This window comes from Callospermophilus lateralis, chromosome 7 (genome assembly GCF_048772815.1).
Source record: "Callospermophilus lateralis isolate mCalLat2 chromosome 7, mCalLat2.hap1, whole genome shotgun sequence".
Taxonomy (NCBI): Eukaryota; Metazoa; Chordata; class Mammalia; order Rodentia; family Sciuridae; genus Callospermophilus; species Callospermophilus lateralis.
This window is the reverse complement of record NC_135311.1, coordinates 37,585,240-37,729,418: the sequence shown is the minus strand read 5'-3', so window position 1 is coordinate 37,729,418 and position 144,179 is coordinate 37,585,240. Positions and strand designations below refer to the sequence as shown.

At 37.0% G+C, this 144,179-nt stretch overlaps 2 protein-coding genes and 2 pseudogenes across 2 annotated transcripts; 1 reads left to right on the top strand and 3 right to left on the bottom strand.

Annotated features, from left to right (window-relative positions):
- Positions 1 to 14,374: 14,374 nt before the first annotated feature.
- Positions 14,375 to 19,129, bottom strand: LOC143403275 (tripartite motif-containing protein 43-like). Its single transcript, XM_076861214.1, has 6 exons — positions 18,719 to 19,129; positions 17,963 to 18,058; positions 17,157 to 17,387; positions 16,530 to 16,552; positions 15,710 to 15,807; positions 14,375 to 14,868 (listed from the first exon to the last, which is right to left on the bottom strand). Exons 1-6 carry the CDS (start codon positions 19,127 to 19,129, stop codon positions 14,375 to 14,377), a joined length of 1,353 nt encoding a protein of 450 aa, XP_076717329.1.
- Positions 19,130 to 49,853: 30,724 nt separating this feature from the next.
- LOC143404183 (plakophilin-4 pseudogene) lies at positions 49,854 to 57,219 on the bottom strand (annotated as a pseudogene).
- A 395-nt stretch (positions 57,220 to 57,614) lies between these two features.
- On the bottom strand, positions 57,615 to 127,230 carry LOC143404181 (myomegalin-like). Its single transcript, XM_076862472.1, is given in 43 exon segments — positions 57,615 to 57,656; positions 59,424 to 59,470; positions 59,765 to 59,903; positions 60,946 to 61,089; positions 62,074 to 62,243; positions 62,246 to 62,299; positions 62,850 to 62,933; positions 62,936 to 62,965; positions 65,263 to 65,502; positions 67,715 to 67,839; positions 68,429 to 68,618; positions 69,985 to 70,104; positions 70,589 to 70,720; positions 71,895 to 72,146; positions 74,078 to 74,263; positions 76,142 to 76,294; positions 76,932 to 77,155; positions 78,159 to 78,210; positions 79,242 to 79,477; positions 80,998 to 81,496; positions 81,499 to 81,525; positions 82,594 to 82,710; positions 83,643 to 83,835; positions 84,666 to 85,098; positions 90,171 to 90,403; positions 96,379 to 96,467; positions 107,591 to 107,718; positions 109,150 to 109,262; positions 110,249 to 110,386; positions 110,617 to 110,733; positions 114,852 to 114,943; positions 117,602 to 117,683; positions 117,856 to 118,023; positions 120,033 to 120,227; positions 121,124 to 121,303; positions 122,404 to 122,541; positions 122,732 to 122,806; positions 122,808 to 122,846; positions 124,006 to 124,164; positions 125,393 to 125,605; positions 125,735 to 125,829; positions 126,061 to 126,178; positions 127,156 to 127,230. Coding segments are annotated over 43 exon segments (6,336 nt in total).
- Positions 127,231 to 133,768: 6,538 nt separating this feature from the next.
- LOC143404180 (tripartite motif-containing protein 43-like) lies at positions 133,769 to 138,504 on the top strand (annotated as a pseudogene).
- Positions 138,505 to 144,179: the final 5,675 nt, after the last annotated feature.

Below are 144,179 nucleotides of genomic sequence, written 5' to 3'. Positions count from 1 at the left end.
AACTTTAAGGCATTTAATCATTTTTGTTTCATACATTTGTACATACTTTAATTTTGTTTTTATTTGATCCTTCCTAAAAAAATATTAAAACATCTTTTTGTAGCAAACTTCTAAATCTAGTATACTTGAGAATATATTAACTGTGCCCTCACATTTAAATGTTATTTGGTTAACTTTATAATTCCAGGCATTTTGTTTTGTCTTAGTAATTTAGACACTACTCAGCTTTCCATTGGCAGCCACGGATATTATGTCAAAGTTTGATGCAATATAATTCTCATTCTTTCAAAATAATCTCTCTTTTTTACTCTTGAAAGGTTTTGTACATTTTTGCTGCCTTTAATATTCTTATATTAGACCACAATATTTTTACCTTTTTTGTTTTGACACTGGGGATTGAAACTGAGGAGGCTTATCCACTGCTCCACAACACCAACCCTTTTTACCTTATGGGACAGGGTCTTGCCAAATAAATAAGTAAATAAATGCTCAAATAATAAATGGTAGAAGACAATCACAGATCACACAATTGTAATGTAGACCACAAAAATAAGTCAAAGAAAGGCTAAAATATTTATTGGTGAAGAAAAGTACTTCTTTTCACTGAGAAGTTTTAGAATTCAGAAATAGTAAGGATTAACAAAAAAATTTTTAAATTTATTTGTTTTAAATATTTCATTATGATTTTACTATATATTTTTCTAAATTTCTCAAGTAATAATGAAGCATTTGGCCCTTTTGAAAAAAATCTCTAAGACTATGTATTATAAAATACAATTAGCATCTAACAACATTGAAATCTCAAGATTTGTAGAGTTTTTCTAGATGATGAAATATTGAAGAACTATTACTGTTGAAAAGCTCATAATGCATGTTTTCAAGGGTTCTCCCAAATCTAAGAATTTGGACATTCTATTTTTATAAATGCGGGTGGGGGGAGAATTTGTGATGGTAATTCTATCTAGATTTCATGGGATTCCTTTCTTTAACAAACAACATTTAACAATTCAGAATAATCAGATATTTAAAATGAAACAATAGTCTTTAAAATATTTTTAAAAGGTTTCTTTTCTTTCTTTCTTTCTTTCTTTCTTTCTTTCTTTCTTTCTTTCTTTCTTTCTTTTGTAGGGATTTAACCCAGGGCCTTATTGGTGCCAGGCAACAACTCTACAAACTAGTCACTCATTTAAAGTTTATCACTTTACCTCCTGCCCTTTACAGAAATATTTAGTTTTATCAAACAATGTAAACCTGCACTAAGTTGTTTTACTTATTGCAGTTTTCCATTTGCAATTAACATATTGCCTGGCACAGTGGCACATGCCTGTAATCCTAACAGCTTGAGAGGCTGAGGCAAGAGAATTGTGAGTTCAAAGCCAGCTTTAGCAGTTAACATATTGACATACTGGTAATCGCTACATGTGCATCCCAAGTACTTTGCTAAACCACACACCTAGCCCAGCTCACACACAGGTAACTAATGTATTCTTTGACAGATCTGGAGGAGGGAATTTCTGAATTAAAAGTATGGGCTGGAGCTGGGCATGGTGATGCACACCTATAATCTTAGTTACTGCAAGCCTGTACCATGAAGATCACATGTTTGAGGTGAGGCTCAGCAGCTGAGCAAGTATTATTTTTAAAAATAATAACAAAGAGGGCCGGGGAAATAGTTTAGGTGTGAATTGCCCCTGGGTTTAATCTCCAGTAATGAATATATATATATATATTCTTAATGGTAAGTTTTTATACGATTCTCAACAAGTTATTACCGTTGAAGTATCTAAAGTGTTTAGTCTTCTAAATATTTTATTTTACACATTTTTGTCTATTTCTATCCATAATTTTAAAATGCTTCCAAAATTAAATCATATTTAAATATTTCTTGTTTCTTTCATTTTGTTGTGCTACTGGGGATTGAACTCAGGAGCATTCTCCCTTTGAGATACATTTCCTGCCCTGTTGATTTTCAATTTAAAATCTTTATGCCTCTACCTCACAGAATAACTTGGATTACAGACATGCACCCCTCTAACGTGATTTTAGTTACTATTTTGTAAAGCTAACCATTTATTCAAACATTTTATTTAATTAGTCTTTCCCAAACAATAATTCATTATTAGTTATAATCAGTTAATTACTATTTGGTAAATTATTTATATAAAAATTTTAAGTGGATGAAATGAAGCTGCCAGGTGTGGTTGACACATGTCTGTACTCCTAGGGACTTGGGAGAATGATGCAGGAGAATCTCAGGTTTGAGGGCAACCTCAGAAACATAGCGAGACATAGTCTCAAAAAAAAAAAAAAAAAGAAAGAAAGAAGAAAAGAAAAACAAAAGTCCTTGAATAAAGCTCAGTGATTAAGTAGGCTAAGTGGCCCTGGGTCCAATCTCTGGTGTTTAAAAAAAAAATCATATGAACAAATAGTCATTTTCCACATGTCATTATTTGAATTCTAACATTTTTTGACCAATTTAAGTTTACAAAGATTGTTTTTTTAGCAAGATTTTTTTTTCTTTTAAGTGCCTATTTCATATTCCTAGATTCCTAAATTCAAAATCAAATCAATCAGGATACCAGACATGTAGTCTCTTCTTTTACTTTTGTCAAACTATCTACAACAGTCATTGGTATTTCAATTTTCAGTTCTAAAGGCTGGTAGAAATTGGCCAGGAGTGAAAGAACTTAAATGGCCAGGATGAAAGTGAAGATGATAAAAGATTCTAGGTAATAATGAAGAAAGGGCATAAATTTTTGAGGAAGAAAAATATTTAGGTTAAAATATTATATTAAAATACTATCAAATAGGGAAACAGAATGGGAAGAATGTGGTACCATACAAAAATAGAAACAAATTTTCCTGGGAGTATATTTTTAGAAATCAGAGGGAGTGGAAATGTGATTCACTGGTAGACTGCTTGGCCTAGGCCCATCCCCAGTGCCAAAGAGAGACAAAGAGAGAAACCAGCACTAAGACAAGATTAAAATGTATTGAGGAGATTAGTAAAGGAGATAATTGGTTCAAGAAATGGTCTTGACCTTTTGTCCTTTATACTAATCCACTGTCCTGCTGAAATCTAATCAGGGTGGTGGACTTTAAGGATCCAAAATAATATTAGAGTTTACTGAAGAAAAAATGTGTTCTCTTCAGAGGCACTTGAGGTTAACTAGACTTTGGAAACCTAAAGAGGTTACACCTGTTATTCTGAGAGCTCAGAAGACACAGAACCCCTGAGCCACTTGGATGAATTTTCCTGCAAACACTGAAAAGACCAATTAAAGAGTTTTCAGGTGAGTACCAAGTTCTGGGTAAATAAACATATACTTTTTCCTTTTATTTTTATTCAGTTTTCAGAGGGCTTTCCAAATACATGCTGAAGTCTATTAAATAAAAGCCATATAATTATTTCCAGTTCATGATTGAGCTACAGAATTTTAAACTACCATTGTTTTGAGATCTAGAAATTAATATATTTTATTTTATGATCCATGTGTTCCTAAATTGTGAATTTATGAAGAAAAAAATTCTTGATGTCTCATACCTTTATTTTGGGAGTGGGATCTAAGCTTAATTGGAAAACATTGAAGAATATGGAAAATGCTGTTTTCAGGAACTTCAGGTTATGGCTTTGGTCTATGAAGTACCAAATGGCAATCCAGGATATGGTGATGGCTGTGGAAGGATGACTTTCATCAGTGAAACAAGGAGGTGCACAACGTGAGAGGGTTTTCAGTATTCATTCTAGTTTAGAAGTGGAAATTTTGATGACCTCCAGTCATTCATTCTAAAAGCACAGTGTGTTGGATAACACCAGTTGCCATTTAAACATGGGGTTTTTATATTTCCAAATGTGGATGATTTTTTATATTATAAGTCTATTATGATTGTTGGTGCCTTGCTCTTACACACTTATTTCCAAATGGTAATTTTACACATCTATTTTTGAATACAAACACTCAGAATATATTCTATACTATTTTTATTTTTAATAACCATCACTTTAAAATAGCTGGAGCCTTAAACAATTTTGTTTTCCAATGATTTCATAGTAAGTTGTGACCATAAATACAATATACAGGGTTATTTTTTTATTTGTTTTTTTGACTTTATTGGGTTAATGTTACTTTTAACTCAGCTATGCTCTCTCTTCTATGATTAAGGTTTTTTTCTAAAGATATTGATTGGTAAGAGAACAGTAGCTACCAGATATGCCATGTGTCTAAGTTCTCTTAGATAATAGATGTTCTGGAGTGACTATAGAAGGGGCAAAACTTTCACTGAGATTTCAATTTAAGAAAGAGAAAGCCAAATAAAATTGTGAGTGTTATAATTCTCATGAAAAAGGGCTGTCTTGATAGGAGTTTTTCTAGGACATATTTGTTTTCATCTGCAAGGTCCTGAAGCATCTGTCAGTCAATGACTTCAGGTTCACCTTCCACCCATAGACCACAGTTGGAATCATGTCTGGAGAGTTCATTGGAGTTGATTGGATTATCTTGTTTCATTTTCAGTTTCTTATCTTTAGCGTTAGTGATATATCTTTGGGCTGCACATAGAAAGTGGCTTCTCACTCAGCACTACAGAATGAAAATTCTTTCCATTTTAGTCAATTCTCTACCTTTAGTCCTTTTACTCTGTCTTCAGGGCCTTTATGTTATCTAAATATATTTGAATGAATAGACCAACATTTGTATTATTGAGTTCTATTAAAGGGGTCTCTGCTAAGAATTGGCAGAAGCAGCCAAGGTTGGAGAGGCAGAGATTTTAAATATTGCAAGTGCAGTATATAAAAAGCAAGCACATATTCCATTTTAGAAGTAGATAATTTTCCATTTACATGGTTAAATCTAAACTACTCAAGTAACATAATATAAGTGAGGTTTGATTTTTTCATTAACCCATAATGAAAAAAAAATGTAACTTTCTCTTTCTCTTTAGAAATACAGTATTATACATGCTACAGGGCTTCTAGAAATCCTTTATCTGCCCAATTGTGAAACTGAATGAATTTGAGCACTTGTTGAGGTTTTTGCACAACTGAGACATTTTCAGTGGCCCAGGGAGAAATATCAAAATGGCATCCTGTCATAGCTAAGGCCATAGGTCAGACAAAAACATCCTAAGGTTACTGAAATTGGAGAATAGCATCTAATACAATGATAGAGAAACCTTCAAGACTACCCTGTCACATATGGAAAGGGAAAAAAAGCTTTTAAGCTTTATTCACAGAAATGTGCAAAAGCATAAGGGTTAGAGTTTTCTTGAGGAAGTTGCATATATTGAAAGAATTAGTTCTGGAAACCAAAGAATGTGTTAAAATTCCCATGAAATGCAAAAAATATGAGAAACATCCAGATTTCCCCCCCAAACCTCTGACTACCTATATCTACTTTTAGAAGGAGAATTGTAACAAGTATTGTGCCCCCAGATCACAACAACCATGAGTGGACCAAGGTCCTGTCTGAGAAAGAAAAGGAGGTTCCCAAACAAATAAATATAAAATACATTGCAGATTTCCAGAAAGAGAAATGGGAGTTTGAAGAAAAAAGGGTTCAATTAAAAGAAAATTACCCTGATATAGCCCAGGAATCTAAGACATCTGATGTCTACAAGAGGTGCCAAATCAATGGCTCAAAGAGAAAAGCTATGGTAAGCCTATGAACATGACCAGGACAGGAGGTCCATAATGCAAGTAGGTAAGAATAGACCAGAGGTTCTCATACGCTTGGAGTCTGCAACAAGGCCTTGGAGAGAAGCAGGGGTTGAAGTCTCAATGGAGGGATTCTCTAAAGATTTCTCAGATGTCATCATCTATCAACCATCATCCCTCACCAAGATCAAAAGAGAACAATGAGGAAAATTTTGAAGAGGAACAAAGAAATGACTATTTAAATTCAAGCAGTGGAGATGAAGATGCAAATAGTGGATTTTGAATGTTTAAATTGTTCTTAACTTTAATAATTATTTTCAGAAAATAATAGTGATATTTCCAATTGCTACACCGCTGCTGTCTTTTTACTACTAAATTTTTGCATGAATATCCAGAACAATGTTCAGCAAAAATATTGATATGACTTTATTCTGATTTTCAAGATAACTATTACTGAATTTTTAATTATGAAAATCATGCTGATATACACTTTAAAATAAATTATGACATATGAAGGACATGTCTAAAGTTTCATTATTAATCAGTTTGAATATATAGTGTTTACTAACTTGTAAAATACCCTTTCTCAGAGAGTGACTTTTCTTTATGTAATAGGCAAGGTTTTCCAAAAACAAAACAAAATAAAAGAAACTACAGACAGAGAGATTGCTTAATTATGAGGACCTGGTTCACACAGTCATGGAGGTTGAGAAGTCACCTGATCTCCTCTAGGCAAGCTAGAAGCTCTGGAAAGTTGTTACTATAATTCAGTCCAATCTAAAGACCTGAAAACCAGTAGAGCCAGTAGTACAAACCACAGTCCAAGGTGGAGAGAAATAGATGTCTTAGCTCAGGCAGTTTGGCAGGAAATGATAAAACCTTCCATCATTTGCTCTTTGGTCTATGTAATACCTCAGTGATGTGGATGATGTTCACTCATTTGGGGTAGGGAAACTCCATTGATTCAAGTTGAAACATAAAACTGTTCCTCTTAGTATTATTAGTAAAGAAATTGAGTTTTGACATGCCTACTGGTAGCTCATTGTCACATTCCAGAAATGAACCCCCTTAATTTTAAAATTATGAATACAGTTTATGCAATTCTTTCACCTTTCTCATGTTGGTAATATTATATTTTGACACTTCTTATGACTATTAAACTTGACAGATCTTATTTTTTTACATTTTATAATCTAGATTGGTATTGATCCCCACCCTCAGTAATAAGGTTCAATGGGTATGAAAAATCTGACACATACTAAATATTTACCTAAATCCCAAAGATCCCAAATCTCACTCTTTACCATAGAAAATTAAAACAAAATGTAAAAGGAGAAAGGGAGAAAATTCTCTCACCAGCTGTTCCATACTCAGAGTCTGAATACCTCTTTTACTTTGAAGGAAGTGAAATAAAGAACTGAATGACAAATATACATGGGTTCCCCTTATTGTTCACAAAACTTAAAATACCAGAGGAGGGGCAAGTTCTCCTTCTTCCTGTGATGATTGAGCTAAGTCTTAAGGAAGTAGTAAAATCAAGAGGATAAGGAGAATACAGAGTTATTTTGGCTCATAAAAATTCTTTGGCAATGATAACACACACACACACACACACACACACACACACACACACACACACCAGTCCACATCCTTTCAATTCTACATTCAGTATTATCTCCTCTCCTCTTCTCTATCATCACAGTGAATGGGACCTGCTCTCTCAATACACAATCATAAAATGGACCCCAGGAAGGGAATCATAATACTGACAAACTGTAGTAAAATTTCTTCTCCTTTTTCTAAATGTTCTTTAATATCCACTTAAACAGCTGAGGGCACAAGCAGAAACAAAACTTTATTTATTTTTCACATTGAAAGAAATGAGGATTCTGAATGTTATCTGCATTACAAACCAATTTTCCCATTATCTCTTTTTTTGAATGAACACTGAGGTTCCTACATCATTTTAAAATGGTCATAAAGACAGGTACAAGATAGATCTAAGCCCTGGTGCTATTTGCAACCACATATACTTAAAATGTAAGGAGATAAACACCCTTAACACATTAAACCCACTAAGTTAAACAAAACATCTCAAGATATGTACACAGGGTAGAGGTAAAGGCTTTAATACAGCATAGCAGTCCATTCCATGTGTTTAAGAGATTAAATAAAAATCATTGCTCTCTCAAATATTGTACTGCTTAGTTTTTACAAAAATCAAGTTTTTACTGAGTTTTCTGATTTACAATAAAATGTACTAACTTAAAAAATCTATGCTTAACCTATCATCTGTAATTTTTTTTTTTTTGTCTATGTGCAAACTGAAAACTGTGTGTTTTTAATCCATAGAAATGTTATGTAGTATGTATATTTTAACTGTATGTATTAGGAATAAATAAAACCATATTTTGGTGACTCATAGTGCATGCATTAAATGAAAAATATGTCTACCAAAATGCATTTTTTACTGGGAAAAATAAACATTGGGTCTATGGAAAGTAAATATTAACTTTTGTAGATTTCAGTGTAGGACAGTCTATCACAAACATATTTGCCACATTTCCCTCAGAAATGCTTAACTTTCAAATTAATAATTTTAAAAATCTTTTTAAATGTGATTTTATTATTTCAACAATTGTTTTTCATTCCACATGATTTTCAAGCAAGCCCAGAGCACTTAAATCTGTGACTAGTCATTGTGAGTTAAGATAGCAAAATCTGCAACACCTGTGGTGGAAGAGTTTGCTGTTAACACATTCAGCAAATGAGGTGGCTGTTCACACACAACAAGTACATTTGTCAGATGATCCACAGCTTTCTCAAGTTCGCCTTGAGCTAGTGACTCTTAACCAAGCTGTATTTCTTCAAGAAAGACTTTCTGAACAGCTTCAGCATCTTTAAGATCCTGTAACTTGGAAAACACACTCTCTTCTGGGCAAACTTTTGCTTTACTCTTTGTTCCCCAAGCGTGATTTTGAAGTTGGTGTTGCTCCACCTCTTTCAATTGAAGTAAATGGTGTAGCAGATGATGAGCCCCATGTATCCTTCACCCTTTGGGTCACTGCACTGCTTAGGCTGACCTCTTCCTCAGGTGCAGGGAGTGCCACTGCCCTCCCTGCTGAGCGGATTGTGACTGTGTGAAAGGAGAGTGAAATTTTAATAAATTTTCTTTATGGTAAAGTTTATGTACTGATTGCTTTTCACTCATCAGGCTTTGCTCTGCTTTAAATACAATAACCTGTAGTTTCCTGACATGCATTCATAGTCTCCTTTGCTACTTTCTCTTTCATTCAGTTGTGTGTACTTCTTTAGTTCTTAACTATACAGGGTGCTTTGATGTGTCATTATTATATTAAGTCCAAAATATTATCAAGACGTGTCAAAAACTCAGAATTCATCTTACTTCTAAATCCTGCTCATTCTTTTAGCCTGTTGTGTTTTTCCTTGTAAATTATCCACCAAACAGTCCACAGTTTTTCCCTTCTTATTTAGTGTATTTCTCTTGCTTTTTCTCCATCATCAAATGTGATGCCCAGGAAGAATGCTATCAGGCTGCCAGGCTCTGATAATTTTAGTAAATTTTCTTTATGGTTAAACTTTCTTTAGGCTTTGTTTGTTGTTACACACAAAAGATGTAGAGATGATAAGCTAGTGGAGGAGAAAACAGAAGTTCCCAACTGATGGCCTCCATTTTGTCAAAAGAAATGAGGTTATTTTTTTAGACAAAGGTCTTTCAAAGATACTTCTTGTATATAATAGCATATTTATATGATGCACTTTACATAGTGGAAACTCTTTATATCATTCTTTAGTGAAACAAAAATTTATCAAATATTGTATTAAATTTTTATGAATAAAGAATGATGGAAATAATGCACAAAGCTTTGGGAACTCAAAAATACTTGTATTTTCTATAAAGTCTTGTAGGCAGTTTCAGCAGTATGTTGTATATAAATATATGCTTTTGCTTTCTTAACATGCTTTGGGAATTTAGACTATTCTATATAAATTCTAGATGGGTAAAATGTTGAATTTATTTGAAAAAAAGCTGTTGGTCTGGGAATGTGGCTCCATTTGCATGGACAATGTTGAATTAAAGTGGTAAAAGAGTCCATTTGTGTATAATGGGTTAAACATTGTCTCCTAGAAAATATTTTTAATTTTATCCATTAGAATGATGTTGAACTTGGGTTTAGCATATATAGCTTTTATAATCTTGTGTTATATTTTACTATCACTAGTTTTTCTAGAGTTTTGAACATGAAGGGTTACTGTGTTTTGTCAAATGCTTTTTCTGTATCTATTAATATGGTCACATGATTCTTGTATTTAAATCTATTGATATAATGAATTATGTTTATTGATTTCTGTAGGTTGAACCAAACATACATCTCTGAGACAAGCCCCCACTGAGACCCCTCCACAATCTGATGGATCTGATCTTCAGATTCCCCAAGCTCTTCCACACAGCAGTCTCAAGGTCTCAATGCTATTCCAGCTTGCAAACAGAGAGACTACCAGGGATGCACTCACACAAAGGAGTGACCATGCAAAAATGCAGCAAGATGGCAGCCACTAGCACACCCAGCACAAAACCTCACATACAAACAAACCTGCAGGCACACCAACACTGAACCTCCAGGTCCTGGCCAGTGTCACCAGAGGCAGTATCATGCAACCAAACATTTAGGAACACTGACACTGGACCTTCAGGCTCTAGCTGATGACTGGCAAGCAGCAGTATCAGAGAAAACCTTTTTTTTTTTTACCTCTAAAATATTGAGTCATGGAACTACAAGGAATGCAGCCTCCCTCTAATCTGCCAACTTTATTGATGCAATATACTGAGTCTTTTCTCCTCCTCCTCCTCCTCCTCCTCCTCCTCCTCCTCCTCCTCCTCCTCCTCCTCCTCTTCCTTCTTCTTCTTTTACTGGAACTTGAACACAGGGGCACTTAACCACTGAGGAATGTCTAAAGCAAATTTTATTTTTTAGCTTGAGACAGGTTCTCATGAGTACCTCACTATGTTGCTGAGGCTGTCCTTGAACTTGCAATTCTTCTGTTTCAGGCTCTGGAGTCACTGGGATTGCAGGTGTGTGCTATCATGTTTAACATTTGCTGAATCTTGATAGAGAAGGTCTATCTTAACAAAGCACCTGCTAAGTGCACACATGCCTCAAGCCTTATAAAAGGCCCAGAGACCTTAATAGCATCACCAAATTGCCAAGACTCCTGGTTGGAAGAGGACATTTTTCAGGTTGTTTGAATGCATGTAGAAAAACTTCACACCAATGACAGCAATCACTTCACAGTAACAGAATCCACCTGGGCAATTGCAGCTCTTTAAGTTTTTCTGGGGAAATATACAAACTTACATTGTTAGAGATTCTCAAGAGTTGAAAAAACACTACTCTGAAATAATTGGTCTTAGAATTCAAGAAACATGTTAATGCTAAAAAAAAGTCAGAAACTTGAACTTCTCAAAGCAACTCAGGAATAATTATTTTCCAAAACTCTGAACTAAACAACTTGAACATGACCAAAATCCCAGGGAGGAGGTTTCAGAGCAAATGAAACTAAAGTAAATTCAAAACTTCCAGGAGAAACAGTACTTTGAGAGAAAACTTACCAACGAAGTGAAGACTATCCAATGTAGTTAGCCAGCAAGATGGAAAGGACAAGAAAGGATTTCCCCACACAGTCTTTGGAGGGTGTTTGACCTTTTTAATCACTTGAATTCAGACTTCTGGCCTCCAGAGGTATGAAAATAAAATTGTTTAAAGGCACCTGCTCTGTGAATTTTTTATGGCAGGCCTAGATCACATCCCTAATATACATGGAGGGTCACACTGAGAGAGTCCAAATCCTAATTGTCTTCATTTTATTTTATGTGCCTCCAATTACTACATTCAGCTCCCAAAGTGGAGATATCAAGGCAAAGAGACTTCTGAGACTCAAAGTAATAAGAAAAATAGTAAATGACACTGATTATTGAAGTGCATGATCATATATCATGTGCATTATACAGGCTAGTAGGAAAAATGAAAAAAAAAGAGAAAAATAACTAAAAGAATACAATTTTTGGGCCCAGTATAACTGACACTAGATTACTCCTTGAACAAATAAGATAAAACAGCAGTACAAAAATCCAATATTTTGCCTTGATTGTCACTCTGTGGAACGCTTCCCCTGTGAAACTAACACTCAAAGCATAGTTGATGATTATGGGGTCCTACATTTGCACCTATTTTGACCCCCATAATTTTATTTGGATTCTTTAAGAAAATAGTTTTTGATCTCTGAAATACAGAATAATATATAAGCTTGTTCTTAAATTCATTTTTCTAAACTTTAATCAAAAGATTGTAGCCATACTTTTCATAAATGGTTTATTTAGAATCATAGAATCTGGTCTTTTATATTTAAATATTCATTGTGTAGGTAAAATGTAAATATTATTCATCTGTTGAGAAACCACAAAATGACACTACTTAAAAAAAATCACCATGAACAACAGTTGGGCCTCTTCATATTTTTAATAACACATTTATTTTTAGAGCAATTTTTCATCCACAGGAAATTGAGTAGAAAGTTGAGTTCCCATATGTTCTCTTCTGTCCTACACACACATCCCTGGCCACTATCCAAGTTCTGCCCTGGAGAAGTATGTTTGTTACCATGAATGAAAAAACTCTTATCATTCAAGCCATTGCCATTTTGTCATTTACATATGGCTACAGTTGGATTCATCCATTTCTGAGCAGTGATAGCACTCATTTCTTCATATCAACTATTCAGACCTATAACACTGTATGGCCTATTAGTCCCTGAAGATAATTCAATATGAAATTTTAGATACATTAAGTTGTTTCTCTTTCCTTAAAGAGCATTGACCAAGTTTTATATTTGTCAGGCCACCATGGGCACAATCATTCCTCTGAGGATTTCACTGTGAGGAGCAAGGTCTGAAAGTGTGTTTTCATCAAGATCTGTCATCAAATTGTCACAAAGTACCATCAAGGTCAAGCATAAAATGCTTCACTTCAACTGGCAACCACAACTGCTATTGCAACTGAGAAATAGGACAAACAGCAGAACTCAGAAGGAAAGTGGTCCAAGCTCTGCATATTCAGAGGATCACTACTGCACAAGGCTTCACACTTCAGCCACTGACCAAATTTCATGAATGAAGCATCAGTGTAAGTGAACATTTTTTCAAAAACTTAATTACACTATATGTTCATCTAAAGCTTGCCTTGTTCACAACATAAGCATGTCATGGAGCATGGACATATAGATATTTGTCCTAAAACTTTTCAAATTTAACTTGAAAACATTTTATATTTAAAGAGATGTTAAAAATGTGATGGAATGACTTACTTTGTATTTCCATGCCCAGTTTGTTTCTCCCCTAAAATGATCATACATTTCCATGGCACAATTTGCAAAAGTAGGAAGCCTACTTTGGGAGGTTATCACAAACTGAAGTCAGACATTTTTCAGATTTCACCAGCTTCTGTATGAACATCCTATGTTCTATTCCACAATCCAACTAGAATGGAGCATTGAATTCACTCTCACATCTCCTTTGGTTTGAGTTGAAAGATCTTCTTTTTTACTTTTCATGACCTTCACAATTTTGAGGAATACTACATAGGTCTTTTGTAAAATGATCTTCAGTTTTGGTTTGCAGCTATTTTTCTCATAGAGATATAGTTTTAGATAGAAAGAACACACAAAACAACTTCTTTCCTCATTATATGATATGAAAAGTATGTGATTTCCACATAGTCTGTGTATTAAAATAAGTTCATTGGTTTTAACAAATGTATCATTCTGACTAGAGATGTTGGAAATGAGTGAAGCTACACACTATTATTTAGAAAGAGGGGGCAGTTAATACATGTAATTTTTTTTATTTCCTCTCAATTTTGCTGTTAACATAAAACTCCTTTAAAATAGTTTAGGAAATATAAGGAAAAGAGCAAGGTCCAACTTTACTGGCTTCAATGAAAAATGAGTCCTAGTCCTGAGTGTGAGAAAGAACTTCATTTGTTTTTATTTCCCAAGGAAAAATAAATTTTATTTTCTTAGACCAATAGAAAGATGAAAACATCAAAATAGTGTTTATTGGAGACAATGATATAAAAATTCATCCTACAAAATGTCATTCAGGTTAAATCATAAAATTATGCAATCTTAAATCTGACAAATTCACAAAACATGTAAGTAGTCACAGCATGTAGTGCATCTGGGACACATGGTTTGCCAATCATTTTATGTTCCACAAAAGATGACCATCAATAAAAGAAAAAAAAAATGAATCAACACAATAAGGTAATTTACCCTGTCTTTATATTTAAAAAGAAAGTTATATTCAACAAAATTCCATTTTTATTTTTTCATTGGGTATTAAACCCAGGAGTATTCTACCAAAGAACTACATTCCCAGCCCTTTTTTTCTTATTATTATTATTATTTTTAATTATTTTGAGACAGGGTCTTGCTAAGTTTCCCAGGCTGGCCTCACACTTGAAGTCCTTCTATATCAGACTCCCAAATTAACCAAATTGTGTGAATTAATAGGCATGTGCCACCATGTCTGGATCAAGTACAAATTACTTAAAAAGCACTAAAGTACAGTATTGTAAACTTCAACTAGGAAGGACTGCCCAAAATGTAAATTCTCCAGGCTTAGAGTTCCTGACTTATCCCTGCTCACTTGTGGCCAGTGTGAACAAAAGGCCTGACTGGGAAATTCAAAGAGCCAGAAGGGTACCGCCATATAAGAGAACTCTTGGCAACGTTCACAAAACTCACACTTTCACTCTCAAAATCAAGAAACACACCAACCCGGCCCTGAGGCTTCTCTATATAGTGAGAAAGGATTGGGGAGGTTGTCAAGAGACTATGGTCATCATCTTCCTTCACAAAAAGGAGAAGAAACACATCTTCAGATTCAGTCACTGTGCCATTCCTTCTTATCCAGGAATCCTTACAGACTCCTACAGCCCAATCCAAAGGGTCCTTCATATCTAATTCCCAGTACAATTTCCCAGAGTTGAAACTCTCTGTTCCCCATGCAGCAAAATAGTTAATTCCATCAGAATTCAAAGACGAGTCTGGAAGGACGTGCCCAAATTGCAAACTTCTCACATCATCAAACAGCTTGAGGTTGTTACTGGACACTGTATTTTCAAAGGATATCTCCACTGTAGAATGAAGAGAATATTCAAATCAAACCCAACTTTTAAATTGCTGTTAGATGAGAAGGTCTACCTGAGTCTTATTGTGGTGGGGGTGATGGGGTGGCATAAGAAGAGGGGTAATTGTGGCTGAAGTGCATTGCACTCACAGATTTCTAGAATACTGCAGAAGAAACAATAGTCCAACCACAATGAAAACACTACTAAATATATGGATACTGTAATAAAAGGGTGGGCATGTCTACTTCCAGCTTGTTACTTTTCATTTCATCTAAGAAATTGGAGGTCTGCATTCCCATTCAATCCAAAGCAATAATTCCTTGCTATGGTTCCTATTTAGTTCTACCATGGAAATCTAAAAACTGCTTCATCATATACCAACTTGTCTTTTTTTGATGCTTGTGAAATATTGCTCTGTGAATTCAGTTATTTTATGTTTGTTCATACATGCTATTATATTAAATTTAATGCATTTAGTATATTATGTTTAATAAAATACATATCACACATTCAATTCCTAAGAGATTTTAAGGGTAATGTTTAAATAACCTTCATCACTCAGTGCACTTAATTTAAAATGGGAACATATTGAACTAATTTATAATTGTCTTATTGATTGAAATGGTTTTGAATGTATAGCCCAAATCACATTTATTATTATACCAGTGATCACTTCTTTCTTTCCTTATTTAATCATGGTGATCAGATTACTAAATATAATTATAAATACCAATTGGCAGACCATTCCCTTTGGGTAAATTAAAGGTTAATAAATGGAAAGGTTTCCCATAGAAAATCATTATTGAAAGTCATGACACTATGCTCCCATCACTGGGCTGACACTCACCTTGGAAACACTTGAGCCTGTCTATCAGTCCAGTGATGGTCTGGGCAGGAAGGGCTGGCTTTATAGGCTGAGGCAAGTGCAGCTGCACTGATTCACTCCTGAAAGTAAGAAGAGGACATGAATCTTCTGGTGACAAAAATGACATCACAGTTTTTAAGGAACTAAACAACAATTTTGCTGAAAATGTTTCTTGAAACCCTTTTCTCATGAATGTACCTCTGTGAACATGAGAAGGGACTGTCTCTAGGAATCTTTCTTACTAATTTTGCAAGTTAACAACCCATTTCTCAGAGGTACCCATGTCTCTCATTAGCTAACTAGGAAAAACTGCCCCATGCACCTCAATGTTTCTGATTTACAATGTCAAAACATGCATGGTTGCATTTATCTTTTTTATTTATTTTTTTAAGAAAGAGTGAGAGAGAGAGAGAGAGAGAGAGAGAGAGAGAGAGAGAGAGAGAATTTTTTAATATTTATTTTTTTAGTTTTTGGCATCTTTGTTTTGTATGTGGTGCCGAGGATGGAACCTGGGCCGCACGCATGCCAGGCAAGCGCACTACCGCTTGAGCCACATCCCCAGCCCCACATGGTTGCATTATGAAGGTCAACATTCAGCCCAGGATGACATATATTCCTCAACCAACAGTGGAAATAGAGGCTGACTTCTCATTAAGGGGATCAGGAAATCATATTCAAACAAACACATGAATACACAGTTGATTACTCTCTACATAAACTATGCCTTCACTTTGTAAGAAACAACTTAAACACTTTCATAGCTCTCAATGGTATCCCAGTTTACACTAAAGTCAAAATTTACCTGGTCAATAGGTCTCCCAAGTCCTGCAAAGAAAACAAAAAAAAGGCTTATTTTTTTTTAACGAAATCGAATAGTATTTTGTTTTTGGAAAGATCATGTAGTATCAAATATCATCACATCAATGCTTCTTATGAATTCATTTTCATCTCTCAGAACAGTACCAGCAAAGCATATTTAAAGATTCTAAATTTGTGATTAAATCAGAATCCAGAGGGTCTAAAAAGTGTGAGAATGAAGGATATCAGTAATACACAGTGTTTACTGTCCCCAATTCCATAACTTTTAAACAGAAGAAAGAGAACGTAAGCTTTTCCAAGATATCTGCATATTGTCAAATGGTAAGCAAAAAAATGAAATGTTCATGAATAAATTGTTATTTTTCTGGATCTTAGAGAAGCAAGATACAACAGAAAAATAAAAAAAAAAAACTCTAGAAGAGCTACTCACAATGTTTCATAAATCTTGCTTATTTATCATCAGGATAGAAGGTAAACTTTAAGTAGATTATATCCAAAGAGGAAAGAACCCCATAATTGATGCAGGAAATATAAAAACTACCAAATAATGTGGTCAAAATTGAGAACCCTAAATCATATAAAATACTTTCATGCACAGCTCAGTTCTTACCTGGAGAAGCTCAACATATGGTTTATGGGACATCTTCACCAGCTCCTCATATATTTCTCTTAGGTCTTTCTTCTTTTGAACCATATTGGCTTCACTTTTTTTGAGTTCCTCTAAAATTCTTTTGCTTTCCCTCCTAAGAATGTCTAGATGTCGATTTTCCTCCTCATGAAGAACTGGATGTAGTTTTCTGTACTCAGCCCTGATCAGCTCTTCCTTGAGATACACATAGTACTGTAGGGATAGATTGAGTAGATCTCAATTCTAGTATGATTTTATCCTTCTCCACCTAAACCTCTCTCTTTGACCATTGTCTTTTTACCAGTATGATACATAGGCCATAATTTTATATTCATCCACATTTCAGAAATTCGAAATTCACTCTTCTTTTATCTACATTCTTTCCCTAGTTTTTATAACAGTGGCAAGGAATCAAACCCATCCTTCCCTCCAACCACTTTTATCTGCTTCATGAATGCCTGAAATATCTTAAGAAAAGGTTTTGATTGACAATTTATCCTTCAAATATAAATTTCTACATGCAAGGAATTAGAAATTATAGCTGTCACATAAATCACTATATGCAATATTCTGATCTCTGGTTAGAAAATTAATTTTCATCTCAAACCTCCCTATGACACTGCCTGGTCATTTGTTTGATCAACAAGGACAAATTTTACTTTTAGGATTCAAAGCCACCAGAAATGATGTACCCAATATCCTTACACCATGATGCTATAGTGAATAATGGATGGATTTCTAGTATGTCTGTTTCAAGCTGAATCTCAAGGAAATAGACTCATACTTACGATCCATGGACTGATTATTTTGTTCTCTTCATTTATATTTCTTTGATTTACTTGGATCTTTTCCCATAATGATCTTATTTGCTTTAGGAGCTTCTCCTGTAAAAGAAATATAAACTCAAACAATAGAGAAGCAAGCGCATTTGGTTTCAATCTCACAATGATAGAGAATAAAAAATAAGAGATAAGTACTTCAGTGAGAAAAAAATCATATTGCTTTCCTTTTGCTATTGATGATTGCGAATTTTAGGAGATTTCAGACTGCAAAAGTGCATAATGTAGCCATATGCCTAGGGATAGTGATAAAGATGAATAGTTTTTAGATAACGTGGCAATTGGCTTCAGAATTTTGTTTTCTGATGCTCTACCCTGCAAATTCCCCAAAGCCTTTTATCTTATTTATTCCCTAGTGTTAGTAAATATTCATGCTGTATAGAAATGTATTGCATTTGTCATTTTGGTAGCCAGTAACTCTTTTCAAAATGAGCAGTTTCTAAAGCTTAACCATGAAAGTTAAAATTAAAGTGACCAACTACTTTATCACTACCTCTGAGGAATCAAGCTCCACAAAGGCAGGCATGCTTGCATATTTTATTTATTGCTTACATCTTTGGTTCTTAGCTTCTTCCTTGATGCTTATGAAATTACCTAGCATACAGAAAAGAGTAGGGCAATCATCATCATCCAGATTCTCAGCTCTTTTGAAATCTCTTAGCTCCACTGCTCAGCCTTCACAGTGCTCTCACTGGTGTCACTTACCTGGTATTCCTCCACAGCCCTTTCCGCTGAAGGGTGGTTGTGAGCCCTGTGCTCCTGAGGGTTGCAGCAGAGCCAACAGAGCAGGTTCTTGTTCTCCTCACAGAAGATCTTCTTTGTCTGCTGGTGGGTCACACATATATTTTTCTCAGAGTTCAGGAATTGCCTGAGATGAGCCTGCCTTGCCATAGATGTAAGATTCTTCAGAAGAATATTGTTTTTGACATCTCCCTGCTGTGATGGCTCCCTGCACACAGGGCAACAGGCAAGAATTTGGGCTTGTCCCCAGGGAACGAAGAAACAGGGCCAACAAAAGCTGTGCCCACAGCCTATGGTGACTGGGTATATAAGGTACTTCAGGCAGACAGAGCAAGTGAGTTCTTTCTGGAACACTAGTGGTATTTCTGAATCCATTATTCTGAGGGAAGAAAACCATAAGGAGTTAATCATCTACCCTTAAAGAGATAAAGACCTGAACCAATTTTTACTCATATTCTCATTGAATAGCACACTACTGTCTAGGGAATAATAAACTTGCTTTTGTACATGACAAAATAGAACAAAATGAGTAAGTAAAGAATGCAAATAAATCAAATATTTAAGTGAGTAGCTCTCTATACAAGTCTGAACTATTATCAAGCACCTTTCATACTGTGAAAATATGTGATTATTTTAATCTGCTCCAGAAAACAAAGACTTCTTTACAGTTTTTATTTAGCTAAAAATCTGGGTTCTCATTTCTACTATACTTGAACTTCTAAGAATGGAAGAGATAAAATATTCCTAAAAATATTTTTGGATCTACAGGTAAAAAATTATACATTATCTGAGAACTAGTTTCAGAGTGCTTATGAAGTATGTAGGAGCACTGGGCATGGTAGCACACACCTGAGACAGAAGCAGTGCAAGTTCCTCACCAGCCTCAGCAAAAGCAAGACTCTAAGCAACTCAGTGAGACCCTGTCTCTAAATAGAACCCAAAATAGAAATGGGGATGTGCCTCAGTGGTCCAGTGCCTCTGAATTCAGTCTCAAGTAAAATAAATAAATAAATAAATAAATAAATAGAAATAAAAAGAAAAGAAAAAACGTTTAAACTATGAAATTACATTTGATTTTGTTTGGGAAAGTAGTAGCTACAGCTCATGTGGCAATTGTATACATACCTTAAGAATTACTCTATGGTTTCAGCAGTTCTTTCTGCAGGATTAAAAATTGAATTAATCTTCAGGATCAGGCACTCAAGGTGTGGAGGAGGTGGATTTTGATGTCATTCAGCCAGGTGAGCTTCAAACTCTATGCTGGAGAAGAATGAGCTGGTGTCCTCGAGTGCACTTTTATTGAGTCCCTGAAGACCACACCCACTTCTTCCTTGATTGCATTCAGGGTGTTTCCAACCAGTGTTACATAATTAGTGTAGGTAATTAGATTAGCATGGGCGATTAGATTAGTGTGAGTGGTTTGGATGTGTGGGTAATTAGTTTTCAGGTAGAAAATTTTGATGTAATCCCTTCTGTAATCTTCATAAACAAACATTTAGAGTCTTGCCCACAGCTACTGACTTAAAAAAATTGAATCCCCAAATTCAGATTACATCTAAAGATTTTCAGTTGTGTTCTTTTATTTTTTAACCTTTAAGAACAGAAAGAGGGTGACACCATATGTGATTATTTTAATATGTGTTTTTGAACATTTATAAACATTTTACTTTCTGACTTATGCTTTAGTTTTATTCTTCCATGTGGAGAGGGATTTAGTTTAGAAATTTTGTTTTCCTCACCAGCCGAGGTGGCCCACACCTATAATCCCAGTTCCTGAGGCTGAGGCAAGAGTATCAGAAGTTCAAACCCAGCCTCCGCAATTTAGTGAGGCCCTAAGCAATACAGAAAGACTCTATCTCTGATTAAAATATTTAAAAGGGCTGAAGATATGGTTCAGTGGTAAAGTGTCCCTGCGTTCCATTTCTGTTTAAAAAAAAAAAGAGAGAAAGAAAGAAAAAGAAAGAAAGAAAGAAAGAAAGAAAGAAAGAAAGAAAGAAAGAAAGAAAGAAAGAAAGAAAAATAGTTTTGTTTTTATTTTTGTCACACCAATCTAATGCTTTCCCAAAAGAGACCCAGGACTCTTCCTTGGGGCTGCTTCTTCACTAATGCCACATACACAGCATGAACTGCAAGAGCAAAGATGGCCACATTCCCCACACCCCATCCTGTGTGGTAGTGAAAATTAGTCACCCTGAAGCCTCTATTGATTCTTTCTACCTTTGGTAGCGTTTCCTGGAACCTCCCTTTTACACAGATTAGGATCAAAGATGATTTTGTCCAATAGATAACTAATTATGCTTTTAGGATGTAAAAACCATGAGACTTCAAAAAATAACATATTGCATGGTATGGTATGAAAGCATGAGTTTTGGTTTATAATACAAGAATCCTGGGCTATAAAGAAAAATATATAGAAGTTATTGCCCTGAGATTTCCTCTGCTACAAAGGCATTAGGCTGTCAAGGAGGCCCTATTTCTTCCTCAGATTATCAGAGTGATAGATGAGGGAAGCACCTCATTTCCAGGGACCTCAAATGTTCACATTTGCTAAATTTCTTCCCCAATGAAGAAATCAAGTAGATACAACCTCTCAGACTCTGAATTATAGACAGAGTGGCTATATAGTACTATGGTTTAAATGTGGATTTTCCCCCAACAAAATGCAAGTTGAAATATTATTCCATAGAGCAGTAGTATTTTGAGATGAGGTCATTTAAAAAGAATTAGTGCCTTTCTCCTTGGACTGAGCCTGAATGAAGGAGTAAATTCTGGGCCCTTGGAAAATGAATCATTTTTGAGAAGGTGGGTTGTTATGAAGGGTGTCACACATGTGTTCAGACATTTGTCACTGGACAATTTCTCCTACTGCTTCTCTGCTATGAGCAGATTCAGCATGAAACCCTCACCAAAAATTCAGGCATCATAACCTAGAACTTACCTGCCTTCAGAACTGTGAGATAAATGAATCTTTTCTTTATAATTTACCCAGATTCAGGCATTATATTAAAAGAACAGAAAATGGACCAACACAGAAAAGAAAGAGACACATTCTCTCTTACATTGTATTTTACCTTTATTAAATCAAAAATTATCTATTCCTTCATCTTGTTACATTTCACAAATAAAACCAGAATATGTGTCCTACTTCATGTATCATAGGTGATTATATTCTCAAAATAAATTAATTAAAAAATGCATAAATTTTAAAACTTTATGTGATTTTAATATTATCACCACAATTAATAACAGATTAAGTAGACTTTTACAAAATTTGAGGTAACCTAAACTTAAAAAGATATATTCTGTTTGACATGTTTCATAAGACCCAAGGGAGAGGGCTTCTTTAGATATTGGATTTTCCATAGTATTAGCGGCACAGTCCTCATGTATGTCTGGTCAGAAGTGACTACAGCAGAAAAAAGCTTTGATATGGGGAGAGAAAGAATAGGAAGAAATACTGTATATCAGAAACTTTGAGAAACATTAGTAGAGATCACAGTTCTACCTTCACAATCTAGGAATACTCTTATTCAGCCAATGGCCTTAGTACTAATTGAAACACAAGTGGGGAGTTGGTAAACAGAGTGTAATGGGACCCCTCCTTAACACATCCAAAGAAGAAGAGCCCTGCACCTCTTTGTCATCTTTGTTCCCTTTCCAATAATCATTACACACTCCAAAAGCCCAGTTCCAAGAGTCTCCCACTTCCATCTCCCAGTAATATCTGCCCATGGTAAAAGTCTGAGTACCCTCGGCAGAAACCATTCTGATGTTGGAGTGATCCAGGAGGCCCCTTGAAGATCACATCCAACATTCACACTTCTCAACTCTCAATACAGAAAGATGTGGCAGTTGAATCTTTCAGATACAGAGTAAGAAAAAAATTGTAGACATGTATGTAAACAAAATAAGAAGATAAAGTTGTAAGAAATGTCATTCTGTGAAGAACTGACATTACTGGAAACTGTGAAGTTATAGCAGCAATGATGATTTTTGGCTGTAACATCTAATACAATTGTGGGCATAAAGAGTTAATTTGCAGAACAAGTAATTTTTTATTTATTTGTTATTTATTTATTCCATTATTTATTTGCCACCGATATGGACAATTGTTGAACATGTGAAAATTTAAATACTGAGTCAAATATAAGATCAATATCTTTGAATTTAATTTTATTTCAAAATAGCTGCAGAAATTATGCCCTTAACTCTCTTCAGGCATCAAAAATATTAGTATTAAAATAAAATTCCCATTTCTAAAAAATGATGTCCTTAATTTGAATGATGTGGTGATTTCCTCTCTTTTCAGCTTCTCTATACAACTGGATAAAACAATTTATACATTTTAGAAAGAGTAATTTAAAATTTATTTATGCAAAACTCCTCACTATCCCTGATTCTTGTGCATTCTCTGCACTGCCCTGCATTTTTGAGATTTCACATATAACTTTTTATATTGAGCAAACCAAAATAGATGTTTTTTTATTATTTCTTCTTGGTGATAAAGCTGGTCTCTTCTCTTAGTTTTTATACATCAATTCAAAAATTTATGTTATATAAATTAAATATATCCTTGGTAAAAAACAACATAAAGTCCTAGTAAACTACTTGGCTCTGAAAGCTTCTCTCAACAATTAATATTTATACAGGAGTAAGGTGGCCCATGCCTGTTATCTCAGGTATTTGAAAGACTGAGACAAGCAGTTCAAGGCCAGCTTGCACAAATTATTGAGAACTTGTTTTGAAAAAACTGGGCTTTGCACATTTGGCTCAGTGGTGGGGTGCTTGCCCAATATGTTGGCTGCCCCTGGTTAAAATGACAGTATTAGTTTTTTTTTTTTTTCAATATTGAACATATTAAGCAACTGCATCATTTTGTTTATAAAATTGAATAATGAAGATTAAATCTGAATTTAGATCCATTTATTAAACATTTCAATTTTTACATCACTTGATTTTTATATACCTACATAAATATGAACCTGGGTTATTTTTAAGTTTTTTATCTTTCACTTTTTTATGCTGTAAGTCTGACTATAGAGGTGTATCAAAGATTTGCATTCTTATTCTGAAAATTATTTATTAAAAATATTTTTAAAAAGAAAACAGTACCCACATGGTCCTAACAACAAATAATAGATTATAAGAATACTGCCAATGGACTTACCCTTATCTCAGAAGCATTTGAGCCTGTCAATTAGTCTTGGGATTGGCCCTGAACTGAGTTCTGGATTCACACATTGGGCTACACACAGGTGCATTAATTCATTTTGCAAGAAGAAAGATGCAGTTAACTTATGTACAGTCACAAAATTATGACTTTTCTTGATAAGACACAAGATAAGGATTCTTGCAACATACAAAAAAATAAATAAGAAAAATAAACTGCAACTTGTATTTGGGGTAAAAATGGGAGTTCATAACCCACTTGAATCAAATGTATGGAAGATGATATGTCATGAGCTTTGTAATGTTTTGAACAACCAATAAAAAAGAAAAAAAAATTAAAAAGTGGGAAATCCACCCACCTTAATAAAAACTTCACTTCAACTTCAAAAAATAAAGAAATAAAGAAATAAATATGTTCTAAGTGTTTAAGAGCAAAATTCAATTCCACATGTGCAGTGGAATGAAAAGAATTACCATTCATGATAATATACACCATTATGTAAAGGTTTTTAAAAATATTGTTTACTCATACTCTTTTGGAGAACAACATATTTAATAACAAAATATTTATTGTTCAGAAAAATAAGTTTTTATTTCTTGTATTAAGACTTAAAATAAGGTCTCACAAATGGTAGGCATGCTTTCTCACACTGAGCAAATACCTAGCCTTTTTTTAAGTTTTTATTTATTTATTTTAAAATTTTGAGAACAGATCTCACTAAGTTGCCAAGGCTGAACTTGAACTTATAATCCCTTTATATTAGACTTCCAAGTCACTGGAATTACAGGTGTGTACCACCATACCTGGTGTAAAGAAGATTAAAAAATCTGGTTGCTGTTGCAAATGCCTGTAATAAACAGCAACTCGCGAGGATGAGGCAGAAGGTTTACAAGTTCAAGACCAGCCTTAGGATTTATTAAGTTCTTAAGTAACTTAGTGAGCCCCTGTCTCTAAATAAAAAATTTAAAAAGGATGTGATGTGGTCATTGGCTATGTGGTCCAGTAACAATCCCCCCAAATTAAGTTTAAAAAGAATTCATAATAATAAAAAATAAAAAATGATGAATGAAAATTAAAATTATTAAAATATGAAGATTTTTCTGAGAAGAGAGAAAAAACTTCAAAGCCACTGAAAATTTAATTTAAAATTTTTGTTTAAAAAGCATTTTTTTCTGCCCTCAGAAAAGGAAAAGTAAGCTTAATAATGCAATAGAGATTGTTGACTCTTTTTCTACGCTTCTTCTCCTAGAACACAAGCCCCAGATTTCTGTGCCACACAGGTGATGAAAAATATCAGGGGAAAACCTACAGAACCCCCAAAACAAAGAAATGAAATTGTTATCATTCAGGGATGTAGCCATTGATTTGACCAAAGAGGAGTTGGAATGCCTTCAGCTTGATCAGAAAAAAATTATATAGAAATGTGATGTTAGAGAACTATAGAAACTTGGCCTTCCTGGGCATGACTCCTAGTCATGCCCAAGAATATTTAACAGAAAATGGCATAGAACATATATTTCACAAAGTGATAAGTGAAAAATATAGAAATTGTTGTCTTGACTATTTACAACAAAAGAAAATATGGAAAGCTACAGGTGAGAGTAAACACCAGAAATCATATAAAATAATCAGGCCTTGTTTAGCACCAAAGAAATTATACTGGAGAGAAGCCCTACAAATATAAATAATGTGGCAAAGCATTTAGTAAAAAAAAAAATCTTATTTACCACAGAAGAACCCACACTGGAGAGATTCCCTACCAATGGACAGAATGTGATAAAGTTTTTAAAGAAAAATCTATCTTTATTAAGCAAAGCAGAATTCACACTGAAAAAGCCCTACAAATATGAAGAATATGGCAAAGTTTTTAGTCAAAAATTAAACCTTATTTACCAAAGAAGAATTCACGCTGGATAGAAGCCCTACAAATGTAAATAATGTGGCAAAAACTCTGCTGTATATCAGTCCAGTCCTGGGCTGTTCTTGGTTGGTTATCTTTTGATGGCTTCTTCTGTTTCTTCACTTGATATTGGTCTGTTTAAGTTGTGTATAGCCTCCTGACTCAATATGGGCAGATCCTATGACTTAAGAAATTTATTAATGTCTTCACTATCTTCTATTTTATTGGAGTATAAAGTTGCAAAATAATTTCTAATTATCTTCTGTATTTCTGTACTGTCTTCTGTGATATTGCCTTTTTCACCCCATATGCTAGTAATTTGAATTCTCTCTCTTCTTCTCTTCATTAGCATGGCTAAGGGTCTGTTGATCTTATTTATTTTTTCAAAGAAACAACTTTTAGTTTTGTCAATTTTTGGAATTGTTTCTTTTATTTTGATTTCAGCTCTGATTTTAATTATTTCTTGCCTTCTGCTGCTTTTGCTATTGATTTGCTCTTCTTTTTTCTAGAGTTCTGAGATGTAGTATGAGATCATTTATTTTTTGGCTTTTTCTTTTTTTTTGAGGAATGAACTCTATGCGATGGATTTTCCTCTTAGTACTTCTTTCATAGTGTCCCATAGATTTCAATATGTTGTGTCTGTGTTTTCATTTATCTCTAAGAACTTAAAGAAGAACTAATACAAATACTCTTCAATCTATTTCAGGAAACAGAAAAAGAGGGAGTACTTCCAAATTCATTCTACAAGGCCAACATCATCCTGATTCCTAAACCAGACAAAGACACTTCAAAGAAAGAAGACTACAGACTAATATCTCCAATGAATGTAGATTCAAAAATCCTCAATAAAATTCTGGTAAATTGGATACAAATCATATCAAAAAGATAGTGCAGCATGATCAAGTGGGATTCGCCTCCAGGATGCAAGTCTGGTTCAATATACAGAAATCAATAAATGTAATTCACCCCATCAATAGACTTAAAGATAAGAACGATATGATCATCTTGATAGAGAAAAAGCATTCAAGAAAATACAGCATCCCTTTATGTTCAAAACACTAGAAAAATTAGGGATAACAGGAACTCACCTCAGCATTGTAAAAGCTATCTATGCTAATCCTCAGGCCGGCATCATTCTAAATGGAGAAAAATCGAAGGTATTCCCTCTAAAATCTGGAACAAGACAGGGATGCCCTCTCTCACCATTTCTATTCAAGATAGTTCTGGAAGCACTAGCCAGAGCAATTAGACAGACAAAAGAAATTACTATAGGAAAAGAAGAATTTAAATTAGCACTATTTCCTGATGACATAATTCTATACCTAGCAGACTCAAAAGGTTCTACCAAGAAACTTCTAGAACTAGTAAATGAATTCAGCAAAGTGGCAGGGTATAAAATCAACACCTATAAATCAAAAGCATTCCTGTATATCAGTGACAAATCCTGAAATTGAAATGAGGAAAACTACCCCATTCACAATATCCTCAAAAAAAAAACATACTTTAGAATCAACCTAACAAAAAAGTAAAAGATCTATACAATGAAAACTACAGAACCCTAAAGAGAGAAATATAAGAAGACCTTAGAAGATGAAAAGATATACCTTGATCATGGAATGGCAAAATTAATATTATTAAAATGGCCATATTACCAAAAGCACTTTACAGATTCAATGCAGTTCTGATCAAAATCCCAATTGCATTCCTTGCAGAAATAGAAAGAGCAATCATGAAATTCATCTGGAAAAATAAGAGACCCACAATAGCTAAAGAAATTCTAAGCAGGAAGAATGAAACAGGTGGTATCACTATACCAGATCTTAAACTATATTACAGAGCAATAATAACAAAAATAACATGGTACTGTTACCAAAACAGGAGGGTAGACCAATGATATAGAATAGAGGACACAGAGACCAAGTCACAAAATTACAACTACCTTATATTAGACAAAGATGCTAAAAGAATGCAATGGAGAAAGGAGAGCATCTTCAACAAATGGTGCTGGGAGATCTGGAAATTCATATGCAACAAAATGAAATTAAATCCTTTTCTCTCACCATGCACAAAAGTTAACTCAAAATGGATCAAGGAGGTAGGAATCAAACCAGAGACTCTGCATCTAATAAAAGAAAAAGTTGGCCCTAATCTCCATCATGTGGGGTCAGGCCCCAAATTCCTTAATAAGACACCTAGAGCACAAGAGTTAAAACCAAGAATCAACAAATGGGAAGAATTCAAACTAAAAAGTTTTTTTTTTTTTTAACAGCAAGAAAAATAATATGTGAGGTAAACAGGGAGACTACATCCTGGGAACAAATTTTTACATCTCACACATCAGATAGAGCTCTAATCTCTAGAGTTTACAAAGAACTCAAAAGGTTAAACAACAAAATAAATAAATATTTAACCCAATCAGCAAATGATAAATAACCCAATCAGCAAATGGCCAAGGACCTGAACAGACACTTCTCAGAAGAGAATATACAATCAATCAACAAATACACAAAAAAATGCTGAACATCTCTAGCAATCAGAGAAATGCAAATTAAAACTACTCTAAAATGTCATCTCATTTCAGTAAGAATCGCAGCCATTATGAAGTCAAACAACAACAGTGCTGGCGAGGATTCAGGGAAAAAGGTACACTCATACATTGCTGGTTGCACTGCAAATTGGTGCAGCCAATTTGGAAAGCACTATGGAGATTCCTTGGAAAGCTGAGAATGGAAGCACCATTTGACCCAGCTATTCCTCTTCTTGGACAATACAAAAAAAGACCTAAAAAGAGCATACTACGGGGACACAGACACATCAATGTTTATAGCAGCACAATTCACAATAGCTAGACTGTGCAAGCAACCTAGATGCCCTTCAATGGATGAATGGGAAAAAAAATGTGGCATTTATAAACAATGGAATATTATGCAGCACTAAAAAATAACAAGATCATGGCATTTGGAGGGAAATGGATGGCATTAGAGCAGAACATACTAAGTGAAGTTAGACATTTCCTAAAAAAACAAAGGCTGAATGTCTTCTCTGATATAAGGGGAGTGACTCAAAATGGGATAGGTAGGAAGAGCATAAGGAGTAGATTACCACTAAGTGGGAAAGAGAGGTGGGAGGAAAAGGGAGGGAGAAGGGGAACTGCATGGAAGAAGGAAGGTGACCCTCATTGTTATACAAATTACCTGTATGATGATGTGAGGGGTGGGGAAAGAAGGGTGTCACCTTAGATTGGGTAGAGAGTAGTGATGGGAAGAAAGGGGAAGATAAGGGGAATAGGAAGGGCAGCATTATAAAATAGACACTAGTATTGCTGTATGTATATACGTGACTGTATGACCAATGTGATTCTGCAACCTGTACACTCAGAATAATGAGTAATTATACTCCATTTGATTCAACTGTATGATATGTCAAGATCATTGTACTGTCATGTGTAACTAACTAAAACAAATAAAAAAAGAACGTGGCAAAGCTTTCCATTGAAAAACAGGCCTTTTTTGTTACAGCAGAATTCATATTGGAGAGAAGCCCTACAAATGTAAAGTATGTGGCAAAGCGTTTAGTCAAAACACAGACCTTATTAGCCACAGAAGAACTCACACTGGAGAGAAACCTGACAATTGTAAAGAATGTGGAAAAGCTTTAAATTGAAAAACACACCTTATTCAGCACAATAGAACTCACAGTGGAGAGAAGCCCTACAAGTGTAAAGAATGTGGCAAAGCTTTTAGTCGAAAACACACCTAATTTGCCACAGCAGAACCCACACTGAAGAGAAGCCCTACAGATGAAAAGAATGTGGCAAATCTTTCAGTCAAAAAGCAGGCCTTATTTGTCACAGCAGTACTCACACTGGAGAGAAGCCTTGCAAATGTAAAGATTGTGACAAATCTTTTAGTAAAAAAAAAAAAAAAAAAAAATAGACCTTATTTGCCACAGAAGAACTCACACTAGAGAGAAGCCCTACAAATGTAAAGAATGTGGCAAAGCTTTCAATCAAAAGCAGGCCTCATTTGCCACAGCAGAATGCACACTAGAGAGAAGTCCTACAAATATAAAGATGTGGCAAAGCTTTTAGTCGAAAAACCACACCTTATTTGCCACAGCAGAACTCACACTGGAGAGAAGCCCCACAAATGCAAAATATGTGACAAAGTTTTCACTCAAATATTAACCCTTATTTGCCACATCAGAATTTACACTGGAGAATAGCCCTACAAATGTGAATAATGTGGCAAAGCTTTTAATCAAAAATAAAACTTTATTCACCACAGCAGAAGTCACCCTGGTAAGAAAGCCTCAAAATGTGAATAAAATGAAAATACTTTTAAAGAAAATTTAAATCTTATTAATAACAGAATTGATACAGAAAAGAACCCCTACAAATGGAGACAGTGTAGCAAATCTTTTAATAAGAGATCAAAACTTTTTCACCACTAAGCAATTTATTCTGGAAAGAATGCCTTCCAATGTAGAGAATGACATCAGAGAAAACACACTGGAGAGAATCACTACAAATGAGACCACTGTATCATTCCCTTAAGAAAGGGTCAACATTTGATCCTCACCACAATAATCATAGCAGAGAGAAATTTTTGAAATGTGAAAACTGACTATGTGACATGTCTCCAAAATTTATTCACCAATACTCAGCACCTGAGTATACATACTGATTAGAGAGAATACTAAAAGGTAAAAAATAAAATAAAAAACTTTCATATCCACATGTTTCTTAAACACTACTTAATTTTGGAGAATTCATTGTGCCCATAAACCCTATAAATTTAAATAATATTTCCAAAACTTATTCAAATTTTAAATTCATTGAACATCTGAAAACTCATACCAGTAGTGAACATTGAACAGATTTTGTCCAAAATGTATGCCTTTAATAAAAATGAAACATTTACAATAAACACTTTGACAAATGTGAAAAAAAATGCTATAGAGTCAATAATTGAGACAGAAGTTTTTCTCATATGAAAAAAAAAAAATGGGACAAGATTAATAAATAAAACTATATGTTTACTATGGAGGATGACCTTAACTCAAAAGAGTTAAGAGAAAAGTTCTCAGTCTCAGTCTTAAACCTCCAAACTTTTTCAATTTTTTATGACTAAAAATAAATAACAGACATAATCTAAGATAAATTATAAATTTTATATAATTTACTTTCAAAATGTGATGTGGAAGATTTGCAATATGCCTCAAATGAGGAAGAACTGTTCTTCTTCCAGTTTTCTACAGTGTTTGGATGTGTCTGGAGCCACAGAAGTGTGGTGTTGTTCCCTTGTGGCACTTTCATGACCCAAGCATCCTCCCCAGGGCTTTACACTGATTTTCCCATGATAATCTTTACAGCTCTGCCTGGTGTGTTTGCTAGTATTTCCTCACTTCACAGATGAGAAAATCAAGGAAACTGAAAGAGCATATGTCAGGTGCCAAACGGATGGAAATGCTAGAATTTATATGTATAAAAAATTGCTAGAAATTCTTAAAAGAAACATTCATAGAATAAAAGGGATCATAAGTTTTTAAAAGGAACAGAAATGAAAACTTCAGTAGTAGATTGAAAATGGTAAAGTATACCAAATTTAAAAAATACAAAACAGCTTGTATCACTCTAGAAAATAGAAAATAAAATCTAACACATAATTCAAGACAGGTAATAAAGGGGACACTAGCAATATTATTAGCAAGGTCAAGTTAATCAGCTCCTGATTTGTGGATCAAAGATAATTCAGGAATCCTCACTTTGACATGTATTGTGTTACTCATCATCTACTTTCTGTAGTCATTTTCATGTTTTAGATGATTATGGTGTCTAGTAAAGATCAATACTACAAACTGAAGTCTCTGAAGTCATTTTTTACCTTTTAGAACATGTTTTTTGGGGAGCATTCCCTCCAGAAATTCAGGCTATTATTATACATGACACCATAAACTTCAAAAACCCAATTAAACATATAAAATTCAAAGCAATAAATGAAATTATGTTGTATATTCCAGGAAAAAAAACCCTGAAAGTAATTAATTAATGTCTCTGTTACTTAGATATATTGCCATTAACATTGGAAAAGTCCACTGATATTTAAAATAACATTGTCTCACCTGGCGTGGTGCCAAATGCCTGTAATCTCAGTAGCTTTGGAGGCAGGAGGATAGTGAATCTATCTATCCTGCAGCAAAATCAAGGCATTAAGAAACTTAGTGAGACTATGTCTCTAAGTAAAACACAAAACAGGGATGGGGATGTGTCTCAGTGATCCAGTGCCCCTAAATTCAATTCCCAGTATCCAAACAACAACAACAACAAAATAATTATCTTTTTGTTTTCTTTTGAACTTTTAAGCTAAAGAACTATGAGTTCATATCTTAGGAATTCTGTACTGACTTGAAGATTCTATAATAAATCTCAAAAAATTGTCAGGACAAACAGCAAATCCAGTAAATGATTCTGTGTCCTCTGGGCTCTGTGAAGTACAGCTGAAAATCAGGTCTACACAGTCTGGCAGATTCTAAATGCCTCTGAACAGAAACACTTTTATTTTAAGGATGCCTTTATATCAAGATGCTAACAGCCTTGTCCCAATGGCATTAGGGAATACCCAGGAGGGGCGTGCCTTCTGATATTGATTAGATTCTTCCCTGATTTCCATAAATGGCTCCCTACAAATAGCCTCTAATGGTGAATTAATCTTGTAATTGACTTTCACATAGGCTACACTTTCCACTCCCATACGATGTCTCACCTATGACCACAATTCCACATTCCTTTTGAATATGCATCCTTACTTTCCTTCATAAATTCTGCCTTCTCTTCACTATGGTCCAGGATTTGATATTATCTTTATCCTTGGGGTGGCTGTTTAAAGTTTTTCAACACTGATCAGTTTTAAAAACTCTACAGATTAAGATGGCATTTGAGATCAAAATGTGAATGGTTGTAGGGACTTTAGGAGGATGAGCATTATCGGGGCAAATGCCTTTTATTCTCTATCAATTAACTCTGAGCTTGGGAAAACAGAAATGAGTAATAGAATTTTTAAATTCCAGATGATTTGGTTAAAAACAATATTTGATCAAATTTACATGACTCAAAAAGACCTTTTGATGGAAACAAGTAATAATTTTGAGAATAATGTTGAATTATATCTGAATTTAAAGAGGTAATTCATTGAACAGTCCAACACAAGGATATAAATGATAAAAGACTAAATTAATATACTGCTTAAATATATTGTTATCATTACAAATCAATATATAAATCTGATTTAAATTGTGGATTTGATAGAATCATGGGAAGAAATGGACATAGCAACAGAAGAACATAGTACAGAAGAACCTCTGGAAGACTGAAAAAGTCCTAGAGTTGACCACAGTAATAACTTACTGTGATTTTGTAAAATTATCTGTTTTCTTTTTATGTGTTATAATTTTTAGTAGTAAAAATAAAAGCTATAAAAACACTTTTTAGAAAAGAAAATCTATATTAATAAGAAGCAAATCTGCCATAAAACTCACATAAGTAGTTATTTAAGTGTGTGCAGTTATAATTAATTTTAAATGAGGCAATATATTATCTATGCTATTTGATTAATTATGTATTTATTAAAATAATCAAACAATAAATATTATATATTCATGTATTTAATAAGTATTGGAGTAATTTTATCACGTTAATTTACTAAAAGTTATGGGCTTTAAGTACATTTTTGAAACGCTTTCAATTACTATGCAAGGCAAATTACCATTATTGTACTATGAAATAAATGAATTATGATTATTAAGGAATTACAGCATCCAATATTGTAACAATATTACATAAGTACCTCCATATACTTTTAGATATGTTTGTATGACATTATTTTGGGATTTAAAAAAAATTGTGCCTTAAAATTCTTAATATCTGCTTGGCCCCAGCCCAGCAATTCTAGTTCTAAGAAATAAAAATAATTCATTACAGAGCATTAATCAAGTATAAAATCTTTCTTTAATAATTTCTCTCCTTGTCTCATGGAAAACATGACATACTCAGAAGAATGTATGTATGTATATAGACATATATATGTAAATACATATGTATGTATACATATTATGTTCATCATAATATTAACTTTTAAGGTGTAAATGCATTGTTTTTCTCATTCTTTTGGGAGGGGATCATTGCAGCCAACCAACTGTACCCCATATTACTTCCCCAGTCTTGGACTGCTGCACTCAGTGCACTGAACATGCAACCAGGCTATGTGACCCCTGCTTCTAATGATATTAATCAGGAAAATAGCATTATTGATATTTATGAATTTATTACAAGGCAAAGTACTTTCTCTTTATCTGTCATTATTTTCAGTTTGATGTCTATAGGCTAATGCAAATGTAAAAAAATATATGTATAAATATGTTTCATTACATAATGACTCCAGTATAAGGCCTATAGCTTACTCCTTCAGTAGAAAATAGAAAAATATCACTGAAATTGGGCCCATTTTCTTTCCATGATTATGGAAAACTTCTCCTGTGGGAAAAAAAAATCACTCAAAATAACCTGAGCATTAGAGGAAATGCATGTATACTTACTTTCCTACCTGTGAGTTTCTATTTGGGTGTTGTTACATAAACCCCATCTATCCCTATCCATGGTATAAAAAGATATATTTACAGAATAAATGCATGTATAGATTCATGTTTAGAACACACCATTTATTTTGTTTTCATGTTATGGCTAAGCCAGCCATTATCCCAGTTTCAAAGAAAAATGCTTTGCAAATGAAATTGGGTAGGATACACCAATAGCCTCAGGTGTGGTGCTGCTTCTGGAACTCTCCAGTGTGCCTTGATGGAAAAACTGAAGAAGTAGACAGGACCACAGGCTGGTTTCAGAATGCTGGAGTTTTTTAGTCATCAGCAGCCTCTTCATAGTGTAGTAGGCCAGTGACTGGCAGTGAAGTAGCTTTGAGGTTGTAGTGAAGACTTTGAAATACATACACATAGCATCATCCCCAGCCAGTTATGCTATTCCTTCAGTACTCAGTATTTTTCCTTAACAACTAAAAGAAATAAAATTATTATTTATTTTTTAGTTGTACGTTTAAAGTCTTGTTGCCTGATTGAACTTTTGCTTTCATTAGAATAAGAATTTTTGTATTATTCTTGGCTGCCTCTTGATACTTATCAAATGTGTTGGCCAGTATATTTGTAATATTACCAGAAATTACTGCTTCCTCTGAGAAGAAACACTACTCTTTAATGGTAATTCAAATTTAGCTGACAGTATCCTCTTAATCTGTACAAAAATTCACAAAGGACTGAGTTTTGCCAACGTCCTCATTTAGATAATCTTGAGTCATTTTCCGTAAAAGATCCATTTTCTTTAGAATCTTTCCTGTAAAATAACCATAGGCTTTGGTGATAGATAAGACAATCTTGTTGGTTTCATCTTGTAGCATATTGGAAAAAAATCAGTGTTTGGGAAAAGAGTAATCTTGAATTTAAAGAGATCAGATTCTTATTAATAAGTCCAATTTGATTCTACCATTTGGGATATCAGAAGCAAAAATAATAATATAAAAAAATAAGTGTTTGAAGGAAGTCCTACAGTCAATTTCCTAAGAAAAGAGTTTTTACATTACCTAACTATGAAAGGGTCCAGCCTGAGTAGGAGAACCTCATGGTTCTAGTGCTACCATCTGCTCTATTGTTGCCCCAGTTCCATATTTGTACAATATGTGCTTTTAATTCTCATTTTTTTCTTTCTATATTTATTGGTAAGAAACAACATTTAGAAACCAATGACTATATCATAAATGACTTCTGTGGACTGAAGTTCCAAAGACTTTGCCTGAACTTTCTGCTTTCTGTAAGAAACCCAGGATCTTTGCATTACTGAAGGATGAGTGAGGAATAGAGGGAGGGAATGACTCTCAACAACTTTTTAATTTAGATAATGTTTGAGAAGAATAAGGAAACTGGATTTTAGTATATTCAATGTGGATAAAATAAAATGTATACCTATTTCACCAAAATGGGAGAATTCTGATGAATATCTTGGATTAAAAAGAAGTACATATGTAATGATTTTGTGATTAACATTTGGTTTGCAAGTATAACTGAAGTCCTCATTTACAGGATCAAGTTTTTGCAGAGGCAGCTGCCCCAGTCAGAGAACCTAGAGATGTCTTCTTTGCACATCACTGGAATCCTGACATGCTGAACAAGTTCACAGGTAAAAGTGAGCAATCTGGAAGTCAGGTTCAAATTTTAGGGGATTCCTGAAAACCAGCTGCTTCTCATTTCTAATTTTCTGATATGAAAACGTTTGTATCTTCTTTCCCTGTCTACTCATAATATAATGATCAAGACTGCACTTCTTAACTTATAGCTCAGAGACATATGTTAGTACAAGAGAAGAAAGAGTATTGGTGTCTGGTGGTTATTAAGCAATACAATGCACTTTACACAGCAGAAATCAATAGTTTGGTGATTTCTAATTTCTAATTCCTAATTTCTAGTTTATTCTAATTTTGAAGATTAAAATATTATTGATTCTTAATCTATTCTATATTCCAAGTGTACTTATAATATGCAATGGGCAAAAAAAACCTAATATGTATGTAATATGAATTTTAATGTACCAAAAATGACTAAATTTGCCTTAAATAGAATGATTTTAATGCCCATAGATAGATTTCAAAACAAATGAAAGGTGAGTGATCTGTGAACATGACTCAGCCAAGTTAGTTCCCCACTAGAGAAGAGGTTTAGATAGCAGGAGGATGAAACCCAAGTTAGATTGAATACATGGTCTCAGAAGATAATGTAAGTCAGATATTCTTTTCAGTAAAGTTGCAGACATTACATTCTATCAAATTATTTGATATTTCATAATGAAACAGGCACAATCATAGTAATGTGCTGCCTATTTATTAGTGGTGTGAAAAACAACCAACTCAAGAAGAGTTTTCTACTAAAGACATTTGACTGTGTCCTAAAGAAACTAGACAAAGTAGATATTTAAACACACAGTACATGATACCTTCAGATTTCTTATTTTGCACTATACTTCGAAAAGGTCTTGGTGTTACAGAGGACATAATCACCATTCTCCATACATCAGTTTGTGTGAACTTTCTCTGCTCCCTATCATTCCTTAGAGGATGGAGAAATGAACAGATCCATTGGGGAAACAGCCTTTGCCCAAGGCATGCAAATGTAATTTTTGACCTTATGGGTTTTTTGTTGTTGTTTTGTGCAGTGAATGATGAAATGATACAAGGATGGGCTAATCACTATATGAACATTTATGACAAACTTAGAAACAGGATATTTGGAGATGATGGCACAACTGAGGAGCCCCAGAGTGTGGAAGGTTATGCTGCCTGGGGTGTTCAGGTCTTCACCTCTGGTAGGCATTACTGGGATAGGGATGTGGCAAATGCCTCCAACTAAGAGCTGGGGGTCTGTAAACATTCCACCACAAGTCACAGTTTTGACAGTGAGCAAAATTTTCTACTATTTCTCTTAAATATGAACAATGACTGTAGTCTTTACACAACTCCCCACCCTTAATTCATTATGTGCAAAGACCTCAGGATCAGAGTGGGGTACTTCTGGATATGAGCTTATATGTTTACCAAGGTTCCCTCACATATATTCTTTTCTTCCTCCTTCAGTTCCCCTCTGAGGACTATTCTCTTCCTAAGATCCCAAATGAAAATGAGGTTTTCCTGGAGGACTACAAATTTTCAGGCTAGCATGGGCACTTTAACAAGATTTTAAAAGGGAATGGTAGGGGTGTAGCCCAGTAGTAGAAAACTTGCCTAGCATGTGTGAGGCCCTGGGTTCATTCCACAGTATTGAAAAATAGAGGTGAAAAAAAGAAAAAAAAATATGTTAAAAATTAAAAAGAGAGGAATAAAATGATTGAAAAAAGAGAAGTAATTTGTTGTTTTTTTTTTTAATGAGAATTAATTGGTGAATACCCATGTCTGAATAAACTGTGTTTCTGAGACCTTTTCATGTCAAAATAAAACTCTACACATAATGTCTCTGGTATCAGACCCAGGTATCTGAAGAATTATCTTTTCTCCAACTAGTCATTCATTACATCTCAGCTCAAAAGATTTTCAGGAAAGCCATTCCTGCCTCTATAGACCAAGGTAGTTCCTCTTTTTACATACTCCAAGCATATTATGTCATCTCCTTATATTCAACAAACTCTCACCAAATTCATGGTTAATTATACTCAACTCTAAATTTAACAACAGAAGGGCAGTATTTGTCACATTTACTACTATATTCCGATTATGTGGAATGCAACACTTAAAAGATAATACACAATACAAGTGGAATGAAAGAGAAAATGAATTTTAAAAAAGTTAGTATTTGTTTTTCAGAGAAAAATGTTAGTATTAACAACTACTATTATTGGGGGATTTTATTTTCTCCTCCTGATGAGTCTATTATCCCAATTTATTTCATGTTTAACAAAATGAAAAGCCTAAAGAAAAAGTTTAACTGTACAGAAAATTTATTAAAAGTCTAGTAGAGCTTTGCAGCACTCTCACACTCTTCCTGGGCCCCTAATATAAGATTTTGTATTGATGGAAAAGATGCAAGGGAAACATAGTGATTAAAAAGGGGAAGGACTTGGGCTGTTTGGTACCGAGTTAACAAGGAAGAATACAACATGCACAAAAAATGACCAGGTTTTAGAAGTATGATGAATTTTCAGTTTTTGTCACATGTAGATACAATTTTTTGACTCGATATACTAATGATGGATCAAAGCACCAGAAATAAACTTTATTGTAAAGAAAATTTATTAAAATTTCACTCTCTCTAGGCACTGCCAACCTCTGCTCCATGGACAGGCGGCCCCTAGGGAAAAAAAGGTGAGCCCAAGCTGCACCTGTGCAGAGTTATGTAGGGCTCATCAACCACTACTGCATTTACTTCAATCTCAAGAGGTGGAGTAACCCCAACTTATAGATCACACTTTGGGAAGGAAGAAAGGAGCACAAGTTTTTCAAGGAGACAGTGGGTTTTCTAAGTAACAGAATCTTAAAGATGCTGAAGTTGTTCAGAAATTTTTCCATTAAGAAATACCTTTTGGTAAAGAGTTACTAGCTTAAGGTGAGCATGAGAAAGGTGCAGACCATGTGACAAATGCAATTGCTGTATGTGGACAGCTGTAACAGTTGCTGCTGATGTTAGCAGCAAATTCATCCCCCCCAGGTGTTCTAGATGGTGCAGACTAAGCTCCCGATGGCTAGTCAGAGAACGTTATGTGCTAGTCAGAGAACGTTGATGACCATGTGGAATGGGAAAAAAAATGTTGACATAATAAAAATCTCATAATTTTTTAACGTCTTAATTTTTAAATTTCTTAAATTGAAATTTAAGCAGCTCTGGGGGAATAAGGGCAAATATGCTTTTTATAGGCTATCCTACACTGACATCTACCAAAGTTAATGTTCACTTTGCATGGATCCATTTGTTTATTTTTCCCAGTGAAAATGTATTTTAATAAATAAAGTTTATGAAAAATAACAGTCCCCAAAGAAAAAAGAGGACAATGGATCCTGAGGGATGAGGTAAATACTGACCTGGGCTCTAGACTTTAAACAGTTTTCCAGTGAGGATGGGTCCTTGAGGGAGAAAGCAAATAGTGAGCTCTTAGTAACAATGAGTCCCAGAGGGAAAAAGTGAATAGTAAGTTCCAGGCTCTGGATTTTCATCCCATCCTGGTAATAATGGGTTTCAGACTTTTATTACTAGTTTCTTGACTGTCCAAATCAACAAGTTCTGTAACAACAATCACTAATAGGGCATTATATAAAAATGTGGATGTGTAACCTATGTGATTCTGCAATCTGTATTTGGGGTAAAATTGGGAGTTCATAATCATCTTGAATCTAATGTATGAAATATGATATGTCAAGAGCTTTATGTTTTGAACAACCAATAAAAAAAATAAAAATAAAAATAAAAACAAACAAACAAAAAACAAATCAACAAGTTCTGTTTGTCTCCAATGATTAAGTCACCCTCATTATAACCTATAAAACACACACCCCTCTTATACCCAGCGACCATTTTCCACCCTGAAAATGTGCTCTTCCAATGCAATAAATTAACTAAGAAATGCAATTAACTGTACATACAATATAACCTTTCTTAGGTTAAAAACACCCAGTTTTCAGTTTAAGTAAAGGCAAAAAATATTGTAGAAGATAACAGAAAAAATGTGCATTTTTAAGTTAGTACATTTTACTGTAAATCTGAAAATTTGATAAAAACATTCATTCTTAAAAACCAAGCAGTAAAATCTTTGAGTGATCATTTAGTTTTAATTAGTCTCTTAAGTATATGAGGTGTGCTGTAGGGCCCATAAGTTGGGAAGCAGCATATGTTGCCTATATGAGGAAGTCTCTCAGTTTTCAGCACACTGAACCAGGATATAGCAGTTGGCACACTAACCCGCTGGGTCCATCTCCTTGATAACCTGTTCTTTCTTGTGTGCTCAGCATGATCCTTTTCTGCCATTGACCTTTTAGCCCATTGGCCACCACTGGTAAGCATGTTGGTAGCTCATAGAGTTATACGACCCTCAGATGAATCTGTCCAGTAGCACGATATACCTAAAAAATTTGCCTATGCAATAATAAATTAGATTGAGTTCTCCAAAACTGGTGTCCAGACGTCTTCTTTCACCTCTGTTGGCATACCCTTCTCAGCTGTTTGGTGGGCTTTGGCAGGACCAAGACAGCCCACAGAGTGCTGCTGTACACTGTTAATACCTTTACCTTCTCCATGTATGTCATTCAACTCCAAATGTCTTGTTTAAATCAGTGGGTTTAATGTACTCTCCATAGTTATCTCCTCGTATTCTTAGTACATGTGGTTGCAAATAGCAGTAGATAGATCAATGGGCACACTGTTCTCTCCCTGTGTGTTTCATTAGTTTCTGTCTGCTCACTTTCCTCATTTAGAAAAGCAGGGTGTGCTCATCTCTGAAGTATCCTTTCAGGTTTTAATACATTTGTATTTTTTAGCATCTTCCAAATGACTTTCACTTGAATGTATTCGGGCAATCGAGCCTTGCATTTTTAAATATTCTGAATTCTGCGTGCTTACTTCAGCATTTTTAATGATGGTACAATATTGAAACAAAATAGTTCTGTCACTATTCTGTGAGTTAATCTGAAACTTCATACTTGGTTAACTCAAATAATTATCTTGTAAAAACCTTTGTTCCACTTTTGCTTTCCACCTCATGTATTTCCCTAATTCTTCTTCAGCTTTGTTACTTTATCTCATGAAAACCTGTCTGGGAACAAAAAAGTATAAAGTTCTGGGATGTGGCTAAGAGGACTCTAGCATTTAAGCACCTCTGGATTCAATCCCTTGTAGCAAAAATTAATAAGCAATAAGTAAATAAATAAATAAATAAATGTGACGGAAACAGGAGATCTCAACTACAAAGAAAAATGAAGATCTCTTTTTTTATTGGTTGTTTAAAACATTAAAAGCTCTTGACATATCATATTTCATACATTAGATTCAAGTGGGTTATGAACTCCCATTTTTACCCCTTATACAGATTGCAGAACCACATTGGTTACACATCCACATTTTTACATAATGCCATAATAGTAACTGTTGTACTCTGCTACTTTTCCTATCCTCTACTATCCCCCCTCCCCTCCCTTCCCATCTTCTCTCTCTACCCCATCTACTGTAATTCATTTCTCTCCTTGTTTATTTTCCCATTTCCCTCACAACCTCTTATATGTAATTTTGTATAGCAATGAGGGTCTCCCTCCATTTCCATGCAATTTCCCTTTTCTCTCCCTTTCCCTCCCACCTCATGTCTCTGTTTAATGTTAATCTTTTCTTCCTGCTCTTCCTCCCTGCTCCATTCTTAGTTGCTCTCATTATATCAAAGAAGACATTTGGTATTTGGTTTTTAGGGATTGGCTAGCTTCACTAAGCATAATCTGCTCTAGTACCATCCATTTCCCTGCAAATTCCATGATTTTGTCAATTTTTAGTGCTGCATAATACTCCATGGTGTATAAATGCCACATTTTTTTAATAAATTTATCTATTGAAGGGCATCTGGGTTGGTTCCACAGTCTAGCTATTGTGAATTTTGCTGCTATGAACATTGATGTGGCAGTATCCATGTAGTATGCTCTTTTAAGGTCTTCAGGGAATAGTCCGAGAAGGGCAATAGCTGGGTCAAATGGTGGTTCCATTCCCACCTTTCCCAGGAATCTCCATACTGCTTTGCAAATTGGCCACACCAATTTTCAGTCCCACCAGCAATGTACAAGAGTACACTTTTCCCCACATCCTCACCAGCACTTGTTGTTGTTTGACTTCATAATGGCTGCCAATCTTACTGGAGTGAGATGGTCTAGGGTGGTTTTGACTTGCATTTCTCTGACTGCTAGAGATGGTGAACATTTTTTCATGTACTTGTTGATTGATTGTATGTCCTCCTCTGAGAAGTGTCTGTTCAGGTCCTTGGCCCATTTGTTGATTGGGTTATTTGTTATATTATTGTCTAATTTTTTGAGTTCTTTGTATACTCTGGATATTAGGGCTCTCTCTGAAGTGTGAGGAGTAAAAGTTTGTTCCCAGGATGTAGGCTCTCTATTTACCTCTCTATTGTTTCTCTTGCTGAGAAAAAACTTTTTAGTTTAAGTAAGTCCCAATTGTTGATTCTTGTTATTAACTCTTGTGCTATGGGTGTCCTATTAAGGAATTTGGAGCCCGACACCACAATATGTAGATCGGAGCCAACTTTTTCTTCTATCAAATGCAGAGTCTCTAATTTGATATCAAGCTCTTTGATCCATTTTGAGTTAACTTTTGTGCATGGCGAGAGGAGGGGATTCAGTTTCATTTTGTTGCATATGGATTTCCAGTTTTCCCAACGCCATTTGTTGAAGGTGCTATCCTTCCTCCATTTCATGCTTTTAGACCCTTTATCAAATATAAGATAGTTGTAACTTTGTGGATTAGTCTCTGTGTCCTCTATTCTGTACCATTGGTCCACCCGCCTGTTTTTGTACCAGTACCATGCTGTTTTTGTTACAATTGCTCTGTAATATTGTTTGAAATCTGGTATCGCTATACTGCCTGATTCACACTTCCTGCTTAGAATTGCTTTTGCTATTCTGGGTCTTTTATTTTTCCATATGAATTTCATGATTGCTTTATCTATTTCTACAAGAAATGCCATTGGAATTTTGATTGGCATTGCATTAAACCTTTAGAAAACTTTTGGTAATATTGCCATTTTGATGATGTTATTTCTACCTATCCAAGAACAGGGTATATTTTTCCATATTCTAAGATCTTCTTCTACTTCTCTCTTTAGGGTTCTGTAGCTTTCATTGTATAAATCTTTCACGTCTTTTGTTAGGTTGATTCCCAAGTATTTTATTTTTTTTTTTAAGGATATTTTGAATGGAGTGTTTTTCCTCATTTCCGTTTCAGAAGTTTTGTCACTGATATACAGAAATGCCTTTGATTTATGTGTGTTGATTTTATATCCTTCCACTTTGCTGAATTCATTTATTAGTTCTAGTAGTTTCTTTGTAGACCCTTTTGGGTATTCTAGGTATAGAATCATGTCATCTGCAAATAGTCATAATTTAAGTTCTTCTTTTCCTATTTTTATGCCTTTAATTTCTTTCGTGTGTCTAATTGCTCTGGTCAGTGTTTTGAGAACTATATTGAATAGAAGTGGTGATAGAGGGCATTTCTGTCTTGTTCCAGATTTTAGAGGGAATGCCTTCAATTTTTCTTCATTCAGAATGATGTTAGCCTGAGGCTTAGCATAGATTGCTTTTACAATGTTGAGGTAAGTTCCGGTTATCCCTAGTTTTTCTAATGTTTTGAAAATAAAGGGATGCTGTACTTTGTTGAATGCTTTTTCTGCATCTATCGAGATGATCATATGGTTCTTATCTTTAAGTCTATTGATGTGATGAATAACATTTACTGATTTCTGTATATTGAACCATCCTTGCATCCCAGGGATGAATCCCACTTGATCATGGTGCAGAATTTTTTTGATGTGCCTTTGTATTCGATTCACCAGAATTTTATTGAGGATTTTTGCATCTAGGTTCATCAGAGATATTGGTCTGTAGTTTTCTTTCTTTGAGGTGTCTTTGTCTGGTTTTGGAATCAGGGTGATGTTGGCCTCATAGAATGAATTTGGCAGAGCTCCCTCTTTTTCTATTTCCTGAAATAACTTGAAAAGTATTGGTATTAATTCTTCTTTAAGGTTTTGTAAAACTCCACTGTATACCCATCCTGTCCTGGGCTTTTCTTGGTTGGTAGTCTTTTGATTGCTTCTTCTATTTCATCCATTGATATTGGTCTGTTCAAATTGTGTGTATCCTCCTGACTCAGTCTGGGCAAATCATATGACTTAAGAAATTTATCAATGTCTTCACTGTCTTCTATTTTATTGGAATATAGGTTTTCAAAATAATTTCTAATTGTCTTCTGTATTTCTGTAGCATCTGTTGTGATTTTGCCTTTTTCATCTTCTATGTTAGTAATTTGTGTTCTCTCTCTTCTTCTCTTCATTAGCATGGCTAAGGGTCTGTCGATCTTATTTATTTTTTCATAGAACCAACTTTTAGTTTTGCTAATTTTTTCAATAGTTTCTTTTGTTTCAATTTTGTTGATTTCTGCTCTGATTTTAATTATTTCTTGCCTTCTGCTACATTTGCTGTTGTTTTGATCTTCCTTTTCTAGGACTTTGAGATGAAGTGTGAGTTCATTTATTTGTTGGTTTTTTCTTTTTTTGAGGAATGACAACCAGGCGATGAATTTCCCTCTTAAAACTGCTTTCATTGTGTCCCATAGATTCTGATATGTTGTGTCTGTATTTTCATTTGTCTCTAAGAATTTTTTTATTTCCTCCTTTATGTCTTCTGTAACCCTTTGATCATTCAGTAACATATTGTTCATTTTCCATGTGATGTAGGATTTTTCCTTTCTTCTTTTATCATTGATTTCCAATTTCATTTCATTATGATCAGATAAAATGCATGGAATTATCTCCACCCTTTTATATTTACTGAGGGTTGCCCTATGGCATAATATATGGTCTATTTTTGAGAAGGATCCATGTGCTGCTGAGAAAAAAAAGTATATCCACTTGATGATGGTTGAAATATTCTATATATGTCAGTTAAGTCTAGGTTATTGATTGTGATATTGAGTTCTATAGTTTCTTTATTCAACTTTTGTTTGGAGGATCTGTCCAATGGTGAGAGAGGTGTGTTGAGGTCACCCATAATTATTGTGTTGTGGTCTATTTGATTCTTGAACTTGAGGAAAATTTGTTTTATGAACGTCGCAGCACCGCTATTTGGTGCATAAATGTTGATAATTGTTATGTCTTGTTGGTGAATGATTCCTTTTCAAAGTATATAATGTCCTTCCTTATCCCTTTGGATTAACTTAGTCTTGAAGTCGATTTTATTCGATATGAGGATGGCCACCCCTGCTTGCTTACGAGGACCGTGTGCATGGTATATTTTTTCCCAACCTTTCACCTTCAGCCTGTATGTGTCAATTCCAATCAGATGTGTCTCCTGGAGGCAGCATATTGTTGGATTTGTTTTTTCAATCCATGTTACCAGCCTATGTCGCTTTATTGGAGAGTTTAAGCCATTAACGTTTAGAGTTACTATTGATACATGGTTTGTACTTCCTGCCATGTTTGATTATTTATCTCTTTTTTCTAATTTAGTTTGTTTCTCCATGATTAGCTTTCCCCTGCCCTCTGTCTTTACTGAGGCACTTCCCACTGATGGTTTTGGTTATTGTTTTTTATTTCTTCCTCGTGTAGTGTTTTGCTCAAGAAGCTTTGCAATGCTGGTTTTCTGGCTGCAAATTCTTTTAGCTTTTGTTTATCATAAAAGATTTTTATTTCATTGTCATACCTGAAGCTTAATTTTGCTGGATACAGAATTATTGGTTGGCATCCATTGTCTTTCAGTGTTTGAAATACGTTGTTCCAGGATCTTCTTGCTTTCAGCGTCTGTGATGAAAAATCTGTTGTTAACCTTATTGGTTTATCCCTGAATGTAATCTGTCTCTTTCTTTTGTAGCTTTTAATATTTTCTCTTTGTTTTGTATATTGGATATCTTCATTACAATGTGTCTTGGCGTTGGTCTACTGTGATTTTGTGTGCTTGGTGTCCTGTACGCATCTACAATTTGTATATTCATTTCCTTTTTTATTTCTGGAAAGTTTTCAGTAATTATTTCATTCAGCAGGTTACTCATTCCCTTGGTTTGAATCTCTATACCTTCCTCTATCCCGATGACTCTTAAATTTGTTTTGTTTTATGTTATCCCATATCTCTTGGATGTTTTTCTCATGATTTTTAACCAGCCTTTCTGAGTTAGCTCGGCTCTTTTCAATATGATATATTTTGTCTTCATTATCTGACATTATGGCTTCTACTTGCTCCACTCTGTTAGTGATACTCTCATTTGAGTTTTTAATTTGGTTTGTAGTTTCTTTCATTTCTAGAATTATTGTTTGATTTTTTTTATAATCTCTGTCTCCTGATAAAGATGCTTAACTTCTTCTTATATCTGTTTATGTAATTCCTTTTCAATGTATTCTTTCAGTGTTTGAATTTGCTGTCTCGTATCCTATTTAAGGTTCCATTCCATCTGTCTAAGGTATTCCTTGAGTTCCTTATATGACCATTTTTCTGATGACTCTAGGTCCTCCTGAATATTTAGGCTGTCCTGCATTGTTTGTACTCCTTTTCTTCCTTGCTTTTTCATGCTGCTCATGTTACTTCTTGTTCTGTTTGAATGCTGAGTTACCATTTACTCCTATAAATTTATTTGATGCTTGGGAGGAAAGGTATTAGAAGGGAAGGGAATAATTCACTAAAGAGAATGAGAGTAAGCAGGTAGAATTCAAGGAAGGGGGAATAAGAGAATTGAAAGGACAAAAGAAAAAAATAGAAAAGAAAAAAAATTAAAAAAAAATAATTTAAAAAAATGAAAATTAAAATTTAAAAGAATTTAAAAATTAAAAAAATAAAAAAATTTAAAAAACAACAAAAAAATGAAAATGAAGAAAAAAAATTAATATATGCCATCTTAGAGTTTGATTAACTTCTCTTCCAGTAGGTGGAGCTGTACCCACTGGGCCAAGCCTCTCCTCTCAAAAGGCGGGAACCAATCACTGTGCAGCAGCTCTTCCTCCCAGACTGGGCAGGTCTCCAATGCTGAGTGCCTAGGGCCTTCTGTTGTGTTTCCTCAAGCCAGGCCTGGCTCATCGGTGACGCTCACCACAATACTGGCTACACGCCAGGTCTGCTGCTCCTTGGAACCCTGTTTTCATGAACTCCTGGGCACACTCTCCCTGTTTGCCATTCCCTCAGACCCTAAGTTTGTAGAGCTTGGGGCTGAGAACCCACAGCAAATTCGCTTGCCCTCTGGCAGCCACGCCCCTGGTAGCTGGTACAAGGGACCTCAGTTGTCAGCGCTGGTGGGAGCGGTAGCCAGGAGTTCCGCGCCACGGGTCTGCGCCACTCCTGATTCCCTTGGTCTGGCTATCGTGCTCACGGGAGAGCTGGGAGGGGCCCTTAAGGTTTCCCCGCTGTGTGGAGAGGGAAGGCTAGGGGATTACACACCTGTTGCCGCTGGTTTCAATGAATTTATCTCCTCCGCTGCGTTTTGGTGACATCAGTTCTCTGCCATGGTGGAAATATGTGGGGTTTTTTTCGAGTTTAGAATGATCACCAGATTCACACCAGTGCCAAGAAACAAGCAAACAAGACTCCATGAGCCAAGGAATAAGTGTGCTAAGTAAAAAGTTAGTGAATCGAAATATTGTCTTTAAGATAAAATTAGCAGTGGTCCAATTGGTTTTAATTCCCTTTGTTATCTTATGGCGTACATTTAACTTTTGTGAACCTCATATAAATCCAAATACAAATATTCTTCAGTCATTTAATAAATTTCAAAGTCAAGTCACTAAAGACAGAGAGGTTCACAATTACATTCCACCATTCACTGATAAAGGACCATGTGTGTGATCAATGACTTTTGTTATGGTTTAAATGTAGTGTCCCCCAAAACTCATGTGTGAGACAATGTGAGAAGGTTTGGAGGAGAATGATTCAATTATATTCTTAACCTAATCATGAATTAATCCCTGATGGGATTAACTGGGTGGGGGCTGGAGGTAAGTGGGGTGTAGCTAGAGGAAGTGGTTCATTGGAGGCACATCTATGGGATATATATATATATATATATATACATACTTGGAGAATGATATATCTCTCTGCTTCCTGATCATCCTGTGAGCTGCTTCCTGTGCCACACTCTTCTACCATGATGTTCAGCCTTATCTTAATCCCTGAGGAATATAGCCTGCTGAAACCGTGAGCATTCAAGTAAACTTTTCTTCCTAAAATTGTTCTGGTTATATCTTCTAGTCACAGCAGCATAAAAGCTAACTAAAACAACCTTCATCATCATGTGCTCTCCTTCGGGGAGGTGATCTTTTCCTGCCTGCAGAGCATAAAGGGTCTGCTTCAGTTTAGGATCCAGAATGGCTCATGACCTCCCTGCTAGGATCCTGGGTTTCGCACCAGTCCCGGTAGAAACTTAAAACACAAAAGAGATGCCACATAAAACACCAACTGCACCATCAGCAGAAAGACCATGAACAATGTGGCCAGGAACAGCAGCAGGGTTAGCTGATCTGGTGCCACCTTGGGGGAAGGCACAGGGCACACAGGGACACAATCCTCCCAGCCGCCATGGTCCCGAGGTCCTCTGGGTCCCCAGGAATGCCAGGTAAGTGTCTCCCAGGGGTCACAGTGACTTCTCGCCCAGTTTTACAATGTTTTTACATGTACTTTCCCAATATCTTGTGGTGTTTACTGTATTTGTGTTCATTAGAAATGATAGTTTTTAGTTTGCTTACCTTAAAATGTCCTTGTATGGACGGGGGTATTAACTCAGTGGTAGAATGCCAGCTGAAGAGGCCCTGGGTTTGATCACCAGCACTATAAAATAGTAATGATAATGATGATGATGATGATGATGATGGCAATAAATATGAATAAAATAATTTAAATGTCCTTCTCAAGGTGGAAGCACAGACAGAACACTGATTTTGTCCTTGTGTTCTTTTCTAGTGTAAGGAGTTGGAGAGTTAGAGGGAGACACTCCCTTAAGAACTTCTTCAGCTGCATCCCCTCACTTTTGATATTTTTGCATTTCAATTATTCATCAATTCAAAAGCTTCCTAATTCCCTGGTAATTTTTTTTCTTTAACACATAAGTAATTTTAAAAGAAATAGATTGCCTAATTTCAAAACATTTGGTTGGTTTTCAGATTTGTTATATTGTTGACTAATAATCTAACTTTGTTGTGGTTAAAGAATTCTCTGAATAAAATCTTTAAGATATTTTCAAGACTTATTTTTATGATTTATTATTCATATTTGTGAAACTGTGATAAAATACCTGAAAAAAAAAACAACTTAAAAGAAGGTACAAATTAGTTTTTCTCATAATTTGAGAAGTTTTAGTCCATGGTTACTTGGTATCACTGTAGTGGGCCTTTGGTGAGGCCAAACATCATGGTGTCAGTCCTGTGGTAAAGCAAATGTGTTCACACCATAGTGTCTGGGAAGTAAGAGAGGCAAGTGCTCTGATACTGAGACACAATCCCAGCCCCAGATATAGTATTATCACTGACAGATACGAGAGCGTGTTGGGTCCTTTGGAGGAATTCAGCAGTGCTGGGATAGGACAAACTCCATCCCATTGATCCTCATATGAACTTCTCTTTTTCTTTTTCTTCTTCTTCCTCCAGCAGCTTGGCTTGGAGTCTTTTCTGGGAGATTCTTTTCCTACCTAGTAAGTCATCCAACTCGTCAGTCCCAGCAGTCAAGCCTAAGGGACCTTCAGTTCCAGCCAATAGGACAAGTTCCTCACGGTGCACAATTCTCCACCATCTTGCTGTTATAATCAGATGTGTTCACACCTACGGATCACTTAAAATGGTGAGTCAACCAGCCTCTCACAGGACTGTATTTTCTTCCTTACTTTATTCCCTGCAGGGTTGAGGTCGCTCAGGCACCCTGTCATGTTATGCAGAACTAGTGAAGACAGAAATTTAATTTTATAATCACCAACAAAAGAAGAGCATTCCACCCAGAGCAGGAACAATCACAGTGTTTGTTCAGGTTGAGAGGGCATTTCAGATGATTGATGTCTTCTTTAAGGCATCACATGAAGATGAATAGCAAATAACTCCTGTAACAAGCTTTATTACTCCTGCATCAACAGTTTTTCTTACAGATGCAAGATGGCAGGTATCCCACCAACATTTTTCATGGCTATTTGATTTTCATCTGTGGACTTGCCAAAAACAAGGTTTCAGAGGGCACAAGTATCCTTCTGAACTTTCAAAACTCTATGGTCCAAAAAGTCAAACAGATGCCTGATTCGCCCTAGCCTGTATACCTCCAATTTCACTTTGTTGTTGCCAAAACCCAGGTGCTGGAGATAGGCTGCTGTGTTTGCTTGGATGGAGTGCAGCTGGTGCTGCAGCATATAAATGATTTGGGGCAGCTTAGGATTGTGCCAGGCAAACTTCCTGGGGTCTTTCTGGATGCTGTCCCATGGGAGGCCATCTATGAGCTGTGTGTGAACTGAGTGACATTCAAACCATTAGGCAGGGAAGACTGGTTTTGGGAACTCCCAAGCAGAACCTCCTGATGTGAGAATGCCCAATTCACGTTGGCACTCTGTTCTAACTCACAGCTCAAGTTTCAAGCACAGTCTCAGAGAGAGAGAGATGGGTGTAGCCTGCCAAGCACCAATCAACCTGTTTATTGCAAGACCCCTGCTACACCAAGGAATGAGCACCAAAGCAAGACTCCTCCCACTGAAACCTTATCTCTGCCTTTGATATACTCCTCCTTAAATAAAAAATTAGGGCCTTTTTCAGATGTTCAGTTCCAGTTCCTATCAGGACTGGAAGACCCACCAGACACTCCTCTATTTAAATTTAACCTTTGGCTTTGTCTTACTTCTTACTGATTATTTTAGACTTTTTATTTTCCCAGGCGGCTCACACCTCCTGAGCAGGAACCTGCTATGTTGGGGTGCTGGTCACCCCATCACACTGTCTGTTGATGGGGATCTTGTGGTGCCATTATCAGCCAGAGCTGCCTACTGAAGCCTGTTATACTTGATATTGTATTGGCCTGTAGAGCTGGGTGTAGGTAGCTGTTGAACTTAGAGAATAATCATTTGTTTGGTATGGAAGGTCATTCTGTTGGCTGGAAGTCTTTTATAGATTCCAACACCTGAGCTGGTGTGATAGAGAGCCACCTGCCATCCTTGGAGCTCCACGTTTTTTTGGTTTGGCCTGTGGTACACTGGGCTATAATAGGTCCTTCCCTCATATACAGGAGACATAGCAGAATACATAGTCTAGTGAAAGCTGTCTGTGCTGACAAACACAGGAACTCAATAAGCCATCAGGCTGTCTGGGTGAGATGGAACCATCCTATTGTAAATATCTTACTGTTACTATGCAAATTGCTCCATGTCATGAACACCCCTTTTCAGAGAAGATGCCAGATGATGTGGTACTGCAGTCGATCCTGCACATTTGGGGGGACGCTGCCGCCACCTGGCTTTGGGAAGGAGAAGCTATTGTGTCTGTGTATCTGTCAGGGTCACTGGGGACTCAAAAGGTGGTTTGGCATTGAGGGGCTATTCCCCTGGGATTGGAGGTCTTTCAAGAGGTGACTGAACCAATCTGCCACACAGCACTGGGAGTCCTGAGTACCCTCTAAAATCATGGTGTGATGTGTTGAAAATGTGGCCTCCAACTTGGGTGCATTAAATTTTGTTGTCATTGGATTCTCTCCAGCCAGCTACCAGAGGATTCCCTACTTCCTGTCTCTGTGGATAGTGAGTAGATGCTGCTATTGTCCCAAGTAAACTTTATATATATATATATATATATATATATATATATATATATATATATATATATAATATAAATATATAATATATATATATTATATATAATATAATATAAAACTACATATATATAGTTTTAGTTTTTGATGGCTTTTTATTTTATTCATTTATTTATATGCAGTGCTGAGAATCGAACCCAGTGCCTCCCACATGCAAGGCAGGAGCTCTACCACTGAGCCACAACTCCAGCCCCCAAATAAACTTTTGAGTACCAATCCATCAACAGCTTGTAACAGGGGTCCACTTCACCTTTTGAACATAGTTCTGAAGCTTATTTTTTAAAGGGACATTTTTTCCCTTTTCCTTTTCTCCCCCTCACTCTCCCTAACCTGGAGGCCAGATTACCCTGAGTTAACTGTGTTCCACAGGAAGGAGATGTCTGTAAGAGGATCTCAGATGTGACAAATAACAAGTGAATCCTAACACTCCATCAGTGCCCCTGGACTCCCTGTCAGGGCATATTTGGAATGTAGCCCTCTTATAAGGAGCTCCTTTAAAATCCTCTGTTCCTTCTGATGGGCAGAATCACTGCCTCAGGGACAGGAGTCCCCTGTGTTTCTCCTTTGTCAGAGAAGCAATAAAACAACTTTTTCCTATTTCTCAAAACTGTGTCCTCATTATTAATAGGCATTCATTGGCATTGGGAACAAGGACCAAGCTTTTGGTTACAAGCTGAGTTCCTTCTGGGCCTGAGAGTTCAAGCTCAGCTCCTTCTTCTCACCACCTCCTACACATCTTGCCCCACCTCCATCCCTCTCTCCTCTCTGTCCTCCTGGCCTGCCTTGTTGTTCCACTCCCCATTCCTCTTCTTGCTCCTCCTGCCCACATACCCTCTATCCCTCCCACATACACACCATACAGGCCAACACAGGAAGGGGTTGCCCTCATGTGAGATGAAGATGAAGGAATATTTTGTATCAGAAGAAAAATCAAAAACAATCACATTGTTTCTGGTCAAGCTCAGTTTATGAGGAGACCAAAGAAAATGGCTGCACCTTAAAGCTGAACTTCAACCACAGCTATCAAGGTCTAGACAATTCCATTTCCTGTTCCTCATGGCTATGCTAAGAGCCATAGCCAAGTAGTATGATGCATGGCATTTTTGGTTGAAAAGTGAGGCCAGCAAGCCATTGAGATGATATGATTATGTTAAGATCTGCATTCATATGGATATTAGACTCCTGCTGTCCACCTTGGCCTGCTAGGGACTCCTGGAGAGTTCCCATTGGTTGGGGAAGTGCAGTAAGAGGGAATTCCGGAGGAGGGACTTCCTGTTGGGGTCCAATGCTGCATGTGTGGGTTGGCAATTTCCCCGGGAGCGTAAGGGGCATTGGTGGCAGTTTCAAAAATAAAGTTTGTTTCTGCTTGAGTGGCTTGTGATTTTGTTCCCAGCCAGACTGCGGCATGGCTAGATCTGGCCCTCATCTTGAGGGACTTGAATACCCTAGGCCCTTTTCTAGCACCACCTCATGGCCTTCATTGGGCACATAGAGATCCCCATGGTGCTAGAGGCTACAAAGCAGCAGGAAAGCCTGACCAAAGAAAACCATCCAACTGCCCCATTTAGAATGAGCCAAGGGTACTGAGCCAAAGTCAGCAGGCTCCCAGGTATACAGAATCTGCCTCTCCCTCCCTGCTTCCTTGTGTCCTCTTAGCCTCAGATGAGATTTCTGCACCCAAAGCCAGGCTTTGAGAAAATAAGGCCACATCTAAAATAATCTCAACACTTATAAAATCCTAAGGTCATCAGTGGAGTATTTCCAGAGCCCAATTTTAAATTTAGTATTTTTGCTATGTCAGGCTATGCCTTAAGGTAGTGTTTTAATTTTACTAACTTGATTTAGTGTTTTGTTTTAATTTCAACATTAGTCAGCACATGAATTAAGAGTATGTGGCAGGAGCTGGGGATGTGGCTCAAGCGGTAATGTGCTCGCCTGGCATGCACGGGGCACTGGGTTCGATCCTCAGCATCACATAAAAATAAAATAAAGATGTGTGTCCACTGAAAACTGAAAAACAAAAAAAAATAAAAAATAAAAAAGAGTATGTGGCAGCCAGAATAATGGCCTCCCCAGGAGATCCTCTTCCTAATCCTTGGAACCTGTGAACAGGCTTCATTCATTATCTAGCAAGGGACTTGCCGATGGGCTTATGTTAAGGATTCTGAGATAGGGAGACCATGCTGAATGGCACAGGGTAATCCATAACATCCAAATAATCCCATGGGTCTTTAACATGGAAGAAGAGTCAGAGAAAGAGGTCAGGGTGATGGATCAAGCACTCTGCCTGCTTTGCTGGTTGTGAAGGTGGAGGAAGCAGCTACCAGCCAAGGATTGACCTATCAATTTTAGGCCTGTTGGGACCCTTCGTGGACTCCTAACCCACAGAACTCTAAGGAAATGAGTTTGGGGTGTTCTCAGCCACAATGTTTATGGGAATTGGTTACAGCAACAACAGAAAATCAACACAAGTGCCTCTCTAATTCACTTCACCACTGATGAGATTTGAAGGATGTGATGAACTCTGAACATTCTGAAGGCCTAGTTTGACAGGTCAAGAGATACTATTACATATTTTAAGTGGTACCTGTTCTGTTTTCCCTTCCAGCCCCCTTTATAGGACTTAAATTCTATTTCCCCTCACAGGATTTCATTTTTAACTGTTTCTAGGAAATAATTATAGAGTTATGGCTTAATTTTAATTCTAGAAGGCAAAAGAATACAAGAATTTTTTTGAAGGAATCTTTTAAGATTTTTATTTCAACATTTATGGAAGTATAAGAGGACAGATAAATGAGGATGGTGAGTTAATCTGTCTGCAGCCCCACCTGGCCTGAGGGGACAGAATATGTCACATTCCTCAGCAAACTGACTCAGGGGTAAGAAGGCCTGGCAGTCAGTGTAGGTAATAAATGATGAGGTTGAGAAAATAAGGGCTGGTTATCAAATAAAAGACAGATGGTTGCTAACAGCTAACCTGGGGATCACACTTTCCAGCACAAGGAGCTGCTATTGATTATCCCAAGTGCTCCAGCTCCTTCTTACCCTTAGGCATATGCACATAGAAGAAAAAGGTGTGTGGGGGGGTTTCTGGGGTCTATAAAACAGCAAGACACACCCACTACTACTGACACCCAGCTCTTTGCCCACTTCTGAAGCCAGAATTAGTGAGACAGTCAGTATAAACAGGTCAATCTGGTCAGGTCGGTTTAAGGAGGCCAATTTTGAGTGAGTCTGACTAGCTGGAGACTGTCCCCTGAGGGATTGAAATGTTAATTCCTTCAGAGCCCTTCCTCCACCCAAGAACTGCCCCTGCTCCAACCTGTTGCTAAGGTAACCAGTCACAGGAATAGCTCCCTACAGGGAGCTATAAGGTTGTTAATTAATGTGGGCTGCACCATCCTGCCCTTCCCACTTCAGCCTACCTGTTTCCCACCTTTTGGCCATCCCACTAAGCATTTTCTAGGTCTAGTCACTGCCTAGGCCTAGTCCCATACACAGGAAGGAGAAAGATAAGGGGAAGAGGCAGGAGAACAAAGGAAGCCTAGGACATATAAAAAGGGCAGAACACCTCACTTCTAGGGATACCAGGACACCAGCTCTGGCCCCCTCCTCCCTCCCAGGAGAAGTCTATGTTACCCCTTTTAAATAAACCCTGCTTTATATGCATGCCTTGACATGCTTCAAACTTCAACAGGTGAGGAAGCAGGACTTGTCACTGATAGATAACCAGCGGTACCAATTCTCTTCAGAGAAGTCTGCTGTCCCTGTCTCTTTCTTATATAAAATATGCTTTCTACACTTGCCTGGGTGTTTCCCAGCATGTTTAATCCTAAACACCAGGGAACAAAGACTCATTCCTGATCTCTAGGACTGGTATCAGAATGACATAATTTTCAACTATGGTTCTTAAATAAATTTATTTAATGTTTTGACTCAATGATATAAAACAATGTGTGTTAAACTATGGTCAGTAGCCCACCTGCATCAGAATCACCTGGGATGCTTATATTTAAATGCAACCCTAGGGTCCCACACCCACAAAATTTCTTGGCATTTCATCCCAGGAAATTGCTCCCACAATCTTCACAACTGATTTGTGAAACAGACTGCATTTGAAATTAACAACTCCAAAGCCTTTTAACTTCTGACTTTCCTTAAGCTGAAAATGGAGTCTGAGGGACTTCCCTGGCCCTGAGGGCACTGCCCAGAGGAACTGAGTCTGAGACATGTTTCTAATTAACACAGCCTAGCTAAATATACACATGGATATTTCCTGCCTTTTGTCCTACTGCACCATAGATCTTATAAAAGATTTCCATGCTCCTGAGTCACAAACGATGGAGAGTTGAGAAAGAAAATATTCTCTATCTTGCTCAAATCCATCATTGCAAGAAACTTTTATTTCCCTTGCCATCCTAACTCCTGAGTTTTAATGGAACATGACAAACAGCAAAATATGTCCTTCCTTGTGAAAACTGTAAGGCAAATCAAGTTTAAGGATCACTCCATCATATTGTATATTGGAAATTTTCGTAAAATAGAGGAAAAATGAAATTTTAGACTTAGACTTTATGGATTAGACTATTATTTTTTCATGACAGTTTGTCTTTCCTATTCTGATACACTTGTTCTGGGAAATTGTGTAAAAATGCAAAACAAAACAAAGAAAAACTATTTCCTTATACACATATTTCTTTAATAGCCACCAAAAAAAGATTGTTGTTTCCTCTCATCCTCCCCATCCATGAGTTATGCTGGCCTTCAACATATTGCTACAGCAACATAAATAAATCTCTATCATATATTTATACACACATACCCACATCCTAGGAGCACTCTGAAGACACAGACTAGGCTTCAGTACAACTAGGGCCTTGCCCAGACCACTTAAAAACAAGCAGAGGGCTGCTATATGCAAGACTTTCCATAGGCTTGGTATGGCCATCAGTTCCCAATTCGCCTGAGGGAAGTTAGGATGACAAAGGGATAACATACCTAATGGGGGTAGGGACAGTACAGTTTGGAGAACATGTAAGAAATGAAGAAGATCATGCTAGGCTAAGCATGACAGGGCATCTAACGAGTCACCAATTCCCCACACAGAATCAAAGCTCTCAGAACTGGTGGTACAGCATGAAGCCCAGCCTGACTTGGCCCAGAGGAGCTACCTGGTTAGGTGTGGATCTGTGAGCAGTGCTCGCTGAACCCCACTGACACTGTCCAGCAGGGCACTGCTGCTCAGTAGTGTGCTTCTATAACTGTGGAGGAGCTTCAGCATTGGGATCACATGCCCCATGTGTAGAAGGCAACTATTTCCTTTGCATTGACCATCTGAGGACAGCTGTTGAGATGAGAACCGTGCTCTGGCAGGTGCTGTGCCACTGAGGCTGTTCAGAAGCAGTGTCACAAGTGCTACTATGCAATCTCACACGCGCTTTGCTTAATGCTGGGCCCAGGGGAATTTGGCTACTGTTATTCCATCACTGCCAGGAAGTCATTCTACCTTTCTGCCTACCCCACAAGGGCACATCTCTGACTGCATCTTCAGACCTCCAGCAGATTTAGAGGAATCAAGCCCAGATTCTCCTCAGCAGACAGGTAGTTGTGCAAAAGAGGGGCAGGCCCATTCTTCCTGATGCTTTAAGGACCTGTGGTGGCTTTGCTTCTTGTGTGGCTCCTGGAAGGCAAGGGTCACAAGGCTGGAGCACACAGCAGGGCCCTTAGAGATTTCACCTGCAAGCAAACATAAAACAACCCTGTTCAGATGGAACTGTCAGACCCTGCTGACGGCACCCAGAGGCTGGAATGAGGGCAAAGCGTGCAGGAAGCCAGAACATGGCAGGAGGGGATTCAGAGGATGAGCCAGGGGATGCACTGGGTCTGGAGGAGCTTCCAGGTCCCAGCTTAGAGGAAAAGCCTCCCTGTGCACCCGAATTCCTGCTGCCCCAGCCATAGCCCCACTATATGTGGTCAGATCCTACCACTTTCTCTTGATGAGCCAGTTCATGCTACAAGTTATGTGGTCTGAAGAAAAACAAAAAAGTGGGGAGGTTTGCCATCTTCTAGGAAAACTAGTGCTAAGCATGAAACATGCACATGTAGAAACAGCCTGTGGTAGAAAGGAGAAAACATGTTGGGGGAAGTTCACCTATTAAGTGTGTATCCCAGTTTTCTTGAGGAGAATTCAAAGGGGCAGGGATGAGACTATCTAGTCTACTCTTAACAGATGAGGGGGCAGCAGTTCACAGAGGCAAGGGGGCCAGCCAAAGGCACACAGCCAGTTAGTGACAAGCCTGGAGTTAGAGCCCAGGCATCAGGAAGTAGAAAGGGAGGCCTGCACACTGGAGATAGCCAGTGGGATCTGGAGGCTGCTGGGTTACCTTGGCTGGGACATAATAAGGCTGTACAGAGGCAATCTTGTAAGTGTTGTGCTAAAGAGGCTCAGGAAAGAAAGGAATCATCAGAGAAGAACCAAAGGGAATTAGAAAACATGAGCTGGTTAAACCATGGCCCCCCCTAATCACAGTGTGGGAATCAACCCTTTTGGAATATAACTAAGGAAATATTTCCTTTCTTTTTTAATTATCTTATTCGTAGATGGACAAATAAATACCTTTATATTATTTATTTATATGTGGTGCTGAGGATCAAACTCAGTGCCTCATATGTGCTAGGTAAGTGTTCTACCACTGAGCTATGACCCCAGCCTCAATTTAGTAATATTTCTAGGAATATGTTCAACTTCTCTGGTGAAGTTTAATGTTTAAGTTTAAAAGTTTAATTTCTGAGTTTTAAACCAATTAGTGTACATCAAGGTTTTCTTCAAAGTACTAAGTAATAAGCACTTAACATTTAAGTAAATGTAGAGAATGTCTAGCATATATATATATATATATATATATATATATATATATATATTTAAAAAAATCTCTTGCCTTAAGATTCAGTGTTTATTTATCATCAAATTTTATTTTATTTTAGATCAATGAGACCAAGTGGATTTTTTATCATGTTTTTTAAAGAAAAAAATGTGTCAAAATCTTAACATAATATTTTGCACTAAAGTCAATTTATAAGGTTGTGCCTTACTCTGCTTTATCATAAAGTAGTTTAGGAAAGTCCAGAATGCCCAAATGGCCTAAAGACCCCTGTACAGATAACTAATTCTCAGAACAACCTGCAAATGTCTCTGTCCTCAAGAACCAACTGAACTACATTTCTCCTGGCTCCTTGTTTAATTGACGTCAAGGAGGAAAAATTGTAATGAAAAAGGAGAGATGATGACAAGGGAAAAACAAGGGCAGGGAAGGGAACTGAGTGGGGAGAAGTGACAGGATGGAATCCTAACAGGAGGCTAACTAGGAGCTAGGACCAATCAAGTGGACCAGATATCTCCTCTGGAAGGAGAAAGAAGGTCAGGGTCACCTACAGACCTGATGATAGACAGTGGTGTGTTAGAGGCAGGTTCTTTGGTTCTGACAGGTGTAATCGTTTCCTTACCTCCAAATTAGTCCTTGCCTTCTTCAAAACATCATGTGTCCTGGTCACTGAAACAACAAAGCAGCCCCATAAAGCAGGAATTACCAGCTGGGCCCTACTTGTTGGGCATGTGTGTTCTAAAGCATTTTCTTCTGACCCCTCAATCATGGCCTCTTGCTGACTCCTTCCTTCCCTCCCTTTGCACCCACAATTACTCATGGCACAGGAGGTTGGGCCCAGTGCATCAGACTCTCCCCTCCCAACATTCCAGTGCCTCTGTGGTCACTGTTCATCTGCAGCACAGTGGGGCATCTGCAAGACCCCCCCTTTTCTCTGTTGCTCCACAGCTCAGGGGCACCTACACTGGTTGATGATGAACTGCTCCATGTTCTCCTTCTGCTGGTTGGCAGTCTTCAGACACTCAGCTGTGCTCTGAAGGAGCTTCTCCTGTTTGGATACTTGGGCTCGCAGATCCAGTAGCTCCCTTTCCATTGATTCATCCTTGGGAAGAAGGACAGGGTCTCAGACAAAAGTATGGAGACCAAAAGCATCCAGTGCTTTGTGGTTCCTACCAATTGGAAGCAGAACTCTATAATCTTCTCAACACTCTCTGGAGTATGTTCTCTCCATTACAGCCTCTTGATCCTCCAGTTCAGGATAGTTTAGGAAGAGGCCACAGGTAAGAATGTTGAAAACATGAAAGCCCCCAGACTAGCACAGGTCTACTGTCCTGTGGTCAAGGAGACCCTGACCCCAGACTGGCAGAAAACCCCAATTGTGAATATGACCTCCAATTCAGTCCTTGTAAAAGTTCTATCTCATCCTTCCCCCATCCATACAAGATTTGGAATTTCAGAGATATGATGTATGGGACACAGGGCTGCCCTGAAGACAGTGTGTAAGTCTCTAAATATCTGTACAAATGTGAAGATGGTAAAGCACCTTCCCTGGAATTAGCAGTTGGTTCCCAAAAGATAACAGCAATATTTGTCTGGAACTTGAATATCTAGGAAGGGGATCCAGATGTGGGACCACTCCAGGCTTAGCAATAAGAGCCAGCCTGAGATCACAGCAGATCCTGGGGTTGGGGGCTAGGGGCTGTGGGGGGACCCTGGCACAGAGATGATAATTTAAAAAGATATGTTGGGATTCTAGGAGCATGACCACAAGAAGCTTCAGGCTCATGGTGCTATCCTCTGATCTTTTGACCAAGGAGACTTGAGGGGGAGAGAAACTTCAAAAGGCCCCTGAATTTCAGTTCACTCAAACTTCAGTTATAGTTCTTCCATTTTTTTTTTCTTTCTCCTCTTTGATTTCTGATCTTGGAGGCTGGAGTATAAGGAGGAGGTAAGGTAATCAGAGATGCCATGAAAGCAACTGCCATGGATCAGGGGTTTCCCTCCAGGATGCTCCCCTAAGGTTGTGCCCATATTAATTTCCCATGTGGTTCCTGACCCTCGGAAAGCTGTGGGACTAAGGAGACAGAACCATACCAGAAACTGAAGAGCAGTATTTGAAATGAAAGAAGACATTAGTCTCTTACTGCTTTGCCAGGCAGTGCAGGGCCTTGGGAACTTGGCACGGCCACTCGCCACAACATGGTCAGGAGGGAGGCTGACTCTTCTAGGGTGTGGTGTAGGGCACTGAGATTTCTGCGTAGCTCACGGACTCCTTTGTTGCCTGGTGCCTGTGGAAAGGGGGAAGGGAACCATGGACAAAATTCAATCTGAGATATCTCAGGGCCCAAGATATTGCAGGCCTGTACAGGTCTTAAGGTTGCTTCCTTTTAAGTGAGGCACAAAACATGGGATGCTTGAACCTATAAAACCCTGGTTCATCCCTGTGAGGTCCCAGGACTGAAGTGCTGCTCCCTTTACCTGGAATGCCTCCTCCCACCTGGACACCCTATAAGGCTGTCAAAGCACATTCCCATGTCATGTCCTCTATAGACCTGTTACCTTCCTTTCCTGCAACAAAAGACCCTTCTGCATTGGTCCATTCAAGGCACAAGAGGTGGCTTCTCACATTGTGCTCTTGGCACCTTAGTTTGCTTATCAACAGAGGTCTGTGTCTTGTCCTCGAGGCCAGGCTCTCTGGAGGCAGGGCTGTGTCTATTCATCTATGGGTCTCTGATGGCTTGGCATAGTCACTGATCCTTGGTCTCCCTCAACAGTAAAGTACTCTGAGAAGCACTGCTTCCCAGCCTTTGTTCTGCCTCAACAAATACCACAGTGTCCCACTTCTTACCCTTTCCACACACAAGGTCCTTAAGGACGCAAATTCCTCAGCATCTGTCCATCTGATTGATTTTAAGTGGGCCAGCATGGGCCACCATGACTGTAACAGGTAATAACTACCAGAGGGTGCTGAGTTCAACACAACATCACACGAATGTCAATACTTAACAAATGCACTACTGAGGATGGTGACAATGTTGCATAGACTTCTCTGGGGCTCTAAGGAAGAATATCTAGTTGGCCTTCTCTACAACAGAATAGAACTTAGAATGAATCAAGAGAAAGGGAAGCAAGGGCTTGGCTAGAATAACTGGAAGATGATTTCTCTGTCATTGGGAGATGCAGGCCACAAAAATAAATAGTGGAGAAGGAAGTAGAACTAAGGACAAAGGACACAAAGAAAGGGTGAACCCAGGAAGTGCAGGTGTGACTACCTCTGAGCTCTGAGATTCAAGGCCCAGGATGTTGCATGTGGGTCTCAGGAGAGACAGGATCTTTTGCACCAGCTGTTTTCCCTCCTCAATCTGCTCCCTGAGAGCAGTATAGTCATCGATGTGGCCTATGACATGGCGGCCATTTTTGTTGGCAAAGGAGCCATCTGTACATCACCCTCCAGCTTGGGAGAGTTCTTCATTCCTTGAGGAGCATCTGATTCCAGCTCTGTAAAAGAAAACCAGGATAATATAGGATCTGTTGTTATTCATAATGATACCCTCAGTTCCAGCCAATGCAAAGAGACAGTGAAAGGATCAAGAAAGGCAGCCTTCAAAAATGCAGGATGGGTCAAGTCCATAGAGACCTTCTGGTTTCTTTATTTTTATAATCTTTCTTACATCATTGTATAATAAACTTGCTAGAAGACAGATTTTATCTTTATTGACAAGTGGACTATTCAGGACAAACAGTATTATAAACCTGAAAAATTTATGAATAGAAAAGGCACAGACAAGTAAATCAGCGGGACACAGCACATATATGAATGGAGAGATTACAGGCCAATGATGCAAACAGAACAACAGGACAACTGTGGGACGAAGAAGAAGAATGAAAAGAAAGGCAGCCACAGAAGATTCAATGAATAGGACTGAAGGTTTTGTGGCATGCAGAGAAAATTTTCTAAATTCAGATATTATACTTAAAGAGAACCAACAGTTATTTGCATTAATAATTTTCCATCATGGTGTCTGAGCCATTTAGTTGCCATATTTACCATTTTTCCAGGTGACAATGGCAGTGTCTGAGCCAGGAGAAGAGGAAGAAGAGCTGGGAAGGATCAGAGCAGGAGAATTAATGCAATATCACGAACTGGAGGGGAAGTAACTGAATCTAGGGAGTAAAGACAATCACAATTTTCAGAACCCCTGGAAAATTCTGCACCCCAAATCATGCACAGCCTAGTCTTTACCACCCAAGTCTATGTTGACAGGACTCCCCTTTCACACATTAGCATCCATATGCCACATTGAAAAGCAAAAGCCAACAATCAGTTCGCTTGGTATGTTTCCATTATTCAGGAAAATAAGTGTAACTTCCCATTTAAAAACTTGTTAGATACAATTTTTAAAAAATATTTATTTTATTTATTTGTATGTGGTGCTGAGAATTGAACCCAGTGCCTCACACATGCTAGGCAAACACTCTGCCACTGAGCCATACCCCCAGCCCATTGTTAGATATCATTTTATAAACCCAATCCTGAGTAGAATTTTGTATGTGCTATTTTGTATAATGCATAAATGTATGCATACATATGTTAAAATGTTAATCAAAGGTAGTGGTACAACTCAGTGATAGACTGCTTGCGTACTATGCACAAGGCCCTCGGTTTGTTTTTTTAATTTTTTTTTATTTGTTTATTATTATGTGGTACTGAGAATTGAACCCAGTGCCTCACACTTGTGAGGCAAGCGCTCTACCACTGATCTACAGCTACAGCCTCCTTGTTTTTTTTTTTGTTGTTGTTTGTTTGTTTTTTGGTGCTGGGGATCAACCCCAGGGCTTTGTACATGCAAGGCAAGCACTCTACCAACCGAGCTATATCCCCAGCCCCAAGGCCCTGGGTTTGATTCCCTAGTACTGCAAAAAGAGAAAATAAAATTGATAAAAAACGTGAAATATCAAAAAAAAAAAAAGACAGGAAGGTAGTGCTAGGGGAAATGTGGGTCAGAGTGAGGTTTCCAGCTCAGGTCTCTGGGGACTGGGAGGAAGAAGGGACTAAACCATGGGGCTGCATCTCAGCTGGTACAAGGGAAAACACTAAGAGGGGAAACTTGGTTATAGGCAAGAGGATGGGGCAGAAGTGGATGTCTGTCACCTAGAATGAACATGCCTGCCACCCAGTACTTTCCCATGACTTAAAACCATGCCCATCATGACAGCCCCATAAGGGTGAAACAGACATTCAATAAATGCTGAGAAGTTGATGCCAACTGAGTATAGTACTTAGCAGTCCATAGATATTTCTTACTTGATGGTCACAACAAGTCCATGTAATTGTCCCTTTCATTTGACAATTGAGGTCATAGTTTCATAAATGAGTATTTACCAAAAAAGGAAAAAATAAAGATTAACTTGACTCAGTAACATCAGACAGGAGAGTTTGAAAGCTCAGCCTTATGGAAACCTGAGCATCAGTGATTCTTGATTAGAATAAAATTGGAGATATGGCCATGCAGGTGAGTGGAGAGAGTGGGTTAAATGATACATCAAAAGTAAAAACAGAAGAAGATGTAGAAGTTGAATGATGTGTCAAGAGCTTAGGTATGAGAGATCTGTTAACTTTTAATTAAAGTGAGGAAAGCAAAACTGAGACTAGATATTGAAGAGAGTAATACAGATCTGATGAACATGTGTATTTACATGCAGGCAAGAGGAAGGGGCAGAAGTAGATGTCTGTCACCTGGAATGATCGTGCTTGCCACCCAGTACTTTCCCATAGCCCTGGTTTTCTTAGGGACAGGAGTATCTTGCCACATGCCAAGTTCCCCCAGATGAAGGAAAGGGCCACTCTAGAAAGTGTGGCAAGGTCTGTGATACTGAGATAGAGTCTGGTAAGGTGCAAAAAGATACAGACTGGGAATCAAAATATCTGGTCCTAACCTGATTTTGTCCCTAAATTTTATAAACCCTAGCTTGTCCATTAATATCTCAATGCCCCAGTTTTCTCATGTACTTCAGAGGAAATTAAATATTTGAAAATGCTTGGTAAATTGTAAGGGACTACACAAATACAAGGAATAGATGTTAACATATATAGCTGATAATTATTGAGCAATTCTTATTGTGCCAGACACTTGAAAATGATTTAATTCAATGCTCCAGATAACCATACATGGTATATATTTTATATTATTACCATCTGCAAGTTGAGGAAACCAAGGCTTCAACACTTCATTGTTTAAACACATTGCCCAAAGCAAACCACCTATAATGGTAAACGCAGACTCTGGAGACAGGTCTGACTCTAAATCCCATGCTCTCAGGACACCATATTAAATTAAAGCCTCTCCAATTTGAGAACTTGACCCTAAGGAACCTAAGAGAAGCAAGAGTATCCCTTCCACTGCACACATATTGGTATCACCCCACTGGCTAAGGGCTTCTTGATTCTTTGCCCTTCCTACCTTGAAAGAGTGACTGCTTATTTCCAGAGTCAGGGTTGGCTGGGAAGTTCTGGCTCATGGTGGAGGGGCTGAGGCTGCCTTTGCCAGTATCACCATCTAACTGCTGCTCCAGCTGTAGCCGCAGGCAATTGTTCACCTGAATGCTCTGTTCTAGTTGCCCTCTCAGAGCTCGTATCTCTGCCACCAAGTGGTTCAAGTTACTGTTCAAAGGAACTTGGTAACAGCCATCCAGGCTGAAAGCTGAAAGAAGAGACAAGAGGGGTTTGGTTGCATTGGCCCATTTTTTACAAGCACTTATGAGAATACTGTTCTATGACATTCCTTTCTGCCAAGGACCTTACTGTAATCTCAGGGACTTGGGCAGCAAATTTGTGGTAGAGATGTTAATCATTCCTGTGTAGCCCCTGGGACACACCAAGGTGACACATTTTCAGTCTGAAATTTTCCGAGGTTCAAAATACCCCCATGTACTTAAAGGCATTTGATTGGCAGACAATAACAAATCTGTTATCTCACCTCCATATTAACCTTAGTTCTGCAGCTGGAGAGCTGGATCCTCCAAGGCAGGAGGTCAGCACTCAACTAGAGAAGGGTAGGGGCTGAGGGAGAAGATTTGATCACCTCTGCACTCAGAAATCAAAGAGGGAGAGGAGGAATGCACCAGGACTTTTGTGAAAATGGGAGTCAAGTACTTTAGACAGGGGTCCTAACAAAGTGAATTTTTCAGCTTCTCTATGGTTTTCATTTCTACTTACCATACATATTTGTACATACTATAATGAAAAGATCTCAGAAATATTTTACCTTAAAGCCAAATATATACATATATATGTATACTTTTTAAAATTTTTTTAGTTGCATAGGGACACAATAACTTTATTTTATTTGTTTATTTTTATATGGTGCTGGGGATCAAAACCCATGCTTAACACATGCTAGGCAAGCACTCTACCACTAAGCCACAACCCAAGCCCAAAGCCAAATATATTTTAAAAGACTGAATTGGTTTTGATTTCTAGCAAGGCAAGAGGGTGCATATACCATGCAAGAGGGTGCCTTGAATTACTCGCACCAAATTGCATCTGGCCCACAGCTATTTACCCGTCAAGTGATTATTTGAAGACTATAAATGTCCTCTTGTCACTCAGTTAAGGAATATATGAAAAAGCTTTTAAATGTCCTCTTGTCACTCAGTTAAAGAATATATGAAAAAGCTTTTAATTCAATTTTAATTCTTATTGGATTTTGGAATTAAAAATAAGGAATTTTGGAGTTGTTGTGGCAGCAGCTTTGTAATAAATCCTAAAAGACCCATGAACAGAAGGAATGGAATGAAAGGGGAAGTGGTTTAGGATCAAGTGGCTTTAGAAACTAATCCAAAGTTTCTATCACACGCCTCCCTTTCTCTCCCTAGATCCAAATTCCCACTAAGTTTTGCTTATTGTCAGTATTTTTTTATGAAACATTTTTTCATGTGTCCTTCTTTATCTTCCCAAGCACCTTATATTAAGCTCTCACTTTTTAAAGCTCCCCAAATTATTTAGCCATCCAAGAGGTTTTTTAGATTCTAATGTCTCTAAAATGTCCCACCAGACTTAACATCTTAAAATTCTGTTTTCATTACATACTTTCTTTCATTGAAAAAGAAAAAAGCATAGTTATTTCCATTGTATATAAACCTCTATGCTGAATTATGGGTTTTCTATCAACTGGTGTCTCTCATTCCATTAATCTGATTTCTTACTCCTCCAATCAAGCTTCTCCTATAGACAGGCTGGTCTCTCCTCTGACCCAACATTCACATTGGCTTTGTACATTTGCTATTCTCTCAGCCTGGTAAGGCCCCTATGCTTCAAGTTCTAGTTCATTTTCCCCTTTTAGTAAACTAGGAAACTAAATCCAGTTTTAAGAAAATTCAAATGTGCCTTCTTCATCTAAAGAAGACAAATAGGGAAATATACCAAAATTCTGAAATACTAGATTATTATTTCAGCAGGTGGAAAAAGTCCTCAATAAAAATGCTAATATTTAAAATCAGGCTTGAAATTTTAAGCTTTCGAAGGTATTTTTAAAAGCCAATTATATACATATATATGTATACTTAAAATTTTTTTTTTAGTTGCAGATGGACACAATTACTTTTGTTTTATATCTCTTAATTTTCCCATGGTGAGTTGGGGGGTCAGGATTAAGGTAAAGTAGGATGGCTGCATGGGCTGTCATTATATATTATTTATAATATTTAAGACCTTCACAAATGATGATAGCACCAGAATAGTTCTTTGCATTAAAAACATGGTATAATCTCACGTTAATTAATTTGTTTCTAGCTACCTAAGTAGGTGAAGTTTGATTCTTGTGGCCTATTGTGAGGGTACCCAGACTGAATCTTGCCCATGCCACTAATGTCTCGTGTTTGGGCTTTAAGAGGAGAGGGAGAAGAAAAACATACCTTTTAGTCCTTTTTTAGAATTTCCATAAAGTGCCTCATAGATCTGTAGCTCCGATTGCAGGGACTGGAAGAGCTGTTGTTTCTCTTCACACTGCTGCTGCAGGAGGGCCAGCTTGTGTTGCAGTCTTCCAGGGAGAAGCAAGAGCCACTGAGCTTGCAGGGCTGCTCAGCCATACTTGTGCAATACACTATGAGCCAACATTTGCTTCCTAGAGTTTTAGCTCTAGACATCCTCTCAGGGATCAGGAAGACCATCTCCTTTACTTTATAGACATAGAAGCAGAGCCTGGGTCAGGTAAAGTAACTTGCTGTGATGCAGCATTAGTTACCTAAGCTAGGACCAGGACAGACACACCAGCATAGTGTCTTCACTAGACCCCCAGTGCTCTTCATGCTGACAGGTAGTTGTGGAGCCTGTGTTTTGGATGAACATCACTCAAACTTGTGCTGCTGAGGCAGCTTCTGGGTAAAGGTGAAAGTAATGTCCTGTATCTAATTGACAGCATGGGAATGGTCTTTCTCCAGTCTCTGGTACATGCAAGTCTTATGCAACTCCACTTTGGAGCGCAAAAGGTATCCCTAGAGAGGCCCTCCTCTGCTCAAATTCACCCAGGAAGCAGGAATAGCAGATGGGAAACCAGGCTTCCCAAAGAGGACACTACTGTCTTGCCAATATAACTTATAAATCTGAAAATAGGGCCCCCTTCCCCGTACCTGGAGTCATTTTCCTGGAGGGACAGACGTTCCTCCCTGAAGTGCAAGATCTCCTGTTGCTTCTCCTGCAGGTCTTCTAGAAGCTGATGCCACTCCACCTTTTGCTGCTCCAGCTCCTTTTCCAGCTCTTGAAGGCAGGATCAAGAGGAGAACAGAGCCTCCCTTAGGCATTCTGTTTCCTGTGAGTGCCCTAGTGGGCAGAACAACAGGTATGGGGTCAAAGCTCAGTAGGGAGATGAGCCCAAGTGCACCAATCAAAACCAAGGTAAGGCATAGGGGCAGAGTTTGGCTTACTGTACCCATACATGCTAAAGTCCGGTATACCTCCATTTTTGCAGTGCCTGATTCTCTCATTTAGTATGGCCTCCCTCACTCTGAAAGTAGATATTCTGGTATCTAAAGCTTACCATTTATTGTCTGTTCAACAATCTACCTCAAGTTTGCCAAAGATCAACATCAAGATTTCTTGACCATGGTTTTTAGAATATATTTTTTCATCATTTTGAAAATTGGGACAGTGTTTTTGGTGGGGCCAGCAGCATCTGATCACAAATTTTCAAATATGATTGATAGGAACCCTGAGAATAAGGCTGGATGTTCAGTCAGTCCTCTGAAGTGGAACTTGCCTGGGCCTAGCAAACAGTACTCATTTAAATCTCTACTCTCTTCTCACTGGTAAGGTCTGTTCTATTCTTTCCGAATATGCAATGATAGTTTAGTCACTCTTCCTTCTCTCTTAACTATTAACTTTGTTATCTTCCCCAAGCAGGACCCTTTCTCTGAAGTATGCTTCAGAGTGACTAATTAAGGAATTATCTCTTGAAGCCTTTGACTTCCTCAAGCATTTCTTCATTCTGGATTTATTCCTCTCAGAAACTATTTTTAGACTTTTTATAGATATTTAAGAAATATCTATAAACAAAAAGAATTTTTGATGGTTATACATTGATTTTATTGGGTCAATTAACTAAATTAGGTGCCTTCCAGGTCACATGAGAAATGACACTTACCCATAGATGCCCATCAAATACAGTTGGGAGAGTTATGGAGAACATTTGCTAGTACTTCCTGACACAGAAGTGTAGGACTGCCTATCAGAGAGCAGCGTGAAATGTATAGTGAGGGGATGTGATGAGGTGACAGAAGAACAGATGAGGGACACACTGCTGGAGTTCAGTGTGGAGAAATGTGACAGGAAACACACACACACACACACACACACACACATTTCTTCTTTTCAAGGGTTCAAACCAGCTGTGAATGGGAGGAGGTAGAGTAAATCTCAAACTGATAACCAGTTTGAAAGTTAGTGACTCTGGACCTCTGTAGGTGGACTTCACAGAAGTGATGGACTTCTTGGGAGGGCCATGGTCGGGACCTCTTAGGAAGCAGCCCTTTGTAGAGTGAGAATGGCTAGGAGAATCTTGAATTGGTAGATTAACAGCTTAATAGCTGTTATCTCGGCCTTCTTTTCTTTGCTTCTCCAATTGGTGACTGCTGTGGCCAGGGAAGAAAGAGACATGGGTGTTACCAGCTTGTGATTTTTGTCCACTCACCTCTGGAAACATGACTCAGCTGAGCTTGAAGGCTCCGGTTTTCTTCCCTGAGGGCTCTGTTCTCATTGTAGAGCTGAGGCATAGATTCCAGGCTCTGACTATAGAAGTGAGAGGTGGATCCTGTCCAGGGAAACATACATTTGAGTTACAGATACTTCCAAAAGTTTGCCATTCTGTATCTCCCAGAGATCTTTTGTCCCAACCCAGCAGAAAGCTCCCAAAACTCTAAGTGCCAGCAGCTCAGAGGAAAAGCACTGGGAGAGAGAAGAAATAGTGGGGGAAGGCCCTTATAGATCAGGTTTTACCACATGCCAATCACAGGGACACACAGAATCAGTAGGCAGCATGTAAGGAGATGAAGTATGATGTGAGAAATAAGTAGACTCTGGGGACTAGACCTAGTTCGGCCTGGAGGAAAGTTATTCTCTAAGCTCAGATACATTCATGAAGTAGGATAATAATGCTTAGCCATCTCCCTTGCTGGACAGTCTGTACTGAAGGAAAGTATACCAAAGGGTTTGAAAACTGAAACTCTGCCAAAGGGCATTTTCTTCAAAAGTTTCCTAAATACATCCAGAAACAGGAAGAGCTGGGCCTTCCCTACCACTGTCACGGGCAGTGGAACTGAGCCGGTGTTCCAGCTGCTCCCACAGGCGGTCATTGATGCAGATGGACTCTTCCAGCCGCTGGCGCAGTTTCCGGATTTCACCAAGATGCTCTTCCAGTAGGTCAGCCCCTGCATCATATCACCAGGACATGGAGAGAAGTAGGAAATGAGCGTCCTGGTTACTAGGAAGAATGGGAGATGGATCAGCCTCAGCATGACCCCTAAAAATCACCATCCTTCTGCCAACTTCCTTCTCTCACATGGACACCAAGGGGACACAGGTAACTTTATTTAAAGAGTAAATGGGCTTTCAAGCGCAGAATGGTCCTTTGCTAAGGAAACCCCATGGGCTCTCTCTCACACAGAGGTCTGGTAAAGTTCCACATGATTTAGAAAAATAACTGACAAATCTGGTTAGAGCTTGCCTACCATCGGGAAAGGCCTGGCCACCACCTGGTGTGGCTTTGAGGATGATAGAAAGTCCTCACTCTGACTTTCTTCTAATGCCTTTATTCTTACTGATATTATGACTGAACAATTTTTAGCATAGTCCTCCAATCCTTAGAGAGAAGGCCTAAATTAAAAGCACATGACCTTCAATTTATCCCATGTGGTTAATGACCCAAACTAAAACCTTCCCTCAAATCACTTTTAATATGGTGGGAAAAGCAGGAGAGCCTGCATAGATTGAGGGATCTGAAGATGGATTAGAGAGGAGAAAGGAGCAACCCCAAGGAAAGAAAAAGGATGCAGAAAAGAAAAGTGGAAGAGATGCTAAGAATAGACCGTATCAACTATACCATTTTGTTTGGGGCTCAATCTTTTTCTGAGAATTATAACATCTTACTGTTGGAACTGAGCTGTGTTCCTGTATCCACCTGCTTGGTTCTACCCCTCCACTTGATGTGACTGGTTTTTGTGTACAATACATATGTTTGGGTGGGGATTTCATAAAATTCATGACTGACAGAAGAAAATACCTGTGAACATCTGCCTGGCCATCTAGAAGGGTCTAAAAGAGTGGGCTGCAAAGAGGTCAGGTTCAATGAAGGAGAACAACATGTGTGAGAGCACAGGGGATGGGTCACTGACTTTTTAATAGCCCTGCAGAGCACCAAAACCCTCTGCAGGGCGAAAGAAAGGGTGTACTTAGAAAGGATGTGGTACTGAGACTGCTCTTTGATCATATTCCTACTCTGGGAGCCAGGAGTTGGGGAGGAGTGAAGAAGCCCTGCCCAGGTAGGAGAGGAGCAAACCAAATGCTCTTCCTTTAAAAGGCCAAGACTCTCAGCTTTGTGTTTACCTGTGGGTTTGGAGTTAAGCTGACACACTGAAGAACCTGAAGAGATGTCCCCAAAGACACTCCCTTTCTGAGGTCTCATGACATCCCACTGGCCATTGCTACCCAGGTATCCAGGATCCAGGATTCTGCCCAATTCCATGGCACCCCTCATTGGAGAGTGGGACTGGGCAGGGTTGAGGTAGTGGGAAGAGCTGGTTTATGAATGGCTGCCTGGCAACGTGGCTGTGGAAGCTGGAGGAACACTGCTGGCACCTGCAGAAAGAAACATGAGTGAGAAACCAATAGGGTATCGGAAGGGAAGGATCAGCAAGGAATTCTGTGATTACTAAGAATGGAGATTACCAGGGGCCATGTGGATCTTCAGAGGTCACATCCACTGTGAGACACCAATGGCATAAAGACCTAGAGGGGATAACTTGCACCCTTTGTATTTCTTAGCATGAGACACCAATAGAAAAGGATGGATAAAGTAACCTGAATCACCTTTGTATACAAGGAAAAGTCCAGTGACCCTATTCGTGGCTCCTACTATAATTCTTCATGATAGAGTATAGGAAGTTTCCTGAGAAGTTCCAGAAATAGGACTTACTCTCAAAGTTAGGGGTCAGAGCATGATGGGATGTAGGATTGAATATCCCTGAGAACAGGAATATTTGCCTATGAATATTTGCTGTCCCTGCTAGCCAGTAAATCTTTCTATTCCTCCTTTGGAGTTTTCAGAGGAGAAAGAGGACACAAAACCCAGCAAGACAAGGCAACTCAATTCCTCTAGACTAATGAACCCTATTGTGAGCCGGAGAAAACCCTAAGTAAGGCAAGTTGTGATTTGGATCCCCTCCAACATGATTCAAGGAACTGAAAGGTGTCACCATACCTGCCCAAAGACCAATGAACCCATTCCAAGGAGGGAGGCCTGACCTTGTATTGCATGAACTGATGTCTCCATATGTCCTATTAAACCACAGGGCTTCCACTTGAGCCCTTGAAGCAGAGGTAAGAAGTTGGGTGACTTTAAAAACTATAAAATTCTGCCTATATCGCCTATTTCTGGCCATAATAAGGGAGCTTCTGAAGGTAAGACCCTTTGAGTTTCATCTTTGCTTCTGTGTTTAAAAAAAGAAATAAAAGAAAAAGTTTGACATGGGAAAGAGGGGAGAAAACGTGGGCAGGGCCATAATTTAGAAAATTCAGAAGACTGCTTTCTTCCAAGGATTATCACCATGGGCAGCAGAACAGACATTCATCTCCCCCTAAACAAACAGGAGTGAGTTCATCATTTCCTTCAATCAATCCAAACTTCTAAGAGGGGTTAATGCAATTATCACTTGACAGTTTTACCCCCAATTTTTCTAGTTGTTCTTTAAAGCACTATTAGTGAGTAAATTCATTGTATGAAGGGTTTTTCCCCCTCTTTTTTCCTAAACCCAAAGTATGATTTGGGTTTAGGAAACACACACACACACACACACACACAGACACACACAAAAATAAATAAAATAAAATTTATGATGAGGCATCCAGCCCATAAATATATCAAACTGTTTTCTAAAAGTTGACTGTACACAGCCTATAAATTATGTGACTATATAAGATGAACTATCTTTGGGAGTCAGAGGACAGAATTCACAATCAGACATGATGACCTGTGTTTATGATTCCAGCTGCCCTGGAACAGAAAAAGGGCCTCTGTTACTTCTGCTTTTGAATCCTTCTGCCACCACCCTTTTTCCTTGAGCTCATAATGTCAAGAACTAAACTTGATTAAAATAATTTCACAGTAGAATATAAGAGCCCCACAAAGGAGTCCATCCATATATGTGGCCACCTTTTTTATTGTCATGTTAACCCTAAGAGGACAAAACAAAATCTTTCTCCCATTCCATACCAGTAAATACTTCTCCCAGCTGTCCGGATTCTGCACATGTGATGGTACCCATCCTGTCAAAAGTGTGTGAGCACTAGGTCTAGATCTTCCTGAACATATCCTATAACTGATGTGACACACACCAGAAAGACAAAAGCAAATGCATTTCAAAATAAGCAAGCAGAGCCTTCCCTCCCTCTTCCATTTATAGCATGTGCCACTGTTTGTTTTCCAACTTCACTATCAAGCCAAAGCCATGCAGAGCAACACAATGTGAGACTGCCACTCGCAAGCACACAAGGGCAGCAGTTGTGCTCACTTTCTCCCAACTGCTTCTGCAGCATCTGCAGCTCCTGTTGAGCCTCAGCCAAGGACACCACTGGTGTCTCACAGCAGCCAAGGAAGGGAGGACCAAGGGGGCTGAAGGGCAGGAAACTGGATGGAGCTGAGGGCAATGGAGCCTGGGGGAGGCTAACCGGCTTGGGTATGGAGTTAAAATGAAAGCCTAGAAACAGAAAGTTAGGGAGAAAGGAGACAATATCATTAGAGAGAAAGTGAGAGAAAAGCATGGGTAAAAGATTGAGAAGGTGAAATAATTCCCTGACCAGATACCAACTGGTAGAGTGGCTTACACTTAATGAGGTGCAGGCTGAGCCGGCCAAGAGTGACCTTTGCTCCAGAGAGGTTGACCCAGCTGACCTCTCCTCCTTCTCCCCTGCCAGAGCTGTCTCATATATATGTTTTTGCTCATCTTGAAATCAATTGGCTACAGAAGGCAAGGGGCCATTACTAACCGTCACCCATGTCAAAATGGCTATGCCCCAAAGACCTCAAGGGCCACTGGGTGTTATTCCCAGCATGTATCAGTCCTTGACTCTGGGAGTGATTCTTCCTACACCTACACTTCCTCTTCTGAAAGCATCAGGGTCCATTTGAGGAAGGCAGGAGTTGATAGGGCCGTCAGGAAATTGGCATTACTAGTACATGGAGTTCAAGATTTTGATGGAAACAAATGTCAGAAACCCAAATCAGCATCTGCTTTCACCAGAGGAAAAACAGAAGCCTTTATTCAGTGGCTTACAAATTTGTCTGGGCACTAGAACTACTTAGGACAAACTCATAATACATGCAGATTCTTCAGTCCTTAATGCAGAGCTACAGAATCATGAACAGGGTTTGGAAATCATGAGCAGGGTTTGGAAATTTTCACTTTGAGAAATCTCCAGGTGATCTTTATGCTGCCCATTGATAGCCTGGTTTTTGTGAACCCTGGGAAGTTCCAATGTTTGCCTCTGTTTCTTCTTTACTAAAAATAGGTAGAGGGCAGATATCCAATGGAAGGACCAGAAACTGAGACTGCCCTGTAGAGAATGTCTAATGTAGAAGACAAGACAATGGTTACATTCTAAAACTCATTCACTGCCCCATGAGGCTGACATCATGACAAAGAAATACTGCAAAGACACCCAAACTGCCAAGTAGCACAGCTCAGGCCTCTTATGGAAAAAGTCTTTTGATTTTTAAAGCCCCTGGCTTTCTGCTCTGTGAACTGAGCATTTAAGCAGATATCTATAGTTCTGGGTAAAAAGTTTTCCCCCATGATCTCCTGGTCTAGCTGGTACATACTCTGGCTCAGAAACTCTGTGCCCAGTCTCAGGTTAGGGACACCTTTCTTCCTCAGAAGAGAGGAGGGTGGCAAAAGAAAGCAATGTGCTTCCTGGGAGAATCCCTATCCATGTCAGACTACACTGAAGGCAGCTATCCAGGTGTGTAGGGCAGGAGGTAAAGACAAGACTGGCTCTTTCCCTGCCAACCCTTGTGTAGAGCTATGAGTGAACAATGTAGCCTCTGGCAACTGTGCTGAGACATAGAAGTGAAATGTACCCATCTAGTTGCCCCCAGGATATATACCCCACGTACAAATCAAGGCCTAGTAATACATTCACAAATCCAGGAATGATAGTATAAAATAAACAGAATTTAGTCACAAAGTAAGCCATGCCACCCATTACACAGGGCCACTGTGAAGAATACATGGGTAACATGTATACAGGATCAGTAAATGGGAATTTCTTTCTGTTCTTTGATTGTAATCCTGTAAGAAAATTTTGCCTCTTTGTTCCCCAGGCTAAACAAAAGAAAGAAATAAAAATGTTTATTTAAAATTATTAGCTAACTATTGATCAGAATTGGTATGCTGATCAAATCTTGTCATGGATTACTTATGTTCTATTTTTTTAAAATCAAATACAATTAGTGCAGGAAAGTGGTGTCTTGATTTTTTTCTAGGATGTGATGCACAATGGTTTCTATGTTCACACCTTTGTCCCTGAAGGAAAGTCCAACGGGCAGCTGAGGAAGAGGAGATGAAGCTACTGCATACCTGGATGGGCCTGGTTGGCCTCCTTGGGGGCATTCAGGGGAGTTGGCAAGCTGATGGGGTTGCTGCTGGACTCGGCCTTAACCCCCTGTGAAGCACTGGTTACTGATGGTTTAGAAGACAATACAGCAGAAAGACTTGAATGATGGGTGGAATCTATAAAATCCATAAATGAAAGAAAATGATGTTCTACAGAGAGCTGGAATCCTGGCCTTATATTTAACTAGGGGTACCAGGCCTGGGTCTTGCTGTCAGAAAAAGCTCCAAGCACAGGCACTTTTGCAGTGTTCATTTTCTTGCTTGCAAATAGTTCCTTTAGTGAGGCATCCACTTCAGGGGTTATAGTGGGGCTCAGAGCCCTGAAATGATGAAATCTATACCTCTAAAAATATCAGGGAAGACTGGCAGCAACTGTGGACACCCACAGATACTCAGGAGATACTGCTCAGGAACTGCAGCAAGATCACTACAAGAGAGACGAGATGTTCAATCTTAAAGAAAGATGTCTATCAGATTCAGTGAAGAAGAAAAATCTTCCCACCATCTTCTCATTCTGTGCACTACAGATTGCCTTGAGTCCAACAGCAATATATGCTGATGGGTAATAGGGTGACATAGTAAATTGAAGAGTCAGGAGCAGAGCAAAGTCCCTAGCCCATGGGAGCCTGTGCTTGGCACTTGGTCCCAGAACCATGTTCAGCCTGATACACACCAAGGCAGAGCCATAAGGCCTGGTTTCCTAGGTCTCTGCTCAGTCTAAATAGAAGGGCACCTCTCAGAAAGTAGAGACTACCTGAGTGACCAGGTGAAGCTTTCTTCTCTTCACAGTGTGTATACTCGCTGGCTATGTCCATGTCAGAGCAGGCTTCCAGCTCATCAGATAAGAAGGAGGTGCTGCTGGGAGAACGGTGGAAGTCAGACAAGGCATGGCTGCTGGGGGACAAAAGAGACCGGGCGTCCAGCTTGGCCTGCAGGACTTCAATCACTTTTTCCTTCTCCTGCAGCTCCCTGCTGAGCCTGGTGGTAGACAGCAGGTGAAACCAAGTTCTCACAGTCCAGAAAGTCCTGACTAAGGCATATGAGAAAAAGTCATGTAAGCCAGGGGGACCATTCTGCATATCACAATTGAAATAACTCATTTCTAAGTGGGGCTGGAGGGCAGGTAGGAGACAGATGAAGAGTGAATAATAGTTACCCAGCACACTGGCCACATAGTATGCTCAGGACCTGAGGAGACAGTTATCTAGGTATGATAGGATCTCTGAACAACTGCAGCCCAAGAACTGTTTCTTATCTCCAATTAGACCAGTATAAAATTGAAATTGAGCATTTAAAAGCATTGAAAAAACATTGTCCCAACATCTAAGACTACATTAGGTAGAATCATCTAGTTGATTGAAATGTCTGTGACAGATTAGAAATAAAAACCCAAATACCTTGACACCACAGTTACTTTGAGGCACAGTTGTATCACAGACAGCTCAAACTAGTGGCTATAACTTACCCTTAGCACATATCTTATAGAGCATTGTAAGAAGTGACACATTAAAAAATGGTTCCTGAGGCATCGTGGCTTCCCAGGGTGTCCAGTCTCTTTCACTGGGCCTCTTTCACTAGATACGGTATTATGACTCCTTCTTCTCCAAGAAAATTGGGTGGCCATTAAGCAAGCTGTCTCTCTAACTTAGGGCAAGCTAACCTTGTAAAAAGCTTACCCTGGTCATTAAATACACAGGGGGGGAAGCAGGGAAGGCCCCTGGGAAAGGTGAGAAGACTCCTGAAACCTATTTAGTTCACTTGTAAGTCATGCTAATTCTAAGTTACGAAGCTTAGAGAATTAATGTGTCCATGGAATTATATCAAAAGAGAAGAAAGGATTTGGTTAAAAATAATGTTAAGATGTTCAGTGAATAAATTAATTAATTACATTCAGCCCCCCCACCCAATTTATGAAGTTGTAGCACATTTGACCCCTTGGGCCCTAGTTCAGATGCCTTTATAAGATTATTTTCTGAATTACCTGAGGGCCAGTGGCTCAAATTCAGCTTGTTCTTTCTCATTTTTATGATCCTCTGCAAACCAAATTCAGAAAGAAATAGTAAGAAATTAAACAGATCTCATTTCACACATCATAAACTCAGGGGCCTATTCAGACATGGAATACTGATTACTCTACATGTGTGTCCAGAATAATTATTTTGAGGACCTCAGTTGTGTCTTTGTAGAAGTGAGGTGGCAGACTCAACTGAGTTTGCTAGGCAGACCTTCCCTAACCATTGTGACTTTGTCTGCCCTAAATCATGGCAAAACTTCAAAATATCTTTTGCCTCCGTGATCACGAGATACCTCCTAGGTGCCCTCTCAAATACTCCAGCCTTTATGTCCTGCCATAGACTTCCTCCCAAATACACAGCTATGTGTCCCACTACTGCTCTCATGTAGAACCTACTCTTGTCTCTGAGGAAATGACAGCCCTGTTCCACCTTTGCACCTGTCACCAGTAGAAGGACTGGTTTGTCCCCCAAGTCTGAGACTGCTATAGTCCTAGGAAATTCTATGTAACAGGTTCTATAATAACCAACATATCCCTTGAACTACCATAGCCACTGCCTTCATTATGTCCAAAATGGCTTTATTTATATTTGAAATATATATATATATATATATATATATATATATATATATATATTATGCAATCAATTAAGAAACAGAAACAGATGACAAAAGGAAAAGTACTTTGCTCAAAGCAGGTTGATGGCAGCACCTAGGATGAACTTGCATCTTTCAGTTCTTAATTCAGGACTCTTCATTGTAACAGGGCCCTTTCATCTCCCTCTCTCTTTAACATTAGATGGATGCTACCTCCTGCCTGAAAGGTCACATTCAATATGTGATAAATTCTCTGCAGTTGTAACCATGGCATCTCCAGCCCTGTATGTTCCTCTTGGTACTCCTTGCTAGGCAGTCATGATCCTGTAATGGCCCACAGGAGATGAAATAAATTGCACCTTGGGATAAAATTGTGCAGTGGAGGTGTGGTGGTTACCTGGGCCTGAACTGTGAGAGTGACTGAGAGTATTCCAAAGTCCCATGGCCTACTTACTGGTGCTGAGTTTGCTGGTAAGTCTCTCAGTCAGCTGACTTCCCTGGGCAAGTTGCTCCCGGAAGCTCTGACCCAGGTAGTAGTCAATATCATTGCTCCTTAGGAGATCCTCAAAAGTTTTGACTGTATCTTTTGCATGCTGGGTGAGAAGATAACAAATACCCCTCCCTTCACGTATTTTTTGCCATAGGTAGGATAGTTCTCAGGCCTGATCCTGAATCAGGGAATCATATTTTCTACAGGAAAGAGAAGAGAGAGAGAAAGAGAGAGAGAGAATGAGAATGGGAAAAAATGAAAAGTTATAGGGGCTTCCTTAGAGATTTCAGAGAGGATATACCTAAGGAACTCCCCCAAGAGAAATTCATATAATCATTAGGAGGTATTTAAGAATAAATGCTATTCTGAGAAACTACTGCATAAAAAATTAGTATGCCACTGTTCTTCAACTGTTTTATATATATTAGACATATGTCCAAAACTAAATCATAAATTCTGTGAAAGTAAAGACAATACTATATGGTACATCTCATACAGCACCAGTATAATGTAGGCTCACGATAGATACTCAATAAACACTTAAAATCACTTAATCCTAAGTTACATAGGACTTTCCATGTCTTTTATTTCTTCTATGCTATGATACTGTGGCAGACTGTAATTTACAAAGATGGCCATTATCCGACCTCCAGTCCCATATGCTCTGGTACAAAGATGGCCATTATCCGACCTCCAGTCCCATATGCTTTGCCATTTCTTCCTCAGCATTTAGAGGTTATTCTCTACTTTTTTAAATCTTGGAAGGCTCTATGACCATTTTAACCAAGATAATACAGTGGAAGTAACATTGTGCAAAGTCTGGTACTAACTCTTAACTGACATGGCAACTTTTACTTCCTGCCTGAGATCTCAGCTTTCACAAAGAAAGCACTCTGAGAACACCACACTATGAGAAGCCAAAGACAGAAGGAAAGCCCTGGACAATAAGAAACCCTGTGAAGAAAGAGAAGCCAGGGAGCACTGACTCACTAGACACGTAGAGAAAGAAATTGTGTCCAGCCCAGTGAAGTCTTTCTGATTATTCCAGCCTTAGCTACCATTTGATGGCAGCCACGCAGGGGCCCTGCTGAGCCCAGTAAACCCACAAAACCATGAGAAATGATAAAGCTACTATGTTGTAAAGTGATGATTTAGCAATAGATAAGTATGACAAATACCAAGATGGATGTCCATCCAGTGTTTTTCAAAATGAAATTTCAGTAACAATAACAATTATGCAAATAGCACTGAGCTTAATGCATGTCAGACACTATTTTAAGCACTTGCATTAATTCACTGAAAGCTACTAACCATCCTTTGAGTTGGCCTCTCTTATTATCCTCATTTAATAGGTAAGCAAATAGGTTCAGAAAAGTTAGGCAAATTGTACAACTAATAAGTGACAAAGCTAGGAGTTAAACCCAGATAGTCTGAATCTAGCTTTCTACTATCTCATACTAGATAGATTACAGTAGATAGACAGACAGACAGATACTTTAAATATATCCCTAATAGAAAATCCCAGCAACCTGGTATCTCCCAGACACTGGGTCACCATACAATGTACTAATGATAGCCGATAATAAGTATCTTCTCAGACTTACCACCACTTAAATAAGTGCTTTCTTACTATGTTGATATGTTCTTCATTCAAACTACCTAGGTCACTTAATTCCAAGCACAAACTTAGACATCATCAATCAAATAGTGCCCTCCTTACCCAGGCCACGAGGCTGATCTCAGCTCCCTGGCCAGCTTCCCTTCTATTCCGGTTTTTGGGAGCAGAGCCTCCAGCTGGGATACTCTCTGGACAAGACTCTCCAGATCCTTTTTGGCCTGAAGGCCTGGAAGGTAGAAAGCCCCAGTGCCATCAGACAGCCACCCCTCATCCTCATCAGTGACACTATGGGGTGAAGACCCCTCAAGGGTGCCAACAGCCCTTAGCTTTCAGGGTCTTTCCAGACTAGATGAATAATCACTTGTAACTGAGAGAGACCGGACACGGCTCTTGAGGATCTGAATGACCTTGTTGGCATTCTGCAGCTGGGCTTTCAGATCTTTAATGTCCTTTTGTAGAACAGAGATGTTTTCTGACTTTCCATATGCCTGGGACTCTTCCTGCTTCCCTAGCCGACTCTCTGAAGGCTTCTTCCCAGGAGGGTGAGTGAGGGCTGGACCCAGGCACCCTTGTTCAGAGCTCAGCACTTCCATGAGTACATGTCCCTGAGGCTGTTGTGCTCCTCACATTCTGAAAGACAGAGACAAAGACATCTTCCTGAATACAGACTAGACATGCTACTGTGGTCATTCCCTTTTCAGGGAATAGGTTTGGCCATAGGAATAATAATTAGTGGAGCAAAATTGAGGTAGTACTCTATTCAACCTGGTTCTGTACCAGTATTCAAACCTAATATTTTATATACTCCCAACAGCCCTGCAAGTTAGGTATGGATGACTTCCATTTTACTGACTCAGAGATAAACTAACTAGCTCTAGATCATTCAGACTAGCACATGGCAAAGCCATAATTCAAATCCTCCAATGTCATGTATACGTCCCATACAAATTGCTGCCTCTTAATTATGACATTAACTTGGGCCTTTATTAAATAGCCATTTTACAATGATAGTAGTTTTATTAAATAACTATTTTAGCAGTTGAGGAAACTGAAGCACAGAGAAATTCATAAACTGAAATTTGAACCAACTAGGCTTGCCCCAGGATTTCTGCTCTTACCTGCCAGACTACTCTGCCTCAAGGGAAAAGAGATGGAAAGTGTTTTTCTCCTTTTCTCAGTATTAACTAGGTAGGGGTCCCATGACTTTTATAAGGCAAAACAAAATATTTTTTAAAAATGTATTGCTTACATAACCCCAAGAGCTCATCTATTCCCTTCTTTCATAAGTAGTCCTTGGTATTTTTTTCTATAATAGTGATACAGATAGAATGTTATTTTCTTGAGAGAAGTATGCTAAAAGTTAATTATAGAAGGTGAAACTCATATTCAGACTCATTTTGTAGCAGAGTTCTCTACATTTCCTGTCCTTTTCTGGTCCTGGGTCCCTTTCAATCACAACTCCCCAATCCCTACTAATCAATAAGGTATGGGAATAGCCTAGGACCACTGGAACAGGAATGCATATAGCTCTCTTTATAGGAGTGCTCTCAGAAAATATTTGCTCAGTGATTGAAGGGAAGAGATAGAAACCTCCACTCAGCCCTCCTTGCATTCCTGTTCCAATGGTCCTAGAATGGCAACCAAATGTGACAGCTGACCCTGGGGCAGGCAGGTGAGTCCTATACCCTATGATCTTACCAGGGCTGGTGGTCTCCTCACGTTCAGCCTCATTTTCACTTCGACCACAAGTCTCATAGCCCAGGTCCTGGAGATCCACCTGAACCTGCTTGCTGTCCTGCTTCACCAGGGATTCACCTGCTCAAGAAGTAACAGAAAGTATTACAGAGTATCTGAATTTCTCACATGTTCCCTGAACTTCTGGGGCATACACCCTGACTTTTAGGGGCCGGGAGGTCAGATCAAGTGTGGAATATATGTTCTTTTGATTGGGGGCAGGAGAAGAAATCACCTGCTCCAGGCAGGATTTCTTTGAGGATGAGCTTGTTTTTCACTGATAATCTCATTTCTGACAACCTAGGTTGGGACTAGAAACTTGTAAGTTGGATATTCAATACTATCATCTCTGGAAGCTGCAGTGAGACTTGCAAGTCCTTTATCCACAGGAGTTCAGTAAATATTTAAATGGGGCTGAGCTAATGTAGAGTCCCAAGACATCTAGACCTGTATTGGCCAATAAGGTTGCTATTTTATATTAAATTAATTAAAATCAAGTAAAACCTAAAATTTCCAAATTGCATTAGCCATATTTTATATGTTCAATGGACATATGAGACAGATATATATATATATATATATATATATATATATATATATATATATATATATATATATATGTTTTCCTACCACTACAAAAAAGTTATATTAGACAGTGCTGATCTAAACCAATAATTATTATACATTTTTAAAGAATATGTTATAGTACAAAAAAATAAAAAATAAAAGAGAACCAATTACACTGAGAGAGGAAGGCAGTTTACTCACTATACCAGAAATTAGCAAACCTAGATGAGTTTTCTCCCTATACGCCCATTGCAACCTTGAAACTTTGCTTTCTTCCTTTTTCCCCTGCCATCTTCAAATTGAAATAAAATATCCATTTCCACAGTTCTAGCACTATGGTCAGAACTGAATTTGTTTTGAGACTGGAGGGGGAAAGAGTAAAATCTGCAAAACCTCTTTTCTTAGGAAGAACAAAGACACTATGATAGTGAGCTTCCAATACTTACTAAATATGGCTCTGTACTTCTCCAGCTGGTTTGCCTGGGCAAAGACAGTGGCTTCTGAGATCAGTAGCTTCTCCTGAAGGTCTTGATAGCATTGTCTGCACTGAGCCAGCTGAGAGCGCAGGTGCTTGGTAGAACCACGCAGGCTAAATTCTGATTGAGGCCTAGCATCCTGGGCCTGAGACTGGTTATTCAACTGTAAAAGGGACCAATACAGGGATCAGGACAGCCTGAGGCCATCCCCCCTACCCACACACACAGTGATAGCCACTTCCCCTTTTTAACACTGTGGGTTATACTCATGTGTCTGTCAGAGTACTTGTCACACCATTCAATAGTTACTTGCTTTAGACAGAGCTCCTAGAGTTTCTAAAATGTTTTATTAATCTCTGTATCTATAGCACACAGCAGAGTGCCAATCAAGTCTATAGGAGAGCTCTCAGAAAATGTTTGCTCAGTGATTGAAGGGAAGAGGTAGAAACCTCCACTCAGTCCTCCTTGCATTCCTATTTCAGTGGTTCTCTCAGAATCCTCTATATTCTCCATTGACTGAATCCTCAGCAAAGCTAATTCCCTTAAGAGAATCCCAACATCCCCTTGTGATCACAGACACCTGTAATGAAGTGTGATGAAAATAGAAGTTGATAAGAAAGAGATGTCATTACACACCATTTGGGATGCTTCAAAATCTGATGGATTCCACTATTATGGCAGTTACATCCTATTAAAATTATTTGGGTTTGTGGCCATTTTTCCCCACCGTATGATGTCAAGGGCAGAGATGAGGTCTTATTACCCACTGCTACTGCTGAGATGTTACCTGGAAAACTAACAATTTAGGAGATACTCATGAGATAATGTAAAAACCTTTCTAAAACTGAATGGGTAGTTTTATTATTACCATCTCCCTCCCTGTAGCACAAAGCTGCCCTTCCTTTATTACCTCCTGATAGACAGTTTAAGATAAAAACTGATATCTCCAGGTCTTTATCAAGTATTTTTCATTTCACCCATGCCCTTGCTTACTTGGTGGATATCCACTGCCAGGGCAGCCCCAAGGTCAAGGCTCTGGGGCCTGGGGCTGGGCCTTGTGGTCAACTCCTCCTCTTGGCATTGGTTCTTCCCAGGAGAACAAACCAGGTTTGTGTTCATTCTGTCAATCTCCCTGGTCAAGTGTTCAAGGAGCTCTGGAGTAAGTTTCTTATTCCCTTCCTTGCTGCTTAGTACCAAGTGTTCCTTGAGGAGGTTGATGATGTTGTGAGCATTCTTCAGTTTTCCCTGGAGCTTTCTGAACTCAGCCTGAAGGGTATTCTCATTCAGATCCCCTTTGGCGACCAGAGTCTCCACCATCACCTCGCCTTTCTCCTTGTCTTCCTCCATCTCCCATCCATCAGACATTGCTTCTCCCATCTGCTCTTTCAGCTCTGCATTCTCAAAGCAAAGGCTCAATATGGTATTCCTACAGAAAATATACATTCAGAGAACAGATCTGGTCTTGGCCACAGCTCTTTATAGCCCCTTTCACCCACATCTCAGTCCACGATAGACTCAGGGACATGCCAGGGCATGAAGCAACCTCAAAAACCCACAACAACATCTTTATTTTATACATTGGAACACCCAGAGTTAGGAAGGGTGAGAGACAGCCCCACACCAGATACTTCCAACAGATGTTTGATGGCAGTGCCATCACTAAGATCTTGGTTTCAAGATCTACAGTCTATTTTTCTTTACTTGTCCAAATAGCCTGTTTTCTAATTCTCAGTGACCTCTGGAAAACACAGAGGTACTTACACTATTCAGTAAAACATTAGAAGGAAATGGCCTATGACAAATTTGTTATTATGGATTCTACAGTTCTATTATTTATCATCCATTTTAGACCACTGAATGATAAATTGTGATCTAGGAGCTGGGCACAGTGGCTCACACCTCTAATCCCAGTGACTTGTGGGGCTGAGGCAGGAGGATTGGAAGTTCAAAGCCAGCCTTAATAAAAAATAAAAAAGGGCTGGGGAGGTGGCTCAGTAAGCACCCCTGAATTAAATCTCCAGTATCAAAAAAAAATTGCATCTAGGAACACATAAGAAAGAAACAATACTAATTAGAGCTACAATAAAACATAAACATATAATTATTTGCTATAAGTCTGGCTCATGTGATAGAAGATAGTTTTCATGAGAGCAGAAATCATATCTGTACAGTTTGCCCTGTATCCCAGGGTCTCCACAGGTGCCTGCCATGTAAAACATTCCTTCACACTGTCAACAAAATAAAATTGACTAAACTAATTTTCACCAAGACATTCTAGCTTTTCCCTTATCCCTAATAAACACTTTTCTGGGGTTGAATGGAAGCTATAAAAAACATGGCTTTCACAAAGTAATTCACTTAACCTCTTGGAGTCTCAGTTTCCTTTTAGATAAAATAAAAATTATGACACTTTTTATGAAAAATAAGAATTATAACATTAGTAGATAATAATGAAATTACAGGATGTGGTTAGCTCAAAATCCACAACAGAGGAGTCATTCGATGATGTTGCAACTAGCTGCAGACCTGAGGAATATTAACATCAAAATCCCACAAGGTCCTTGTTTAAAAGGCTCTTAAGCTAAGGCCTATGAATTTGAATTTTACTTAAGTTCCACAGGTGATTCTTAAGCACTGAGAGTGCTGAGCTTGAAGAGGGGAAAAAAAGGTAATTCATGGCCTGAAGGATCAGTAGTCGGCTATGTCCCTCAACTAGATTTCTCAGAATCCTGAAGTCTTGGGCCTTCAAGCAGAATTACTCTGGTGTCATTTAGGGAAGAAAATACTTTAGGACATTGAGTTCAGAGCATCCATGAGACAGTTCTTCAATGGATAAAAAGGGACAGGATGTTACCAAAATTTGGATGAAAGAGGGAGAGAGGGGGACACACATATAATATAGAAAATAATATTTAATATTATAACTATATTTTGGGGTAAACACTAATGTTTTCACAGTATGAAGTAATGAAAGCATGCTCAACAAAATCTTGAAAGGAGTGGCTAGGTATTCGATTCTATCTTCTACAACATCAGTATTTTTTGAGGTCTGATGGAGAGAAAAAATCAGTTTCAGAACAGTAACTCTGAGGAAAAAGGAAAATAATCCACAAGGATACGTAGGCATGGTGTGTAGAATCAAAAATAATTGTTCTGCTTACCTCAACATTGTAAAAGCTATATATGCTAGCCTCAGGCTAGCATCATTCTAAATGGAGAAAAACTGAAGGCATTCTCTCTAAAATCTGGAACAAGACAGGGATGCCCTCTCTCACCACTTCTATTCAATTTAGTTCTTGAAATACTAGCCAGAGCAATTAGACAGACAAAAGAAATTAAAGGCATAAAAATAGGAAAAGAAGAACTTAAATTATCACTATTTGTGGAAGACAGGATTCTATACCTAGAAGATCCAAAAGGGTCTACAAAGAAACTACTAGAACTAATAAATGAATTCAACAAAGTGGCATGATATAAAATCAACATGAATAAATTAAAGGCATTCCCGTATATCAGCAACAAAACTTCTGAAATGGAAATGAGGAAAACCACTCCATTCACAATATCCTCAAAAAAAAAAAAAAAAAAAAACTTGGGAAGCAACCTAACAAAGGAGATGAAAGACTTATACAATGAAAACTACAGAACCCTAAAGAGAGAAATAGAAGAAGATCTTAGAAGATGGAAAAATATACCCTGTTCATGGATAGGCAGAAATAACATCATCAAAATGGCAATATTACCAAAAGTTCTCTATAGGTTTAATGCAATGCCAATCAAAATCCCAATGGCATTTCTTGTAGAAATAGATAAAGCAATCCTGAAATTCATATGGAAAAATCAAAAGACCCAGAATAGCAAAAGCAATTCTAAGCAGGAAGTGTGAATCTGGAGGTATAGTGATACCAGATTTCAAACTGTACTACAGAGCAATAGTAACAAAAACAGCATGGCACTGGTACCAAAACAGGCAGGTGGACCAATGGTACAGAATAGAGGACACAGAGACCAATCCACAAAATTACAACTTTCTTATATTTGATAAAGGGGCTAAAAGCATGCAATGGAGGAAGGATAGCATCTTTAACAAATGGTGCTGGGAAAACTGGAAATCCATATGCAACAAAATGAAACTGAACCCCTTTCTATCGCCATGCACAAAAGTTAACTCAAAATGGATCAAAGAGCTTGATATCAAATCAGAGACTCTGCGCCTGATAGAAGAAAAAGTTGGCTCTGATCTACATATTGTGGGGCTGGGCTCCAAATTCCTTAATAGGACACCCATAGCCCATGAGTTAATAACAAGAATAAACAAATGGGACTTACTTAAACTAAAAAGTTTTTTTTCTCAGCAAGAGAAACAATAAAAGAGGTAAATAGGGAGTCAACATCCTGGGAACAAATTTTTACTCCTCACACTTCAGATAGAGCCCTAATATCCAGAATATACAAAGAACTCAAAAAATTAAACAATAAGATAACAAATAAACCAATCAACAAATGGGCCAAGGACCTGAACAGACACTTCTCAGAGGAGGACATACAATCAATCAACAAGTACATGAAAAAATGTTCACCATCTCTAGCAGTCAGAGAAATGCAAATCAAAACCACTCTAAGATACCATCTCACGCCAGTAAGATTGGCAGCCATTATGAAGTCAAACAACAATAAGTGCTGGCGAGGATATGGGGAAAAGGGTACACTTGTATCTTGCTGGTGGGATTGCAAATTGGTGTGACCAATTTGGAAAGCAGTATGGAGATTCCTGGGAAAGCTGGGAATGGAACCACCATTTGACCCCGCTATCGCCATTCTTGGACTATTCCCTGAGGACCTTAAAAGAGCGTACTATAGGGTTACTGCCACATCAATGATCATAGCAGCACAATTCACAATAGCTAGACTGTGGAATCAACCCAGATGCCCTTCAATAGATGAATGGATAAAAAAAAATGTGGCATTTTTACACAATGGAGTATTACGCAGCACAAAAAAATGACAAAATCATGGAATTTGCAGGGAAATGGACGGCATTAGAGCAGATTATGTTAAGTGAAGCTATCCAGTCCTTAAAAAAATGGCAAATGTCTTCTTTGATACAAGGAGAGCAACTAAGAACAGAGCAGAGAGGAAGAGCATGAGGAAAAAATAAACTTTAAACAGAGACGAGTGAGGGGAGGGAAAGGGAGAGAGAAGGGAAATTGTATGGAAATGGAAGGAGACCCTCAATGTTACACAAAATTACATATAAGAGGTTGTGAGGAGAAATGGGGGGAAAAAACAAGGGAGAGAATTGAACAACAGCAGATGAAGTAGAGAGGGAAGATGGGAGGGAAGGGGAGGGGGGATAGTAGGGGATAGGAAAGGTAGCAGAATACAATAGTCACTAATATGGCATTATGTAAAAATGTGAATGTGTAACCGATGTGATTCTGCAATTTGTATTTGGGGTAAAAATGGGAGTTTATAACCCACTTGAATCAAATGTATGAAAGATGATATGTCATGAGCTTTGTAATGTTTTGAACAACCAATAAAAAAAATTAAAAAAACAGAATTGTTCTGTTTGTAACATCTCAACTAAATTCACACATGCAAAAGTTAATCAAAGCTTGTGCTTTAACTCAAGTAGAACTTAACTAAAGAATTATTATAATTCAGTGTGAAAGAACTAACATTTAGAATGATCACCGAAGTTTTAAAAAATCATTTGAAAAAATACATAACAGAAGAAAGGAGCAGATTTAAAAATCAGGAGCCAGGGGTCTGGCTATGGACCATTATGCAATCTTGAGTAAGTCATTTAGAACTTCTTAGGCCTGAGTTTCCTTAACTATAAACATGGACAATGGGCTGGATATCAAGGTCCTCTTCAAATGTTGATGTTATTCAAGGAAGTTTAAGTGATGTGTAATATAGAGGGAAACCACAGGATTTGAATTAAAAATTGTACATCTTATAGCTGTACTCTAAACAAGAGTCCTCAGGGGTGAATGATTAAGTGGATTATCCCTATATCAAAATATTCTCTGGGCATCTTTTGACAAAAAGCTGCTAAAGACAGAGTAGCCAATCTAGTCAATGAATCAGATATTTTATCATTTTCATCAAGTTAGTGAAGCAGCAGAGATTATTAAAATTGCTATTCCATGATTCGAGTACTCCTTACTTCTGCCAGGGAACTGAGTTGGAGAAGCAGGGACTTCTATATAAATACCCCTATCTTGTGAAGAGCTGCGGTTCTGCATAAGGCAGTTAAACTTTGGGGGCAGAAGATCCCTTATGCATTCCAATCAATGACAAAAGTTATCACCATTATCCATTAACTTTGCTGTAAAGAATTCATAGAAACATCAATGCATGGATCCTGGAATGTGGATCCCATAGTCATGTAGCAACACAAACATCTTGGTTGCAGCAAGGCAAGGCCCTGGCTGTGGTGGTAGGGACTTGTGGTCTGTAGGCTCCCCTTCCCTGGAGAAAATGTCCTACCTGATGTGGGACACAGAGGAGAATCCCGCTTCCTCAATTTGAGCCTTTATCTCCTTGAGTTCCCCTTCAGCTTTTCTCTTCTCCTCTAAGTGCTGGTGGATCTCAGCCCTCAGGTGGAGCATTTCCTCCTGAAGACATATGTTACTGTCCCCTCCTACTGGGGATGGAGGGGAAAGAGATGCGTTCTGGGTCTCCACGGTTGCCGAGATTTTCTCCAAAGCCACCTTGGTAAGCTGAAACAAAAAAATGGTTTAAAGAAATTAGGTCATATACATAAAATAATGTTAGGTCATTAAAGAGGATCCAAAAGAAATATGAGACCACAAGAACATCCTTCAATGGAAGCAACAACAAGAAGACAAAACTAAAATGAACTCTAAGGATTTTCTCAGTCATAAGGGTCTTGGAGAGTGCTTTGGGCAAGGAGGACACATCTAGTGAGCAGAATTGTTGCAAAGGGGAAGAGAAGGAGAATACACAGAAGGGTGAGGAAAACACAAAAAGTGCTCTCTTGCTCTCTCTCTCTGTCTCTCTCTCTCTCTTTCTGTCTCTCTCTCACACACACACACACCCATAAACACACAAGTTTTAATTAAGTCTGGTGTCTGTGGATGCGGTGATTCCTTTTTCTGAGAGGTCAGAGTTCCCCAGACTCTTCTCACAAGCCAGGAAGCTTCACAACACTGGAATCCTTGAATCAGAAGATCATGGCTCAAAATTGCAGGGCTCAATGCCCAAGGCCCTACCTGGAACTTAGATTCCAGGAGATGAGCAGGAGGGCTCAGGGTACTCAGGAAACAGCAGCAGTCCTCACAAAATTAGAATAATGGTGGAGCTACAGAGTAAGCTTTATTTCATTGACAGCAGGGGAATCATTTCCTAAACTACTGAGAAGCTGAGGTGAAGCCCTGTTCAAAAGCCTCTATTCCTTTTTGGTTATTTCACTTGTGCCAATATTGTCAGCCAAATTCTCTTTAGGAATTTAAGCATGTAAGAAGAAATTAAGGTAGAAACAATTTCCCAACACCTTTCTTTTTCTTAAGAATCCTCTTCAAGTTATTCCTCAGTGTTTCAATTAAAGCAAATTTTACAGTGTTTCCTCAAATGGGAATTAGTAAACTTTTAGACTTTCTTTCTGTTCATTTGCACTCATCTCTAGTTGTTTTTCATGCTTTTTAAAGTGTAGAAATCAAAACACAAGTATGGCAATCTACTTAGTGTATGATTTATTTTAGAACAAGGATTTCCTGCCTGTCTAAATTAATTTCAATATATCTCAATGTCACATTGATTTTTATTTTTCTCTCAGTGGCAGCATTTGAAGTTACTTACCTCCAGGTCAATTCTAATTCTCAGTTTCCCACCTCTCTCCCACAGCTATGTCTGAGTCATGGTTTCTCTCTCTCTCTCTCTCTCTCTCTCTCTCTCTCTCTCTCTCTCTCTCATATCTATAAATTTGTTATTTGTACTTATCACTTATAAATTCATTCTAGCTATACAGAACCATTTCCTAATTATCAAAACCATCAAAATATTTGCTGTGTATCTCTATAATGTGTAGTGGTTACACAAGTAGGGATGATTTATTGAATTAGTTATATGCTTTACACCTTCATTTAAGTTACCAATATGTTAACAGAATAAGATACAGGGTACCTTATGTGGATCAATGATTGGAGCAGCTTGGGTTGGCAAAAAGCAATTGACTTTTGCTACTTCCCATAAGAAACCATGATAAAATCTAAGCCACAGGTTTGTGGTGGAGGTAACTCATAACATGCTATGCAAGTGGTGTTTAGTAAGGAGATATGCACCTGTGTCAAAGAAAGAGAAACACACACAAAGCACACCATCTCTAGGTACCCAATTGTACATGGGTTCTGTGAGCCTGATATCTGGCAGACTCCTGACAATATTTATCCCTACAACTCTGCTGATCAGCTTAGTCAGTTTGGGGGTCATCTCCACATATGCCACCAACCATTTGTGACAAAATAAAGGACATGGTACTGGATAAAACTACTTTGCAAAATTTATGGCTCTACCTCTCATTTAACTGTGTTATCTTTCAATATAAACCCTTTCCAATTAACATAACTAAAACATCACCATTAGTCTTGAATATGGGTACAATATTTATTATCTTCTAAAACCCAAGGATTCCTTTTGCTTAAAAATAATGTCCAACTTTATAAATCTACCTATTTTGTGTGTGTATGGTACAGGGGTGCTCTACCACTGAGCTACATCCCCAGCTCTTCTTATTTTATTTTTTCATTTTGAGACAGAGTGTCACAAAGATGCCAAGGCAGGCCTCAAACTTGCAATCCTCTTGCCTTGGCTTCCCCAGTAAGTGGGATTTCTGGTATGTGTCACCATGCCAAACAAGTTTAACTATTTTTAAGTACCATCTGTATGTATGATACCTTACTCTATTGGTTTCAATACACCGATTTTGTTAAAGAAAAAAATGACGACTCAAGATCTAATTTTTGCTTATGCTAATTTGGGTTTTCATAGTTCTATCTCAAAGATGGCTTACATTGACTAAACTTAAAATTTAAATATAAATATAATTTAAATGTCAATGTATGAAAAGTGACTCAGAAACTAGCCTTTTCATTAGTTTTCAATCATTTAAGAAAAGCAAATATTTCTGCTCCTTCCTTCAAACAAACCCTGAGACTTCCACTATGTGTGGCAGAAGTATGAATCCATTAAATCTATTTTAGCTATGTCTTTCTTATAGATATCTTCTTCAACATTACCTAATTCACTTGTGCTATTGTTTCCATACAATTCAACTTTTTGGGTGCTGAGTTCCTATTTGCCCTGCAGAGGTTTAGTGCAGGAACCTCTCTCTTGCTTAAATAGAGTTGTTCTGTTTTTCCCTACTGCTTCACACCTCTCACAATGTAAGTCAGTTCCCAGGCAGCAATAAGTGCATTAAAAACTAGCTTTCCCCAGATGCACAGCGTCACTAATCTTTAGGGAAATGCAAAATAAAACTGCAATGAGATATCTCCTCACACCTGTTAGATTGGCTTTTATAGAAACTTAGGAAAGAAAAAAAGATATCAAGCATTAAGATGCCAAGAAAGGGGAACTTGTACATTGTTGGTAGGAATGAACTTTAGTATAGCCACTGTGAAAAAAATGGTATGGTGACTCCTCCAAAAACTAAAAATAGAATTACCCATATGATCCAATAATTCCATTTTTGGATATTTATTTACAAAGAAACTGAAATCATATTGTCAAAGGATTTCAGCATTCCATGTCTATTGCAGCATCATTTTACAATAGCCATGATAAGAGGTCAACTTCTCAACAGAGAAGTAAGTAAATAAAGAAAATATGATGCTCAGGGGAGAAATCCTGTCACTTGGAAGATTCTGAAGTCCTTCAGGCTAAGAGAAATAAACATGGCAAACAAAGACATATATTTCTTGATCTTACTTATAGGACTTAAACGTGGAATCTATAATAAAGTTGAACTAACAGAAGTAAGGAATAGAGTGATAATACCAGAGTGAGGGGGGATACAGCAGGAAGTTGTTTATTAAAGGGTACAAAGTTTTGGTTAGACTTAAGGAATAGGTTTTGAAGTTTATTACACAGCAAGATGACTACAGTCACTAATAATGTATAATTCCAAAGAACTAAGAGTAAATTTCAAATGTCTCACCATAAGAAACCAGGGTGAGGTGAGGTGATGGATATATTTATTAGCTTGATGTAATTATTTCACATTTTATTTTGTATAGTAAACATCACTTTGTACCCCATAAACGTACATAATCATGATTGGACAATAAAAATAATATTAGTTTTTTTAAATAGCTCTTCCTAAAACATCACACTTAGTCTACTGACTTCTCTCCTTTGCATTTGAATCTCAATTCTTGATCAACTTTTCTCCATTGCAAAGTTAAAATGAATAAAGCAATGATTGATTACTCTAGTTTCTTTAATGGAAATTTCCTAGGTGTTTACTGTAGATCTTAATCTATTTAAGATTGCAATTTTGGGGGAGATATCTAGGAGAAATTATCATCATAGCCAGACCTGAAGCTTGCTTAAGTACATGAGTCAAAAAATAAGGAGGAAAAAAAACTTTCTTTGGCTAAAAGGTGATTCTTGCCCAGGAACCCAAAGTTGGATATGTGTACCAGGGGAAGTATATGGATGCTTGAGTGAAGAAGGGATTTTGGTGTCAAGAATAAGTCTTAGTTTCCAACAAGGAGAACACAACCTAATAAATAAGCAACCATTTTCCTTTTTTTTTTTTTTGGAACCATTTTCCTAGAAAAAAAGCAAATAATTTTTTTTTTTGAGAATCTGGACACAAAACACAGTTATGGCAAAGCAAGCTTTATTTAATTGAAAGAAACAGAATCACAACTGTAAACTCCTGAAAAATGAAGTAAACTTACAATGACTTCACATACAAAGGTTTCTTCTCCCCAAAGCTAAAGATTGGTTTTTTAAAGAAAAGGTGATAAAAAGAAAAATGGTGCTTACCCAAGAGACTCTTCATCCAACAGGTATACACTTTATCTATCATGAGTCAAGCCCTAATCCAGAAGTGTGTCAATTTAAAATTATATTAGGCATCTCCTATGCCAAGTAATATTGCAAGCACTGCAATATGCCCCAATGTAAAAGTCCATTTCCCAGCTGGACTGACCTTATCAAAATAGGGTATGGTTGTATTCTCCATGTTAGGCTACAAAAAAAAAAGCTATGGAAGAAATGACTTTATAAGTCAGTTTTCCTATAGAACTTGTACTACCAAAAATAATTTATACCATGCAAATCAGAATCTGAATCTCCTTACAGCTGTGCTTCCTGCTTATTTATTCTAAATTAATCCCATCCCACAGTCACTAACCATCAGTGACCAGCTGCCATCCCAAACTAGTTGTCTTAAAGTGAATATCTGTTCATTCTGTAGGTTCCTTTCTCTTACTGAAGATCCTCAGTGAAATCAGGGAGTGAAGGGCAGAAGCATCTGTACTGAGGGGCAGTGGCTTGCACAGTTAAATTCACAACCTTTGGTGAGAAGGACTCAGAAAAAGATATTCAAGCAAAAGTAGTGGAGCTGATGCAAAAACTCAAGGGAGAAGTGAAGGTTAGCTATGGTTAAAGCAACAAAAAGGGACTCTTGGTAGAAGGGAAATTCTTGAGGACGTATTGTGCCATATCCTGTAAGATTTGGGGACTGTTCACTTGGGCTCCTTTCACTGGTTTATTAAATTTTTCCTCTTTTTCTTATGCAGATGGTGTATAGACAGACCCAGGCATCCTCATTTTCCCTATAGGTTTCCTCATAGTCCTCAGGAAGCCATCACTGGGGAAGCCTGGCTGCTTTTGCAGAAGGATTTCTATCAGGGATCTACTTTCTCTGCAATAACTTAGTTTCAGGCATCGTCCTTCTAGAAGATGCAACAGTTAAATGTCACTGGGCAAGGCGGAGACTCTTAGGAGTTCCAACAAGTGTTGTGGGCTCACTATCAGTGATAATCTCTGAGGTCCAGGACATTCACTCTTGGACTTGAGAACGTGCTTTCTCTGATAGTGGGTGGGCACTGTGTTTCAGCCTTGGATACCAAGTTGAGGCTTGACAGGGGCTTGCTGTTGAAGGGCCATCTGCTGGTCATTGACTTAGTCACAACCTGGGTAGTCTGTCAGGTTGCACTGCCAAGTTCTCTTCTATATGAGACTCCATTGAGAAAGATCCCTGCTATGGAGACATTCTGATCCTCTTGGAGTTTCTCAGCATTCTCCCCATGCAGGTCCTAAGCCCTGCCACCTCCCCAAGAAGCCCTTCGATGTCTCCCTGTCTTCTGTGGTGTGTTTCAGTTACAAAAGCCCAAGAGGGGAAGTATCCATTGTCTTGTAAGTAAAAATTCTTCTGAATCTATAGCTACAGACAGTAAATAAAGGCAAAAGTGGGTAGGAAGAGGAAAGAAGTAGAAGAAAAACACAGAAGTAGTAAAAACAAAGGGGTCTATTAGAGAAACTGACAATGTGGGTTGGAGAGGCAGCTGGGATGCTCAGGGAGGACAAGCAGCAGACTGGGAAGTGGTTTATATAGAATGATGTCTTCTCACTTTAGGAGCACAAAGGCTGTGGGAGACCATCAGACCCCAGAAGGGCTGTGTACCTTCCACCCAGGGAACCCCAGGGCCTGACACTGACTTACTTGCTGGTGGCTGTTGTGTGCAGCCTCCTCCTCAATACTGTCAATGAATTCAGTGCTGGCATCTTCAGTGTCATCCCCTGCAGCTGCACCTGGAAGTAAGTTCAGAAGAGAAAGGTGAGTCCCTTCACAGATGGCTTCTAGACAGCAGGTAAAATTACACTCTTTGCCATCCACCTCTGATTTCTTTCTTTCCCCAAGTGCCTGGAATCCTAGCCATAAGGGAAAGCAGAACCAATCCTTCTTAGTGTATTTGCAGTAATTTTTTACTAACTCTCAAGCTTGTACAGATCTATAACCAAAAAGCTTGACTGTCAAGAATTATTACCCTCTTATCTATTTTTTAAAATTCTAAATGATTCCTTGTCCTGGCTATGTAGCAACTTTTTCTTCTGTAACATGGGCCAAACATAACTAATATTTCCCCCCCCCCCAACAAATGCTAAGAGTTTCCCTCATTTCCTAGGGATTAAGGCAACCCAGTTCCTTTCCCACTTTTCCATTGTTGTGATCAACTATGCATAGACTGATGACATCTCTGAGGTTCTCCCATCTGGGGGTCCTGTGTCCTGGGAAAGACTCAGGTCTAGTCCAGATTTCAGACACAGAATGATACTGTTTCCTAATTCCCTCCTCTTTCCCTCTTCCCCATGTCTCTCAAACTCTGTTCAACGACAACATCCTTTGAATGGAGGGTTTTTTTATACTTTGTTCCAATAAGGATTAATCCATTCGTTCATTCCCCAATGTACACAGTCACCATGTACACAGTCACCCCACAGCACAAACGTCCACACCCTGCTCTAAAGGACAAATCACTGCCATTACTGGTCTAGGCAGCTAGTGGTCTAGGGCAGTGCTGACCACAGAACCTTCTTTGATGATGGAACTGTTCTTTGTCTACAGTACCCAATAAGTAGACACTTGTCACATGTGGCTATTAAGCACTTGAAATGTGACTAGTGTGACTTAGAAACTGGATTAATTATTTTACTTAAATTAATTTTTATTGGTATAGCCACATATAGCTAGTGACTACAATAATGAACAAATTTAGAGAATTTCTTCTTTTTTACTTTTGTTAGAATAAAAGACTGTCCATACTACTTTAGATCAATAACTGTGCCCATTTTATAGTTTTATTTTATCAAAATACCAAAGAATATCTCCTGTGCCACCCTGTATCTTACAGAACCTACCCAGGTTAGAGAATCTCAAGATCTAGTTCTGACCCTGGACTCAGCAACCAATCTGTTAAAGTCCTCTTCATACCACTCAATAACCCTGGCCTTAAAGAGATTAAGTGGCTTGTCCAAGGTTACCCAACTAATCCTAACAAGTGTGTCTGTACCTGTCAAGAAGTGTCTGTACTCTTAGGATCCATTCATTGTTTCTTCAGGTGATAAATCAGACCTTTATTTTTGCTTCTTCTTGCCAAACCAAGGAGCTTCCTCCTGAGCTCAGATTTCCATAAATGAAAGGTTCTACATGAATAATAAGTATTCACTGTCCGAGTGGTTAGCCCTCTCACCTATTCTTTCTTAAACCTGAATTCTTACTCCCCATCCTGCAGATGAGATGAACAGGGGCAATTTGTATTTAGATTCCATTTCTTGGCATCTGCAAGTTCATGTCAGAGAATTTACAATGGCTCATGCTGACCTCATCAAGGTATAAAGGTAATTAGGCATGCTGTTCTAACAGTTTAATTTCCCTGATCTTTTGGTGAATGTTATTTAATCGTGGACCAAGGCAGGATCCTATTCAGTAAATCCCTCCACAAAGAGAAACCTCTAACAATGAGCATCTTAATCGGTGGCAGACAGTGTACAGCGGGGATTTCCAATACTTATTATTTCAAACTGGCCCCAGAACTCTCTCACCCAGGGCACTGGCTGAATAGAGATGAATATGTTCACCTCTACTGAGAGGTGAATGCTCTGACTGCTTCAAAACACTAAATGATAATTCACTGAAGGACATATATATATTATGCTTACTTTGGAGAATCTTTCCCTGTACAATGATAGAGATCATCATCTTATTTTTCCTGTGTGTGTGTGCACACGCACACAAATTAATTGTCCTACTCAGTGAAAGATTAAGAAAGCATATTTTTCCGTTGTTTTCCTTTAGAACACTGAGCTAGAGAATGATCCTGTAATTCAAGGAAGCTCAGCTCTGTTAGATCCAGATCTTTGTCCCGTACCATTCTTGGTGGCTTGCACAGCCTATGCTAAGTCCCCATCCCAGGATGATTCCTTTATTAGGTTCCTCAAGTGGAATTAGGAAATGTGACTGTCATGGGTCTTGAAGTTGTTTATGTGACACTTTTTGCCCTCCACTTACCTTTGAGGTCCTTTCTGATGCCACATTTACATTTCTAGATAATGTTCATTTTTAATTCACTGGGGGGAGGACAGGATGTGTTGGTTCTGACTTCACCAGAAATTAGAGAAAAAGGAAGAATGCCCATCTTACCTCAACACTCTACCACACAGGGATTTTATTTTTCTTTCCTCCTTACCCCCCAGAATTCATTCAATCTGCTGTAGTTACTTTACGGCAGTTTTAAAGTTGCTTACCTTTTACCACCTTGAATTAGAAAGCTGAAAACAATTTTTGTTTGTTTGTTTGAGGACTAGAATAAAGCTGAAAATATTTTATAGAAAATGTTGGAATAAAATGAAGATATCTTATATATTATATCTAAGTGTACATTAGTCATCCATCTTTCTGTTATAATTTACATTTTTTAAAATGAATGAAAATAAAGAACCTCTTTTGTGGGGAATTCCCTTTTCTAAGCTTTTTACATGGTAAAAGAAGTCTATCTTTAGAACTATCTTGGACTTCTTTAAATTTCTAATTTAAATGAAAGTTTCTAAAACTTTTTATACTGATGAGTCTTCTGCTTTTATGGATAAAAATATAAAATAAACTGGTCTGTCACTTTGAGAGGCTCCAAAATCTAAGAATCTATTCATTCATAAGTTGACTCAATTCTCCAAGATTGTTTTACATGTTTCATGTTAACATGAAAACATGCCTGCAATCTTAAATACTTTTATTTGAGGTTTTGATAGAATTGTGGTTCTTATAATATTCTAGGCTCTGAACTACACAAAATAGAGGTGATAACAAAAGGTCCATTATCTAGATCTTGAAAATTATCTTCTACCATCTATTCAGTTCTACAAAATAAACAAAATAACCCTCTAAAAGGGCTGGGGTTGTGGCTCAGTGGTACAGCGCTCACCTAGCACATGCAAGGCACTGGGTTCAATCCCCAGCACCACATAAAAATAAAAAATAAATAAAAATAAAGGTATTGTGTCCAATTACAACTAAGAGAAATATATATTTAAAAAAATCAGGGCTGGGGTTGTGGCTCAGTGGTACAGTTCTTGCCTTGCCAGCACATACGAGGCCCTGGGTTCAATCCTCAGCACCACATATAAATCAATACAATAAAGGTTTTGTGTCCAACTAGAACTAAAAAAATATTTTTTAATAACCCTCTAAAATGTAACATGATAAAATCCTTTGGCAACAGTTTAAGCATTCTGCAACCATAAGGTCTTCTTTGGCAAGGAAAAAATTCTTACTTTTATAAAACTTTTTAAATTGAAGATAAATTGCATATTGAGAATGTGGATTTTGGAGCCAGTCGAGGTTTGAATTATTCTTTTGTCACTAGTTTTGACTTTAAGCAAGTCATAACCTGTCTGTAACTCAGTATCCTCATTTGTTAATTAGGGTTAATGTTATCATCCATTCCATGCAGCTGTTGTGAACTTCAAAGGGTTTGCTAATTTTAAAGTGCTTAGAACAGTGCTTAGTACAGTATGTCCTCAATAAAGCTTACCCTCAGACAGTATTGCTGTTTATTATTGTTGTTGCTGCTGATAAACTTTTATTTATGGTTTTCATGGAGTTGTGGTTCTTACAAGATTCTAGGCTCTGAACCACCAAAATAGAGGTGATACCAACATGTCCATTATTTAGATCTAGAAAATAATTTTCTATCAATTGAAGTGGTCCTTGGACTAGGGCTAACTAAACTGAAGGCCACATAATCTAAATGTAAGCAGAAGAAGAAAGTTCTAGACCTGATGTTATTAACTGGATGATCTTGATTAATTCTACCTGTACTTCTTCACTTATGAAAATCGGTTTTCCTCAGCAAGATGCTTGAAATAATACTTTGTGCTCTTTCTGCTTTCCAGGACAGTTGAAAAAGAATCGAGTCATCAGCGAAATAGGATGAACTCTTTTGGAAAGGTGCCATACAAACAGGATTCACCAGCAGTAAATTATAACTGTCTTGAAACTCCACCATGCAAAATAAGCTTTACAGGAAAATTCACAAAGTTTAATTTTAATTCTTAGTAAGGAGTCCAAACTGGGTGGGGTCAAGATCACTCCCCCTACTCTATAATCATTATTTCCCCTATAAGCCATTTATATGGGATCAACAGAAAAGAGATAAGACATTTTAGTACAACAATCAATAGATTGATTCCCCTGTGGAAAATAAAAAAGATATGACTGTTCTCTACTTTGCTCATAAATCTTTAAGAACTAAACCAAGAACATAGCAGGGTTCATATTTTACTAATCCTGAAAGAGGATTTTAAAAGCTAGTACTTGACAGCATAAGTTTGCAGTGCCCAGTGTTCTTTCCCTCAGTGCCAGGTCCTCTCCATCCATCTCTTTCATTCTTGGACACTCTGCTGTGTGCTCATTAGCAGAACTCTCATACTTTATGTCATGAACCAACCATCACTGACTTAATATTATGATGCTAGATGAAAGAACCAAAGGAGAACATTCTTCTATCAATTTTATCTGCATCTATTCCCTTCAGGGCCATAAGAAAAAGTCAATATTCTATGTAGCTCTCCATAGCCTCTACTGAGAAATAAAATTCTTTGTCTAAACAGATGCTTGTTTTGGAACAGCAGAAAGCTGCTGTCTGCAAATCAAGCCCCTTTATGGAATACCTTTGTCTTTAAGTTGCAACACATCTCATGCAACCTGGAGGCCCCTGACCCATACAGTATTCAGAAAGCACTGTTTTTAAGTGGCTTTACAAAACTAAATTAAAATCCAAGTCAATTTTCAGGATATGAAATATCAACAGAGTTTTGGAAAACATTTTTACTTTTTCAAAAGGGTGATTATTCAATGAACTAGTCACTTATCCTTAGGATGACCAGTATATGTGTAAATTAGGACATCCTGGAGAGAAAATATGCTCACTGGACTTACTCTGTAAATGTAATTCTGTAATGTTGAGGATTTCCTCCCGCTTATGGTCTCTTCTTTAAAGAACACAAGGCTTTTCTAGGAAGATTTAAAGAGACAGCACCAGCCATTATAACAGTGGATCCTCAAATCCGTCCTGCTTTCTCCTAATCTACTTCAGCAAGGAGAATTAAGAGAGGATTTTTAAGGTAAAGCAGCCAATTTCAGTTTTCTGGAGAAAAGTGTAACACTGTCTCTTTAGTGTCACTTCATTGGGAGGAGAAAAATTCAGGTTTCTTCTTTCTTCCTTTAGTAAAGTAGTCATTCCAAAGAGCCTTACTTTGACTTGGAATTTTAGTACAATGATCAATAGACTGATTTTCCTATAAAGGAAAAGAACAAAAGATAAGTATCCTCTACTTCTTTTCTCATAAATCTTTTAAGAACAAAACCAAATAGTTTCTGTAGGCCTTTGATATTTTTATTAGATCAGTAACAATTTATTGTGTCTCAACTAAAGTAAGCTGGAATTCTAACAGTTATATATAAAAAGTACACTCTCCATTTTAGCACAAATATTAATACAGATTAACACCACAGATCTATGAAGAAATTAACTTTCAAAGAAAAATATACAGCTTAACTTGGTGGGGAAAGTTCTAAAAATAATTTAATGCCAAGTTTCTGATCATTTAACATGTAATTTTCTTTTTCATCTGAAGTTATGAATCACTTTAAGCCTACAAAATTTAAAGTGATAAAAGCAAATAAAACTTTGCTTTAAAAAAATTAAGCTAATAATGCTGCATGGACAGTGGTGGGAATTCAGGAGTTATAAAATATACTTGCATGTATATATACACACCTCTAAAGTGTATAAATTGAGCGACAAATATCTTAGAATAATGACTTTATAACTACAAAAAGCAGCACCTCATACTCAAGTACTAAAAAGCAAATCTACAAGAATTTGCCATACAATTAGACGTTCTCCATGGAAAAAAGTTTATTTGGTTCAAGTACTTAGTCCTACTCTTAATATTTTAGACCAAACATTTTCTGATGCTGCTGAACTTTCTGTTTTATTCTTTCAATTCTAGCAAAGGAAAACAGTATAATAAAGATTTTTATTTCTGGAATTTGATTTTAAACAACAAAAGGGAAGTAACACAAAAATAATGAGTTTATCACTTTACAAGTGTAAGTGTTCTTACTTGAAATCTGACAAAAATTAGCATTATTAGTTCAACAGTTTTGGGTTTCCCTTCCATTTCCCTGTTGGAGGCAAATGATAATGCTAATTTTTTATTTGGTGCACTCATCCTGGCTCATGTGATTACATAGAAAAAAGCTGAGAACTTACCTTCTATCAATACTCAAAGACTATGTAAAAGTATTACTTTATTTTCTAATCATAATAAAATGTTTTAATAAACCTATAAATGGTGAAGGAGTGGCTTAAATATTTAAAAATGCATTAAGACTCAGAACCTACACTATAGAAATCTGTCCAGCACACTACCTATTAATTTGTCCCTTCTCTTTTTTTTATTAGAGTTACCATAAATGAGCTCCATTTTTTCAGCTGTTTTTTTTTTTCCTGAGTACAAATGATTCTATACTACCCAAAGGAGAAAAGCATCCCAAGCTTTAACTTAAGAGCAAGGGAGAAATATGTGCTTCTATCTCACAAGATGTTTGTATTTGAAAAAGAAAATTCATTTCATTTATTCTACCTTTTGTACAATATTTCAATATAAGATGAAAAATGGATTTCAAGTGTGTGAGTTACTGATTTTTTTCCCTAACTTCATAGACATTTTGTCCCTTATCTGGAGGATACTGGCTACAGACTTGCTGAATACAAGGCCAGCTAGTATTAAAGAGACAACTATCTCAAGTGTGAAGATTATGTGGCTCTTTTATAAAAACACCAGAAAACAATGCCTTTACCCAAACAATTGGATCTAGAGACTTCTGTTACGAGCTCAAGGAAAGCAAAAGTACTAAAAGTGTTCTAAGACTATAACTTTAGGTAAGCCAATCAACCTTTACTTCTTTAAAAAAAAGGAATAATTTTAGTATAATGTGACCTGCTTCTTCTTTCCCTAATCAGAAGATTCCAGAAGCAACTCAAAACTCAAAGTAGAACTGAAATTAACAAAATGAAAACTGAACTGTTTTGAAACTATGACTCAACTTCTTACAACCCCCACACTAAACTAGGAGCATAAATTACCATAGAAGTGATAGGTCTTTTAGGCGTAAGTCACTCATGAATAAACCAAGTAAAATATATTAAAGAATCTTATAAGGAAGCTACTTTTTGTGGCTGAGATCCTATACGGGTTTAGATTTTCTTCATCCTTAATAGATTTTTTTTAACCAATTATGATATAATTTAAAAATCTTTTAGAATTATGAACAAGAAAAATGTACTAAGATACAGAGGTACTAAAAATATTGCTGTTGTCTACAACTGAGTGAAGAAAAGTTGCTGTGGCAATGGATGGGTTGAGGGTAAAGGAAACAGGGGATAAGAGTATACCCTCTCAAAGTAAATAACTAAATAGCTTTAAAAAAAGACCAACAGACAAATGTTGACGTATACTAGTCTCTAATAATCATTAGATTTCAATAATATGATTTAAACCTGCAGTAGAGCGGCTAGGTAGGTAGCTCAGTCACACAGCACTTGCCTAGCATGCATGAAGCTCTATAGTGAATCCCTGCACCAAAAAAAAAAAAAAACAACAAAAACAAAACCTAAACAAACAAAAGAACCGCTCAAAAAACAAACTAACAAAACTTTCATAAGAGTTTAAACATGTCAGAAGGACTTCCATTTCAATCATTAAAAAATACCCTTAGAAGTCCTTTTTAACTCTACAGTTCTAAAAACTATAAACTTTATCTATCCTGATCCCTTTTAACCATTACTTTGTGGACTTACATCATTCAAAAGAAAATGTAAGACCAATGAAATCTATCAATATGGATTTTTCTAAATTTAAGTTCTGTTTCTGATTAAAAATGGCGTAAGTGGGCTGGAGATATAGCTCAGTGGTACCGTGCTTGCCTAGCATTCTCAAGGCCCTGGGCTTGACCCGAGTAAAACCCACAAACATACATACACACACACACACACACACACACACACACACACACACACATGGCACTCCAGGTTTACCTAAAATTATTGTAATGCTGAAAAATGCCTGACAAAAGTAGAGTAATTCAGAAGACCCTGTGTTTCTAAAGAGAGAAAAGAAGCACATTATATAATACTAAATGACAATATGAATGATGTGTCCAATCACAGCTATATGTGAGTTACACAAAAATGTTCATCAGAATTGTTCTCTAATCATAATATGTTATATTATCATGTCATCAACAACTAAAAAAATATTTTTAAAAAATGTGAAAGAAACAGTGTCATGTGAAAAACAGAAGTATAGAAGAAAAATTATGCTCCATCTAGCTTAGAAAAGAAACTCAGACATTTTTAGGGTACTAAAACCCTAAATCCCTGCTCACTTCTTACCATGTTTAAAGCAACTAAAATCTCTGCTTCTAATCTAGGAAACAAATATCCACATACAGCAAGCTCTTTCCAAGTAGCACTATTTGCAAGCCTCAACCCAATCAAAACTAGAAACTTAGTATTAGATTTTAGTTACATTTATGGTATCAAAATAAAATTCAATGTATTCTTCTATCAATCCACTCTCACTGGAGGTTGATAGAAGCAGTGATTATTAACATAAATTACTATAATAACTATGAGCCATTAGAACTGAAGAATCACTCACAGTTAAAACTTAACAGTAGACTTAGAAAGCTTCCTTGGTCTATTAGTAAAATTAAGAGAAAAATTTTCCTAAATGCCTTGTTGTAATAACATGAGAAACTACTCTTCAATAGGTTGACATTTCTTTTTTTAAATTTATTTTTAATTTTTTTTAAGTTTTAGGTGGACACAATATCTTTATTTTACATTTATGTGGTGCTGAGAATTGAACCCACTGCCTTGTGCATGCTAGGCGAGAGCTCTACCACTGAGCCACAACCCCAGCCCAGGTTGACATTTCTATGCTCAACTCCACTATCTGCTTTCTTACTTGGAGAAAGCTACATAAAGTTTTGTACAGAAAAGCATCTCTTACAACCGGGAAACTAAGAATAGTGAGTGGTTATGCTTATACTTCCTCTCTCTTTCCCATTGACTCCCTTTTCCTCTCAAGGCCATTAAAAGTGAAATGGCATCACCAATAAGAGAAAAGTTTATGACTACCAATCTCTGCAAAACCACATAATCAAAATATTCCAGGTGTTTCTCTGGTAGAATACATCCTCCCTGTCCATGTTACATCAATTGACACTGTTACAGGCACAGCTAAGGCTACAGAATCCTTGATGAATATTAGACTGTAATGTAAGCCATGTCAGCATACAAATGTGAAAGAAAAGGGCTGGGGCTGTAGCTCAGCGGCAGAGTGCCTGCCTAGCATGTGTGAGGCACTAGGTTTGATACTCAGCACCACATAAAGGTATCATGTCATCTACAACTAAAGAAAAAAATTTAAAAAATATGAAAGAAACAGTTTCACGTGAAAAACAGAAATAAAAATTATGTTCCATCTAGCTTAGAAAAGAAACTCAGACATGTTTAGGGTACTAAAACCCTAAATCCCTGCTCACTTATTACCATGTTTAAAGCAACTGAAATCTCTGCTTCTAATCTAGGAAACAAATATCCACAGAAATAAGAAACCTCCTGGTGCTGAATCCACAAAACTCCATAGTAATCTTGGTTACTTTTTATACTCTTGACATTTAAAATACCAGAAATACAATCCCAAGTACCTTTTCCTTCCACCTGTCATGTTGCCACATGAGATCACCAAGACACTGACTAAAACCCATGAATACAGATCAGTGACATTTCATTCTAAACTATTTGAGCACTTAAAAGCCTAGAGCCCATTACTTAATATAGAGAAGTGTATGCATACTAGATAGTGAAAAATAAAGGACTCCAACTAGTGCCACTACTAAATGGAAATACAGAAGTGATACTCTTTTCTACAAGTTATTTGGCAAAATACTGATTGTAAACAGGGATATTACAGTAACAATTATCTTTGTATACTGAGAATTCTGACAATGGAAGACTTTTCTGAACTAAATGGCATGTCCCTGGCTTAAAAGAAAACCTAAAGGGATCAACAAAGTTTTAAATAGAATTTAATATTTAACTATCTAATTTCACCTCTGTTGATCAACAGTCAACTCTGAAACAATATTAGAGCCAAAAGTTTATTATAAACACTTTAACAGGTTTTGCCTCTGTTTCTTAAGTTGGGCTAAAACTACTCTCCTGATTTTGATTACGTTCTGATATGGATTATCACTTTTGCAAAGTCATTCTTATGAACTCAATCTTTCTCTTTCTCATCTTGAAACTTTCATTTTATTCTTTTATTGGATTTTAAAAATGTTCTCAAAGAGCAGGAGTTGATTGAATGGCAAAAATAATACACACACATGCATTTATGACATGATATGGAACATATGAAATGGATTGTGAAAGTGGGGAAGGAATAAACTTTATTGGCCCATAGAAGGGATGAGGGAACAAGAAGGAAGGGCTGGGAAAAAAATGAGTATGTGTGGGGAAACTAAAACTGAATGATTTAAATGTGCAAATACACTTTATTTCCAACAATCAATGGAGAAGTAGATTTGTACATAAGATACAGGAGGCTAAAGTGAGTTTCACTTTGTAGTTGATGCTACTTGTACCAGCTCTATCATTAGTAAGTCACCATTTAATTCTGCCACATCAGACAAGGCTCCCTCTGGTTAGTGTAAACAGGTTTTCCATCCTGGGATGCAGTGTGACCCGCCAGCGCTCAGAAGGCATGCTTGTGATGAACTTGCACACCTTCCAGTTCCCCACCTCCAACGGCGGCCAGGGTCTCCAGTCTGCTTAAGCGCTCCAGGCTTCTTCCAAGAATTTCTTCTAGCAGACTGTGTAATACCTGGGCCCCTTCGAGTTCCACCTGCAGAGTTCAATCTCTCTCAGAGCTGATTGAACATGCCACATAGAAGGAAAATGGATTAGCCATCAACTGTAACAAGTCCACTTATGTTTCCAAAGAGCCATCAATGCTACTGTAGACCGTGAGATTTTCTAAAGTACTGTTCTCCAGGACATCATAAATGAATGAGCTCTTTGGTGCAGCACATGCAGTCACTACTGGTAGATTTGCAAGGCCTCTTCTTTCTTCAAAGCCTGCCCCTTTAGGCCAGATTCTGGACAAATCTCAAATAAAATATAGTTCTATGATTGCTCTCACCCTCCTACAGGCCCCATAAGAGAAATTTCATTATTAAAAGCTTTTATTTCTGAAAAACTAAAACCTAGGAAAAAATTAAATGTAAACTGAAAGGGATGAGGATATAGCTCAGTTGGTAGAGTGCTTACCTCATATGCACAGGCCCCTTAGTTCAATCCCTAGCACCACAAAAAAAAAGTAAACTTGCTTCCATGATTACCTAAAATTATTGTAATGCTGAAAAATGTCTGACAAAGGTAGAGTAATTCAGAAGACCCTGTGAAGCAAGACTGAGCCAAGTAGAATTGCTGAGGATAGCTATTTTTTACCAAAATGGACAGTGTTCTGAAAACAAATCCAGTTCATGAAGACTAAAGATCCAGGGGTTCTTTAAAAAGAAAATATTTTTAAGCCCAGCAAGAATTTAGAAGAAATGGGAATAATAAAAAATTAAAACTGTGAAAGAGAAAAAAGGATTGGGAGAGAAAGTGAAATGGGGCGGGGGGAAGGTAATAGAAAATAAACACAAAAGACAAAATATACATGACCAAAAATCAAGAGGTACAAGAAAATATAATCATCATGATGGTTATCGATGATTCTGAGGTAATATTAGGTATTGCAATGAATGTATTACCTTCAATGATATTCAATGATACTAAACTAATATCTGAGTCCTTTATAGCTGTACTTTTATAATAGAACAGCCTTTAACAGGACACAGAGCAGAGAAAAGAAAGGAAAATACACCAAATGCTTACTATACGCAAGGCACTGTTTAGAAGCCTAAGCTGTCTTCTCATTTAATCCTCACAGTAACTATGTGAAACACACACTATTCCTGACAAGATTTAGACACTGAGGCTTATTGCCATCTACGCGGCAAATAACGAAGTGGATAGCTTTCTTTTTCTCTCTTCTTTGGTATTATTAGCATCTGCACTTAATAAAGAATAGAAGAAATGAAAAGAATAAAAGGATTTTTTTTTAAAAAAAGGGAAAAACAAAGTTGGGCATGACAGCATATGCCTATAATCTCAGTGACTCGGGAGACTGAGGCAGGATCATCACAAATTCAAGGCCAGCTTCAGCAACTTAGTGAGATTCTGACTCAAAAATAAAAATAATAACAATAATAATTATTATTATTATTTAGTAAAGGGAAAAGTTACTCTCTTACCTCTCTGGATGGGCATGGAACTTCACCAGGCTGCTACAGAACTGTCTCTCAGCTTGTAAGGCCTCATTGAGTCGACTCTTTTCATCTACTAGTCCTTCTAGCATCAGCAGCAACTGAAGAAAGAAAAGAAGCAACATACAAATGGAAAAGTGAGACATGAAGCCAAGTTTATCCTGAAAAAGAAAAAAATGTATTTGCACATACTCTGACCAAAAAGTCCCAGTCTTTTATTACTTAAGATCTCTGTATTATCTTACAGTTTTAATCAATGACACAATATCATTTTATATGTTAGCTGAATTCAAATATGAGTGCAAGAAAGAAAAAAAAAAGGAGACAAAAGTCAGAAGCATAGGAAAGAAGCCCAAAAAACAGTGAGAAAGGATAGGTAAGAGGGAAACATACAATAGGACTTTCTAGTTTTCAATGTTGGAAATAAACATTTATTGAGCACCTTTTAATATGACAGACTCTGTTCTAATTCTAGGGAAAAGCTTACTATCTAGTGGGAGGAAAAGACATCCATCAACATACATATGTTCTTGTGAGATATACTACATGACATAAAAATAATGGGCTATGATAATGTGTAAATAGCAGAGATGTTTAAGCTAAAATTAAAGCTGGAGGGGGGATGAGAAGAACAGTTAGTGAGAGTAATAGTAATGGATGTAAAGCATAGGTAGATAAATCTTTTTGAAAAAATTTGGCATTGAAAAGGTCAAGCATAAAGTAGAGCTACAGAGGAACTCAAGGCAAAGGAAGGGTTGTTTCCTCTCTTCCTTTTTTAAATTGGGAGTTGTCTGAACATGGCTAAATGCAGGCAGATGATAAAGAGTTAATTGAGAGAGAAGTGACTTATGTTTGAGAGTGAAGGATAACTGACAGTATGTGTCCAAAAGCAACTGCTACTCCTTTCAGAACTATAAAGGTTAGAAATAGGCATGTATGACTGCAACTGAGCAAGGTACTGTGGAGTATGGATTCTCTATGAAGTACCATCAGTTGACCTAGACTTTTTTCAAAAGTAGTTGAGATTGACAGTCTTCATATTGCTTATTTCAAATAAAATAATAAAGTCTGCATTTCAATAATTTACCTGTTGTCTTTGGTTTCCTGAAATTTCTTGAACCTGGGATTCTACTGAAGCAACTTTTTCTTGAAGAAGTAAAACTTCTTGTGTCAGGCGTTCCATAGCTGGTATGTCTTCAGGATCAACCAGTTGCATTTGCAGGACCTAGAAATTAAAAAAACAAATAATAAGTATAGATTTTAAAATAGTAATAAAAGCTGTTCTAGCAGAGGGGCAAGGGAACAGATATTCTTGAAATAATCTACTACACTTTCAAGTGGGATATTGATAAGCACTGGCCAATGGACCAACTGTATCCACATATTGTTTGAAGATGCCCTACAGGTAATCTGAATTCCAACACATCCAATAGTCTTTAAAAACCTTTGAAAGACTTTTATGAGGTCTTCTTTTACCTGTATGTTCCTGGTCAATGACTCCAGATCAGCAGCCTGCACCTGTAGCTCTTCATCTTGTACAGCCATCATAGACTGTAGAGCAGAAAGTTTCATCTGGGGACAGAAGAAACACTGGAGTCAGCAGGTAGAGGAAACAACAGCTGTGACATTTACATTTCAACAATGAGGCAACTGCTTTTCATATCACATCACTATCAGCCAATAATGCAAAAGAAAACAAGAACATGAATAAAGCTCTACTGGAACAAATCAATAAACCACACAGCATGGTACCAAATGTTGTTTCATGGGAAGTTGTAATGGTTGTTTTTAATGGTTTTCCTCTACTTGAGTTAACAGTATAAAACCATCAAATTTATTTAATTTAACCATATTTATTATGACACCTAAAAACTGGTTATCTTTAGCAGAAGTAAAAGATGAAATTTTTCTTCATATAAGTTCCTTAGCTAATAGATTAAAACATTATAGAACACCTCCATCATGCAAAACTTAATGAATTAATAAATAAGGCATCAAACAAAAATAGCTGCTAACATCAGAGATCACTAAATATTACATGCTTCCTACTAAACATGCTACCACCTACAATGTAATCTTACACACAGCACTGTAGGCCCTAAATTTTCAGTGTTGTATTTTCCTTCCCTCCTCACTAGAAAATTATAAACATTGTTATAACAAATTTATTAAAAATTATGATAATAATGATAGCTGAGTTGTTCTCACAAACTCATCGATCTGGCTAATCTACTTCTTGTCCTTCAATATCATCCACTTTTCTCCTTATTCTTCACTTTCTAGGAATACAAGACTTTTTCTGTTCTTGTAACACAGACTCTTGATTCATGGGCTTTATACCTATTACTCGGTCTGCCTGAAATATCTTTCCCAAGGATGCTTCCTTCCCATCCTCAGGACCCCAGTGTCACCTGCTCAAAGAAGTCTTCTTTGACCACTCCCGTTAAGGTGGTCCCCATCCATGTTACTTTCTATCACTTTTTTTTGTATCACTCATTTTAATTTTCAATTATAATATTATAATATTTTAAAATGCTTATATGAGCAAATATGTCAAGGAAATCTTATGTTTATAATTTATAGTATCTAATGGCATAATTATTATAACATATTGTAATTTATAATATAACATGTTTCTTGTCTTTTATCTCTCTGGTAGAAATTACACAGAGCCAGAATGGGACACTGTTGATATTGCTCACTACCTCAGCCCTGCACTAGCTTACAGAAAGTAACCCATATATGAATGAATGAACAAGTGAACAGATGAATCCTCACAGAAACCCTATGGGGCAACTACTTTTCAATTTACAGATAAGGTGACTTCTACACCTCAAGTTACAGATGAGGTGATTCAGACCGAGAGAAATTAAGGAACCAATTCAAAAATCACAGAGCTAGTAAGTGGCAGATCCAGAGTATGAACTTGTGGAAGCAAACTTGATTCACTAGGTATAATGTCTTTCTTGTAGGTACCGTATATCCATATAATCTTTACGGCAATGGCAAGTTATTTTAAGTAAATATTTTAAAGAACTATTTTAAGATAATCTTTAAAAATTCAGTGGAACAAGTGAAGAGAGATGGTAGAGAAGCCAATTTAAAGTATAACTAAGCTTCCTAAAGGAAGCAACACTTCTTCCTTAAGCACATAAAATTTAAGTCAAAAGTAAGAAAAATTTTATTCGTGTATCTTCTAATTCCATCAATGCTTGCAGTATAAACATATGGGCTCATAATGATTTAGTAACAGTTATTTGATAGTTTTAACTACCTTTATTTTCCTTCCATGCTGAAGAAGCTCAATTAGTGTAACTCTTGACCTTTCTTTGCCCCCAATTAGGGGGAGGGACTTGACTTATCTGTACACAGTGGAAGAATAAACCAGGCCTGCTTGGCTCTCCCCACTTCCTCTCCTTAGAAGACACTGGCCTAAAGGAAGACTATTTTTTTATCACTGTTTCTCTAAAGGCAGTTTGTTGCCCACCACGGAGTAGTCTGCCAGGCCCAATGCTGCCTGTGACTGAGCAGGTCAATTACCAAATCCAGGTCCAACATCGGTTATTACATTAAGGTTTCTAAGACTCTGTCAGTATTAAATCTGATAAAGCTTCAGGCTATCTGCCACCAATTTGTTTTATTTCTCAATTTATTCAGAGTTGGGTATGGAAAAAGGGGTGCTATTTATCAGACCTTCTTCAAAGAGATAGATAGATAGATAGACAGACAGATAGAAAGATAGATAGACAGATAGATACAGACATCCAGGTACTTGGTTCCATTGAAGAAAAATGAAAACAAGAAGAAGAAAACATTTTTACAGCATGATAAAAGGTCTGCAGGTAAGACTGACACAGGTTTTAAATCTTGGCATAAACTCCTTTACAAGGCATTTAAACTAATGATTTCCTCAAGTGTAAAATGGGAATAACATAGCTACTTTCCAGGGCTACATAAGAAATACAGAAAATATTTTACAAGTACTTGGCACATTGCAGGGAGTTAATGAAGTAACTACTGCCGCATCTATATACTACTATAATATCAAGACAGGGAATATGGGAAAAATTGCATAGCTTTTGGTAAATACCTCATGTTAGATGGAATGTGGAAATACATTTATATGTTATTGGACTTAGAAGAGGGTAATGGATTAAGGATTCATGAAGTTAAGCAATGACTAAACATCATTCATTCAAAATATTTATTCATAAGCATTATAATTTTACGATCATGAAAACAGAACAGAATCAAAAAGTAACATTACTCTGGATTTGGTACATATGAGAAAAACAGAAATAGTATGTGAAAATTAAAATATCTGACATGAATAATCAATCAATGGCTAAAGTAGAGGAAAAAAGGGAAAGGACTAGGGGATTTAAAAACTAATTTTTTAAATGCCATGTATGAATTGGTTTATAAGCAAAAATATGGTAATGAAATCAAAAGGTATAATAAGACAATTTCATCATAAATATAAACAGAGATTTTATATTATAGATCAAATTACAGCAAAAAGGTAGAAAAAGCTAGGAACTTAGCTAGCTAACTTAACTTAGGAACCCATGACATTGACTTTTTTTTAAAAAATATTTTTTGGTTATTGATGGACATCTATTTTATTTGCTTATCTATAGGTGGTGCTAGGAATGAAACCCAGTATCTCACACAGATGAGGCAAGCACTCTACCACTGAACTACATACAACTCCAGCCCCTGACTGACCTTTTAAAATAGATGCCATAGCAACATGTGTTTAATTTTTGTCTGTAATGCTATGTTGTAGCCCTAACATGTCTTCTACATCATAGCTGGACATACAACTGGCTGTATGGGGAAGACAGAGGAAGGATTTCTATAAGACTGACAGGTTTCTTCTAAGAAAATGGATGAAAATTACTGATAGAAATAGTTCATGCATAAGATGGGGAAGAGTATCTATTCCAAGAAATGACTTCTTAGAAAGAAAGTATTTGGAGACACAAAAGACTTTGAGTCTAAATCTTAGCTTTGGCATTTATTAGTTAGGACTAATCCCTGTCCCATTAAAAAAATAAATAAATTAGTGTTTCAGCTTTTCCATCTATAAATAAGTCCAATGCGATCTATTTTGTGTAGAGTTGTGAACACTAGCATTAATTCAAGAATTCAGCACAGTCTAATGCATATAATGAGTACTCAATAAATATTATTGCTCATACTCAAATTTCTCTTGTTTAATGCTTCTAAACTATAATTCCATGAGTCTAATGTCATAATTCTAAGCAGCAATAACATAGCATTTCCTCTTTTCACAAGTGTTTTACAATTATTTTCTTACAGTTATCAATGGGTATAAAAAAACTTCATTGTTTCAGTCATTAAAAAGCTTTAAAGGTCCCCATTATAAAAATAAGAGGATCTTATTGGATAAAATATATAGTATGTATGCATATATTATATATATATCTTAATTACATATATTATTATATTATATACAATATATTATCTATATCTTACATATACATTTTTTATATATAAACACACACACACACACAAAATGATTTATATTTTTTTTCCAAAAAGAAAAAAGGTATACCTTATATTTGAACTTAGATATTATACTTAGAGAATTGTACTTTTAAATATCAACTATTCTGGGGAGGGGGAACAGGAATTTGGAAATTAGCCTTGACTATAAAACTCACCTGACTTTCTCTTTCTTTTTTAGTCATAAGTACAAGTTCCTCTTTGGCATTAATCAGTTCTTTCTCCAGTCCTGCAACTGTGTCCAAGTCTCCTAAAATGAACACATAGTGCCAGTTTTAATCACTCAAAACATGTAATCTCTGCTGCCTCATTTTTGAGAAATTTACTTGGAATATGCATTCCAGCAATTAAGAAAAAATACACACACACAACACACACACACACACAGGTTTTTTTATAGCATTATTTATAATAGCAAAATATTGCAATCACCCTACATTCGAGAGAGAAAAGATGGAATCAGCTACAGTATATTCACACTAAGGACTATATATATACAGCTATAAAAAAGAATGAGGAAGTTCATGAACTTATATGAAGCAATTTCAAGGATATGTTAACTGAAAGAAGCTATGTTCAAAAGAATACTTCTATCTGGAAAAGGGGGAAATATGTGACACACACATACAAATTATGTATGCACATGATTCATCTGTTTATTTGCAAAAAGATATTTATTAAGGAGATCATAGAATTTAACAATTTACCTTCAGAGAATGAAAAAAAACATGAGAGAAAAGATTGGAAAGCAGATGGGACTTCTGAGAATATCTTTTTCATATATTTGACTTTTTTAACTGTGTTAATGTTAAATTTTGAATGTATTTGACAATAATAGGACAGAAAAATCTAAAATTATGGAATACAGAAGTACATATTATAATAATTTGTTAAAAGACACAATCCACTTACACAACAAATGGAGTGGGAAGATAAGGGCAAGATAACTCTTTTTTGTAAAAGAATTTCATAACAGATAAGAGAAAAAAATTAAGAACTAGGAAATTAATTTTTAAAAGTTCAAGCAAGGTTTAAAGAATGCTAAAGCCACTGACTATTGGGAAACACAACTGTCAGCATCTCAAGCTATCAGCCTGTAGAGCACTTACTAATTACAAAGGGGAAAATGAACCTTTACAATGAAGAGATCTGGCACACATTACAACCTTAACCAAAGGATGAAATTTGTTACCACTACATAAAAAAATTTCCACATTTGATGATCTGATACTTATTCCTGTATATCCAATTATTCAACTTGATGCAAACTGACCAATATGCATTAATGGGATACACCCAGAAAGACATCACTCATTTCTTGACAAAAATTTTTAACCTGAACCTAACCATGAGGAAACAATGATAGACACTGTTCTGAATTCTTCAAAAATCCTAATGTTGTAAAAGACAGGAGGAAAAAAGTTGGAAAACTGTTCTAGATTAAAGTAGACTGAAGACAGGACATCTAAGCATAATGCATGACCCCTGGTGGCAAGAAGAAGCAACTACAGAAAATGTTATTGAGACAATGAGAATTCTAAATATGGATTATATATTTAGATAGTAAAAATACATTAAGGTCAAATTTCCTAAACATGATAATTACATTGTAAACATGTAGGAGAATGCCTTTGTACTTAGAAAATACTTGCTGAAATATTTACAGATCAAATGTCATGATGTTTATAAGAAATTCAGAAAAAAAGCATTATATCTATATATGTTGGGCACATGGAAAGAAATAATGCAAATGTGGCAAATGTTAACAATTGATGAATCCTAATAAAAATGTATATGGGTATTCACTACACTATTTTTGCCTCTTTTCTGTAGGTTTGAAATTTCTAGAATAAAAAGTTGGGGGAAAGTATGTTTTTTTCTGCTATCATATATACCTAATTAAAATAAATAAATAAATTTTAAAAAGAAAAAGGCAAATATAAAGTAAATTACACAAATCTAGCATTCATTATTTTGGGGGCAATGCAAAGGTTTCTTGTTAGATAATGAAACTTTTGCAATTTTTTCCCACAGAATCATCTAATACCATACACTATAATACAGATGCAAACTTTCTACATTCTTGATGACAAAAGAAATCACAAGTTAATTGTTTAAGTTTACACCCTTTCTGGTTCCAGCATTATAATCCCTACCTCATTAATTATCACCAGTGGCTACTTCTGTAATTCTCTGGGAAATAGCTTCCTTAAAGCTACCCTAAATACCAACCTTTTGCTCTGTAAAAGCAGAAACTCCAATCCAAGGTTTCTACTTTAGTTTTGCTCCCACCATGCTTAGAATGTGATTGTCTTTGGGGAGTTCAAGCCCTTCAGCCATTCCTCGGATAAGGTTGAGTTTGGAAAATAATTCAGTTATATTGTCCCTCCTAACGCTTTAATGTAAGTGTTGTCAAGTTACTATGAGCACCCCACTATTGAAAGATATCCAGTAGAATGTATCAGTTCCATTGGTCCTACTGTGCAGGTTTGGAAATACTATTCCAGCATTTCTGAATCCCTGCAAAACTCTCTCAAAAGGAGAATTAGGATTCATTTTCCTTGGAGTAAACTGTGAACTCTTTTTTTAAAAAAATATTTATCGTAGTTGGATACAATATCTTTAATTAATTAATGTATTTTTATGTGGTCCTGAGGATCAAACCCAGGGCCTCGCCTGTGCTCGGTGAGCACTCTACCACTGAGCCACAACCCCAGCCCCAACTGTGAACTCTTATCAACATAAATTATGGGCATTTCTTCTCAGAACTTACATGTCTCCAGCCTTTCAGAGGAATCCAAACATTTTTTTTTTCTGTTAAAAGAAAGAGTTGTGGCCAAACCTATTAATATTAAGGTACAGGAAGGAAAACAAAAGATCTTTTTATGAAACAAAATTTGATACTTACCTAATGTGGACCTGGGAATGCTGGCATCCTCTTTAGCAGGCAAGGAAGTCCTATCATTTCTGGAGGGTATTTGCATTGATGCCTAAAAATTGGAATAGTTGGGGAATTTAGGAAGACACAGGAACTATGATCACAATGGCAGGACTTGCAATATTCTCACACAGTTTCACATTAAAAGTTATTAAACTTATATGCCTGAAATGTAAGCAAGAAATGCTGCAGACATGAAGTCTACATAAGCCTACAGTTCTTACTTGATCAGTTTCCTCTCCCAGATTGGGGCTTATGGAAGTAGCTTTAGCTTGTTGGTTAGAGATGAGTGTTTGAGTCATCATTAAGTCTTTCCCTCCTAAATGTTGGTATGCAGCCTGTAATTCTAAATTTCTTTCCATTAGGGCTTGCACCATCTTCTCTGCAGCAGCCTAGTGAGAAGAAGTCACAAATAACATTAGAAAGATATTGCAGTAAAATAAACACAATTTGTTTTCAAGTGTAATCGCTTAAAGGCCAACCATTTAGAAAAAGCTATTGGGGTGCTGGGTTTGTGGCTCAGTGGTAGAGCACTTGCCTAGCTTGTGTGAGGCACTGGGTTCAATTCTCAGCACCACGTATAAATAAATAAAGTAAAAGTCCATCGACAACTAAAAAAATTTTTTTAAAAAGCTACTGGGACCCTAAGAAATAGTTTTCTTGCTATCAGTTTATAAAGAAAAACAGTCAAATGAGTAGAAAAAAAAGTTTCTCATAGACAAAATGTTGAAAAAAAAACATAACACATTTATTACAGATAAGAGAAACTGAAGTATCTTCTGCTAGAACTCTATTGGACTAAGTGTTAAGGTTCTGGTTTGAATTGGTGTAACAGATGACTGTCTTTACTCGTACTTGTTTCTTTGCCCTGGATTTCTCTTCACCTATATATCTGGATGGTTTGTTCCCTTCAGGTCTTTGCCAAATGTCACCTTATCAGATTGGCCTTCCCTGAGTATCCTGTCTAAAACAACAATCTTGTGAGTCACAAGGCACAAATGTTCAGTTATGAGTACGTTCTAGGGATCTAATGTACAACACAGTGACTACTGGTAATAATGTTATATTGTTTACCTCTATTTGCTAAGACAGTAGATCTTTAATGTCCTCATTTGTATCCACACATAGGAAATAACTGTTTCCTAAGACATTGTATCCATCTACAACTAAAAAAGTATTTTTTTTAAAAAAAAGCCATTTAGGTGATTCTTCTGCATGTAGAACTTGAGAATGCAGAAGAGTATAACTAATACTGTTGCTGAATTTAAAATCTTCAGTCATTTCCATTAGCTCCAAGGTTCCATTATTTTATTATCTGTTGTGTAGTAAAAAGATGTATAAGACTAATTCTTTAAATAACAGAAGTTAAAAAGAAACTTCAAAGACTTAGTAGCCTCTTGTCAAAGACTTAAATGATTAACAATAATTTTGTTAGGTCTCTTCTAGAAGTGATCATTGAAGTATGTGGCAAGATGTTTCTAATAAAATGTGTATTTACTTCAGTAGGCCAGAGAACTAGAAGAGTGGAATATCACTATCCCATGATACAAGAAAGCATCAGAAAATATTGTGGTAACATAACATAGGCAAGTAAGAATTCAAAAACTGATTCTGAGCTATTGGTCCTTAATATGCAGCATAAGTCAACTAGTAGTCTTTGCCCTTAAGGAAAAAGATAAAAATGAAGGGAAAAATAAAAAAAAAATTATTTCTGAAATATTTGTATACCATTATTCTGAGATTAACACTCAATATTGAGTTTAGGAATGTATTCTCTTCATGTCCTTTCCAAATCAATCATTTTTTTTTCCTCCTGAGATAGGAGAGAAATACTTTTGGGGGGTGAGTACCAGGGATTGCACTCAGAGGCACTCAATCACTAAGCCACATCCCCAGCCCTATTTTGTATTTTATTTAGAGACAAGGTCTCACTGCGTTGCTTAGCACCTCACTTTTGCTGAGGCTGGCTTTGAACTCGAGATTCTCCTGCTTCAGCCTCTCGAGCCACTGGGATTACAGGCGTGCACTACTGTGCCCAGTGAAAGAAAATATATTTGATTGAAAGTTTTTCCATACCTCGAATGGAAATATAAAATGTCACTCAAGTCTTGATAGTTTAGAATTAAAATCAAAACACTCCAAAACTCCATACCTTGTTCTCTTAAAATGATCAAAGCATTAAGAAAAAATCAGTGTAGACAATGGAGTTAATAAACACGTGTTTTGGGCACATTTCCAAATGTGGTGTTTAATACATATTTAACACTTGGATGATTGATGTAAAACTGAAATCTATTTAATAAACAGCAGGAGAGAAACTATGGAGTTTCTCTGTATATCATGTAAAATGATATACACATGTTACAAATGATATTTTTCTGGTCTCCGCACTAGTCCTTACCTGGCTCTCCTGCTCCCAGGTGCTCACAGACTGAAACAGAGCCTGAACTTCCATTTCATGTTCCAAAGCTTGTTTGCTCAGATCACTCAGGATGTCCTGCAGCATCCTTTCTTTTCACTGTAAACGCTGGCAGAACTCCTCAGCTATTTCACTCTGCTCGGGTCCCAGTTTGCAGAGCACTGTTGCACTAAGATCCTAATGCAGAAGGAATGGTGTAAGATTTTGGAAAAACATCCTTTCTAACACATATTGAAATGCTTATAAGAACTGTCATGGAAGAAAGAGCTTTGAGGTTCTTGAGAATAAGCATCATATTTTATCCACTTTTGTTTCCCCGCATCTAGCAAAGGCCTATGACTCAGAAGGCTAGACATGCTCAGTGAACAAACACTAACAATATACAATATATACAGTGCCAACTTCCATATTGTTCTCTGAAATAAATTCTTCTCTTATTTGCTCAGGGAACATAACAATTAATGTTAAATGAGAACAAATGGACACTCAGCCCAAGTGTTTCATTTTTTTTCTCCCCAGCAAAAACTTTTAGGGGAGCATCAAACAGAAAGTTAAAAAGGAATAACAAAAACTGTTTTAATAAGCAGGCTGATATAATTCCTATTTCTATATTGGTGGTTAAAACTGTGAAGCCATACTGCCTGGGTTGAATACTGGCTCTGACACTTAACTAGCTGTTACCTGGATAAGTTAACTTCAGAAGTCTTTTGTCTGTAAAAAAGGGATAATATTATGTCCCTCATACATTTGTGAGGACTCAATAAGTTACTTCCCATTAAGCTCTTAAAATAGTACCTGACCTGGCAAGAGCACCATAACTAATAAAGGTTAGTTATCATATTATAGATGCATATTTTCGATCACATTAATTCTCACATAACTTCTTTGAGAAAGATAAACATCATCTTAATTTTACAGGTATGGGGAACAAGTCTTAGGGAAAGTCAATTACTTGCCCAGAAAATGAAATTAAAAACTTGGATAACTTGCTTCCCAGACTTCTAGAGTCCTAAGTCAAGACTGAAATCAAGTAACCACTAAGCCAACTGCTTTTAAGCTAACTAAGGTCTTGCCTCCACTTTTTTGTTCCTGTCATGAAGAGATGTCTGTAACTGCTGAACGATACTCTCTTGTTCCTTCTGCCAATGGCTAAATTTGGTTTCCATTTCTTCTTGTAGCCACTGGAGGTTATGACAGGTAGCAGTTAACTGTTCAACTTCTAGGCCTTTGGCCCTCAGGAGACTCTCAATGCTCTACAGTCACAAAGAGAGCAATCATAAGTTAAAAGAGCTATTCTATACTTCTCGTGATAAATGAGAAATTAGATCCATCTTTAAATTAGCACATATTGACTTTTTTGCAAGAGGAGAAAACTAAGTAACTAATCTAACAACACCATATGAATTTATTTTTTGTTTTTAGAAATTCTTAACTAGTTTGTGGAGAGAGAAATACTAGGCCCATGATAAAATGGAAACATTATAGAGGAAGTAATTTCTCTGAAGAGAAAGTAAATGACTCCTTTAAAAAGTGACAGATGGTTAGTTATATAAGATTTAAAATAAGTATGTAAATAAAAACTCATGGTAAATGTTAGTAAAATAAACAAGTGTTCTAATTGTGGGAATACTGGGACGTGTATGTAATATTAACGAGATGAACAACAGTTATACCCTGGAAATGCTTATGTAAAAGTGTATATGTGTGGGGAAGGGTGTGTATGTATCTATATCCAAATCCCATTTCCAAAGATGAAAAATAAATTAGAACCATGTAAACAGAAATCAGTATTCACTGACTTCCTCTACAAAAACAGAAGTGCTGTAATTTCTCAGGTTTTTTTTCTAATTTTTAAGTTAAACACAATACCTTTTTTTTCTTGTTTTTTTATTAGCTACACATGACAGTACAATAATCTTGACAATTCATACAATTGAATCAAATGGGGTATAATTTCTCATTTTTCTGATTGTACAGGTTGCAGAATCACAATGGTCATACAGTCACCTATATACATACAGCAATAATAATGTCTATTTTTTGTGATGCTGAGCATAGAATTCCGTTCCTCATGTGTGTTAGGCAAGTACTTTATCACTGAGCTACAACCCCAGCCCTAATTTCTCCCTTTCTAGTCTATAACGATGGAACTAGTAAGTGCTATTTTTGTTTATACATATGTGTGTGTATAAATAAAAATAATATACGTGTGTGTATACAAACACACACATACATACATATACCTTATAAAGCAAATACTCTGGTTTTCAGAAAATGATGGAGGAAGCTGATGCTTCAGGCTTAGAATGCAAGTAGGAGAGGAATATCAAGTCAAGCCAGATTTTGCTCTTACATGCATGGTAGCTTCATTAGAAGAGAGGACACTGCACAATCTCTCTATGTCATGATCTTGCTCTCTCACAGCAAGATGAAGCTGGCACAGTTCTTTGTCTTTTTCTTCTAGAGCAGAGAACTTTTCATCTATAGCTCGCTGTAACAAAAAGTAAAGCTCCTAATTCTACAAGGTTCATTATCTTGATTACCATTTACTCAATGAGCTTCAAAATATGAGAGAATGGAAAATCAAAACCCCAAAGGAGCAAATTAAGTAGACATAATTTCTATGATACTCATGTACATAGAATAACCCATAGCCCAATAAGCAAAACCACAACACATACCTCTAGAGCAATAGCTCTATCATGTATTCGTTGCCGATGTTTCTCAAGCAACATTTCATTTGCTTCAGGGTTTTTTTTCTGAATTATCTCGATACTGTAGGAGCTCCTGAAATTCCTAATGAGACAAAAGATATTTCTTTATTCACTTATCTATTATTAACTGTATTCCTACATTTTGCTAAGTAATCTGTCACTTAAGATAAAAAACATAATCATTTTTCACAAGGGGAAAAATTTAGCAGAGATAGCATTCATGTAAATTGTTAACTATTCTGCAACATACAATATATATAATACATAGAACTGATAACTAATCTTCAACATATAACATACTAGCATGCTTGACAGCTAACTAGTAGGGGAACACAGGGTATATTGCTTGACTCTCTGCCTAATGGTGCAATAAAGATCTAACAAAGGATGAACAATTTGCACTAATAAAAGACTAGGATTTCTGGGCTGGGAATATAGCTCAGTTGATAGAGTGCTTGCCCTGCATGCACAAGGCCCTGGGTTCAATCCCCAGCACCACAAAAGACAAGGATTTCTTAAATGAAGAGGTCCTAGGGGTACATTCATAAGAAAAAAACACTTTTATACACAATATATGCATACAATGAAAAAAATCAGATACTCAGTGAAATATAAGCAATTCAATGTGAGTGAAGCTTAGAGTAGATGGCAGAACTGATCACTCTCCTTTCTCTCTCTCTCTCTTTTTTTTTTGTGGTAATGGGGATTGAATTCAGGGGCACTAAACCACTGAGCCACACCCCAACCCTATTTTGTATTTTGTTTAGAGATAGGGTCTCACTGAGTTGCTTAGTGCCACTTTGAATTCACAATCCTCCTGTCTCAGCCTCCTGAGCCACTAGGATTACAGGTGTGTGCTATTGCGCCCGGTCTGGTCACTCTTCTTAATATCCCATTTTTCTCTAAAACTTTCATTCTGTCATTTAACTTTCAGGAAATTTATGTACAGATGTCTTCTCCTATTAGATTGAGAGAGTAGCCAAATCTCTGTGTTTTCCCAACCCCTGGCATAAGTGTCTAACTCACAGTGGTGCTTACCATTTGCTGAATACTGGTTAAGTCTTTCAGGTCTATGCAGATGTTTCTTACTTGATGATTAGCATCTTGATTTAGATTGTATCTACTTATTTTAAATCTTCCTGATTACCATAACTTACAGCAGGATCTCAACACAGATGATTAATACCTTCATATTATAGGAACAAGAATTTAACAGTTTCATTGAAGTCATAAACACTCACCTGAAGCAGCTGCTCCTTGTGACTTAGACTATGGTTTAGGTGTTGAATGTTTTGTTCCTGGGTTCAAATCTCATTGTATTTTTCAGCCTCCAGGGTACGAAGCTGTTGGCTCTTATTCTGCAATTCTCCTTGTAGCTGCTGCAAAGCTTTTCACAATTCCTGAATTAAATATATTCCCTTCTTAAATCAATCTAAAGTTTTTACATGGTCATTAGAATACATTAAAATTTTCAAGATATATAATGAAATATACAATAGCAGAAAGTGCTATTATTAATATTGCTATAGAAATTTGGATCAAATAGGATATGAAAATTGTGAAAAAAACCATGGGGGTAGTAGGAAATAAATTTGATATTAGAGTTCAATACTAACTTTAAATATTTCATGTATAAATTCCCATCAGAAGGGATGTAAATAATTATAAGCAATAAGTGAATGTTCTTTTTTTCACACACCCATGAGTTATAAGTGAATACTTTGCATGTTTATGGTCTACACATTTATATAAATATGTGTGCAGATATTTATAAATGATAGGTATATATGCAACGTACTGTAAAAAAAGAAAGGGAGCTCTATATAACAATTAAACAAAACTTAGGATATGTTTCCTTTGTGTACATAATAAAAAGTTGAGAATTATTTCCATCCCTATCCTTCTACCACTACCCCCAAACTATCAAGACAACTGAATTTTAATACTTCTAAAGGAAATTCAGGTCTCATATTTATCCTCCAAAGTACTAAACCAGGAAGATGCTTCAAAAACTGTACTTTTAAATCTGAGTGTCAGGGAGTCTAAGAGAAGCTAGCACAAAAAAGATCTTAAGATCTTCAAACAAGACAGACTGAGAGAGTGAGAAAGAATATACTCTAAACCAAGAATAAAAAGAAATTCATTTAAGAGTTATGTATTAGACATTTTTCAAATTACACGACTAATTGTACTTTCCATTTCTGAGACCTTGGACATTCTTTCCCACTTTTCTGTTTGGCTGACTTTCACACCTCCCCCTGCTTCCAGAACACCTCATATTTCATCAAGCTTTGCCTGACTCCCTCTTCAGCCCCTCCTACATATTCTTATAAAAATCCATACATGGCTCCTCTGCAGTATTAACCATACTGATATTCTGTTCATGTGTTTTTCTCACACTAAATTATAAGTAAGTTAAGAGGAAGGAGCCTGTGGTCTTCACCATTATACTTCCACAATGTAGTCCAATATCTGGTACATGACACATGGGCAACAAATGTTAAACTGAATTACTCAGATTAAAAAAAAAGTGACTCAAAGTTTGAGGTTCAACATACACAGTCCTGCTAAAAAGTTACTATCAGGGCAAAGTCAGCATTTGGGGCTACAAAGTGGTTAATGATTTACCTGGTTATGTTTCCAAGAAGCTTCTTTCTGCTGTTTGCTCTTGTTTGCTGCAGCTTCTGCAAATAGCACACATCGCTTGGCATCAGCAAGTTGGCGTTCCTTCTGTCCTACCATCCTCTGAAGCTTCTGTATTTCAAGCTGGCTGCAGAATAAAGCACTCTGAAGATCAATCAGAGCCACCTGTTGCTGAGCTGGGGAAGTACCCTCAGAGCTCTGAAGAAAGAGAAAAAACTATCCTCACAAGGAGGGCAAGCATTGAACACCTGAGAAGACTGTAAAGACAAAACATAAAACCAAATGGCACATGCCCAACTGAAGTCTCTCCCTATGACGTTCACATACCTGAAGCTGTCCAAGCTGGCTTTGGTGCAGAATTTCTCGAAGTTTTGCCATTGTGTCATTTTGACCTTCAATCACCTGGTATAACTCCTCAGTCTAAAAATGAGAGAGGATGCGCCAAACATGTTAACAAACTAAATATAAATTCAGTTATCTTGCCTGTTTAGTAACAGGATTCTTACAAAACACCAATTTAGGTTAAGATACAATTTTTCCAGGTTAAGATTTGTTAGTCTGATAATACATATTTCTACAAAATATAGAATACTGTCTACTTTGATGGAACAAATTGGTTTCTCACAGGTTCTTGATTGCTAAATATTTTATCCCGTTTTCCCTGCTTTTCAGAGTTTCCTTGAGGCTTTGAATTGTACCATCTTGCTTCTGAGATAACTCCCAAGCACACTTTAGTTCAGAGCTCATTTCATTTAGTTTCTCTTGAAGAGTCTGAATTTAAAAAAAAAATAGTTTGCTAGTTTGTTAGGTCTAGGATATCTTTAAACTTTAACACAAACTACTTCCTCAAAACCAGGTTCTGAAGAATATTTTACCAAATAGTACTTTCTTATTTTTCTCATATACAGTAACCACTAAAGTTTAAAGCCAATCAACACAAGGAAATAGAAATAAATGTGAAATATTTCCTTCAATACTCAGTTGCCTCAATTCTCATGCACCATGCTTTCTCTATAATGGTAGCTATAGTAGGCACTTGTCCACATGAGTCACTGTGGATTCCTCACCTAAGACCAAGGAGCTTCTCCTATCTTATATAGGATGGGATACTACAAGGACTCAGCAGGCAAGAAACTCTGCATCCTAGATTGTGGCATTGTTTTTCTAACAGGCATGAAAATCCATGAGCTATAAAGAAGTGAAGTTAAGCTAAGATCAAAAGCACAAAGATCAAAAAGTGATACCTTACATTGTTAAAGGTTGTGTGCAAGTTTTAATTACATTCCTAAACGATACCAGATATTGGAATCTGGGCAGACCTCACTAAAATCTTGATGAGAAATAAAGGAAAGGACTAAACTTATAAGAGAAAGTTCCCTAGAGCATCAGAAGACCACAGAATTCACCTCTCAAGTCCTACTCGGGTCCCTGGTTGCACTAAACACCTATGTTGGGAAGATCTGTTTTTTGACTAAATGCTTTGCCACAATTTTTACATTTGTAGGGATTCTCTCCAATGTGAGTTCTATTGTGACAAATAAAGCCTGTTTTTCTATGGAAAGCTTTGCCACAATTTTTACATTTGTAGGGCTTCTCTCCATTGTGAGTTCTTCTGTGGCAAAGAAAGGTTGATATTTGAGTAAAACCTTTGTCACATGCATTACATTTGTAGGACTTCTCTCCAATGTAAATTTTGCTGCAACAAATAAGGCCTGTTTTTCAATGGAAAGCTTTGCCACATTCTTTACCTTTGTATGGCTACTCTCCAGTGTGAATTCTTCTTTGGTAAATAAGGTTAAATTTTTGACTAAAAACTTTGCCATATTCTTCACATTTATAGGGCTTTTTTCAGTGTGAATTCTGCTTTGTTTAATAAAAATTGATTTTTCTTTAGAAACTGTATCACATTCTGTCCATTGGTAGGGTATCTCTCCAGTGTGGGCTATTCTGTGGTAAATAAGACCTTTTTTTTTTTTTTTTTTTTACTAGAAGCTTTGCAACATTGTTTATATTTGTAGGGCTTCTCTCCAGTATAATTTCTTTGGTGGTAAACAAGGCATAATTTTTTTATATGATTTCTGGTGTTTACTCTCACTTGTATTTTTCCATATTTTCTTTTGTTGTAAATAGTCAAAATAACGATTTCTATATTTTTCACTTATCACTTTGTGAAATATATGTTCTATGCCTTTTTCTGTTAAATATTCTTGGGTATGATTAGGAGTCATGACCAGGAAGGCCAACTTTCTATAGTTCTCTAACATCACATTTCTATATAATTTTTTTCTGATCAAGCTGAAGGCATTCCAACTCCTCTTTGGTCAAATCAATGGCTACATCCCTGATTGATAACAATTCCATTTATTTGCTTTTGTGGTTCTGTATCTTTGCCCCTGATTTTTTTCAGCACCTGTGAGGCCCAGAAACCTGGGGCTTCTGTTCTAGGAGAAGAAGCTTAGAAAAAGAGTCAACAATCTGTATTGCATTATTAAGCTTCATTTTCCTTTTTTGAGGGCAGAAAAAATGCTTTTAAAAAATTTAAAATTAAAAATTCAGTGACTTTGAAGTTTTTTCTCTCAGAAAAATCTTCATATTTTAATAATTTTAATTTTTCATTCATCAATTTTTATCTTTCATTATTAAGAATTCTTTTTAAACTTAATTTGGGGGGATTGTTACTGGACCACATAACCAATGAGCCAGATCGCATCCTTTTAAAATTTTTTTATTTAGAGACAGAAGCTCACTAAGTTACTTAAGACCTTACTAAATCCTAAGGCTTGTCTTGAACTTGTGAACCTTCTGCCTCACCTCGTGAGTTGCTGGTTATTACAGGCATTTGAAACAGCATCCAGATTTTTTAATCTTCTTTACACCAGGCATGGTGGTATACACCTGTAATTCCAGTAACTAGGAAGTCTGATATAGAAGTATTATAAGTTCAAGTTTAGCCTTCGAAACTTAGTGAGAACTGGTCTCAAAATTTAAAAATAAATAAATAAAATTTTTTAAAAGGCTAGGTATTTGCTCAGTGTGAGAAAGCATGCCTAGCATTTTTGAGACCATATATTCAGTCTTAGTACAAGATATAAAAACTTATTTTTCTGAATAGTAAATATTTTATTATTAAATATGTTGTTCTCCAAAAGAGTATAAGTAAAGAATATTTTTAAAAACCTTCACATAATGCAGTATCTTATCATGAGTGCTAATTCTTTTCATTTCACCACACATGTGGAATATAATTTTGCTCTTAAACACTTAGAACATTATTATTTATTTTTCTGTATGTTGCAAGAATCCTTATATTTTGTCTTATTAAGAAAAGTCACGATTTTGGGACTGTATATATGTTAACTGCATCTTCCTTCTTGCAAAATTGAATTCATGCAGCTGTGTGTAGCCAATATGTGAATCCAGAACTCAGTTCAGGGCCAATCACTGGACTAATTGACTGGCTCAACTGCTTTTGAGGTAAGGGTAAGTCCATTGGCAATATTTTTATAATCTGTTATTTGTTTTTAGGACAATGTGGATACTGTTTTCCTCTTTTTAAAAATATTTTTAATACACAATTTCCAGAAACAAATAAATAATGACTGCAAATCTTTGATATGCCTCAGACTTATAGCATAAAAAAGTGAAAGAAAAAATAAAAGTTAAAAATAAAAAATTAAAATTTAAGAGTTAAAAATAACCCAGGCTCATATTTATTTAGGTATATATAAAACAAGTGATGTAAAAATTGAAATTTTTAATAAATGAAACTAAATTCATATTTAAGCTTCATTATTCAATTTTTAAACAAAATGATGCAGTTGCTAAATATGTTCAATTTTGAAAAAAAATAATACTGTCATTTTAATCAGGGACCACCAACATATTGGGCAAGCACCCCACCACTGAGCCAAATGTGCAAAGCCCAGTTTTTTTAAAAAACAAGTTCTCAATAATTTGTGCAAGCTGGCCTTGTACTGCTTGTCTTAGTCTTTCAAATACCTGAGATAACAGGCATGGGCCACCTTACTCCTGCATAAATTTTAATCGTTGAGAGGAGCTTTCAGAGGTAAATAGTTTACTAGGACTTTATGTTGTTTTTACCAAGGGTATATATAATTTATATAACATAAATTTTTGAACTGATGTATAAAAACTAAGAGAAGAAATCAGCCTAATCGCCAAGAAGAAATAATAAAAACAAAATGAATTTTATAAATTGATAAAAAAGCTACACGTTAAATCTCAGTCTAAAAAGCTACATGTTAAATCTAAAAAATGCAGGCCAGTGCAGAGAATGTACAAGAATCAGGGATAATGAGGAGTTTTGCATAAATAAGTTTTAAATTACTCTTTCTAAAATGTATAAATTGTTTTATCCAGTTGTATAGAGAAGCTGAAAAGAGAGGAAATTTTCACATCATTCAAATTAATGACACCATTTTTTAGAAATGGGAATTTTATTTTGATACAAATATTTTTGATGCCTGAAGAGAGTTAAGGACATAATTTCTGTAGCTATTTTGAAATAAAAATTAAATTCAAAGATATTAATCTCATATTTGACTCAGTATTTAAATTTTCACATGTTCAACAATTTTCCATATCTGTGGCAAATAAATAATAAAATAAATAAATAACAAATAATGAAAATAAATAAATAAATAACAAATAAATAAAAATTTATTTGTTCTGCAGTTTAACTCTTTATGCCCACAATTGTATTATTTGTTACAGCCAAAATCATCATTGCTGCTATAACTTCACAGTTTCCAGTAATGTCAGTTCTTCACAGAATGACTTTTCTTAGAACTTTAACTTCTTATTCTGTTTACATAGAGGTCTACAGTTCTTTTCTTACTCTGTGTCTGAAAGATTCAACTGCCACATCTTCCTGTATTGAGAGTTGAGAAGTGTGAATGTTGGATGTAATGTTCAAGGTGCCTCCTGGATCACTCCAACATCAAAATGCTTTCTTGCCTAGGGTATTCAGACTTTTACCACGGGCAGATATTACTGGGAGATGGAAGTGGGAGACTCTTGGAACTGGGCTTTTGGAGTCTGTAATGATTATTGGAAAGGGAACAAAGATGACAATATGGATGAGGTGAATGGCTCTTTCTCTTTGGATGTGTTAAGGAGGGTTCCCATTGCACTCTCTTTACCAACTCCCCACTTGTATTTCAATAAGTACTAAGGCCATTGGCTGAATAAGAGTATTCCTAGATTGTGAAGGTAGAACTGTGATCTCTACTAACGTTTCTCAAAGTTTTTGATATACAGTATTTCTTCCTATTCTTTCTCTCCCCATATCAAAGCTTTTTTCTGCTGTAGTCACTTCTGACCAGATATACATAAGGACTTTGCCACTAATACTCTGGAAAATCCAATATCTAAGGAAGCCCTCTCCCTTGGGTCTTATGAAAAAAGTCAAACAGAATATATCTTTTTAAGTTTAGGTTACTTCAAATTTTGTAAAAACCTACTTAATCTGTTATTAAATGTGGTGATAATATTAAAATTACATAAAGTTTTAAAATTTATGCATTTTTTAATTAATTTATTTTGAGAATATAATCACCTATGATACATGAAGTAGGACATTTTTTCTGGTTTTATTTGTGAAATGTAACAAAATGAAGGAATAGATAATTTTTGATTTAATAAAGGTAAAATACAATGTAAAAGAATGTGTCTCTTTCTTTTCTGTGTTGGTCCATTTTCTGTTCTTTTAATATAATACCTGAATCTGGGTAAATTATAAAGAAAAGATTCATTGATCTCACAGTTTTGAAGACAGGTAAGTTCTAGATTATGATGCCTGAATTTTTGGTGAGGGTTTCATGCTGAATCTGCTCATAGCAGAGAAGCAGTAGGAGAAATTGTCCAGTGAAGAAAGTCGGAACACATGTGTGACACCCTTCATAACAACCCACCTTCTCAAAAATGACTCATTTTCCAAGGGCCCAGAATTTACTCCTTCATTCAGGCTCAGTCCAAGGAGAAAGGCACTAATTCTTTTTAATGACTTAAAGACCTCATCTCAAAATACTAGTGCTCTATGGAATAATATTTCAACTTGAGATTAGTTGGAGAAAATCCACATTTAAACCATAGTACTTTATAGCCACTCTGTCTATAATTCAGAGTCTGAGAGGTTGTATCTACTTGATTTCTTCAATTTAGCAAATGTGAACATTTGAGGTCCCTGGAAATGAGGTGCTTCCCTCATCTATCACTCTGATAATCTGAGGAAGAAATAGGGCCTCCTTGACAGCCTAATGCCTTTGTAGCAGAGGAAATCTCAGGGCAGTGACTTCTAACATTTTTCTTTATAGCCCAGGATTCTTGTATTATAAACCAAAACTGATGCTTTCATGCCATACCATCCAATATGATATTTTTTGAAGTCTCCTTGTTTTTACATGCTAAAATCATAATTAGTATCTACTGGACAAAATCATCTTTGATACTAATCTGTGTAAAAGGGAGGTTCCAGGAAAGTCTACCAAAGCTAGAAAGAATCAATAGACTCTTCATGGTGACTAATTTTCACTGCCACACAGGATGGGGTGTGGGGAATGTGGCCATCTTTGCTCTTGCAGTTCATGCTGTGTATGTGGCATTAGTTAAGAAGCAGCCCCAAGGAAGAGTCCTGGGTCTCTTTTGGGAAAGCATAAGATTGAGGTGACAAAAATAAAAGCAAAACTATTTTTCTTTCTTTCTTTCTTTCTATCTCTCTTTCTTTCTTTTTTTCTTTCTTTCTTATCTTTCTTTCTCTCTTTTTTTTAAACAGAAATGGAACGCAGGGACATTTTACCACTGAACCACATCTTCAGCCCTTTTAAATATTTTAGAGATAGAGTTTTTCTGCATTTTTCTTAGGGCCTCACTAAATTGCTAAGGCTTGGTTTGGACTTTTATTACTTTTGCCTCAGCCTCAGGAACTGGGATTATAGGTGTGGGCCACCTCAGCTGGTGAGGAAAACAAAATTTCTAAACTAAATCCCTCTCCACATGGGAGAATAAGACTAAAGCAAAAATCAGAAAGAAAAATGTTTATAAATGTTCAAAAACACATACTAAAATAATCACATATGATGTCCCCCTCTTTCTGTTCTAAAAGGTGAAAAATAAAAGAACACAACTGAAAATCTTTAGATGTAATCTGAATTTGGGGATTCAATTTTTTTAAGTCAGTAGCTGTGGGCAAGACTCTAAATGTTTGTTTATGAAGATTAGAGAAGGGATTACATCAAAATTTTCTACCTGAAAACTAATTACCCACACATCCAAACCACTCACACTAATCTAATCGCCCATGCTAATTTAATTACCTACACTAATTATGTAACACTGATTGGAAACACCCTGAATGCAATCAAGGCAGAAGTGGGTGTGGTCTTCAGGGACTCAATAAAAGTGCACTCCAGGAGACCAGCTCATTCTTCTCCAGCATAGAGTTTGAAGCTCACCTGGCTGAATGACATCAAAATCCACCTCCTCCACACTTTGAGTGCCTGATCCTGAAGCTTAATTCAATTTTCAATCCTGCAGCAAGAACTGCTGAAACCATAGAGTAATTCTTAAGGTACATATACAATTGCTACAAGAGCTGTAGCTACTACTTTCCCAAACAAAATCAAATGTAATTTCGTAGTTTAAACTTTTTTTCTTTTCTTTTTATTTCTATTTTTTATTTATTTATTATTGATTGATTGATTGGTTGATTGATTGATTGTACTGGAGACTGAATTCAGAGGCACTGGACCACTGAGCCACATCCCCATTTCTATTTTGGATTCTATTTAGAGACAGGGTCTCACTGAGTTGCTTAGAGTCTTGCTTTTGCTGAGGCTGATGAGGACTTCCACTGCTGCTGTCTCAGGTGTGTGCTACCATGCCCAGTGCTCCTATATACTTCATAAGCACTCTGAAACTAGTTCTCAGATAATGTATATTTTTTTTTACCTGTAGATCCAAAAATATTTTTAGGAATATTTTATCTCTTCCATTCTTAGAAGTTCAACTGTAGTAGAAATGAGAACCCAGATTTTTAGCTAAATAAAAACTGTAAAGAAGTCTTTGTTTTCTGGAGCAGATTAAAATAATCACATATTTTCACAGTATGAAAGGTGCTTGATAATAGTTCAGACTTGTATAGAGAGCTACTCACTTAAATATTTGATTTATTTGCATTCTTTATTTACTCATTTTGTTCTATTTTGTCATGTACAAAAGCAAGTTTATTATTCCCTAGACAGTAGTGTGCTATTCAATGAGAATATGAGTAAAAATTGGTTCAGGTCTTTATGTCTTTAAGGACAGATGATTAAATCCTTATGGTTTTCTTCCCTCAGAATAATGGATTCAGAAATACCACAAGTGTTCCAGAAAGAACTCACTTGCTCTGTCTAACTGAAGTACCTTATATACCCAGTCACCATAGGCTGTGGGCACAGCTTTTGTTGGCCCTGTTTCTTCATTCCCTGGGGACAAGCCCAAATTCTTGCCTGTTGCCCTGTGTGCAGGGAGCCGTCACAGCAGGGAGATGTCCAAAACAATATTCTTCTGAAGAATCTTACATCTATGGCAAGGCAGGCTCATCTCAGGCAATTCCTGAACTCTGAGAAAAATATATGTGTGACCCACCAGCAGACAAAGAAGATTTTCTGTGAGGAGAACAAGAACCTGCTCTGTTGGCTCTGCTGCAACCCTCAGGAGCTCAGGGCTCACAACCACCCTTCAGTGTAAAGGGCTGCTGAGGAATACCAGGTAAGTGACACCAGTGAGAGCACTGTGAAGGCTGAGCAGTAGAGCTAAGAGATTACAAAAGAGCTGAGGATCTGGATGATGATGATTGCCCTACTCTTTTCTGACCTAGGTAATTTCATAAGCATCAAGGAAGAAGCTAAGAACCAAAGATGTAAGCAATAAATAAAATATGCAAGCATGCCTGCCTTTGTGGAGCTTGATTCCTCAGAGGTAGTGATAAAGTAGTTGGTCACTTTAATTTTAACTTTCATGGTTAAGCTTTAGAAACTGCTCATTTTGAAAAGAGTTACTGGCTACCAAAATGACAAATGCAATACATTTCTATACAGCATGAATATTTACTAACACTAGGGAATAAATAAGATAAAAGGCTTTGGGGAATTCGCAGGGTAGAGCATCAGAAAACAAAATTCTGAAGCCAATTGCCACATTATCTAAAAACTATTCATCTTTATCACTATCCCTAGGCACATGGCTACATTATGCACTTTTGCAGTCTGAAATCTCCTAAAATTCGCAACCATCAATAGCAAAAGGAAAGCAATATGATTTTTTTCTCACTGAAGTACTTATCTCTTATTTTTTTTATTCTCTATCATTGTGAGATTGAAACCAAATGTGCTTGCTTCTCTATTGCTTGAGTTTATATTTCTTTTACAGGAGAAGCTCCTAAAGCAAATAAGATCATTACGGAAAAGATCCAAGTAAATCAAAGAAATATAAATGAAGAGAACAAAATAATCAGTCCATGGATCGTAAGTATGAGTCTATTTCCTTGAGACTCAGCTTGAAACAGACATACTAGAAATGCATCCATTATTCACTATAGCATCATGGTATAAGGATATTAGGTACATCATTTCTGGTGACTTTGAATCCTAAAAGTAAAATTTGACTTTGTAGATCAAACATATGACCAGGCAGTGTCATAGAGAGGTTTGAGATGAAAATTAATTTTCTAACCAGAGATCAGAATATTGCATATAGTGATTTAAGTGACAGCTATAAATTCTAATCGCTTGCATATAGAAATTTGTATTTGAAGGATAAATTGTCAATCAAAACCTTTTCTTAAGATATTTCAGGCATTCATGAAGCAGATTAAAGTGGTTGGAGGGAAGGATGGGTTTGTTTCCTTGCCATTGTTATAAAAACTAGGGAAAGGATAAAGATAAAAGATAGTGAGTTTCTAATTTCTGAAATGTGGATGAATATAAAATTATGGCATATGTAACATACTGGTAAAAAGACAATGGTCAAAGAGAGAGGTTTAGGTGGAGGAGGATAAAATCATACTGGAATTGTGATCTAGACAATCTATCTATACAGTACTATGTGTATCTCAGGGAAGAGCTGATCAGGTCTGAGTACAGGAAACTACATCCAGTTCTTCATGAGGAGGAAAATCAACATCTAGACATTCTTAGAAAGGAAAACAAAAGATTTTTAGAGGAACTCAAAAAAAGTGAAGCCAATATGGTTCAAAAGAAGAAAGACTTAAGAGAAATATATATGGAGCTGGTGAAAATGTCCCATAAACCATATGTGGAGCTGCTCCAGGTAAGAACTGAGTTGTGCATGAAAGTATTTTATATGATTTGGGGTTCTCAATTTTGACCACATTATTTGGTAGTTTTTATATTTCTTGCATCAATTCTTGAGTTCTTTCCTCTTTGGATAGAAATCTACTTAAAGTTTACCTTCTATCCTGATGATAAATAAGCAAGATTTATGAAACATTGTGAGTAGCTCTCCTAGAGTTTTTTTTTAATTTTCTGTTATATCTTGCTTCTCTAAGATCCAGAAAAATAACAATTTATTCATGAACATTTCATTTTTTTGCTTACCATTTGACAATATGCAGACATCTTGGAAAAGCTTACGTTCTCTTTCTTCTGTTTAAAAGTTATGGAATTGGGGACAGTAAACACTGTGTATTACTGATATCCTTCATTCTCACACTTTTTAGACCCTCTGGATTCTGATTTAATCACAAATTCAGAATCTTTAAATATGCTTTGCTGGTACTGTTCTGAGAGATGAAAATGAATTCATAAGAAGTATTGATGTGATGATATTTGATTCTACATGATCTTTCCAAAAACAAAATACTATTCGATTTCTTTTAAAAAAAAATAAGCCTTTTTTTTGTTTTCTTTGCAGGACTTGGGAGACCTATTGACCAGGTAAATTTTGACTTTAGTGTAAACTGGGATACCATTGAGAGCTATGAAAGTGTTTAAGTTGTTTCTAACAAAGTGAAGGCATAGTTTATATAGAGAGTAATCAACTGTGTATTCATGTGTTTGTTTGAATATGATTTTCTGTTCCCCTTTATGAGAAGTCAGCCTCTATTTCCACTGTTGGTTGAGGAATATATGTCATCCTGGGCTGAATGTTGACATTCATAAATGCAACCATGTGGGGCTGGGGATGTGGTTCAAGCGGTAGCGTGCTCACCTGGCATGCGTGGGGCTTGGGTTCGATCCTCAGCACCACATACAAAACAAAGATGCTGTGTATGCCAAAAACTAAAAAAAATAAAAATTAAAAAATTCTATCTCTCTCTCTCACTCTCTCTCACTCTTTCTTTAAAAAAATAAATAAATAAGATAAATGCAACCACGTATGATTTGACATTGTAAATCAGAAACATTGAGGTTCATGGGACAGTTTTTCCTAGTTAACTAATGAGAGACATGGGTACCTCTGAGAAATGGGTTGTTAACTGGCAATTTAAGTAAGAAAGATTCCTAGAAACAGTCCCTTCTCATGTTCACAGATGTACATTCATGAAGAAAGTGTTTCAAGAAACATTTTCAGCAGAATTGTTGTTTAGTTCCTTAAAAACTGTGATGTCATTTTTGTCACCAGAAGATTCATGTCCTCTTCCTACTTTCAAGAGTGAATCAGTGCAGCTGCACTTGCCTCAGCCTATAAAGCCAGCACTTTCTGCCCAGACCATTACTGGACTGATAGACAGGCTCAAGTGTTTCCAAGGTGAGTGTCAGCCCAGTGATGGGAGCATAGTGTAATGACTTTCAATAATGATTTTCTATGGGAAAACTTTCCATTTATTAACCTTTAATTTACCCAAAGGGAATGGTCTGCCAATTGGTATTTATAATTATATTTAGTAATCTGATCACCCATGATTAAATAAAAAAAGAAATAAGTGATCACTGGTATAATAATAAATGTGATTCGGGGTATACATACAAAACCATTTCAATCAATAAGACAATTATAAATTAGTTCAGTATGTTCCCATTTTAAAATAAGTGCACTGAGTGATGAAGGTTATTTAAACTTTACCCTTAAAATATCTTAGAAATTGAATGTGTGATACGTATTTTATTAAACATAATATACTAAATGCATTAAATTTAATATAATAGCATGTATGAACAAACATAAAATAACTGAATGCACAGAGCAATATTTCACAAGCATCAAAAAAAGACAAGTTGGTATATGATGAAGCAGTTTTTAGATTTCCATGGTAGAACTAAATAGGAACCATAGCAAGGAATTATTGCTTTGGATTGAATGGGAATACAGACCTTCAATTTCTCATATGAAACGAAAAGTAACAAGCTGGAAGTAGACATGCCCACCCTTTTATTACAGTGTCCATATATTTAGCAGTGTTTTCACTTTGGTTGGACTATTGTTTCTTCTGCAGCATTCTAGAAACCTGTGAGTGCAATGCACTTCAGCCACAATTACCCCTCTTCTTCTTCCACCCTATCCCCCCAACATTAAGACTTTCCAAAAACTAACAGCAATTTAAAAGTTGGTTTTGATTTGAATATTCTCTTCATTCTACAGTGGAGATATCCTTTGAAAATACAGTGTCCAGTGATAACCTCAAGCTATTTGATGATGTGAGAAGTTTGAGATTTGGGCACATCCTTCCAGACTCATCTTTGAATTCTGATGGAATTAACTATTTTGCTGCATGGGGAACAGAGAGTTTCAACTCTGGGAAATTGTACTGGGAATTAGATATGAAGGACCCTTTAGACTGGGCTGTAGGAGTCTGTAAGGATTCCTGGATAGCAAGGAATGGCACAGTGATTGAATCCAAAGACGTGTTTCTTCTCCTTTTTGTGAAAGAAGATGATGACCATTGTCTCTTGACAACCTCCCCAATGCTTTCTCACTATATAGAGAAGCCTCAGGGCCGGGTTGGTGTGTTTCTTGATTTTGAGAGTGAAAGTGTGAGTTTTGTGAACGTTGTCAAGAGTTCTCTTATATGGCGGTACCCTTCTGGCTCTTTGAATTTCCCAGTCAGGCCTTTTGTTCACACTGGCCACAAGTGAACAGGGATAAGTCAGGAACTCTAAGCCTGGGGAATTTACATTTCGGGCAGCCCTTCCTATTTGAAGTTTACAATACTGTTCTTTAGTGCTTTTTAAGTAATTTGTACTTGATCCAGACATGGTGGCGCATGCCTATTAATTCACACAATTTGGTTAATTTGGGAGTCTGATGTAGAAGGACTTCAAGTTTGAGGCCAGCCTGGGAAACTTAGCAAGACCCTGTCTCAAAATAATTAAAAATAATAATAATAAGAAGAAAAAAAGGGCTGGGAATGTAGTTCTTTGGTAGAATACTCCTGGGTTTAATACCCAATGAAAACATAAAAATGGCATTTTGTTGAATATAACTTTCTTTTTAAATATAAAGACAGTGTAAATTACCAAATTGTGTTGACTCAATTTTTTTTCTTTTAATGATGGTCATCTTTTGTGGAACATAAAATGATTGGCAAACTATGTGTTCCAGATGCACTACATACTATGACTGCTTACATGTTTTGTGAATTTGTCAGATTTAAGATTGCATAATTTTATGATTTAAGCTGAATGACATTTTGTAGGATGAATTTTTATATCATTGTCTGCAATAAACATTATTTTGATGTTTTCATCTTTCTATTGATCTAAGAAAATATAATTTATTTTTCCTTGGGAAATAAAAACAAATGAAGTTCTTTCTCACACTCAGGACAAGGACTCATTTTTCATTGAAGCCAGTAAAGTGGGACCTTCCTCTTTCCCTTATATTTCCTAAACTATTTTTAAAGAGTTTTATGTTAACAGCAAAACTGAGAGGAAATAAAAAAAAATACATGTATTAACTGCCCCCTCTTTCTAAATACAAGTGTGTAGCTTCACTCGTTTCCAACATCTCTAGTCAGAATGATACATTTGTTAAAACCAATGAACTTTTTTTAATACACAGACTATGTGTATATCACATACTTTTAATATTATATAATGAGGAAAGAAGTTCTTTTGTGTGTGTTCTTTATTTCTAAAACTATGTCTCTAGTCTATCTATGAGAAAAATAGCTGCAAACCAAAACTCAAGATCATTTTACAAAAGACCTATGAAGTATTCCTCAAAATTGTGAAGGTCATGAAAAGTAAAAAAGAAGATCTTTCAACTCAAACCAAAGGAGATGTAAGAGTGAATTCAATGCACCATTCTAGGTTGGATCATGGAATAGAACATAGGATGTTCATACAGAAGCTGGTGAACTCTGAAAAATGTCTGACTTCAGTTTGTGATAACCTCCCAAAGTAGGATTCCTATTTTTGCAAATTGTGCCATGGAAATGTATGATCATTTTAGGGGAGAAACAAACTGGGCATGGAAATACAAAGTAAGTCATTCCATCACATTTTTAACATCTCTTTAAATATAAAATGTTTTCAAGTTAAATTTGAAAAGTTTTAGGACAAATATCTATATGTCCATGCTCCATGACATGCTTATGTTGTGAACAAGGCAAGTTTTAGACGAACATATAGTGTAATTAAGTTTTTGAAAAATGTTCACTTACACTGATGCTTTATCCATGAAATGTGATCAGTGGCTGAAGTGTGAAGCCCTGTGCAGTAGTGAGTCTCTGAATATGCAGAGCTTGGACCACTTTCCTTCTGAGTTCTGCTGTTTGTCCTATTTCTCAGTTGCAATAGCAGTTGTGGTTGCCAGTTGAAGTGAAGCATTTTATGCTTGACCTTGATGGTACTTTGTGTCAATTTGATGACAGATATTGATGAAAACACACTTTCAGACCTTGCTCCTCACAGTGAAATCCTCAGGGGAATGATTGTGCCCATGGTGGCCTGACAAATATAAAACTTGGTCAATGCTCTTTAAGGAAAGATAAACAACTTAATGTATCTAAAATTTCATATTGAATTATCTTCAGGGACTAATAGGCCATACAGTGTTATGGGTCTGAATAGTTGATATGAAGTAATGAGTGCTATCACTGCTCAGAAATGGATGAATCCAACTGTAGCCATATGTAAATGACAAAATGGCAATGGCTTGAATGTAAGAGTTTTTTCATTCATGGAAACAAACATACTTCTCCAGGGCAGAACTTGAATAGTGGCCAGGCATGTGTGTGTAGGATGGAAGAGAACATATGGGAACTCAACTTTCTACTCAATTTCCTGTGGATGAAAACTTACTCTAAAAATAAATGTGTTATTAAAAATGTGAAGAGGCCCAACTGCTGTACATGGTGAATTTTTTTAAGTAGTGTCATTTTGTGGTTTCTCAACAGATGAATAAAATTTACATTTTACCTACACAATGAATATTTGAATATAAAATACCAGATTCTATGATTCTAAATAAACCATTTATGAAAAGTATGGCTATAATCTCTTTGATGAAAGTTTAGAAAAATAAATTTAAGAAAAAGCTTATATATTATTCTTAATGTCAGAGATCAAAAAATATTTTTCTCAATGCATCCAAATAAAATTATGGGGGTCAAAATAGGTGCAAATGTAGGACCCCATAATCATCAACTATGCTTTGAGTGTTAGTTTCACAGGGGAAGCATTTAACAGAGTGACAATCAAGGCAAAATCTTGGATTTTTGTACTGCTGTTTTATCTTATTTGTTCAAGGAGTAATCTAGTGTCAGTTATACTAGATCCAAAAATTTTATCCTTTTAGTTATATTTCTATTTTTTTTTTCATTTTTCCTACTAGCCTGTATAATGCACATGATATATGATCATGCACTTCAATTATCAGTGTCAGTTACTATTTTTCTTATTACTTTGAGTCTCAGAAGTCTCTTAGCCTTGATATCTCCACTTTGGGTGCTGACTGTAGTAATTGGAGGCACATAAAATAAAATGAAGACAATTAGGAATTGGACTCTCCCAGTGTGACCCTCCGTGTATATTAGGAATGTTATCTAGGCCTGCCATAAAAAATTCACAGAGTAGGTGCCTTTAAACAACTTATTTTCATACCTCTGGAGGCCAGAAGTCTGAATTCAAGTGATTAAAAAGGTCAAACACCCTCCAAAGGCTGTGTGGGGAAATCCTTTCCTGTCCTTTCCATCCTGCTGGCTTCTTGATTTCTTTGGTTTGTGTCTTTAGAATTCTATGCATTTTAGACAGGTGTAGTGGCACATATCTGTAATCCCAGCTACCTTTGAGGCTGAGGCAAGAGAATCACAAGTTTGAGGTCAGTGTTGTGCAGGCCCCAAGTGGCAGTAGTTAGGCTCTCTGGTCAAGGCTTCTAGTGGGTTATGTTTTCAGTATGTAGCCAAGGTCTGGAATATCCTGATTCTGCATATGCACACAAGGACATAAACATTTGCTTCTGAACATGCACCAATTTATATAATTTATTGAAAATGTTTTTCTTTGCATTGCCTCAAAAAATGGCGTATGAATTCACTCAGGGTCTAGATGGAACTGGCTGGGGTAAATGGAACTGGCTGGGGCAAAATGGAACTGGTATTTAAAGCTGGGGACTACTGCCACCTTTAAATAAAGCATATCTGTTACCCCAACTGAGTCTTTCATCTTCTTCCACAACCCAGCATCCACAACAATTTTCCCAGTTTCTGAGCATATACCCCACAACCAGCCTCAGAAACTAGGCAACTCCCTTAGTTCTGAAAGCTAAAGTTGAAAATCATGGTGCTGACTGGATTGGTTCTCTCTGGCAGCTGTGAAGAATTCCTGTACTGTGCCTCTTTCCTGGTTACTGGTGGCCGATGGCAAGCTTGGCTCTCATTGGATTATGGCAGCATTTCTCAGTCTCTACCTCTCTCTTCAAATGGCTCTCCTCTGTTCATGTCTCAAATATTCTTTCTCTTAGAAGGACACTAATCATTGAATTTAGGTACCACCATAAATCCTGGGTGATCTTATCTGGAGGTCTTTAAATAAATTACATTGCAAAGCTCATATTTCCAAATAAGTTCACATTTACAACTACGAGGTCCCAGGTCCCAGAACTCTCTAGGAGACAATGTTTAACCCATTATAGTTTATAAAAATTCCTGACATCAAAACACCACATAACAGTAAAACCAAAAATACAAATGTATTTCCATTTCTCTACATACCATTGGAACTTTTAAAATTGGGGATGAGAAGTTGGTGGGTTTTTTTTTTCTTTTTCAGAATTGGAAATAACTCTGTACTTCCTGCACACTGTGCAAGCACTCTTCAACCCTCTCTTTTAGGCTTTTTACTGAAGAGGATTATAGGTATTTTCATCTAAACTTGGCACTCTGGCTTCCTGTCATCTTTCTTGTGTGTACAACAGCTTGCCTATCAGTTAATTCCAAGGCAGCAATCTCAATCCACAGATTTAGGTTTACTCTGTAAGCTTTCTGCAATTCCACAGCCTGTCTCTCACACTGTTTCTTCAGGAGCTGTGAGATGTGATGCCACCTCTATCATGGAATCAATCCCTCAGGGGTACCTGTTGCAGATACTTACTCAAATACAAATCCTGATAGAAGTTTTGGTGTCCTGAGGTCAAGGATGTGGTTGACTGGTAGAGCATGTGCCTGGCACAAATGGGGTAGTGGGTTTGATTTTTAGCACCAGCAAATCAAACAAACAAACAAATAAAGAAATAAATAAAAACTTGTGGTGTCTTTTCATGTGTAGCCTCTTTGGCTATCCCTGCAATTTCATCTTCTTGAAAAAAATAATAGTTTCTGGATATCTCACTTGTTCCACATTTCCTAAATCTTCTTATTGGTTCAGTGCCTCTTGGGGGAAACCAGGTTTCTTGGAGTATTTAACTACATTGGATAGTCTTCACTTCATTGGTAAGTTTTCTCTCAAAGTACTGTTTCTCCTGGAAGTCTTGAATTTACTTTAGTTTCATTTGCTCTGAAACCTCCTCCCTGGGATTTTGGTCATGTTCAAGTTGTTTAGTTCAGAGTTTTGGGAAATAATTATTCCTGAGTTGCTTTGAGAAGTTCAAGTTTCTGACTTTTTTTTTTTAGCATTAACATGTTTCTTGAATTCTAAGACCAATTATTTCAGAGTAGTGTTTTTTCAACTTTTGAGAATCTCTAACAATGTAAGTTTGTATATTTCTTCAGAAAAACTTAAAGAGCTACAATTGTCCAGTTAGATTCTGTTACTGTGAAGTGATGGCTGTCATTGGTGTGAGGTTATTCTACATGCATTCAAGCAACCTGAAAATGTCCTCTTCCAACCAGGAGTCTTGGCAATTTGGTGATGCTATTAAGGTCTCTGGGCCTTTTATAAGGCTTGAGGCATGTGTGCACTTAGCAGGTGCTTTGTTAAGATAGGCCTTCTCTATCAAGATTCAGCAAATGTTAAACATGAGAGCACACACCTGCAATCCCAGTGACTCCAGAGCCTGAAACAGGAGAATTGCAAGTTCAAGGACAGCCTCAGCAACATAGTGAGGTACTAATGAGAACCTGTCTCAAACTAAAAAATAAAATTTGCTTGAGATGTTCCTCAGTGGTTAAGTGCCCCTGTGTTGAAGTTCCAGTAGAAGAAGAAGGAGGAGGAGGAGAAGGAGGAGAGGAGGAGAAGGAGGAGGAGGAGGAGGAGGAGGAGGAGGACGAAGAGGAGGAGGAGGAGGAAAGACTCAGTATATTGTATCCATAAATTTGGCAGATTAGAGGGAGGCTGCATTCCTTGTAGTTCCATGACTCAAGATTCTAGCA

Bases quoted from the DNA above. Each gene is read 5' to 3' on its own strand.
- LOC143403275 (XM_076861214.1), bottom strand. From the start codon at position 19,129: ATGGATTCAGAAATACCACTAGTGTTCCAGAAAGAACTCACTTGCTCT. The intron at 16,553-17,156 runs GTAAGAACTGAG...TTTTCTTTGCAG, and splicing joins CATATGTTGAGCTTCTCCAG to GACTTGGGAGACCTATTGAC. The intron at 14,869-15,709 runs GTGAGTGTCAGC...TTCATTCTACAG, and splicing joins CAGGCTCAAGTGTTTCCAAG to TGGAGATATCCTTTGAAAAT.